Source organism: Podarcis bocagei, assembly GCF_964188305.1.
Source record: "Podarcis bocagei genome assembly, chromosome: 14".
In the NCBI taxonomy this organism is placed as follows: Eukaryota; Metazoa; Chordata; class Lepidosauria; order Squamata; family Lacertidae; genus Podarcis; species Podarcis bocagei.
The window spans coordinates 19,038,666-19,144,585 of record NC_138139.1 but is presented as its reverse complement, the minus strand read 5'-3'; the positions used below and the strand labels follow the sequence as shown (position 1 = coordinate 19,144,585).

The 105,920-nt window shown below is 44.9% G+C and overlaps 4 protein-coding genes across 6 annotated transcripts; 2 read left to right on the top strand and 2 right to left on the bottom strand.

The window, feature by feature from the left end:
• Nucleotides 1-9,737: 9,737 nt before the first annotated feature.
• TICRR (TOPBP1 interacting checkpoint and replication regulator) lies at nt 9,738-40,821 on the top strand. Of its 2 annotated transcripts, none has more exons than XM_081171004.1 (22): nt 9,738-9,756; nt 17,986-18,271; nt 19,544-19,785; nt 20,324-20,549; nt 21,499-21,637; nt 22,879-23,021; nt 23,226-23,435; nt 24,646-24,779; nt 25,915-26,015; nt 26,534-26,627; nt 27,721-27,800; nt 30,955-31,194; nt 31,482-31,578; nt 31,865-31,928; nt 32,786-32,932; nt 34,041-34,131; nt 34,269-34,330; nt 34,754-34,894; nt 36,126-36,271; nt 36,490-38,620; nt 39,476-39,595; nt 39,920-40,821. In XM_081171004.1, exons 2-22 carry the CDS (start codon nt 18,019-18,021, stop codon nt 40,033-40,035), a joined length of 4,977 nt encoding a protein of 1,658 aa, XP_081027130.1. In that variant the 5' UTR covers nt 9,738-9,756; nt 17,986-18,018; the 3' UTR covers nt 40,036-40,821. The 2 variants fall into 2 exon arrangements, with proteins under 2 accessions (XP_081027130.1, XP_081027129.1); XM_081171003.1 differs by lacking the exon at nt 9,738-9,756 and adding an exon at nt 15,116-17,201.
• On the bottom strand, nt 40,610-62,499 carry KIF7 (kinesin family member 7). The gene is made up of 19 exons (XM_081171033.1): nt 62,485-62,499; nt 60,766-61,162; nt 59,428-59,628; nt 58,496-58,913; nt 57,436-57,973; nt 56,602-56,745; nt 55,554-55,751; nt 54,292-54,485; nt 52,637-52,749; nt 51,548-51,700; nt 49,777-49,979; nt 49,440-49,637; nt 48,196-48,321; nt 47,379-47,555; nt 45,662-45,877; nt 44,771-44,977; nt 43,062-43,260; nt 42,800-42,946; nt 40,610-41,363 (listed from the first exon to the last, which is right to left on the bottom strand). The coding sequence occupies exons 2-19, from the start codon at nt 61,091-61,093 to the stop codon at nt 40,987-40,989; spliced, it is 4,137 nt and encodes a 1,378-aa protein (XP_081027159.1). The 5' UTR covers nt 61,094-61,162; nt 62,485-62,499; the 3' UTR covers nt 40,610-40,986.
• Nucleotides 62,500-66,768: 4,269 nt separating this feature from the next.
• On the top strand, nt 66,769-74,783 carry LOC308573870 (ras-related and estrogen-regulated growth inhibitor-like protein). The gene is made up of 4 exons (XM_081171317.1): nt 66,769-66,999; nt 68,641-68,694; nt 70,314-70,390; nt 71,845-74,783. The coding sequence occupies exons 1-4, from the start codon at nt 66,861-66,863 to the stop codon at nt 72,268-72,270; spliced, it is 696 nt and encodes a 231-aa protein (XP_081027443.1). The 5' UTR covers nt 66,769-66,860; the 3' UTR covers nt 72,271-74,783.
• Nucleotides 74,784-82,176: 7,393 nt separating this feature from the next.
• Nucleotides 82,177-105,546, bottom strand: PLIN1 (perilipin 1). Of its 2 annotated transcripts, XM_081171190.1 has the most exons (9): nt 105,345-105,532; nt 104,312-104,375; nt 103,000-103,204; nt 100,194-100,276; nt 97,452-97,704; nt 94,422-94,576; nt 90,755-90,898; nt 87,399-87,644; nt 82,177-84,352 (listed from the first exon to the last, which is right to left on the bottom strand). In XM_081171190.1, exons 2-9 carry the CDS (start codon nt 104,354-104,356, stop codon nt 83,948-83,950), a joined length of 1,536 nt encoding a protein of 511 aa, XP_081027316.1. In that variant the 5' UTR covers nt 104,357-104,375; nt 105,345-105,532; the 3' UTR covers nt 82,177-83,947. The 2 variants fall into 2 exon arrangements, with proteins under 2 accessions (XP_081027316.1, XP_081027317.1); XM_081171191.1 differs by lacking the exon at nt 87,399-87,644 and having other exon boundaries at nt 105,345-105,546.
• Between the last annotated feature and the right edge of the window lie 374 nt (nt 105,547-105,920).

Below are 105,920 nucleotides of genomic sequence, written 5' to 3'. Positions count from 1 at the left end.
TATTTATCTACTTGCATTGGTGTGCTTTCAAACTGTTAGGTTGTCAGGAGCTAGGACTAAGCAACGGGAGCTCACCCCGTCGTGGGATTCAAACTGCCGACCTTCTGATCGGCAAGCCCAAAAGGCTCGGTGGTTTAGACCACAGCGCCACCCCTGCAAGTGTCCTGGAAAAACTGGGACAGCCCCCCCCCCTTGAGAGCACGGTGGCCCCAAAGAAAGTGCTTTTTCAGGGCCACAATCCTGTGCTTTTTCGGGGCCACCTGTCTCCTTACTTACATCCAGTCCAGGGATCCAGTCCTCTTTAGACATAGCGTCGCCAATGTCATTCTAGATCTCTGCAAAGGCTAAAGTAGAAGTATTTGCCTCTTCCTGTCATTGGCTCTGACTCTACCCTTGGGGTTTTTGTCTCTCTCTCCCCCCACCCCATGAGTCTCTATGGGCACCAGACTTCATTCATCCCATTTGGGACTTATGTAGCTCTGGGAGTGATCTTGCTCTGCCTCTGTTTTGCATCGGTCACCATCCAGCGGTGGCCGATCAGAATTGTAACCCAAAACATCTGTAGGGTGGCAGAGATTGAGTTAAGCAAATACTTTTTTTTCCACTGGAAAGAAAGCAAAGATTCTTTCTTTCCTTGTTTGCACCCATTATGAGAACCAAATAACGTCTTTTCCACCGAAGCAATAGACTCTCTCACCTTGCCTTATTTTCCACCATTTCTCACCTTATCGGTCTTTGGGATCAGAACTTTGTGGGCAGTCTTCCAAACCATGAAGTTGCCTGCATGGTCCAGTGGTTCTCCTCTAGTCTAAACACAACCTCTCTCCCATTTCTCACCCCACTGTGAGGATCACAGTTGGCTGCTAAAAATCATGGCCCAACTGCACTGGCTGCCAATTAGTTTCCGGGTCCAATTCACAGGGCTGGTTTTGACCTACAAAGCCTTAAATGGCTATACTTCAAGGACTGCCTCTCCTCATGTGAACAGACCTGGACCCTGCAATCATCATTCACGCGTGCCCTCTCCACAAGAGGTCTGGAAGGTGGCAACACGAGAACAGGCTTTTCTGCAGTGACTCCCCGTTTGTGGAATGCTCTCCCCAAGGAGGTTTGGCTGGCGCCTTCATTATACACCTTTAGGTGCCAGGCAAAAATGCTCCTCTTATTTTAAATGTGTTTATGGGAGTGGGTGGAGGGAGAGGGTTATTGGTCTGTGTTTGCTCTTGTTTTGTTCTTTTTATCATCTTTTAATTTTATGTTGTGAATTGCCCTGAGATCTGCGGAGGATGGGTGGTATACACATTTAATAAATAATAATATTTCCGGTCATCAGCTAAGGCACAGAAGGGGAACCCATCTGGATATTTGGCGGACTACAACTCCCATCGTCCCAGGCCATTGGTCATGATGGGAGTTGGTGTCCAACAATGTCTGGAGGGCCACAGGTTCACCGCCATTACAGTGGTGCCCCGCAAGACGAATGCCTCGCAAGACGGAAAACCCGCTAGACGAAAGGGTTTTCTGTTTTGGAGGTGCTTCGCAAAACGAATTTCCTATGGGCTTGCTTCGCAAGACGAAAATGTCTTGTGAGTTCCTGTGGGGGTTTTTTCCTCCCCCCCCCTTTCCCCCAAGCCGCTAAGCCGCTTATCAGCTGATCCTAAGCCGCTAAACTGCTTAACAGCTGATCCGCTAAGCCGCTTATCAGCTGATCTGCTAAGCCGCTTATAAGCTGATCCGCTAAGCCACTTAACAGCTGATTCGCTAAGCCGCTTATCAGCTGATCCGCTAAGCCGCTAAGCCACTAAACCGCTTATCAGCTGATCCGCTAAGCCCGCTAAGCCGCTAATAGCGCTAATCCACTAAGCCACTAATGGGCTTGCTTCGCAAGACGAAAAAACTGCAAGACGGAGAGACTCGCGGAACGGATTCTTTTCGTCTTGCGAGGCACCACTGTACTTGCAACACTATCTTCAGATGCTTTGTTTTCTTCCCAACAACCTATGGGGAAACCCAGCCAGATGGGTGGAGGAGGAGGAGGAGGGGAAGAAGAAGAAGAAGAAGAAGAAGAAGAAGAAGAAGAAGAAGAAGAAGGAGGAGGAGGAGGAGGAGGAGGAGGAGGAGGAGGAGGAGGAGGAGGAGGAGGCTTGCAGGGTGGTTAGACAATGTCAGCCATTTTATCAAGCATTCCCTCTTATTTCCTTACAGGGTAGTTATACAATGCCGTGTCAAGCAGGTGTATCCCACATTTCCCCTGTCACTTTCCTTATTGCAAAAAGTCTTGATTTGTGGGGTGGGGGAAAGCATGTTTGCTGTGCATGTTGTGAAAGCATCCTACAACCCCCTATATTTCCCGGTTGTCAGCCATTGTCAGCTAGCGTTGATGAGAGTTGGATTACAACAACATCCAGAAGGCCACAGGGTCCTCCATCCCTGATCTAAGGGAACAACAAATGCTGCTGGAAATTGTTGAAACAGAACAGCTGAAATGTGAAATGGTTACAAGGAGATCCTGGTAGAATGAATGGAAGTCTGGGCAACATGAAAGGACAGTCATCTAAGGGACAAGTGGTTTGTTTTTCCTGTACGCCGTGTTTTGAAACACATCTTGACATTGTTTTCATTTGAAAGCATTGTATCACCAAGGAATGGGACAATGCAAATGCCAATCAAGGTGTGGTTAAAGGAAAACATGTTGCTCACTGCTTCACTTGTAAGGAAGAGGAAAAAACCCAGGGCTGTCTCTAGACCACATGGTGCCCCGGGCAAGGATAGCCTTTGGCACTCCCTTCTCTTTGTTCAACTTTTGAATAGCTTCTTTTTCATTTCCTTGGCATCCCAGTTCATCTGCTTTTGCAGATGATTGGCGTGCCGGACTTTCCCCTGTCATCAACCACTATCAAGTTCAGGGCCGGATTTAGGTTTGATGAGGCCCTAAGCCAGGGGTCAGCAAACTTTTTCAGCAGGGGGCCAGTCCACTATCCCGCAGACCTTGTGGGGGGCCGGACTATATTTGGGGCGGGGGGGATGAATGAATTCCTATGCCCCACAAATAACCCAGAGATGCATTTTAAATAAAAGCACACATTCTACTCATGTAAAAACACCAGGCAGGCCCCACAAATAACCCAGAGATGCATTTTAAATAAAAGGGCACATTCTATTCATGTAAAAACATGCTGATTCCCGGACCGTCCGCGGGTTGGATCTAGAAGGCGATTTAGAAGCCCCCCCCTCCCCCCGGGCCTTAGTTTGCCTACCCATGCCCAAACTACTGAAGGTTATGGGGCCCTTTATATGTCCAGCTGTCCTTTGTCAACAACAAATTGTCACTGTTTTTTGTGTTGAATATATGCTATATGGTAATTTATGGACCTAATAGCTATCTAAAGCCATTTGCACATAACAAATAGGAGCCTACACAACACAAAACACTGTTGCTGTATGTAGATTTTATTTTATTTGTTTTTTATCTTATATTTTGGAAATGTGCATCCAGGTTTTTCTTCCTTTAAATTTTTTGGGGGGTCCCAAGAGAGTGGGGCCCTAAGCTATAGCTTGTTTAGCTTATACATAAATCTGGCACTGATCAAGTTGTATCCCTGGATATGAGTATAATCTCTCTCTCTCTCTCTCTCTCTCACTCACTCACTCTCACTCTCTCTCTCACACACATACACCTTTATTCTTGAATGGATACATGTCAACCTTTCCACGAATTAAAAGCAAGTTTGTGGGCAGCAGGTCATAAAAGGATCTTCTCTGTGGTGGCCCCTGAGATGTGGAATGATCTCCTTTCCAAGGTTTTTTTCACCCTGTTGTACACGTTCCATTGCGTACCCTCCAACATTCCTCAGATGAAAATAGGGACATTTCTCAGTCTCCCCCAACTGACACTTCTCAACCGTCTCCCCATTTTTCCTATCTGAAGAAGGGTAAGTGTCACCACCACAACACCAATGGGACAAAACACACAGGCCCTCCACCGTCCTGAGAAATCCCATTAATCCCATTTTTAAAAATATTTTATTCTTCGGTAGATTTGCAAAAAGAAAAGCATACACCAATAAATATTTTTTTTAGAAAGGGGCAATAATTTTTTTTTTTTTAGAAAGATTAGACACAGAGACACAAAGCACTTTTTCAAAAAATCAAGACTCCTTGGGCGCCACTCCACTCCCCCTTTCTTCCTGCCCTCTGCCTGCCCCTCAGAGCTGGTGTATTACATGGGGCTGGGTCTCAGTGACCACTGTTAGAATTCCTGCTCCATGACTGCAGTCATGGGATTTTTGTCTATCACATGACGGTATATGTTTTGAAGTGACAGAGACAGGATGTTTGTGTTACTGTGTTCCATGAAGTGGGACTAATGTCCTTTGTTCTTTTCTTTTTGCTGTCTGATGCTAGAGAGAGAGGGAGCCATGTTGCAGTGCTCCGTGTGTGTTTATATGTAAATAAAGTAGATTAGCCAAAATGCTGAGTTACTGAGGTCTGTTACACATGATGTGCATACTCTGCGGATCCCTAAGTGTGCCGGTGTCGGTTGGCATCGGTCACTGTGCTGTTCGGGCTGAAGAAAGCTTTTGAAGCTCCCAAATGATTGACCAGGAGGGACCATGCCAGTCGGGCATGTGTCTCTGCCAGGGTCCTACTCAAGTGTAGGCTGAACTCCTGACAACCACAGCCTCTCCTCTGCCTCTCCTGTTCTCCAGCAGCAACTACAAGCTGCCCAAGGAAGCAGGCCTGCAGCAGCAGCCATGGAGAGGCAATGGGATGTTTTTTCACAGTTGGCACTGCCACCACTGCCATTGCTCGGGAGAAGCGCCGGCTCATCCTCCCCCCGAGCTCGGCAGCGGTGGAACTGGCAGGGGATAAAATCAGAAGCTGGGGTGGCTTTCATAATTCCGGGACTGTCCCTGGAAAATCTGGACACTTGGAGGGTATGGCAGGGCACCTCACACCCAGGAGTGAACTGCATCTGTCTACCAGCTCCATCTGGTATGCAGGTTGAGACCCTACCTGCCCATGGACTGTCTCGCCAGAGTGGTGCATGCTCTAGTTATCTCCTGCTTGGACTACTGCAATGCGCTCTATGTGGGGCTACCTTTGAAGGTGACCTGGAAACTACAATTAACCCAGAGTGCAGCAGCTAGACTGGTGAGTGTGAGTGGCCGCTGAGACCATATATATAACACCAGTCCTGAAAGACCTACATTGGCTCCCAGTATGTTTCCAAGCACAATTCAAAGTGTTGGTGCTGACTTTTAAATCCCTAAGCCACCTCAGCCCTGTATACCTGGAGGAGCATCTCCACCCCCATTGTTCAGCCCAGACACTGAGGTCCAGTGCCGAGGGCCTTCTGGCGGTTCCCTTCCTGTGAGAAGTGAGGTTACAGGGAACCAGGCAGCAGGCCTTCTTGGTAGTGGTGCCCGCCTTGTGGAACGCCCTCCCACCAGATGTCAAGGAAATAAACAACTACCTGACTTTTAGAAGACATCTGAAGGCAGCCCTGTTTAGGGAAGTGGGGTGGGGTAATAATATTATTATTATTATTATTATTATTATTATTATTATTATTATTATTATTATTATTATATAATAATAATAATAAGGCCCTCAGACTAGGCAAAACTCCTCACTGCCACAGCTTCACACCCGCCTCAAGTGTTTTTCTCTGACTGGAACACGTCCTTGAACTCTCGCTTGCCTGGGTGGAGACTATTGAAGGGCTTGGTGTGGTGTGGTGGTTAGGAGCGGTAGCCAGTGTGGTGTAGTGGTTAAGAGCGGTGGACTCGTAATCTGGTGAACCTGGTTCGCTTCCCCGCTCCTCCACATGCAGCTGCTGGGTGACCTTGGGCCAGTCACACTTCTCTGAAGCCTCTCAGCCCCACTCACCTCACAGAGTGTTTGTTGTGGGAGAGGAAGGGAAAGGAGAATGTTAGCCGCTTAGGATAGTGATAAAGTGGGATATCAAATCCAAACTCTTCTTCTTCTTGGGAGTGTGTGTAGAAAACAGCCTACTGCACAAGGGTAAGATGGACATTCGTTGCTCCACCCAACACTGGCATGAAGCCCTCAGGCTGAAAAAGATCCCCCATCCCTGGGTTAAGCTAAAGTCTCCTCGGTCAAGGTGGGTTTTGAGCTGAAGTCTGAAGGAAGGGTGAGTTGACAGGTCAGGGCTGGGCAACATCTTGCCCTCCAGATGTTCCTGAACTCCAACTCCAACCATTCCTGGTGACTGGCCATGTTTGCTGGGGCTGATGGGAGTTGTGGTTCAGGAACATCTGGAGGGCCAATGGTTCCCGCACCTGGCATAGGTGTTCTGGAAGGGACAAAAGGGAAAAATAAACACTGTCCTATCAAGAGAGCAAAGTAGCAACTCATGGGGGTAGAGTGAAGAGCTTTTGACATGGGATCTGTTCATAGAGTTGTAGAGTTGGAAGGGGCTATGAGGGTCATCTAGTCCAACCCCCTGCAATGCAGGGATCTTTTGCCCAACGTGGGGCTTGAACCCTCAACCCTGAGATTAAGAGTCTCATGCTCTACAGACTAAGCTATCCTTTAATGGTTTTATCTTCTGCTTCTTAATCTGAACTGTTTTCAGTCTGCTCTTAGCCTTATGATGGTGCTTTTAGTAATTTTGGGTCATTTGTTCTGGGTTATTTAGTTATTTGTTTCAATGTTTGCTAGTAAAGCTGCATTTGCTTATAAAGAAAGCAAGGAGGAAAAGTGCAAAGTAAAATGATAGGCTTCATAGTGTTTGTGCAGTCTTTAAACAAAACTTAGAAATGTGACTTCTATTAAAAAAACAAACAACCATGCTTATAAATGATAACTTCCAGAGTTCTTCTCACTGTGTAAAATGATAACTTCCAGAGTTCTTCTCACTGTGTAAAAATGATATAAAAAGTAGAGTATAAAAAGTAGCAACAGTGCAAGGGAGATATGACCATTTCCACCCACCTCTGTCCTCTGATAAGGCAAGTAAAGGAGGTCACTCTGGTATCAATTTCAGTTTCAGGAGAATGGGATGTTGTTTGGTGGTTTGAATACAATGGCACATCAGTTCAGGGAGTGCAAATGTTGCAGGTTTCCATTCGCTTCAGGCAATGCCAAGAAAGGTTTCAAGAGCATATCAGTCTTACAGCTTGTAGCATTACATTCTCAATTGCCAGCCTTTGGCAAACCCCCCGAAATTATATGTACAATTTTGATTTTTCTCCATGGCAAAACGATGCCCCATCACTGACAAGGAGTTTTTCTGCAGAAAGAATACTTTTCATTGTGTTTATATCCTACATTTTCCTCCAAGGAGCTGAAGGTATTGTACATGGTTCCTTATGCATTTTATTTAATGAGACTCAGCTAATTCAATGAGACATAACACGGCCTGAGGACTAAGCTTCATGAATGATAACAGTCTGAGAAATCACACTCCCTGTTCTCTAGACTTCCCAGCATAATTGTGCTTATTGGGGAAGATGGCCTACAAAAAAATGTGTATGTTATGTGTTATTCACAATAAAGTGCTGATGAATTTTCAGAAAGCATTAAAAAACAACAACACAAGGGAACATTCTTTCATATGTGGTGGACCTGTAAAGGGGTAAAAGAGCATTGGGGGAAAATCCATAATGAATTGAAAAAAAATGTTTAAAAGTACCGGTACTTTCCCCCCAAAAAACAGAGTCCATTGGGTTGGGGATAATTCAGATGGAAATTCCCAGGTGTCAAAAAAGGTTATTTGTGTATGCCACTACTGCGGCTGGTGTTTTGTTAGCCCCAAAATGGAAAACGAGTGAGAAAAGAATGGCAACTTAAACTGATGGAATATGCACAGCTTGTGGGCCTAACATATAGAATAAGAGAACAAGAAGGACATACATTTAAAGAAAACTGGAAAATGTTTGTTGAATATATGGGGGGAAATCGTGTACACTTGAAAATGTTGGCAGCATTAAGATAAATTCAACAGTGTAAATAAGTTTTGATGGATGTAATAATGGAATACTGAATGGTTTAGTTTATGTAAAATATGCAGGAATTTATGATATGTAAAATGAAACATGGAAAGAGAAGAAGGGAAGTCACTGATATTTTAAGATTGTTTAATTGAATATTCTAAATTGTAAAACAGAAAACACACACACAGACGTAAACTGCAAACTGATGTGGAAATGCAGAGAACTGAACTTAAGATTGGAAAAATGAGAAACTGTAATTTAGAGCTGATAACGTCAAAGCCTTGGGGTTGGAAGCTGATCTGATTGGGTCACCCATTCCCACTTGCCAGCTTAGATACATGCTAATGCTGGACTCCTTGGTGACAAGAGCGCTCAAAAAGGTGACGCTGGCAGTAAGCTGCATTGCTGACGAAGGAGTGAAGGAAGGAGACTGCAAAGAGCAAGGGAGGAATGAAAGAGCCACAGCAACTTGCCTGGAGCAGGACAACCCAGTTGGATCAGCTTCCAACCCCAAGGCTTTGACATTATCAGCTCTTAACCTGGCGGTTGTCAACCGACAGATTTTTATGGATCGTATCTTTCCATCAGAAGTCAGTTAGAAAACTCCGCTAGGCTCTTTTGTTGTTTTCTGTTCTCTTGCCACTGCTGATAAGGCAGGTTGTGACTTCACTTTTCCTACATGTCCCTTTCAGGTCGCTTCGACAGGTACATTCTGGCATGGGCCACTCAAACACCTGTCAGAACACAGGGAGCCCGTCTTGCACCATGGCTGGCCATTGGTCCATCTAAGTCAATCAATCAAATATTTATTACGGTCATAGAACAGCATAAGTGGGGTGGGGTACAATCATGTGTAAAATGTTTTGGAAAGCTAAAAAACTATTAAAACAGAAGGTACCGTATTTTTCGCTCTATAAGACGCACCAGACCACAAGACGCACCTAGTTTTTGGAGGAGGAAAACAAGAAAAAAATATTCTGAATCTCAGAAGCCAGAACAGCAAGAGGGATCGCTGCGCAGTGAAAGCAGGAATCCCTCTTGCTGTTCTGGCTTCTGGGATAGCTGCGCAGCCTGCATTCGCTCCATAAGACGCACACACATTTCTCTTTGCTTTTTTGGAGGGAAAAAGTGAGTCTTATAGAGCAAAAAATACGGTATATCTAAAAGGGGATGTGGGTGGCGCTGTGGGTTAAACCACAGAGCCTAGGACTTGCCGATCAGAAGGCCGGCGGTTCGAATCCCCACGACCAGGTGAGCTCCCATTGTTCGGTCCCTGCTCCTGCCAACCTAGCAGTTTGAAAGCATGTCAAAGTGCAAGTAGATAAATAGGTACCGCTCCAGCGGGAAGGTAAACAGTGTTTCCGCACGCTGTTCTGGTTTGCCAGAAGCGGGTTAGTCATGCTGGCCACATGACCCAGAAGCTGTACGCCGGCTCCCTCGGCCAATAAAGCGAGATGAGTGCCGCAACCCCAGAGTCGGTCACGACTGGACCTAATGGTCAGGGGTCCTTTTACCTTTAGCTATATCTATATCTAAAAGACTATAGGAATAATCTAAAAGAAACTAAAAGAATCTAAAAGAAGGGTTAGAATGAAGAAGAAGAGTTTGGATTTGATATCCCGCTTTATCACTACCCGAAGGAGTCTCAAAGCGGCTAACATTCTCCTTTCCCTTCCTCCCCCACAACAAACACTCTGTGAGGTGAGTGGGGCTGAGAGACTTCAGAAATGTGTGACTAGCCCAAGGTCACCCAGCATCTCTTGCCACATTAAACGGATATGAAAGAGCATAAAAGGTTAGTATATAAAAGACTACAACTATCTGTGCAGAGAGCACTCTGATGTGAGTGTTCATTCAATCTAGTTTGTGGCACAGGTCATCATCTGACAAATTTTGAATGCTGCTGTGCAGAATCTGGCAGCAATGTACGTTATAGCAGGATTGGTATCTGACAGCAGCTGGGAGGTATAAAATAAAATTGTCCTGTGTGCCCTGGGTACAGTGGTACCTCAGATTAAGTACTTAATTCGTTCCAGAGGTCTGTTCTTAACCTGAAACTATTCTTAACCTGAAGCACCACTTTAGCTAATGGGGCCTCCTGCTGCTGCCGCTGCACGATTTCTGTTCTCATCCTGAAGCAAAGTTCTTAACCTGAAGCACTATTTCTGGGTTGGCGGAGTCTGTAACCTGAAGCATATATAACCTGAAGCGTATGCAACCTGAGGTACCACTGTACTTATGGAGTAGTGGGGAGATGAGGCTAATATGAGTGTCTCTATAGTATAGGCACTGGGGAAGCACATGCTCTATTGTTTCCATTTGACCAGAGTCACAGGGGCATTGTCTCTCCGAGTAAGCAATCTTCCTGTAACGACCTACAATGAGAGCCGAGGGGAGGGCGTGACATCGTGCCAGGGTAAAAGCCCTCCGGAGCTTAGGGACTTTGAGTTTAGCTAGATATGCTATGGGGGAGGCAGAGTACCTGGTGCATTCATTGGCAATTAAAGTTGGCATCCTGGCTAAATCCAATCAGCGCTCTGTGTCTGCTACATGTTGTTCAATGAGTCCACCTATCTCAGTATTACCTGCACTGACTGGCAGAGGCTCTTCAGGGTTTCAGGCTGGATTCTCTCCCCAGCCCTACCAAGAGCCAGTGTGGTGTAGTGGTTAAGAGCAGTGGACTCGTAATTTGGTGAACCGGGTTCGCTTCCCTGCTCCTCCACATGCAGCTGCTGGGTGACCCTGGGCCAGTCACACTTCTTTGAAGTCTCTCAGCCCCACTCACCTCACAGAGTGTTTGTTGTGGGGAAGGAAGGGAAAGGAGAATGTTAGCCGCTTTGAGACTCCCTAGGGTAGTGATAAAGCGGGATATCAAATCCAAACTCTTCTTCTGCCAGGAGATTGAACCTTGGACTGTCTGTATGCAGAGCATGTGCTCTCTCACTGAACTACGGCTCTTTCTGAGTCATCAAGTGGCCATCAAGTAAGCATCCTTCTGAAAACAGATAGTCTAATGCTCGAGGCCCGTGCTTTCATTCTGGTTTTCTCTTATCTGTTAGTACCAGGTTCTGAAGGCCACTGGCTATTGCTGTTTTCATGTTACATTTTAGCTTCATTGGATTTCTGGGTTATAAACTCATTTGGTTATCTGCCATAAGGAAAGCCAGTGTAGTAATTTAAAAATAAATAAATGTGCATGAATGATCCAGGAAGAGTTCTACAGTGGAACCTTGGTTGTCAAACAGCTTGGCTCCTGAACAAATTGCCTCCCAAATGTCGCAAACCCAGAAGTGTTCCGGTTTTCTGAAAGCCGAACGTCCGATGCAGCTTCTAATTGAGTGCAAGAAGCTCCTGCACCCAATCAGAAGCCACGCCTTGGTTTTCAAATGGTTCTGGGAGTCGAATGGACTCCCGGAACGGATTAAGTTCGACAACCAATGTACCACTGTATTTATCTTTGACATAATCAAGAGGGTATAGGATGAAAGTTGCCTTCTAATAATAATATAGATAGTCCACCTGTCCAGCCATGCACAGCTATACTCACCTCTATCCAGAAGTCTGTTTCCAAAACTTCTCTCATTCGTTGCTCTGAATATACAGCTTCCTCCCTTAAATCTCATCTCTTCACCAGCTCCCTGTCTATTCGGAGATCATTGCAAAACTCCTTATCCTGACCTTTAATACAGTGGTACCTCGGGTTACATATGCTTCAGGTTACATATGCTTCAGGTTACAGACTCGCTAACCCAGAAATAGTACCTCGGGTTAAGAACTTTGCTTCAGGATGAGAACAGAAATTGTGCAGTGGCAACGGGAGGCCCCATTAGCTAAAGTGGTGCTTCAGGTTAAGAACCGTTTCAGGTTAAGAACGGACCTCCGGAACGAAGTACAGTGGTGCCTCGCAAGACGAAATTAATCCGTTCCACGAGTCTCTTCGTCTTGCGGTTTTTCCGTCTTGCGAAGCACGGCTATTAGCGGCTTAGCGGCTATTAGCGGCTTAGCGGCTATTAACGGCTTAGCGGCTTAGCGGCTATTAACGGCTTAGCGGCTTTAAGAAAAAGGAAACAAACTCGCAAGAACTCGCAAGACGTTTCGTCTTGCGAAGCAAGCCCATAGGGAAATTCGTCTTGCGGAACGACTCAAAAAACGGAAAACTCTTTCGTCTTGCGCGTTTTTCGTCTTGCGAGGCATTCGTCTTGCGAGGTACCACTGTAAGTACATAACCAGAGGTACCACTGTATTCCCCTCCCTGTTTTATCTCTGGTCCCATATCATGATAAATGATATATATATAATGATAGATATATCAGTAGGAAATGCAGCCCCACCTACCTCTGATCTACATGGTGACTAAGGGCTCTCCCCTTAGTCACTACCCATCCCATTCCTCTATCACATAGGTAGAATCCCCTACCCCACTATGGCTACTAACTTTAGGTGGCTTCAACCATTCCTGAGAAAACAGCCATTCATAAGAACTTACATGTTTCATCTCCCATTAACTGAGACAACTTTGTGGCAGGGTTACCTCCATTCATCAACATGATCTCTGTGGACGCTATCAGTTGTGCTGATATATTCCTTTCCCTTATATTAATCTGTAATTGGCAGACAGGGTTTTTTTGTTTTTAATGATTATGCCTTGTTTCTTATTGACAACACAATTATGAAAACTCAATAAACACTTTATTAAGTGCAATAGGTTATCTTTCAGAAAGGTAAGGGCAGCTGATAGGGTGAAAGTTTTATTTGTCAAGACAGGTATTGCTTTTCTTCATCTCTGGCCATTGGCTATGTTGGCTGGGGCTGATGAGAGTTGGAGTCCAACAACATCTAGGGAGCCACAGATTCCCCACTCCAAAGCTCGAAGAAGAAGAAGAAGAAGAAGAAGAAGAAGAAGAAGAAGAAGAAGAAGAAGAGGAGGAGTTTGGATTTGATATCCCGCTTTATCACTACCCGAAGGAGTCTCAAAGTGGCTAACATTCTCCTTTCCCTTCCTCCCCCACAACAAACACTGTGAGGTGAGTGGGGCTGTGAGACTTCAAAGAAGTGTGACTAGCCCAAGGTCACCCAGCAGCTGCATGTGAAGGAGCAGGGAAGCGAATCCAGTTCACCAGATTACGAGTCCACCGCTCTTATCCACTACACCACACTGGCTCTCTAAGGAAGAAACTGTACCAGTATTTCTAATTTGCTAAACAATTAACAAAAATCAACGTCAAAAATAGATACTTATAAATTGCCTTTGCATCCCAGGAGCACAGAACTGCATAGCTGACCCCACCCCACCCCATTTTACCCTCACAACAATCCTTTAGGCTAAGAGGTAGTGATTGCTCCAAGATCACCCAGGAGCTCCCTGGCTGAGTAAAAAATTTAAGCCAGATCTTCCCAGCCTTAGTCCACAAGTCTAAATGCTACATGTGTAATTGGGGTGATTTAAAAAATAAATAAACCAGTGACTTGTTTAAGAAAATGCAACTCTAAAAGGTTTAAAGGTTCAATTTCCAGTCATGAAACTCCCATTTCATGTGTTGCTGGACTTATGTCCCACTAAGTTCAATGGGACTGTCAGTCTCACGCAAGTGTTGAAAGCCAGTGTTATAAGAAAAAACTGCTCCTTTTCGCTTATCAGGTATCCAAGAGCCCGTATAGTCCTTAATTGGGTTCCCTATTGGCAGGAGAAAATAACAGAGGCCAACCAGAGTATATTGAGAAGCAAAGCAGCTAGTAAGCCTGATCTTTATTGCAATAAAAAAGTACTGTTGCAACAGGGTCCCCACTCCCCACACAAAGGAGGGAGGAAAGAATCCAGAACAATGGTGCACAAGCCCTTATATAGACTTTTGAAATTGCCTACCCTGTAGCTCAAGACCACCCCCCCAAAGCATCATATATACATCACAGAAGGAGGCTGTCTACAGCAGAAATCCTGTCTGCCAGGATACCTGATAATGGTCACTGATTGCTTTACCTGGGCAGCCTAGCCATTCTTTTGTGATGGTAAATACTTTAGTTCCTGAATTCAGGTCACAGGCTCACCATATTAATACACAAATACACCCTTTACGACAGGATTTGCAAGCAAAAGACAATGTGAAGGCTTTCCCCATTCCCTCCCTTACTGCAGAGGAATATTTGAGGTCACTGGGAGAGTCAAAATGGCTTCAGGATGGTTCTCCTGTACTATTTCAGACACGTGGTTTATATACTTATGTATGTGTTTGCCTCATACATTTCTGAACATTTAATTTATGTTTGAGACCTTAGAATTCTTATAACACCAGTGTGGCATAGTGGTTGGAGTGTTGAACTAGGACCTAGGTGACCAGGGTTCAAATGCCCACTCGGCCATGAAGCTCACCTGGGTGAGCTTAGGCAAATATCTCACCCTCAGCCTAGCCTACCTCACAGGGATGTTGTTGAGGATAAAAATGGCAAAGAGAAGTAGAAGTATGTAAGCTACCTTGAGCTCCTTAGAAGAAAGGTGGGATATAAATCAAATAAATAATTTATTACAATTAGCATGCAGCCTTACTTGGGTGGAAAATAACCTAGCTCTATCCGAACAAGCAATCATTTCCTTATAAGTGAGCCTATATTGACATCTAGTGGTAAAAAAGAGAAAGAAACAGTAAGGCTTATTATCTCAAGGCTTATTTGCCTGACAAACTTGTATCGGTTTCATAACCGTCTTAACAGTTCTGGCATTGCTGTTCCCTCGAGATTCCTGGAAATTGATGAGAGATTAGTGAACTGACTGGCCAGGACCAAGAAATCGGTTTCACAATAGGAAACACCATCATTTAACTTTAAAACAAAAACAAAACAAAAAACATATTCAGGACGATTATTATTATTTTACTAAGAGAAGGGAGAGGGACCCAAAAAGTGGAAGATTGTAGAAGACAGGAAGAGATGAATATGCACTATTCAAAAATTATGTTGTAGGTTCAGGTTATAGGCGAGTCTCTGGTCCAAACAGACAGAAAACTACTGCATCCAGTCCATCAAAGCTTATCCTACAATGCAACCCCTCCCAGAATTACAATACTAAGCACACTTGTCTAAACGTAAGTCCAGTGGAACTCGGTGGGGCTTTCTCCTGAGTAAGCATTTTACAAGATTGCACTGTAATCTGCCAAGGTGGTGCAAGACCCTGTTTGTCCATTGCATACAGCTCTGAAGATTACAGCACTTTATCTTGGCTTTACTGCCTTATAGGCTAACAGAGATGCTCCTTTGAATACCAGTAATTGTGTGTTCTGTTTAACAAACTATCACTGTCCTTATTAGGTCAGGGTTCCTTTCCAAGAGCTTATTATTAACAGACTCTGCTTTTACTCCCCACCCACCAGTCACCTCCTTTCCCCTCCAATGCAAACTCTTTAACATTTAAATTCAAAATAACTCCGCCCACAGTCCAATCTGTGCCTCCCAATTGCCAGCCAATGGGAGCTCGCGTCCCAGAGCTACTGGCCAATGAAAGTGAAGCAGGAAGATGGCCTGGGGGAGAAAAACCAAAGAAATATAATGTCTAGAACAGTCTAGAGGCAAAACATAGCTAAGCAAACCGACGGCCCAGTAATCTGGAGGGCCAATAACAGGGATAGAAAATTATACAGATCTTCAGTGAGGTTTGCTCCTAGCTAAGCGTGCAACTGGCACAGGCAAAAACCTCTGGACACTTCCGGCCTAAGAACTGATTTTCCATAGAGAGAAGTTCAGAGCGGCAGGATTACTTTTTAGCCGGAAGTTCAGCCTCCACGTCTTCCTAAATGAAGGGGAGAGGGAATCCGCTCTTCCGCCACTCAAGCAGTTAGCCAATCAGAAGAAGCCCAGCCCTGTTTTGTAAAAGGAACAGGAATCCGAAGGAGCTCGCGAGAGCGGGGCGGAGCCTAGGAAGCCACCCGGGCCAATGGCGAGGGCGGCTGCGAGGCGCCTTGAAGCCAATCAGAAGAGCGGAGAGGGGAGCGCGCCAGTAGTTCGACTGAGGGATGCGCGCAGGAGATAATGGCGGCGGCGACATAAGAAACGGGGACCTGTTTTTATTCTGAAGCTGTGGTGCGGTCAACCCCGAGGGGGCTTAGAGAAGCTAGTGGGGCCCTTTTAAGACTTGAAAATAGCAGTTAACCGAGTGCTCCCTTAGTATTAAGCTGTTACTCTTATTAAGAGCCCCCTTTTAGGGAGGGTTGGGGGGAGAAGGTGGCAGTGAGGGGCGTGAGAGGAATTCGCTGGGGAGGTTTGTTAATGCAGGGGGGAGGGGCAATAGGACTTAAATCTTAAGGGAAACGTATTTTTGGCGTCCCAGGCAGAATAGAAAATTCATTTTGTTTACAAGCCTGGCCCTAAGAATGCTTGCTTGGAAGTAAGTTCCCCCAGTTGCCTCTTCAGTGGGGCTAATCTTTCTTAAGGAAGTGTATCCAGGAGCAGCCTTGGGATGCTAAGGCAAGGAGGCTGAGCTGGGTTTGTCCTTAGATTGCCGGCTGGTTTATGTAATCTGCATTTTCGTGAGCGCCGCCCTGGACTGCCGGACCGCAGGCACCATACCAAAAAAAAAGCACTTTCTGTAGCGTCATGACTTGCTCCTACAATGTGGTTTTCCTGTTGGACACTGCCAGTTCTGAGCAGAAGATTCACCTTCACCTGGGCACCTTGAGGATCTTGAACTACTTGGGCTGCAAGTTTGGCCTAGCTAAAATCCGGTGGGGCTTCAAGTTCTTTGACTCCTCAGGCGCCCGGGGCAGAACTTCGCGAGTGGGCAATTTCCGTGAGCTTGGATCCCGCAGTTGGGAAGAATTCGAGGAGGAGCTGGATGCAAAGTTTGGAAACCAGGACTGCAACCCAAAGTCATCTGGCTCGGTACCCCGAGCCACACTCACTCAGAACATACTGAAAGAATCGTTACTTGACTATCAGTGGGATAGGCCTGAAATTGCTTCGCCATCCAAACCAGTGTTGAGGAACCAGAAAAGCAAGTTAACTGTGACCCTGAACAAACCTCCAGGGAGTTATATTCCTTCTGAGGGCTTCGTGAATGCTATTTTCCTCTTCTCTCCTTGCCCTCATTCCCAGAGGGAGCTGCTGCAATTTGTTTCTGGAAGTCCTACTCATTTCTCTGATGAACTGCTTGCTTCATGTGATCTGACTGAAAAGTTCATCCCTAAGAGAATCCGGGAAATGATGGCTAGCCAGAAAATCTCATTGTATTGGGTGGACACTGCTGACTGGATCAAGGTAATATGAGAGATTTTAATCATTATGGATGCTGCATCACAAATGATTACCCTGCCATCTTATGTGGCATGTTGCTAGTTGTGTTTGTTTCCCTCTCTTCCCCAAAGAAGCACATGGTGTCAAATGCTGGGCTTGCCATTTTATCCTCCCCCAAACTTGTTAATGTAGGTTAGGCAGAGAGAGAGATTGGTGGTGCCATGGTGATGTTGTGGGCTTTATGCCTCAATTACTATTTGAACCCAGATCTCACTGGTCAGGGTCCAATACTATCTTCTACAACCCATTACGCTCCTCTGGTTTTCACAGATAGTGACACTGCAAGGGTATGTTTGTATAAGTGTGCAGTCCACATTATGAGATGTGCATAGAACTTCTGTGCATGTGGACTACCTGTTCTCTTCAACAGAGATGACAGCACTTAGCTACATACACAAATACGCATGCACAGAGTTACCTCCTGCTGAACCTCAGACCCATTAGGGTGTGTAGGGAAGCAGGTGGTCTTTCAGATGCTTCCCCTGATTGCCTGGAGGTTAGTTTTTAGAAGCCTGCTTTTAGTATATATGCCTTGGTTCTTTGCTAAAAACAAAAACAAACCAAACGTTCAACCAGCACTGAACAGTTGTTTTCATAGCAATATTTAATAACAAAAATTGCATAATTGAAATCTCTCAGACCATAATATTTATTTTCCCTCTGCTTGTAGGCAGAATACATTGTATCATTAGCCTTTAGTCATCCTACTAATATCACTAACCTGAGCCATTCTGTTGCCTTGTTTCAGCTTCTTGGAACGTCAGACCACATTGGCTACTGGATGTTGGTTGAACTGATGCACTTATTGGGGGGCAACATCTTGCCATCTGAGACTTTAATTCAGTGTTTGAGTCACCAATGTACAGGGGCTACCCCTGACTTTCCTATGGAGCCTGTGTCCTCCGGGCAACCATTCACACCATGGACTACAACCCTGCCTTTTGATTCAACTTTGAACTGCCTGTTTACCTCGCCTTCTTCATTGCAAGCGTCCTTCCCTCATGTAGAAGGAGTGTTGTACCTCAAATCTGATGGTAATGAAAGTCTGTTTTGGCAATCACTCGTAGCAGAGTACGATTGTCTTCCATAAACACGGTTTTAACAGTGAGGCCGTAAGTGACGGTGGAGGCCACAGTGGGTAGATAGGTTTCCGGGCGGGTGTTGATCATGGTGAGGGTTTGCCAAACGTGCCTTCCTCTTAGCATGTTTTTCCCTTTCGTCCTGAGTTTGAGCGTCTTCAAAGCCCATGACACCTTTGGTAAAGGCTGTTCTCCAGTTGGAGTGCTCACAGGCCTGTGTTTCCCAGTTGTTGACCACCAGCATGACACTTTCCATTTTTAAGTTCAGAATAGAGTAGTTGCTTTGGAAGACGATAAAAATCAATAATGATGGTAATGAAAGTAATGCCTGGTTATAGCCAGCAAGTACTTCTCTTCCCTTTTCTGTACAGCTCAAGTGCTGTGAAAAGGATACATTATTCCAGCGCTGGGTAACTTGTGGTCCTCCAGAAGTTGTTGGATTCCAGCTTGCAACAGCCCCAACCAGCATGACAAGTGGCCAGAGATGAACTGTAGGATCTCCACCCCTGCTTTATTCTTTTAAGTAGTTATACAGTTGTACCTCGGGTTACATACGCTTCAGGTTACAGACTCTGCTAACCCAGAAATAGTACCTTGGGTTAAGAACTTTGCTTCAGGATGAGAACAGAAATCGTGCTCCGGTGGCGCAGCAGCAACGGGAGGCCCCATTAGCTAAAGTGATGCTTCAGGTTAAGAACAGTTTCAGGTTAAGAACAGACCTCCAGAACGAATTAAGTACTTAATCTGAGGTACCGCTGTACTTTCAAACAGACCAATTAAATCGTTTCCCAATTGCAGATGTTTATAAATTCTTTAGCAAACAATTAGGGTAACAATGAAGTTGCACTCTGGAAAGCTGCTGTTTTGAGTTTTAACTTAAATGTGAGATTGTTAATCTTTTAGCTAAAACATGTAGCTTGTTGCTGAGAGCATCCTTATAAGAAGACTGAGAGACAGCAAATGTAATACCTGCGTTAGTATTATTTTTGAAAGGGGCCTGGTGTGTTAAACGAACATCTGTCTCAACTAAACTTGTAAGGAGCTATTCCTAGGTATAAGGCTCAGTTCTGTGCTTCTCAACCTAGTAAATAAAGTGTAAACTTCTTTATTTTTTCCATAGTCGCTGAGTTCTCAGTTAATTAATAATTTATTTCCTGCTTTAATTAACTATTTCTTTTCCATTTTAAAAGCTCTTAAACCTTAACGCTTGTGTTTTCCCTTAAACAGGAGTTGAAGAGGCACAAAGCTGTAGTGTGGTCTTGGAGCCTCTAACTCTAAGCCTGAGGCACCTCAAAAGTCCAGTCAATATTACTCTGAAATGCACTATGACCAGCTGGAATGCAGTGCATGCTGGGAGCTTTGACACACAGAGCTGGATACTGCGAAGCACATTGTCAGGACTGCCAGTCCAAGAGACTTCATTGTTTCAGCAGTTTGTAAAATCCCTCCAAGCACAAGGGCTACACATGGTAAGGATTGTGTCTGTTCAAAATAGCAACTCTCATTTAGCTGTGAAGAGCTAACTAGTTTTCAATATTTATTTGTCACATTTATGACTCATTCTACTTGTTGAGCGTTCAGTAGTACATGTATCACTTTTTCCAGGGGATATCTTATATTACCCAGGGTTGCACCTTGCAAAACCTCAGATATAGAGCTGAATCAGATATTTTGGCACCATTCTCTAGTCCAGGGGTTACCATACTGTGGTCTGTGAACTGCTAGTGGTCCAAGACCTTCATTCAGGTAGTCTGGTGTATCTATAAAAATACATTTACATATCCTACAGCATCTAGCACAGAGTGCATTACCCTTTCCACAACAGGCAGAAAAGTCATTAAATGATTTACCAAGATTCTGAGCAGTTTTCAAGTGGTCCATGTTTTCTGGTCTATGCACTACACACACAGAGGGTTGCCCTGAATACTGAATAGTGTTTCCTTTCTGAGCAAAGGTAGAGCTGCTATATGATATATATATTTTTTTTCTTCCTTACCTTTTTAAAAGGTTGCTGAAGTGTCTCCATCCGGGGCCTATTGTCCCTGTACTGGGATTTTCTCTCCCACCTCGAATAGCACTGCAGTTCTTTCTTTACTCTGTGCTGAGAGAGCACCAGAAGTTGAGAGAGCCTTCCTTCAAACAGCTCTAGAAGAGAATCTTTCAAAAGAGGAGTCTAGCCTTCCAGAAATCGTGAGCAGCGTGGTAAATCAAGTTGGTGATCTGGCAAGTTCTGGTACGTTTACATGCTTGCTTGCTTAGAACTTTCCAGCGAACCTCACCCATATTGTTTCATCGGCGGAGGAATCTTCAGGCCTCTTATTTTGTTTTATTTATTTAGAAGATTTGTAGCCTACTTTTCAATCAACTGGTTTACAATGGATTATAACCACACATAACAGACACACAACTTTTCAGCCCTGAATTCTCTTTGGTTGGAGCCAAGGCACACTTTCATTCAGCTGTTCAGTTGGAGCTAAGTGATTTCCAGGAAAGTGTGGGTGGGGAGAGAGCAAGCCCCCTACAGCTGCTCCTTCTCTGGTCAGTGGATGGGGCCAGAGTGGTCTTCCCCTTGCATTGATATTCTTCCTGGGTGAAAGGGGATGCAGTTTCCCAATGGCCCTTGGTTCCATCATTCCAACAGAAATCAACCAGAGTTGCTTCTCTTCAGTTCTCCACTACCAGTGCCCTACTTGAATTGAGAAACATAACCCACCTTCTCTTGCAGCTGCACATTGCAGGGGAAGGTTGGTAACGAGGAGAAAGGCATCTTTAATCAGAACTTCTCATTGAGAAACCCCAGATAAGCACCCAAGAAACTCCAGTGTTCGCTGGAATATAGCTTTAAAGCCACTGATCTAAAACAACGATGCCCTGCCTGTTTAAAGCAGTTTAGTGGGCAAAATGTATGGATGAGTCTATGCTATAGACTCATCCATATTGTTGGAAAGTAGAATTGTATGCAGATGACTTGGAAAATGAGGTCTTTTGAACTTTGGGGGATTAATTTCTTAGTAAATGAAATAAAATACCACCTTGAAGTATTGTTTTTAAAGAAAAGTATGGTATAATAAATAGTTAAATAACTAAATAAACATGCATAACATTTGCAGCAACTTCATTCCTAACTGTGGGATAGCCTGTGGCCGTTATAATTCTTGGATGCTTTTATTCTGTCTTTGCAGACCCAGCAGAAACACTGATTCCAGAGTGGGCACAGCAGGAGCTGTCCTGCACCCACCCCTGGAGTCCTGCCGTGATTGAAGGCTGGTACTCTTTCTCAAACCTCTGTGGAGCAAGTTCTCACTTGATGGAATCATTCAGGTGATTCTTTTTTGCTTTGCCTTCAAAGCCAGTTTAATTTCGGGAAGAGCAGATCTGTGATGTGGAGGATTCTATAATCAGCCTTGCAAAATATACAGTTGTACCTTGGAAGCTGAATGGAATCCATTCCAGAAGTCTGTTCGACTTCCAAAATGTTCGGCTTCCAAGGCGCAGCTTCCAATTGGCTGCAGGAAGCACTGCCGGATGTTCAGCTTCCAAAAGAACGTTCACAAACCAGAACACTCACTTCCGGGTTTGCGGTGTTCGGGAGCCAAAACGTTCAACTGCTAAGGCATTTGTCAACCAACATACGACTGTATTTGTATTGGCTATGCCTTATCCGTTTTCTTTTTTCTTCTTCACATGGTATTTCCATGTTAAATAAATGCAAAATTAGAATTATATAATCCTAAGCATCTATTAAAGCCTGGGCGACGGACAACATGAAGGCTACTTAGTGAGGATCAAAACACATAGACTATTCTCTGTGTTACAGTTGTTATAGCTTGTCTTATTGGTTTTGAAATGAATGCCTAGTTTTGAGTGGTGAAATAGACATACTCAGTAAACAGTCCCTTTACTGCCTGGTTAGATGGGTGAGGGTACAGATATTTGAGGGAGGTTCTGGTGACCACTTCTTCAGACTAAGGGAGGGTTCTTATGAGAAATGGTCCCATCCCATTCTTGCCTTGGGTTATGGCATCAAGATGGCAGGGAGTTGGAGTGGGGGGGGGGGAACATAAGGCTTTTATTGTGCTTGCTTCCTGGCAAAAGCTCTTCAAAGTTCCCCAGTGGCACTTGACTGATAAGAATGGAGCTTGGGTACCTGGGTACGGGTGTCGGGTTAATTTTTTCAAAGTCTAACATGAGCTTAATAAATGGCAATGCAGCAGTTTAGACTGAATCAGCAAGCATTCCGTGAAGGTGGTCCCAACCTCGTCACAGAGATTGAGCTATGAAGTAATGAGCAAAAATAATATTTACTCAGTAATACAGACCAAATTTAAAATTGAATAAAAAAGATATGGTTTTCAGAGCTTCACATTTCCACATGAATGAATATGTCCTATTCGGACAAGAGTTTGGCCTCAGGTCTAGGATGACTAGGAAGACTTGCAGAGTTCAGCGGAGCTGGTTAGACATGCTACATATTGCAAGCTTTCAACTGTAGTGGAAAGGAAAATCTTTGCTTTTGCTGTCAAAATAAGATTTATAAACAGAAGCAATCTTTCCCTACACAGGTTGCTGCAGGCAGGGTCTTCTACTGAGGAAAAGGAGGCTCCAAAGCATGAAAGGGAACTTACCCACTGTCTGTCTGAATTTTACCAGAAGAAAGCCTCTGGCATCTCTGCTACATCCCAACAGCGGGATCACAGAAAGAGACGTATGCACATTCCACTGTCACTTGTCTACCCTCTTCCATTCTTCAAGATAGCTGCCTCTCTTGTGCTTTAATAAACACCCTGCTTCTACTTTCATTTTTTAAAAAGCTACTTTATATGCATGTGGTATTCTTTTCTTCTGTTGGATGTGGTTCACTATGATTTCTCTAACTCCAAGTTATGCCTATGTCTATTGATTTGAGCAGGCGGAGTTCCTCGGACTCCTGTTAGGCAAAAAATGAAGACCATGCCTCGCTCCCTTCAAATGCTAAACGCTGCAAGGCTGAATGTAAAGGCTCAAAAGTTCCAGCCAGATGGAGAGCTGCCAGTCAGTGAGAATGTTTCCCAAAAGTTATTACCGAGAAGATTGAATGATAAAGTGGAAGAAAGGGGGGAAGCAAAGAAAACCAAGATAGGTATGTACAAGATGAAGTCCTCTGCCCATCCTGTGTTTTGGAGAGTGGAAGAGAGAGGCTTTGTAGGAGAAGCAATGGGTTTTGCAATGGCTTCGGAAGTAGAGGGGGAAAGAAAATGTTTAGGATATTCTAGCTATAAGAGCATGAGTAGAAGGCACTGTGCTAAATGTAGTAGAATTGTGGAGTATTTCTTGCTACTGTTGGCACCAGTATGGGGCCTAGTGCAATCTGTGAGCCAAGGTATGAGAAACCTGCAATGGTAGAATTGCTTTTTTATTGCTCCCTCACTGGAAAAAGCATTTATGAAAGAACGTTCTTTCATGTGTGGTGGACCTGTAAAAGGGTAAAAGAGTATTGGGAAATCATTTATAATGAATTGGAAAAAAATGTTTAAAAGCACCTTTCCAAAAAATCCTTTCCAAAAAAACCCAGAGTCATTTTTGTTGGGGATAATTCAGACTGAAATTCCCAAATGTCAAAAAATGTTTTGTTAGCCCCAAAATGGAAAACAAGCGAGGTCCCAACCAAAGAAGAATGGCAGCTTAAACTGATGGACTATGTGCAGCTTGCGGACCTAACATACAGAATAAGAGAACAAGAAGAACATGAATTTAGAAAAGATTGGAAAATGTTTATTGAATATATGGGGGGGAAATTGTGTACACTTGAAAACACTGGCAGCAATAAGAAATATTCAACAGTGTAAACAAGTTTTGATGGAAGTAATAATCGAATACTGAATGTTTTAGTTTATATAAAATCTGCAGGGATTTATGCTGTGTAAAATGAACCATGGAAAGAGAAGGGAAGTCACTTATGTTTTAAGGTTGTATAAATGAATATTCCAAATTGTAAAACAGAAACTAAACAGAAACTTTAATAATATTTTTTTTTAAGGAAAAAGCATTTATGGTTGCCTACCTCGTGGGTAGTCAACACGGTGTCCTCCCGCTGTGGTCATACTTGAATTCCCTTAGCCCCAGCCAGCATGGCCCAGTGGTTGGGGTAATGGAAGTTGAAGTCCCATCTACACCTGGAGGACACCATGTGGCTACCCCTGGCCATTCCTTTCTTTTACCTACTAAAGATATGTGTTTCAAATAATCCTTTAGCACTATTCCTTAAGTGTTTGATTGCATGAACTGTTCATGGCAAGTTCTTGATTCCCCCCTCCCACTTTGGTGTACCTATGTGTGCATCTGTTTTGTAGGCTTCAGGACTGAGGAGGAGATGCTTTCTTTTATATCTACAAACTACCAGAAGGCGGTGACAAGCGGAGAGAATTTGTTTGCGTATGCCCAGGAGACGGTGGCAGCTGTTAATGCGTTGCAGAAATCAAATGAGGTAGGGTAGCTAGACATGCCTGCTTTTCCATTTAAATATAAACATATAGGAAGGTGTTTGGGGGTAGGAAGAATGTACAACAGGTTCTTAAAACAGGAGGCGATTTCATGCCATTTTAGAGTTGGAATGGAAATGGAAGAAAATGCTGGATATTCAGGCAGCACCACCAATGAGGCCTTTCTTTACAGATCTCTGTCTGCCTGCAATGAGCACAACTTTGTGGGACACAGATGTCTTTTGCTGTAAAACATACCATCCATTGACCTCTTTTGGCAACATGCTTTGGGGAAATTTCGCTGGGGTTTTTTTCTTTTTTGCCGGTTTGCATTCCTCCCTCCAGCCCCTCTAATAATCAAAACAAGGATTCTGTTCTTGCACAAACCAAGATACTTCATCACAAAAAGGAGGTCCCTTTCAGCTCAGTCCTAGATTATTCATCCAGAGCAGAGTTTTGGAACCTGTTGCTGGACTACAACTCACATCAGCACCAACCAGTATGGCTCGCGGTTGGGGGTGATGGGATCTGTGATCCGCCGACATCTGCAGGTTCAAAGGTTCCCCACCCTAATCCAGAGCAATAAATTGCAGGAATTGTGCTCCAAGCACAGTAGCAACATTCCCAGTGTTGGGATATATTTCCTGGTGAAAATCAGCGTGTTTGCTAAGGTCAAATTAGATGGCATGTTACATGCATGGTTGTGCTTAATGTCTCATCTGGTTTGGTGCTAAATCTTGCCGGCAGTGGCAAATACACATTTTTGTGTTGTACATGCCCTTTTCTTAATAAATCAATTAAAAACCTTTAATCCTTGAACCTAGTTGTTTGTCCATTGCTATTTGAGTTTACATGTTGGGTGTAACTGCACTGAACCTAGGAAATACTTAAAGAAACTGAAGTTGGTAGGAAGCCTGAAGGTAAAGATCCAGTGTTAACATTTTATATCCTAACACAAAACCCCCTAGAAGTCTTAACCCTGTTGCTCCTGAATGTCTCCTTGACACTGATCATTCTGTCCGCTCAAATATTTCATTTTGCCCTTCCAATTAAACAGTTCAGCTATTATTTCATTGCATTGCTTCTAAAGTTGCTGTCTGTCCTCGGAGCGTTACATGCTTTCTGATTTTAAATCTACAGGCAGCTGGTGTGGATACAATCCGAAGCAATCTCCTGAAAACCAGCAAAGCCCTCCGTCAGCAGCTTAGCAACGATCCTGATAAGGAAATCAAAGTCAGAGAGTACGAGACGCTATTACTTTCCCAGATAGGTTGTTCTGATAATTGTGGAATAGATTGCTGTAGCGCTGAAGAGATTGCCTTACCAAATTCTCTTGTGCAGTAGTGGAGGAATTCACTAGTGAACGCTACAAAAATAACAATTGCCCTTTGTTTTAATTTTCAAGGATATCTTTGTGTAGTGGTGTGTATCTAGATAATATGCTGAATGTGTAAACAACCTTGCAAAATCACTTTATGTTAATCTGTTTTACAATGTTTGTATACTGCTTTTGATAGGCAGATATCACCCTTGCACTAACAAACCAGAATACCAGTCAATATCCATGGTATCTTAACAATAACGTGTGGCTCCTTGCTCAGCTTTTTGGAAGATGGTGGCAGCAAGGAAGGCACTGGGTGGAAACATTTGTAGCTCTTCCTGCTGCTAATGTCGCTACTACTCTCAGCAGGTGATATAAAATTGGCAGCAGGGCATACCTTCTCTTCCATTCATATTTCCCTCTCCCTCTCTTTAACAGGTGTCAGCTTCAGGTCTATCTGCGCCTTGAAATGTGCCTGCAGTTCCCTTCTTTGCAAAATAGCACAGATGAGATGGAACAGCTTGTGGAAGAGGTAGATGAACAAGCCTTGCCTCTGGGTTCCAGAAGTTGAAAACAGCAATTCTCAGCCAGCATGTGAAATCTTCACATCTCAATTGCTGTTGAGCAGCAACTATGGTCTTGGTGACCCGGCCAGCATATAATGTGGAACCAAACAATAACTTAGCACAAATGAACAAACATGCTACTTCCTGGTGTGAAGATCACTGCCGTTGCACTCTTCCCCTGGTCTTGCTACTGATGGACTATGCAGGGCTAAGCTATTGTTTGTCTCAGGGTTAATGTCCAAACCCGGGTTTGTGGTTTATCTCATTCCAGACAAGTCACAAGCTTGTAACCAAAGTTTGTTCTTAGTGTACCACTCCGTGTTTGTCTGCTAGGTTTGAGATGCACTGCTAATTTAAACATTGACGTAACCATGCCAATCAATTAAACATGTCAGTTGACATGTTTAATCGGAAAAAAGTCATTGTTAACATTTGTTAAAGACTTTTTTGCATGAAAAAGAAAATGAATTACCGGTAATTAAATTTGGATTTGAGGAATGAAGATAAGGTTTGTTTTTTAGAAAGTGGCTTTGTTGGGTGTTATATTGGAGTAGATGAAGTGAATATTGTTTATATATGGCTGACAGATGAAATCCCCTACCTTCTGATTTATTTCTTTTCCTTTATTTCTCTCTTTCTCTTTCTTTATTCCTTTCTCCCCTTCCCTCGCCATTTCTCTTTATGTTTTTTATTGTAAGATTAAAGTCTTAGTTTGGATAAAAGAAAAAAAAATGATACTAAGTTTTCTATTTTTCTCCATAAGCCTCGATAAAATGTATTCAAACAAACATTGACTTAACCCTGGATTGCATGGGTCTAGGAAAGGAGCACAGCAGCCCTAGTGTTCACCCCAGGAACCTGCATGTTTGCTCATGTGTACTTAAGTCGAGGTTTGGCTTTATGTTATATCTGAACAAAGGTCAATGAGGCCATAGTGGAAACAGTAGAACTTCACATTTGTCTGTTCATGTTAAATCATGCTTTGGCCTGGCATTACATGTGAACTGGCCTGCTATCATTAACCCTTGACCAATTTTTTGCCGCTCAACTTGCTTGCAGATGACAGAGATGCTGCGGATTTTGTGTTTGACTGAAGACCCAGGATACCTTGCCAGGTTTTTGGAAGAAGTTGTAGAAACGTAAGTGCTCTTGTGTGCTGGCTAATTTTATTCATTCATTTACAAAACGATGAGTGGAGCAGGGAAGGCTGAACAAATTATGTTATGCAGAGGACTTGAGAGCTGCATGACTATTAATGCAGAACGTGAGCTAAAGAGCTGGTTATCTGAATTGCCAGTATTTTATATTTACCATTCTTCCCCCCCCCTTTATATAATAATTTTTATTCATTTTTCCATTATACAAATCATTTTCATAAATTTCAACTTTTTGACTTCCATCAGCTTCTCTGTCAATCATCCATATTTAAGTTTTTGTTACGCATTCCCTAAATTTAATATTGCCTTTTAGTATACCCCTCCTAACCTGTTTTCCTTTTTTACAATACTCCTCTAACTTTCACAGAGCTTCTTTAAATCTCACTAGCGTTGTTTGTTCATCACATATACTTTCCAGATATTCTGTGAATTTTCCCCAGTCCTCAGTGAACTTGTGCTCTCGTTGATATCTGATCTTCCCAGTTAGTTTGTCCAGTTCTGCATAGTCCATAAGTTTCATTCTCCATTCTTCCACAGTTGGTAAATCCTCCTGCTACCATTTTTGGGCCATTAATATTCTTGCCGCTGTTATAGCATATTGGAAAAGTTTACAGTCCCTTCTATTTATCTCTCTTCCTGTTATTCCTAGAAGAAAAGCTTCTGGTTTCTTTACAAATGTATATCTCAACATCTTCTTCAATTCATTATAAATCATCTCCCAGAAACCCTTCACTTTCTTACACTCCCACCACATATGATAAAATGACCCTTCTTTTTCTTTACATTTCCAACACTTATTACATGTTTTAAACATTTTTGCTAGTTTAACCGGTGTAATATACCATCTATATAGCATTTTCATAACATTTTCCTTTAACGTAATACATGCTGTAAATTTTATATTTTCTTTCCATATTTTTCCCAATCTTCCAATTGTATATTATATCCAAAATCTCTGGCCCAATGTATCATAACCGATTTGACTTCCTCATCCATCGTATGCCATTCCAACAGTATTTTGTACATTTTTGACAGTATCTTATAATCATTATTTATTATATCAGTTTGGAATTTCGATTCTTTTTCTAAATATCCACTCTCTTTAAGATCTTTTTTAAACATTTCATTTACTTGGAAATAATGCAACCAGCCAAACACATATTCTTTTACTTGTTCATATGGTTTCATTTTCCATTTTCCTCCTTCTTTAATTATCAGTTCTCTATATGTAACCCAACTCCCTCTCATATTAATTTTCTTTATACTCATAACCTCTAATGGTGACAGCCAGTGTGGAACTTTTGGTTCTAATAGATTTCTATTCCTATCCCATATTTCTATTAAAGATCTCCTGAAGATATGGTTCTCAAATCCTTTGACTTTTCTTCTTTTCTAACCATAAATACGCATGCCATCCAAATCTGTTATCAAATCCTTCTAAATCTAGCAATTTTGTATTTTTAAATTTTATCCATTCTTTTAACCAACAGAGACACGATGCTTCGTAATATAATTTCAAGTCTGGCAGGGCAAAGCCTCCTCTTTCCTTCGCATCTGTTAATAACTTGAATTTTATTCTCGGCTTTTTGCCCTGCCATATATACCTTGAAATTACTCTTTGCCATTCTTTAAAGATCGTTGTCCCTTTAATTATTGGAATCATTTGGAATAAAAATAACATCTTTGGAAGCACACTCATTTTAATTGTTGAAATTCTACCCCAAAAGGAAAATTTCATCCTTCCCCACACCTCCAGATATATTTACCATTCTTAGGCTCATTGCAGCCTTCCTGAACCAGAATTAAAACAAAATTGACTGTATTTCAACTTATCACTATTTAAATAGTTGGGGATGTTTCAAATTAAGTCTAGGGTGTTTTTTTCTTCTCTAGCTGCTACAAATTTATTTGGGGTTGCATCCAACGTTAGTCTTACTCAGAGTGGGTCCACTGAAATTAAGAGCAAGACCAATTTAGGTCCATGAATTTCACCGAGTTTAATCTAAAGAACACTTTGGTTTCTTTTGGTTGATGTTTGTTTGTTTAAAGTTTCCAAATATAGACCAGAGTACTTGAGTAGTACTGTTGCTTGATGGAGTGTAGTAAATTTATTTATTCACTTGTGAGCATACTTAAGGTAAAGGTAAAGGGACCTCTGACCTTTAGGTCCAGTCGTGGCCGACTCTGGGGTTGTGGCGCTCATCTCGCTTTATTGGCCAAGGCAGCCGGTGTACAGCTTCCAGGTCATGTGGCCAGCATGACTAAGCCGCTTCTGGCGAACCAGAGCAGCGCAAGGAAACACTGTTTACCTTCCCACCACAGCGGTACCTATTTATCTACTTGCACTTTGACGTGCTTTCGAACTGCTAGGTAGACAGGAGCAGGAACCGAGCAACAGCAGCTCACCCCATCGCGGAGATTCAAACCGCCAACCTTCTGATTGGCAAGTCCTAGGCTCTGTGGTTTAACCGACAGCACCACCCATGTCCCTTTGTAAGCATACTTATATACCATCAATTCATTAGAGATATCAGAACACTGTGTAACAAATCTGTAGGTGGTATATTGCTTTATTTCACTGGTTAAGATTTCTACCCATCGATTTCAATTGGCTCTACTTTTGAGCAAACATACAGAAGATCCCAGGTGGCACAATGGGTCAGTGATTCTGGCTCTTAGCCAGAAGGTTGGTGGTTCGAGCCCACCCAGGGGGTTTGACTTGATGACCCTCAGGGTCCCTTCCAACTACGGTTCTATGATTCTAAGATTGCACTGTGAAGACACAACAAGTCTTTTGGTTGCTCAGCTGGATACCTGGTTGTGTGAAAACTTTCTGGCTGGGCTAAATCGTCAAATGAAGGAAACATAACTCAGTTGGGAAAGAGGGATAATTGGGCTAGTAGTGAGTGAACATGCCTTCTGATTGATTTATTTTTATGGCAGATTTGTATGCTTTCCATTATTGCCACAGCCACCCCTCTTCTTCAACTGAAACCATAGGCATACTCTTAAAAGCAAGAGCTTGCAAGTTTAATAATAAAGTCAGGTGCAGAATCAGGTAACAAAATCTCACAAAGGTTAGAGTCCTTGGTAAGTAGCATGTCTGATGCATGCTTGTGTTACAATGTCTCTGTAGGTATCTGGAATCTATGCCAAAGACCCTTGGGGATTTGTACTACAGTCTGGGGACACAGATTCCCCCAAAGCTGGCCTCTGTCCTGCCAGCAGACTTCTTCAGTGACGATTCCCTCAGTCAGGAGAGCCAAACCCCATCCCTGCCTGCTTCTGCATCCTCAGTTCCTGTTTCCAGAACAGCTTCCTTAAGTACCGATGCAGAACAACTGGAAGAACTACGCACCAGATCTGCCAAGAAAAGGTGACTGCAAGGCGTAAATGGCATTGAATTAAAATTAGACTGGGTTGCAATTTCTTTCCTTCCTTCTGAAGTTTATCAAAGGATATTGCAAACATTTCAAAGGTGTGTCCATGTGGGCTTCCTGTTGGTGTTAGATTACCTTGAGGGCAGCATGGGAGAATGTCACTTTGTGTTGAAAACAATGAACCTTATTTCAAGGTGGCTGCATGAAAAGCCCCTCCTTTTTTAAAAAAAATTGTTGAAATGGAATTGTGCGCCTTGCTCAAGATTTTACTTTGTACTTCTAGAAAGAACTCGCTGGCCAGACACCGGAGTGTAACAGAAGCATCGCAGAACTTGCGCCAAATAGAGATTCCTCAAGTACCCAGAAACCGTACTAGGAAGGTAACGTTTCCTCTCTCCCCCCCCCCCCCCGCAATATCTTTCTGGAAAACCAGAAAATGCATGTAGCAGCTGTAAAACTCCTGTGTCTCTATGCCTGTTTGAATAGTCTTTCTGATGTTAAAACACCTTTATATGGAAAGCTGTTACACTGATTTAGTTTTCACTGGAACAAAGGGAAGTCCTTTTCCAAATAAATGGATTTCAGTTTCCGGCATTATTTTTTCCAAATTACCTATAAATAGATGTAATTCTGAAATCATTCTAATACTATATTCTAATAATTCAGGACAGCTCTCATGTGTGCCTTGATGTGAAATCAGTACCATCTGTACAGAAAGTGGCAGTGCAAGGTAAACTTCTTCCTTCCTTCCTTATTAGAGAACTAGATGGGTAGGGCTGTGATCTGATTCGGATTAATCAATTTGGCGAGTTTCTTCCCCAGGGGCATCTCTCCTGTCCTCAATTTTCAGACCAATTGCCCACAATACACTAGGAGAAATTCAATAATTCCTTTTTTTTATCCATCCCAAAACTGTAACCACTGCAGCTGACTTTCTCAAATTTGGCACAGTGCTTGGTTTATTTAAAGAATATCCATATATATGTTTTAAAAGCTTTGTCCAGGCTTATGAGGATGGAAATAATTTTATATTTACCAAACTTTTCTCTTTTGATCCAACAATAAGTGCCATGAAATGTGCATTTATTGCCAGAGTCCCTAGTGTCTATCGATAGTAATCCAGAATGTATCACTGAATTCAGGTTGTGCATTGTGGAGAGAAGCAGTTCGTATCTCCACTGCGTTCAACAGGATACGCGATTCAGTTCAGCAGCAATGCATTTGGGCTCTATGTGATTCATATTCTGGATCTTCTTAATTTCTTGAGAGTTAGATCCAGTGGTAATCCTACTCAGAGTAGAGCCACTGAAATTGATGGACATGACTAACTAAGCCCATTAATTTCAATGGGTCTACTTGGGATAGAAATTAGTTGGATACAACCCAGTGTCTTCCTTTTGGTTCTCTGTGTGTCCAGGATTTAAAACAAAGAAAAAAATACTTAATTATGAAAAAAATTAATCTGACACTTTATATTAATTCTCGGATTTTGAACTGCACAGAAAGATAATATTTTCTCCAGAGTGCTTTGTCTTGTGAACAGCAATCAAAACTCAGTTCCTTCTTTTGGCTTTTTGATGCTTCCAGAAGTGACAAAGGTACGAAGGAACCTCTTCAATGAAGAAATGCTTCCTCCAGGCAAAAGATCCCTATCAAAGATTCCTCGAAGCCAGTCAGTATCAGCTGTAGAAGGTTTAAAAAACAGGCGGAACCGAGCTAAGGAGTGTGCAAGAGGTGAGAGGTTAGATAGATAATTTATTACGGTCGGAGACCAGCTTATAAAACACACTTGGGGTACAGTCACAGAAGGAAAACAAGCAATTGAAACAATGTACAACAATAAATTTAAAAACAATGTACAACAATAAACTACTGCAGGGAGCTGACCCAGAGTCACCCATAGAACCAAGTTTGGGGATTTGCTTAACAAACTAGTTTGAGATGGGAGATGGTCTCCACCTACAGATCTGTACACAGAATCTGGTGACCACCTGGGTCGTCTTCTGATCTTTGCCTAACAGGAGAAGGTCGCATTTTTTATTTTCCGGGAGGTCAGGGAGCCTCACCAGTAGGAGATCAGTGGTCTTACTACGTGCCTCTTCATAAAAGGGACATCTAAAGAACAGGTTCTCTGGGCTTCCTATCTCCCCCAGTGAACAGGCGCAAAGTCTCTGAGCATATGGGACTTTTTTAAAGGCTCCTTCCAGGAACGGCGAGCTATATATCTCTCGATTTCTCCAATTTTATAGTCGGGGCACCTTAAGCAGTCCCGTTGTCTCTCGGTGTCAATGATTCTTTAGGTGAGAGGTTACTTAAATGAGTGCTTTGCTGTACAGGCAGCGACTGTTGTGTGTGTGTCCGATCTGTGCGCAACACATGCATTGCTCCAAACCCAGAAGTGACCCAAAACCATCACAAAAGGGGATGAGGCGGGGGCAGAACAGGGTGTTTGCAGGCTTTTTCAATAGTGTTTCAGATATACACAATTTCACTTAAATGTGTGGTGCCTTGGAACGTAACTCCCACTTCTTGTCTTGGCTTATGTAGGATGGCTGGGGCAAAAGCAGTAAGTGGGAAAATATGGAACACCAGGGAAGGTGTCTACTATGGAAGGGATTAAGTGAATATGGAGCCAGGAGGACTTCCCACCCCAGAGAGTCAAAGGGTATTTTGGAAGGGAAGGGAAAAACTTAGATACGGGGGCTGAAGCTGTTTGCAGTCTGAAAAAGTACTTGCTTCTAAACTTCAAAACGTCAAATATGTTATCCTCACCTGGCTTACACAATGCAAGTCATTGTGCAGACTTGCTACCTTGCGATAATTATTCTTTGGTCCTTTTCAGATAATCTCAAACTGCTGACCAAGAGTGTGGCAGAAACACCGTTGCACAAGCAGATCTCCAGGCGGCTGCTGCACAAGCAGATTAAAGGCCGGTGAGTGAAGGCACCAGATTCACTGATCAAGCAACTTACTGTTTTTGGTAGAAAGTGGAACTTTTCTGGATACCTTTCTGCACTTGGATGTCCTTTGCCATTGTGCTTGAACTTCTAAAGCAGTGTTTCCTTCATAGGAATTCAGACCCTGGATCTGAAGTTGGCATTGTAGAAGAATCTCCTGAAAAAGCCATACCATGTAGGTGTTGATTTTATGTGACCTTTTTATTTGCATGTTTGGGGAGCTCCAGCTCTTTGGCTATAGCTTAAATTCATTTGTTAACAGAGCAGGTGGCGGCAAAAATTCCGATTTTTATCCTACTTTTCGTTCAAGGAGTTCCGGACAGTGTACAGTGGGTATGGGGAACATGTTGGATTCCAACATCAGTCACGGCCATCCAGCATGGTCAATGGTAGTCCAGCAATATCTGGGAAGATCACTGGTTCTCCCTCCATTTTATCATCTCAACACTCGGACACGACTAAATGACTAAACAACAACAACAAAATGCTGAGTTGCAGCACCAGTTCTTAGATTCCCCTTTATTGGTGGCACTGACTTGGTACTATATGGCTGTGAGTTTAAAGACGAACCTTGTTTCTTCCACATACAAACCCAAAGGTGGATTAAGAAGAAGTCCACGGATCAAGCAACTTTCACAGGATAGAGCAGTCTCTGGTTCCTTCTACTGCTCTCAACCCAGCAAGAAGAGTGTACAGCAAATGCAGTCGGAAGCACCTGATGTACAAGACAGTTTAACAGGTATGGAAGCAAGCAACGGATTGCTTTTGGTTCCAGGGATTGATTACAAGATTGGCTTGAACACATGAGAGTTCAGTCAGAGGCAAAGTAGATGCTGCTTTATTTTACCTGGGTGTTCCTACTGTGCTATTTGCTCCACCTGCAACTTTTCTATTGTTTATTTGCTTGGGAGATTTTGTACTTTTCTTCTAATGCTTGTTTGATGTTGTACTGTCATGAAAAACTCTATAAATGAAAGGTATTTTTTTAAGGCAAAGTAGACTTTAATCTACATCTGCTGGATGTTCAAGCTCCCTTATCTTTCCCCATCAAAACAAATTGATTGGCCAATAATAAAAAATGATACTCGTTTCTCAAACAGACTGATTTTCACACAAAATCAGCAACACACGACGACGTGTGGTGAGCTTGCTGCATTCTTTCTTTCAGAACATTGAAGGGAGAGGTAAGCAAGCCTCCTTGGGTAGGGTATTCCACAGGTACGGTACCACAACCTAAAACTACTCTCCCTATATTTCCTTGGAGGTGGACAGCCCCACTTCAGTGGTAGATGGATTGGTACAGAAAACTACTGTCTATCTAACAATCACCTGGGTCCTACTCCTACTTTCATTCATTCCTTCTACAGGCCTCATAGTCCGCTAGTGATATTCATATATCTGCCATAAGTAAAGTTGTACCTCGGGTTAAGAACTTAATTCGTTCTGGAGGTCCGTTCTTAACCTGAAACTGTTCTTAACCTGAGGTACCACTTTAGCTAATGGGGCCTCCTGCCGCTGCGCAGTTTCTGTTCTCATCCTGAAGCAAAGTTCTTAACCTGAGGTACTATTTTTGGGTTAGCGGAGTCTGTAACCTGAAGCGTCTGTAACCTGAGGTACCACTGTACATGATAGAGGGCAATTTGAAGCAGATAGTAAAAGGGAGGTCTAACCTGTCCCTGCATGCTAACTTGTCCCTCCAGTTGCAGTTGTAGGCGATACCTGCCACTTGTTGCTGCTGAAAGTAATTATTCCACTTTGTCACTGCAGAGACCAAGGTTTGTATGGCATGGTCTCTCAGCGTAGCAAGTCAGTCATACATTTAGTCAGACATCTACAAGTTGGAAATGTTTGGTTTGTAGTTACTAACTAGTTCATGCCAATGTGGGTAGCCAGGAACATGCTGCCTTAAAAGCTTGAGCCTACAGCAGCTGACACTTGTGTGGACTGTTTGCTATCCTTTTGTTTTACAGGCTTAGCATCTCCTCTTGTGAAAAAAGCCATCCAGTCCCCAAAGAGCCTTCTCTTTGGAGCAGTTCTTGATGTGTTTGGTTCTGAAGGGATGGACTCACCCAGAACAAGAAGAAAAACTTTAGCCTCCAGTGAGCTTGTTTATCAGGTAAAATTGCTGTCTTATGTTTCTTTCCATACCTACTTATCTAGTCTACATGCCACCTTAATTTCCCACTTCTAGTGTACAGCCTTAATATGTAATGTCAATAGTCAAATACATAAGTGATTCTGTAAGTAGAAATGATATTAAGCTCCATATGTAGTCTGTTCTGTTGCTGTAGTCCTAGACAAAAGCAGTTACCCATTTTCACTCTCCTTCCACAGACACCAAGGAAAGCATCCCTTCGGTCTTCCCCAAAGCTCTTAAGTCCCCCTAATAACACACCAGGAAGAACTATTCTGGAGAAGCTACAGCAGACCCCCCCAAAGAGCCGAGCCCTAAAGCATAGTGCAGCCAAAAGTTTGGGAAATCTCTTCTCACCTTGTAGACAGAAGAGCAAGTCCTTGCCTGAAGCCACTGAAAAGAAAGGGGATTGTTTTGCACGCCCGGCTCTGATGAAGGAAATATTTTCTTCCCCGCACAAGGCAGCACAGCTGCAAACATCTGGAATGCAGGCAGGGGATGAGGTGCCTGATGATGTATTTGCTTCGCCTGCAAGTGGTTCCTGTTCGGCAGCTGCTCTGCTCTCTCCAGTCCCATCAAATTCACCAGGAACGTGGCTCTCACAACTGCAGTCCCCAAGGCGCTCCTTGAGAGTTGCCTGGAGAATTGCCTCTCCAGCTTCTGCTCAGAAACAGCCTCTTGAGGCAGAACAACCCACAAAGCCACTTTCAGCATTGGAGCTGGACTCTCCGGTGTCAGAAGTGACACTTGCGGTATTCAGAGGCAGACTTTCAGAACTGTCAAGTCCAAAGAATACCAAGCTTAGTGAAACCTTTTCCCCACCTGGTGATCCTGTTTTGATGCCCGATGTTAACTTATTGCCATATAGCTCACCCCCAAATGCCATAGCCACATCCACACTTTCTCCTACTGGGACTTGGGATCTGCGCAGGAAGTCTTGTACTCCCCAAAAGACTCCTTTGAAACACCAGAGGGTCACAAGCATGTACCCAGCCAAAGCCCTCCAGTCGCCTGCCTGCCTGCCTGCCGAGCAGCATCCGTGCTATACCGACGTGAATCTTTCTGCTAAAACCAAAGCAGAGAGCACCCCCTCTGTGAAGAGACGTGGAGTGAGGACTCCAAATAAGAGGAGGGGGTTAGAAAGACACCTGCCTCCTGAGCTCTCCACAAAGGACCACATGCATCTCCCAGATGCTGTGGTTCTGTGCGAGCGCCTAGATGCTTCCTCTCTAACCAATGTGTTTGCCACTGGCAGTTCTGAAGCAGGTGGTGGTCCAGGTACAGTTTTGCCAGGGGAGAAGGCAGTAAGTCTGCAGCCTCTGCTCCTCCAGAGCCCTCCTGCGTGTGACCAGGCCTTCTTGCCCGAAACCCCAAAGTCTGGCTCGAGTGCCTATTCACTGCGTCACACCCCAGACAGAAGGCAGCGGGAGGCTGCAGCGCGGCTGGGGAAGCCCGAGAAGGGGGCAACATTCAGCACACCTAGGACTGCTCACACTCTGCCTCTGGCAACGAGCCCACAAACTTACGAGATTGAGCTCGAGATGCAAGCTTCTGGCCTGCCCAAGCTCCGAATTAAAAGGGTTGGCTCTGGGCCAGCTTTGGATCCTCAGTCTCATTTGCAGGCTGGAAAGCCCAAAGGAGATGAAAGCGATCTTGCTGCAGGGGATCTTTCCGTGACCTGGTGCGGCAGGCACTCTGGGAAACTGGAAACAGTCTCCATCTCGCCATCTTGTAATCGATCTGCTCACAGTACCCCTGCGAAGTTTGGGGGTGGGGGGCAGACCTATATATGTCAGTCGTACACTCCAACTCATTGCACCCCCAACTCTACTTCCCCATCCCAGGGCAATGTTGGCCTTGCCTGGACACCTTCTCCAAAGCATAAAGGGAAAGTGACCCCTGAAGCAATCAAGGACTGGCCACGAAGGAAAAGGGCCACTGTGGGCTGCAGTAAAAGCGAGAGGCACGTGGAGGTGGCTGGGGAAACTAGAGCTTCCGACCTTCTTGGCGTCAATAAAGCACTGCCTTTGGGGGACTTTGAACTTGAAGGCATCTGTAGGCTTGAGGACCAGTCACCTTGCAGCGATGCAGAGCCCAGTGGAGACGAGAGCACCTGCAGAGGGACCCCTGGCCTAAAGTTCAGAAAAAGGCCCTTTGGCCATGTGTCTCCTGAGGAGGAAGTCAGCCAGGAAGTGAAAAAAAGGCACTGCGCAAAGAGAGGCAACCCAAACGCGGCAGTGTATGCAGCCGAACTGCTGAGTACAGGAAAAGGTGTAGCGTCCTTAAACAAGACAATACTGGAAGAGGAAGAGGAGGTCTTCAGCATTTCAGGTAATTTTGGACTGAAATTCAGCTACAGTGAAAAGGAACAGAGTAGAGGATACAAACAGAGAAAAGGCTCCTTTGCATCTTTCCACACATACCTTTATTGCTCTAGAATTACCCAGCCAGCCCAACCAACACACCAAGCAAGGCTCAGTCTTTAAAAAATCCCAGCTGCAGGAACCATTCAACAGTGTACCTGCTTGAGTGTGGCATGGTAGATCTAAAGGTCATGCCTTTGAGAAGGGCCTTGAATCACTTAATCTCTTCCAGCTCTGCTTTTATGAACTTTCAATTTACTACTGTCTTTTTAAAATTAATACTCCCACTATTATGCCAAATTTATACAGCACCATTAATCTGCATTGCAATGTACAGGGTTAACAAACAAGTCTAATTGCTTCCCTAATGAGCTAGTGGTATTTCTTTTCCCCCAGCAGTTTTGGGGCAACACACATCTTGTGTCAAGGGCTATCAGTGGATCAGATGTTTTTAAGATGCAGTCCTATGCACACCATTGGAAGTAGACTCCATTGAGCATAGTGGGACCTATGAGTGAATTTGCATAGGATTGTTCTGTTAATTTATTAAAGGCAGATAATTAAACAGTCAATTTGCATATTACCAAAATGTCGACCAGTCGTTTAGATATGTCTTAACTTTCCTTCAGTATTTTAGAATTTAGTAAACAGAAGGTTGCACTTGCATGCTCAAAGGAAGGATCAAGCTGTAGTTGATTAATCTATTCACCTTAACCCAAGCCCTATTTTTGCCATTTTGCACATATGAATACTACATAGCTACCAGAAGTGTTGGAACCTCCAACCAGGGTTTGTGTCTAATATCTTTTGTCACGTCTCCTAGGTATGACTCCACCAACGTCTTCAGGGAAGAGCACAATCTCTGCTACTGGACTTCGGGCACTGACGCAGTCCCCGCTGCTCTATCAAGGCCACACCACATCCCTGAGGAAATGGCCCACAGGTAAAAAATGCAGTTTATTTGAACCCGAGTGGTGTTCAAAAGAAGCCTGAACTGCAAATAGCCAAACTGCCCACACATATATAGTCCAATGGTTCTTGTAAGACCTTCCTGTAGCAATAAAATACCCAGTTCCCTTTAGGTTCTCGCAGAACAGGACATGAAGGCTATATTCTTAAACTGCTTTGGGTTCTTTCACCAGCTATTCAGTATTTTGCTCTCTCACGGAAAGTTGCTGTTCCACGGAGGGAAATAGCTGACTTACAAGTGCTTGCCTCTCCTGTCTATGCCTGCCAGTATTTTTCATATTATTGCTTTCCTACACAGGAGACAACAATGATGCATTTGGAGCTGCAGATGAAGACCTCTCCCCCTTTCACAGTACAACCATGAGACAACATTCCATCAGGAGGACCTACTCACGGAAAAGGCTGCTCAGCTGAACCTGGGAAAAAGATGGTGAACATACTTGGGAGCCTGATGACAAAGCCATTTTGGATTACTTTAAAACCAAAATGAAGATAACATTGCCAGCCACAATGGAAGCACCTCTTGCTCATGAACTCACAGTTGTGTTCTGAGAGGAAAAGCTGTAGTGTCTCCATATAAATTTAAGCTATGAGCGTGTCATCATAGGGCTCCTCTCAGGGTTTCAGCACTAAAGGGTATAAATGATGGGTGAAACTGACTGCTTTTAAAAAGTACTTTTGTAAAATAAATTAATATGGTAAGTTGCTCTTATGGTACTGAAAGAATGTTCTTTATTTGTGCTAGCTAAATACTAGGGAACTGGATATCTCTTACGTACCATGCAAAAAACAATTTCACATCTTCCTTGCCAAGAAACGAAGGAAGCTAATATTTATTGTTAGGTTTTAAAGCTCATAAATTAACTGAAATTAGCATCAGTCTACCCTCCAAAGCTGTATGGTACTTGAATACTGCTAGGAAGGGAGTATAAATAGTAATACTTTTGGTTAAATTGTGAACAGGAAGGAAACAATGTATTTCAAGCCCTTATAAAAGTTACTCGTTTATTAGAAGCTACAGTATAAAAGGCTAGTTAAACTATTTACATGTCTCTAGGCCTACAGCAGAAAATATTTCTGACTTTCCTATCTCTCCAGAGACAGGCGTTTTGCCAGAGGTAGTGGTCTTCCCTCTGGGAGGTACTGCAGCTAAATACAAAGGTCACTGCTGTAGAGGAAAAAGTCTGACATACTGCTTTTTTGCCCTCCCAAAAAAATCCTCTCTAGCGTATGACAGAAGGCTAATTTGCACCTTAAGTTAAGCATAGCCATCAATTACTACTTGTAGCAACTTGTAACAATACACTTGTTCTGTAGGCAATACCCCTCAAGCTTTGAGCAAGAGTAGCAGGGAGAAGCTGGGATCTAGAATGGGTTTTTCCTGACATCAATTATTTCTGGATATGACAGCCCAGTCCTGTACAGCTCCATGTGAGACTTCAGCAGAGGAGCTAGGCTCAGTGGCAGAGATGCTTCCTTCATCTGGCCACCTCTGGATAAGAAGTCTGTCTCTTTCTGGCAAAAGTCTTCCGGTACTAAGGTGTTGGCACTGGATAATGAAGACCGCCTCCAGGTGGATGGCAAGGCTGTATGCACCAGGTCCCGGGGTTCATCCCCGCTTCTGTGGGTTCTTTCAGAGAGCTCTATCTGCACGGGATCCAACACGCTATTCGCACTAAAGTCACCATGTATTCTAATCGAACCAGGTCTGTCCTCGGCTGCACAAGTGATTCTTTCCATACCTGTATGAGAAGAGGAGAACATTTTAGAAAGTAATTTCCTAGGGTCTGTGCTGTGTAATGAACAAAAATGGTCCGAAAAATCGGCAATTCCCTGTACAGAGAAAACCAACAGGAGTATAGTAAAATTAAGCCATTTGGTCATTGAGCTCAACACTGCCTGCTTTCTGCCCAACTTTGGTATTGCAGGAGAGACCTCTGGGTGATTTGAAGTAGATCAGCAAGGGTTTCCAAGTCCCACTTGTTTTGTTACTACCATTAAACAACACACCCAAATTATACTACTTAAGCAAAGAAAGCTTGACCTAACCAGGGACAATCATCGTGCCAGGGTATGGGGGACCATTCCTGGGCTTAGAATTCTTTTGATTTTTAGTGCATGTCTTTTTGCATTTGCCTATGGATTGTGGATCTTGGGAGCCAATAGAAGACCCTAAGTAAGCCTGATGTCTGTCCACCTCTGCAATCTCTGTTCACATGCTCAGAGAAAAATCTGTGGAGGAAACAAAAGCATACATATATTTTTTTCTGATGGCAGAGATTGATAATGTGGCCCTGGTCAATATAGCTTCAGAGAGACTGGGCCCTATCTCTTTCAGAAATACAGTGCTGGTGAGCTCAACTGGTTTCCCCCTGCAAATGGCTTTCATAACAGTGCTGGTTTTGAGAATGCCAGGGCTGAAAAAATATATTAAAATGGGCTGTGTTGATTTCACCTTTTACCTACCTGGAGATTAAAGCTGAGCATTTTTCCATGCTGGGCATATGTGCTACAGCCCTTCCAACATCAGTGTACATCTCTCCACAAAGCAGGTTCCAAAACATTTTAAGACTGATGGCCCACAACAACCACGTAGAGCCACTGTCTGAGCAACTTCCCTTCAAATGCTGCTCCAGTCCATAACTCCCTTGTTCTCCAAAGCCTAATTATCATTTCCAACTGTAACCAAGTAGGTGTAACAACAATGGTCCCCATTCATTCACCTCTACTTCCCTGTTTTCAGGTTTAAATTTTTTTTGGCAGCAAGCACCAGTCTATTTTGGCCTCTGTTACTTTTAAGGCACGGGTAGGTCTAAGATTCAAATACAGCCCTCCCAAGCCACACCACTCCCAATGCCCGACTGGCGTGTGTCCTTGAATTCTGATAATGTTTGGATGGAGAGCAGAAAATGCCTGCAAAAACTAGTTTACAGTGTTAAGGTGAAATTTACTCCAAATGCCCTGCCCACTTTTGCCTGACCCCACTCAGCATGGGAATTTGGACCTCTGAATGAAAAAGGTTGCTCATCCCTGTTCTAAGGAATCCAGTCCACCGCTTTGCCTTTCAAAACATGGTTGGGACTATGTGCTTGGTTTGCTGTGTAGAATAGTCACATCTGAACCGTCGTCAGTGGCAGTGATAAAAAGACTAAACCTCCAGAGCCGAGGTTATCCTCACCTTTGCCTTGTCCCTCCAAATCGCTTGCACTCAGCTTCTGAGTCAGCTCGTGGTTGGCCCACTTGTAATGCGCCAATTCTTTTTCCAATGCCTGGATCCTTCCTTGGTACTGAAGCCTGCTGTTTGCCTGCCCCTCTTCCATGTGCTCTGTGTGAGAGAAGGGAATTAAATACGCAGTCTGCTGAGGACCGGCAAACTTTGTCCAACTGGAGATTTAACATGCCAAGTGATCCGCCAATGACTACAAAAGGCCCTTTGTTACCCCGGCTCTGCTGGAGCAGAAGCTGAATGTTCTGCTCATGCTCCTTCTGCTGCAAGGTGAGCTGGCGGTCCATCTCCAAGCACTGGCGCTCCAGTGCTACTTCCAGCCAAAATACCAGCTGCAGCTGCTCCTCCAGCTGCATCTCCAGTTCGGAATAGGCAATGTGCTGCCTGTGTTGATCTTCTCGCAGAGTCACCACCTGGCCAAAAACACAAACTTTCTGCATGGTCTTCTCGCAACTAAGGCATCATCTTGTTAACAGAACTGAAACAATGTATGCGTATGACACTGACAGATTCATGAAGTGAGAGATTCCCAGTGATAATGTGGGAAGCCATTGCTTGGGTCTGGATTGGACCGCCACTGCAGATGGAGGCTGGGAGCTCCTCTGTGCAAAACATAAATGAAAAATCCCCTCACACAGAGAATGGGTATTTCAGGGAGACGGGTTCCAGTCTAACCCCCGACATCCTAGTTTTCTATGTGTAGGGATGCCTTCTTGCTCCCTTCCTATGCAACCTACTGCCCAAAATGGTGGCAGTCCAAATGCGGGTTTAAGGTAGTGTGCTTGTTTTTACTTCTACCTCCCTGAAGCTCAGCACTGGCACCCCACAGGGATGTGTGCTGAGTCCCTACCTGTACTCATTGTAGACATATGACTATTTCATCTGATCCATCTACTGCAATTATTAAGTCTGCAGATGATACTAGTACAATGGGTCTAATTACAGGTGGAGATGAATCAGCGTACAGAGGGGAGGTTCAGAAAGTATTTACATGGTGCCTAGAGAATAACTTGCACCTAAATATTAGCAAGACAAAGGAGACAGTGTTGGACTTTCGGAGGAAGAGAGGGGAACTAGCCCTGTTGTATATTGGGGGAGTTGTATGGAGAGAGTCTCTTCCTTTAAAGTCCTGGGAGTTTATCTTAGTGAAGACCACACTTGGAAAATCAACATAACTCAGGTGGTCAGAAAGGCCCAACAGAGACTCCATTTGCTCAGGGTCTTGCGAAAGAGCAATGTTAAACAACAATTGATGACCTCCTTCTACCAGTCCACAATAGAAAGTGTCCTCTCATACTGTATCACATTGTGGTACATTGGCTTGACAGCCACGGATAGAAAGTCTTTACAGAGGGTGGTGAATACAGCACATGATATCATGGGCTGTCCCCTGACTCTGCTAGATAACATCGCAAGGGATTGTTGCCTTAGGAGAGCGAGAAAAATTCTCAGGGGCGATTCACACCCTGGCCAGCACCTCTTTAATCTTGTACCCTCGGGCAGGAGATATAGAAGTATAATCAGTCGTACCAACAGGCTAAAAAACAGTTTCTATCCGTGGGGCTGTTAGGCTGCTGAACGGAAAATAATATAGTGCAACTGACTTTCAGGGTTGGTGTGTTGTGCGACAAGCACACAGAGTGCAATGAGATTGAGTGTTTGGGGGGGGGAGGCTCGGTTAATTTCATTGTACACAGGTTGTACATTGACAATAAAGGTATTATATTTATTATATTTTAAGAACCAGGAAAACCATTGAGGAAGCTTTGCTCTGAAAGCTGCAGGGAGGGGCTGGTTTGGAGGGAAAGAGAGAGACCAAACTTGACTAAAAGTTTTGCACCCCTGGGTAAGGCCTGGGCCTCTGATGTGCTCATACTGGACAGTGAATTGCTCCATGGAGCAGAGCCACAATTCAACACCTGCCTTATCAAAATACTTGCAAAGCAGTGCCCGGGTCTCGGAGGATGAGAGGTAGCTGAGTTTGGCCATCAGGTTCATCTCGCATTGGGATAGGAGACTAGCTGAGGACCGCAAAACACGTTGCCGGCAAGTGATTGACTCGTTTTTGTATTCAATGGCAGCATCTAGAGCCTCAATGGCTTCATCTAGCTGGAAAAGGATCCGTTCCTCCTAAATGGAGAGGAAGAAAGCAAGAAAACTACTGAGAGGGAAAGGATAACTTTAGTTGTTTTGCAACTAATAATGTTTAGTTCTGCTGGGCAGAGAGGTTCCCAGTCCTTACATTTAGCTGCTCTCATAAACCTGAAATATAGTTTTAATGTGACTCCCACTTTGCGTACAAAGGCTGATCATAATTTGCTCGAAGCCTTTTTGCTCAAGTCCTTGGGCCAAGCAGGGACCTGAGTTTAAAATTTAGCATCTAGGAAAGAAATAGGATGGCACTCATGGACACAATGCCCCTGTTCAAGACACCAGATATATTTTCATTTTATTAAACTTACATCCCACACTTCCTCCCAAATGAACCCAGGGTGTCATGTCACAGTTCCACTAATGACCTAGTTTTAAGATTCCCTCACTCCACGGAGGCTCATTTGTTCCACCTTATCAAGCAGTTGTGTTCTGCACTCATGGCAATCGCACACTTGTTTAAAGATGAGAGGAACTGTGCATCATAAATTAATGAATAAATGAAGATGCACACAAGTCATTTTCAAAGCACTTTCAGAGAATGTTCCCTCTGAAATATACTGTGTAGAATGTTTATAGTAAGAACCTACAAATCACAGAAAAAGAAACAAATCATCTCTAGTACATCAACTATACTTGCAACAAGAAAGACTGCCAATTAACCTCTGGGGACAGCAAGGTGCCCTGACGTAGCTTGTTGTCTATCTCCAGCCTTTGTTTGAGCAACTGGTCCTTCTCTTGCCGCAAGTTGTTAATTTCTTGCCGGATCTGTTGTTGATCATGCGTGCTGCTGTGGCAAAGCTGCCCATTCTTCTGCGTCAGTTCCTTTTCCAGGTACTCCAGGCGGCTGGACACCCGCATGATGTCATCATTCAGGGCCTAAGCCAGAAAGAATCGAGGGACAGGGAAGGGAGAGAGATCCTTAGGATGGCAAGTCCGCCGGTTGCAGCTTATGTCCTTGTGGTTTACCAAACATTGCTTGGTTTTAATTCCTCAGGGGAAGGAGCTAACAGAGCTAACCCTATTCAAAGAAGGAATAGCATAGCAACTATAAGGGAAAAGAGGAGACACATCTTGGCATAGAATAAAACAATTACAGTGGTACCTCGGTTTACGAACTTAATCCGTTCCGGAAGTCCATTCTTAAACCGAAACCGTTCTTAAACTGAGGCACGCTTTCCCTAATGAGGCCTCCCACCACTGGTGCCCTTCCACCGTTCGGATTCCGTTCTTAGACGGAGGTAAAGTTCGCCAACCGGGACACTACTTCCAGTTTTGCAGAATTCATAAACCAAATCGTTTGTAAACAGTACAGTTCTTAAACTGAGGTCCCACTGCATCTTCTTGAAGGGAGGATGGCAGCTAGCATTGATCGAGTCCCCTGTACCCGAAGGAGGACCCTATTTATTTATCCTAAGGGGGGGGGGAACCTCCCTTCAACCCTCAGGCAATTTTCTGCCTTCATGCAGATTTCAGCGGAGAATTCTGTGTGTGTACACAACCCCCGAAGTGGAATGAGTTGTGAAAGGCAAAAACCAAGGAGGAACTGTCTCCTCAGGTCTCGTCCCCAGCAGCCACTGTACACTGTAATGGGGAGGAGTCTGCACAGGCCTCATTCTGCTAGGTGGGCACCAAACAATGACCAAGGGAGTGAACTAGGATGCTGCCACCATATAGCCACCTTTCCCCACTGCACCTCACCTAAGCAGCAACCCCCACCCCTCACTTCCTTCAGCCAACAGCATATTTTGGTTGTTACAGCCCAATCCTATAGATAAAGGTAAAGGGACCCCTGACCATTTGGTCCAGTCATGACCGACGCTGGGGTTGCGGCGCTCATCTCGTTTTATTGGTCGAGGGAGCCGGCGTACAGCTTCCGGGTCATGTGGCCAACATGACTAAGCCACTTCTGGCAAACCAGAGCAGCGCACGGAAATGCTGTTTACCTTCCCACCGGAGTGGTACCTATTTATGTACTTGCACTTTGACGTGCTTTCGAACTGCTAGGTGGGCAGGAGCTGGGACCGAGCAATGGGAACTCACCCCGCCGTGGGGATTCGAACCGCCGACCTTCTGATCGGCAAGTCCTAGGCTCTGTGGTTTAACCCACAGCTCCACCCGCGTCCCCTAATCCTATAAATATTGACTTGTAAATTAAGCCCCCCCCAAAAAAAGTCAATGAGCTTTAATTTTGCAATGAAGTGTTTCCTCCTATTTTTGTTTACACCTTCTCCATGAACAGATTCATTAATGTAAGCTTCATTTATGTACTCCCCCACCCCAGATTTACTAAGAAAAAACATTCAGAATGGATTATGTTATACTTGTCACAAAGAAAATAATGGCAACGAGCAGCTCACCTTCCACACCCAAGGCTCACCTGGCTAGAGCGGAGTCTCTTGTTTTCAAGGCCATTCTTCTCCTGAAGGAGCGCTTCCTTTTTGGCCACTATGGCTTCCCGTTTGGTCAGCTCGTCTTCCAGCTCATCCAAGGCACGGCGTTGCTCAAGGACTTTTTCCATCTCGAGGTCCAGCCACTTCTTCTGCTCTTCGATTTTCTGATGGGAAGGCAAGGCAGAGGGAGAGACTGTCAGAGGGACTCAAGCTGTCAGAGGGTCCAATCCCTGGCATCTCCCAAAAGGGCTGGGAAAAGGGGACTCCTGCCTGAAGCCCTAAACAGCCACTGCCAGCCAGAGTAGACAATACTAAATGAAGCTATGCTCTGACTCAGTGTAATGCAGCTTCCTACGTTCCCCCAATTTCAGGACATAACACAACTGAATGAAATAAAGACAAGACTTGTAAACCCGGGAAACGATTTAACTATTATACAGTCGTACCTTGGAAATCGAAGGGAATCCATTGTGGAAGTATGTTCGACTTCCAAAATGTTTGAAAACCAAAGTGGGGCTTCTTCATTGGCTGCAGGAAGCTCCTGAAGCCAATCGGAAGCCACGGAAGCCCAGTTGGACGTTCAGCTTCCAAAAATAGTTCGCAAACCGGAGCAGTCACTTCCGGGGTTTGCGGCGTTTGGGAGCCAAACCGTTCCACTCGCAAGGTGTTCGTCAACAAAGGTACAACTGTATTAACCCTTCAAAAAGCACTTATTGCTCCCAATCTTGCCCTTTTGCAGGGGCATTTCACACCCCAGCCTCGAGCTGTTGAAGATGAAAGGCACGCCAGCCCTTGCTTCATTACCTGCTGCTGTTCTAAACTGATCATGGAGTCGTTGCTGCCACTCCTGCGCTTCCTTTGGAATGCTGCTATCTCCTCAGTCTTGATGCGCAAGATCTTCTGGTGCTGCTCATGCTGCAGCTCCAACTCCTGAAGATGAGTGGAGGGGAAACTGTCAGACCCGCAAGGTATCATTTATTAAAAGGCATTTCTATGCACAACCCTTCATAGCGACATATCCCAGGGTGGCTCATGGCACAAAATGAGACTATGCAATTAAGATGCAACAACAAACAACAGACCACCTTCTAAAGACTCCAAAACATCAAAACATATTCAGAAAGCCAAATGGGTAACTCAGTTCCAGGTAGTTATATTTATTATGTATATTGTTCTCCAGTGCTGTTTGTCTAGAAAAAGAGGTGCCAGAAAAAGCCCTGTTCTTCTCCATTAAAACTAGAACTTCAATTCATTTAAAATGCCCCAGAAAATAAAAAAAAAGTCTTAACCTGGTGACAAAGATAATATGGGTACCGAATTGTAATTGGGTACCAAATGGGAAGCAGGTGGAGCTGTGGTCTAGACCACTGAGCCTCTTGGGTTTGCCAACTGGAAGGTCAGCAGTTCAAATTTGCGTGACAGGGTGAGCTCCCATTGCTCTGCCCCAGCTTCTGCCAACCTAGCAGTTTGAAAGCACACCAGTGCAGGTAAATAAATAAGCACCGCTGCAGCAGGAAGGTAAACGGCATTTCTGTGCCCTCTGGCACTCGTGATGGACCTCCGTGTGCCAGTAGCAGTTTAGTCATACTGGCCACATGACCTGGAAAGCCGTCTGTAGACAAACACCGGCTCACTCAGCCTGAAGCGAGATGAGCGCCGCACCCCACAGTTGCCTTTGACTGGACATAACCGTCCTTTACCTTACCTTTATATTACCTTTTATGGGTACGAAATGAATGGATTACATAGCCAATGAAGGAGCCCTCTCTTGTTTCCACCTTCTTGATTACTGGTTGTGGCAGTCAGCGGAGCCTCAGTGGAAAATGTTATTCTCTCACAGGTTGATACAAGGGGTCCCTGGATCTCAAAGCCTTGAAGGGCTTTCAAGGTTAAAACTAGCCTCTTTAACCCGAGGTCAGAATATGCCAGCAACCAGTGTAGTTCTCTTTAAAACGGTCCCTTCCGACTCTACAATTCTGAGAACAGATAGGGCCATCGCTGCTCCTGAATACTCTCTGGCCTTGGCACTGAAGCCCAGCTGCCCCTACCTTGACACGGTGCTGCCCTTTGTGCATCTCTGTCTCCAGGCGCCGCTTCTGGTCCACCTCCTCCCGCAGCCGCCTCTGCAGCTGCCCCTGTTGCTGCCGCATCAGCTGCACGTTCCTCTCCAGCTCCTGCAAGCGCTTCTCGTTCTGAGCGGAGAGAGAGGCCAGCTTCTCAGTCGCTCGCTTCTTCTCTTGCAGGATCTGTTGCAGGACGGACAATAAGGCAGGACAGCTAATGCCAGGGACCAAAAGGAGGCTCTCAAAATGGAAGAGGCCTTTTTGGGACACCCTGGCACTCTGCCACCCCCACCCCCCAATATAGTAGTGCTCCAGGGCTCACCTTTGCCTTGCTCTGAGCTGCTGCCACTTTGGTACGGTATTCCTGGAGCTTCCGCTTCTCTGCGGGGTTTCGGGACTCCTTGCCCTCCAGCTCCCAAAGCTGCCTCTGGCCGTCATTTAATTCCACTCGCACCAGCTCTGCTTCCTGCTCCAAGTCGCGGATTTTCTGACAATACTGCTTGTTCATCGTCTGCGCATGCTTCCCTGAAAGACACAGAAGCTTGGCATCACCACCAAAGGCCAGTCTGGCACCTGGGGTGGGCTTTTGTGGGGGGGGGGTCAGTGGAGCAGCATAAACAAAATCATTTTAAGGAGGGGAAGGTAAACTTCATGGAGATCAAATGCAGGTCAAAATGAAGACACTCCAAGACAGACTCCTATCTCTGCTTCCACCAGCAATTAGGTAGAGGAAGATGTGACAGCAGCAGTCTTATCAGCTCAGTGTTTGGTAAGGATGTAATAGTAACTGTAAACCAGGATGGGAATAATAGAGAAGGAATAACTCTTGCAATGTTACAAAGACTTTGGATACTTTGGAGGATTGTAATTTGGATGAACTATAATATGCAGTTGATTAAGCTATACAAAGGACCCATGGAGTGGAGGAGGGAAGTCCTACAATTCGGAAGAATCTTATTTGATTTTATAATTTAATTTTGTTAAACCAATAAAAATCCTTTTTTTAAAAAAAAGGGAATAGAGAAGGAAAGTTAGACCAGGAAAAAGAGAGGACAAGCAGAAGTTGTGATGGGGAACAGGAATGGAAAGAAAAGGAATAAGAAGGCTGAATGGTAGTAAATATTTGTTATTGAAGCATGACACAGATAAGAATTAATTATCCCTTTACCACAGGGGGTTGGCAACCTTTTTTTCTTATGGGGGCTGTATGCTGGAAGGGGCAGAGCTAGAGACAATGACTGGCAGAGCCAGAGACAAAAGTGTTCTGGATAAAACCAGAGTATTTTAAAAACTTGCACACCACTTTTCACGTATAAAATATTGACACACACACACAAAAAAAACACCTTGTCTTGCTTCAATTTTCACTAAGAATACCTCAGATAAAAATTTCCAGTTCAATGCAAGCCTGTTCAGAAGTTAGTCCCTCTGGGTTTGATAGAGATGCTCTCAAGTAAGTATACAGAGGCTGCATTTATTTTGGGAACACAAAACAATACAGCTACTACTCTTGAAAGAAAACCAAAGTAATTCCTTTCTGGCTTTATGTGCTGTACACATACACATGGCAGAAGACTGCCAAATGGCTCTCATTCAGCTTGGAGAGAGGTGAATGCTTTTCCTCAAGCCATACAACCAAGATATTTATTTATATATATATATATATATATATATATGCTTTCGTAGATTTTCACGGGTACAGGAATGTAGGTTTTGGTGTCTTCGGGTGTCTTCCCGTGTAAGAGTTGGGGTGTCTAGGCGACGTTTCGACGAGGTCTCACTCGTCATCTTCAGGCTGGTGCTTTCGGCTTCAAGAAGCCGAAAGCACCAGCCTGAAGATGACGAGTGAGACCTCGTCGAAACGTCGCCTAGACACCCCAACTCTTACACGGGAAGACACCCGAAGACACCAAAACCTATATATATATATATATATATATATATATATATATATATATATATACACACACACACACACACACACACACACACACACACCCCTTCCAGTTGTTCTGAGAATATATAAAGGGGGAAACTCCCCTATCCTCAAGTCAATCACCCAAGCTACATCTCTACTTAAGAGTGCTCCTCACCTGTCTTGATGAGTTCCACAATCAGGTCTTCCTTCATGCGGATGTTGATTGCCAGTTCACGGATCTTCTGGTGGGCTTGAAGCAGCCGCCACTCTGAATCCTTCCCTGAAAAGCCTTCTCCAAGGCTGCTCAGCTCTGGTCTCCTGCAGTCCTCTGCGGAAAAAAGAAGCAAAATATAGAAGTGCCCTGGCAAGAATCCAATCCAAATGGGTGAAGGGACAGAAGGCACCAAGGCAAGAGTTGCCTAAAAGAGATACTGGGCATAATATTCAATTTTCATATTGGGAAAAGTTATGAAAGAAGGACTTTAAATACCAATGATGTATCGTTGGTATTTAATTTATGCTGGAGAAGGAAGGCACGTTCTACCTTATGCAGTGGATGTGCAAAATAACAAAGCTTTCTGGGAAATGATATATAATGAGTTGAAAGAAATGTTTAAAATAACGTTGGGGGGGGGGGAGAGAAGCAGCATTTTTTACTAGGAATTTTAGATGCAGAGATACCAAAGGGGCAGAAACTATTATTTATGCATGTGACGACAGCAGCGCTGATACTACTGGCCAGAGATGGAAAGAAGATAAAGTCCCGACCAGAGACAAATGGTTGATGAAGATGATGGACTATGCCGAAATGGCAAAAATTGCCGGGGAAATCAGAAATCAGGTAGAAACTTTAATAAGGATTGGGAAAAATTTAGAATTTACTTAAGAGAACACTGTAAACAACTAAAAACTTTGGCAGGATTTGAGTAACACTTGTAATGTATTGAAAACTAAGGTAAATACGGATTATTTTAAGAAAAATGGAGAAAATATATGATGCAGCAGAAAAAGTTTCATATTGGAAACCATGAAAGGGTGGAGTGAAGTCTAAGGATTTGGGGAATCCTAAATGTTGATGATTTTGATTAAGGCTTGAAATCAAATGTATAGTGTAAAATTGAATATAAAAATAAATAATTAAAATATATTTTTTTTAAAAAAAAAAGAGTTGCCTAGTCCAGGTATAGCTTGAGGCATTCAGGGTGTCCTGGTTTTATATTGCTGTCATTAGAGTTCTGAGAGGGGCAACTCAATCTCCTCTTACCTCTAGAGGGTTCTGGAGGCTCCTCCTGGATCTGTGCTGGATTGCTCTTATTCCATTGTCTGCTGCTCCTCTTATCCGAAACCTCCTCCTGGCTGCAGCTGTAGATCCCATTTCTAGAACGGCAACCAAATTGGTCACTTTATCCAGAGGGCTTGCATAAACAATGCGGGAGAGAAAAGTTGAAATTATAAAGCACACACCCCACCCTGAGTCCAGACAGAAGTAAAGCTGGTGGCATCTCAGTCAGTTTCCCCTTCGTTGTACGGAATTCATCACCTTTGATGAATTAAAGTTAAGGGATCACACAAGAAATAGAATCAGGTAGGTAGCCGTGTTGGTCCGACACAGTCGATACACACACACACACACACACACACACACACACACACACACACATATAGCCCAGTGGCACCTTAGAGACCAACTAAGTTTGTTCTTGGTATAAGCTTCCGTGTGCATGGACACAAAAGCTTATAACAAGAACAAACTTAGTTGCTCTCTAAGGTGCCACTGGACATTTTTTATATATATTTCAACAATAGAAGATTTTGTGCACAGAGCAACATCCTTTCTGCAACAGGGCTAATGTTCTATTTTATTATCTGAACTGCCCTGTTCCAAGCTGGCAGCATCTGCATGCCTGCTCAGCCAGTCAGTAACATTCCCCTATATTGTTAAGGGCAGTTCTCCCACTTGTGTTAGCTGGGTGTTTGCAAGAGGTGGGCCTCAGACATTCCAATTTCAGACACTGGCAATTTCAGACCTGCCAAGGAAGTTGCCGAGTCTGGCAGAAAGGCAAGGTATTTCACACAATCAGTATCCCTCCAAAACGGTGTTTCCCAAACTTAGGTCTCCAGCTTTTTGAACTACATTTCCTTTACATATATTTATTAAATTCTGTTTTACAATTTAGAATACTCATTTAAACATCCTTAAAATATCAATGACTTCCCTTCGTCTCTTTCCATAGTTCATTTTGCATATCATAGATCCCTGCATATTTTACAAACATTCAGTAGTCCATTATCACATCCATCATAACAAATTTACACGGTTTAATTTATCTTAATGCTGCCAACATTTTCAAGTGTACACAATTTCCCCCCATATAGTCAAGAAACATTTTTCAATCTTCTCTAAATGTATGTTCTTTTTGTTCTCTTATTCTATATGTTAAGTCTGCAAGCTGTGCATATCCCAAGTTGCCATTCTTCTTTAGTTGGGACCTCGCTCATTTTCCATTTAGGGGCTGCAGTAGTGGCATAACCTTTTTTGACACCTGGGAATTTCCATCTGGAAAAAAGGACTCGTTTTTTTTATTAAAAAAGTACTTTTAAACATTTCCCCCCCCAATTCATTATGGATTATTTCCCAAAACTCTTTTACCCTTTTACAGGTACAACACATATGAAAGAAGGTTCCCTCAACCTCATCGCATCTCCTAGCAATGAACTACAATTCCCATCATCCCTGACCACTGGTCCTGCTAGCTAGGGATGATGGGAGTTGGTAGTCCAAAAACCACTGGGGACCCAAGTTTGGGAAACACTGCTCCAAAGTCTCAGGAAGAGATAGCCAGGTGGAGTGCTAGAGACTGAACCAGAGTTATGTGAAGTAGGTGGGTCTGTAAGCCCAGCATCAGGCTCTTCACTCACCTGCGTCGGTAAAGGGACCTTATCTGTTCACAGTCTCCCTTCTCTACAGATGGCTCCGCTGCCTGCTCTGAAGTCCTGTCAATCTCCTGTGTTTGTATTGTACTGCTAGCCTCCAAGCTGCTCGTCAAGCCACAAGGCAGTCTTTGGCGGTACACCAACAAGTTCTTCCCATTGAGGGTTGGGGCACTGCACAGCTGTTTAGAGGGAGAGAAAGGGATAATAAGAGAAATGTCCCTGACGTGATGCCTGCACCCTGAAATTATTTGTCCTCTGTAGGGGAGACTTCAGATCCTTAGCTCTAACTCCTTCAAGGAAGTCTGAAAGAGTAACAGGTTCACCAGATTATCTAACCCGTTTTCTACCCCGACACTCCCTTACCTGAAAATGTAATTGTGGCAGATATATCCAGTAAAAGCACACACAAGATACCTGTGATCCGCAAATAGCTTCTTAATATTTCTAGGCAAAAAAGTAAAAGGTAAAGGACTCCTGGATGGTTAAGTCCAGTCAATGGCGACTATGGGGTTGCGGTGCTCATCTCGCTTTCAGGCCGAGGGAACCGGTGTTTGTCCACAGACAGCTTTCAGGGTCATGTGGTTAGCATGACTAAACCGCTTCTGGCGCAACGGGACACCGTGACAGAAACCAGAGTGCATGGAAACGCCGTTTACCTTCCCGCCACAGAAGTACTTATTTATCTACTTGCACTGGCGTGCTTTCGAACTGCTAGGCTGCCAGGAGCTGGGATAGAGCAACGGGAGCTTAGCCCATCGCGGGGATTTAAATCACCAACCTTCAGATCAGCAAACCCAAGAGGCTCAGTGGTTTAGACTACAGCATGGTCTTGCATTAGACTTACTGTGCTGTTAATTCTTTTCAGTGGGTGGACAAATGATATACTGGGAGGCTCCTCCCACTCACTCCAGAGTTATGCTAAAACTGTGTGAGGAAGCACCTCACAAAATGTTGTCGAGAGAAGAAAAGAAATGAAGGAAAAGCCCTCACAAAAACATTGCATCAGAAGTATTTTCTACACACAAAGTCTATGTTGTCTTCTCTGCCTCACCTCGAATAAAAGCAATATGGTATTTACATCTCTCACCACTTTAAATTCAAATCTCCAGGACATCCAACTCTACTGTTGCAGAATTTGCTTAAATTGATGGGCTGGTGGGAGGTGAAATAGGTTGTTCCTAGACAACACTCAAGAGGAAACAAAACTCAATGTATCATGATAGAATACCCCAAGGCAGCTCACAAACCTTGCTGTGCTTATCACGGGCAAGCCTAAGCCGGTGGAGAGACTGGGCAGCATCCACAGGAGCTGTGTGAGGCCTTTGGTCAAGCTGTACCAAGACGACGTTCTGCAGCAATTCAGGAACACCAAGTCTGGGCATCTCCGTCTGCAGGTATGTTTGTAGTTTGCAGATGATGTCATGTTGTTCCTGCAGCTTGTCACTCTGTGGGGGAAGGGCGAAACAAGTTTTGGTGGCCTCACAGGGTAGTCAATGTGGTGCCCTCCAGAAGATGTTGAACTGCAGCTCTCATCATCCTGGACTGCTGGCTAGGCTGGATTCTAACAGCATCTGGATAGACCTACCTTAGAGTAAAGGGACCCCTGACCATTAGGTCCAATCATGGCCGACTCTGGGGTTGCGGTGCTCATCTTGCTTTATTGGCCAAGGGAGCCAGCGTACATCTTCTGGGTCATGTAGCAAGCATAACTAAGCCACTTCTGGCGAACCAGAGAAGCACACAGAAACGCTGTTTACCTTCCCGCTGGAGCGGTACCTATTTATCTACTTGCACTTTGACATGCTTTCAAACTGCTAGGTTGGCAGGAGCAGGGACCGAGCAATGGGAGCTCACCCCATCATGGGGATTCGAACCGCCAACCTTCTGATCGGCAAGTCCTAGGCTCTGTGGTTTAACCCACAGCGCCACCCACGTCCCTTTACCTTAGAGTAACAATATGCAAGATGATAGAAGATGGACTCTTCCATGTATTAAGAGCCCAGCAGATACTGCTGGGTACCCCATCCAGTGACAGCTTAGCTGAACGAAGACTGCAAGCAAAAATCCTGAAACTCAAAGGTTGGAAAGGTGACCTGTAAAAATGCTGGTGTGGGCTCATTTTCAAAAGATGAACCAATTGTCTTCCTAGTGGAGTGAAGGAAAGAAGAGAACAAGAAACCTTAATGAAAGTAAAAGGGAGGATAAGAAGAATCTGGCTGCAAATATGGATTTCTCTGTCTGAAGATCACCATTGTGCCCACAAGAGAGGAAGTCTGCACATGGCCTAAGTGATACCTGCAGCTTGTACTGTTCCATGGCATCCTCAAGGGCGGCTAGAAAATCCCGATTCTCCTCCTCTAAACGCTCCACCTGCCTCTCCAACCTTGCCATGTGTTCTTCTCTCACAGCTTCAGATCCTTCCATGTGGTCTTCTTGCTTCTGCCAAAGAGAAAGGAGGGTGACACTTGCTACCTAAGGTACTGGAGTCCTGAGGTTTTATAGGGCAAAAACAGTACTTGGAATTGAACCAGGAAGTTAAAAGGCAGCCACCATAGTCGGGGTTATATGATTGTTGTTATACAGTGGTACCTCGGGTTAAGTACTTAATTTGTTCCGGAGGTCCGTACTTAACCTGAAACTGTTCTTAACCTGAAGCACCACTTTAGCTAATGGGGCCACCTGCTGCTGCTGCTGCGCCGCCAGAGCACAATTTCTGTTCTCATCCTGAAGCAAAGTTCTTAACCTGAAGCACTATTTCTGGGTTAGTGGAGTCTGTAACCTGAAGCGTATGTAACCTGAAGCGTATGTAACCCGAGGTACCACTATAAAAAAATTCCTTCCAGTAGCACCTTAAAGACCAACTAAGTTAGTTCTTGGCATGAGCTTACACGAAAGCTCATACCAAGAACTAACTTAGTTGGTCTTTAAGGTGCTACTGGAAGGATTTTTTTTATTTTGACTATGGCAGACCAACACGGCTACCTATCTGTAACTGGAACCGAGGTACCACTGTATTTTAAAGTGTGTGGGGGTTTTTTTGTTTTTTTTTAAATGGGATTTTAAAAAATGGTTGTGGCTCACCCTTGTGGCTAAGAAATCTGAAAAAATAATAGCAGTGAATAATAGTACCTGAGACTTAGTTGGCTTGGAACTTGCTGCCTTAGGGTTTTGATCTTCCACTGAAGTGCTCTCAATGCCACTGTCTAAGCCAGAGGCTGAGCTCAGCTCGCTCCTCTCGCTCTCCACAGCACACAACCACTCCTTCACCCGCAGGATCTGGTCCACAGTCAGATTGCCTTCCCCTTGCAATTCCATGAAGAGCTGGTACGCGGCGTCCGTACAGGTCCTGTAGCGGCTACACTCTGCATGCAACCGGGTGGCATTATCCTGCGAAGGCCGCTTGACGGGAGCTTCGGAACGGTTGATGATGCGTGTCTCGGAGCGGTGGCGCTGCTCTAGCGCCCTCTGCAGGCTCTTTATCTGCAGCTGCAGCTGCTCCATGTGCTCCGTCTCCTTGCAGCAGTTCACCACCGCCCTGTTCTTGATATTCTGCGCACGGTTGGCGTAATTCAGCGTGGTCAAGCTTTCGTCAAAGTCAGAGGAGGAAGGGCTGAGGCAGGCAATCATCACGGTCTTGGCATTCCCACCAAGAGAATCTTTCAGGATCCTGAGGAATATGACAGGAATCAGTACAGTGGTACCTTGGTTGTCAAACGGCTTGGCTCCCGAACAAATCGGCTCCCGAACGCTGCAATCCCGGAGGTAAGTGTTCCAGTTTGCAAACGTTTTTTGGAAGCCAAATGTCCGACGCAGCTTCTGATTGAGTGCAGGAAGCTCCTGCAGCCAATCGGAAGCTGCACCTTGGTTTTCGAATGGTTTCGGGAGTCGAACAGACTCCCGGAATGGATTAAGTTTGAGAACCAAGGTACCACTGTACATCCATTAGCAAGGCTGAAGCTGAACAGACAAGGAGGACAATAAAATTGAACATTCCGACTACTGAGCCTGCCTCAGAAGCAGCAATCAGGACAAAACTAGCAGAGATTCCAAGTGGCAAGTCCAAGTTAGGAAACACAGAAAGAGAAGACCCCCCCCCCCAAGTGGAACGACAGCACAGTCAAGACATGAGAAAACAGGGCTTTGCCCTAATGCATGCCACTGTGGATAAAAAGAACAGCATACTACTTACCTGGTAATTTTGGAATCCCGGTAAGGAATGTGGCTGCCTTTCCGGCGGGGGTCTCCTAATGCGCTGATTACGTTGCCCAGAGCCAGAAGACTGCTGTTGATCTGGATGCTCTCCTTGAGCCTCTCCCCAGTGTTCCCCGTCTTCACCACCCGCTCAGAGCCTGCCAGATCCACAAAGTGAAATTTGGAGGAAAGAACCTGGCCAGAGGCTGGAACCAAGACCTTCTCTTGAAGGGTGAGGCGAGTAAGACGCCCGGCACTGCGGCGCTGCTCCATAGTCACGGTGAAGATGGAGTGCGAGCGGCTTGACTTTCTGTTGATGTGGGTGGCCCCAGTGTGCTTGGCCATGTTGCCCATTTCCAGTAGGCTCAGGACCTCATCCAGGCCTTCCACTTCGGTCTCCTTCACCCCATGCAGCACTGCAACAAGAGGGATAGCAAAGAGGGAAAATCAAGAGCTAAAGGGAGCTCCAGCTGATGAAGCTTTTCTGCCCCAGCTAATGAAAGCATCAAGGTGAGTTAAACAGCTGAGAAACAAATGGGTAAGTAAAACCCATTTGATTAATTAAGTAATGAAAGCAATAACTCGGGCTAATAATGGCATAGCAAGGTCACTGTGTACAGGGAGCCAAATCCTGAAATAATGTATGATTCAAGAGGTAAATCCTGGGGCAAGATGCCTGTACAAGCCTAGTTTTCAGCCATGCCAGGGAAGCTGGAGGGAACTAAACTCCAGTTTTGGAGAAGAGGTAAAATGGGAAGTGGTAGATTGTTAAATCCACAAAATACAGACCAGGCAAACCAAAGCGCTACCTGCTCAATTTGCCACCTAGCAATGGCAAGGAAAAGGAGCAATGCCAATTGAAACTACAACGAGAAGTCAGGCTTTTAAAGATGCAGGGAGCAATAGCAGCAACCGTTTGTTCGCTTTTACCAATATTGCCCTTGTCATCTTCCCGGATCTGTATGTCCTTGCTAGCTGTCTCCACCTGCAGCAGGTCCCGAAACTCCTCCTTATACACTTCTAGATAAGAAATGCGGACCGTGTAATCCAGCAAGTCATTCTCATCCATGATCTTGAAGGCTTCAGCCATGGCTCGTGGGATTATGCCCTGCTCATCCTCATTGATGGAAGCTGGAAGCAACAAAGAAAACACATTTGTTGGGAGGAAATTGCAGGCTGTAATGGATGTGTGGGGAACTAATTTAATCACCAGGAAGAAAGTTATTATACCGAAGGTGGTTATTGTTTGCTTTTAACCAAACTGATTCAGAAGGCAACTTTGCTGGTAGAACACAGGTTTCAATAACAGTTCAGCATGAATTTAGCAATCCACTCCTTAAAGTGTGTCCCACACACTTTAAGGGGACACACATCTACTCAATAAACCAGACAGCCAAATCCCAGCAGATATTACACTGATTATCCAAGAGTCCCCAGTTGTCTCAAGTAAGGCAAGAAGCTGAAAAATGCTTCTGTCCCCACCTGAGACTGTACAACAGCCTTGCAAAAGGAATCCACAAAAGTACAGTCACACCTTGGATCTCAAACGCCTTGGCTCTAGAACAAATCGGCCCCCGAACGATCAAAACCCAGAAGTGAGTGTTTGCTTCTGAAAAAATTTCAGAAGCCAAAAGTCCAACAGGGCTTCCTGCAGCCAATCAGAAGCCACGTTTTGGTTTCCAAACATTTTGGAAGACAAACGGACTTCTGGAACTGATTCTGTTTGACTTCCAAGGTATGACTGTACTTTATTAGCCCACTTGCCACAAACACACATATGATAGCGCTAGTGGCACAGTGGTATGGGTGTTGAGGAACCAAGCTTCTTCCAAAGTTTACTCTCTTAGCTCGCTTGGAGTGATTCATTCTTACAAAAGCTTTTTTAGAAACCTGATTGAAAAATTTCCTCAAAACATTTAAATCGGCTTCACATTTTTGGAGAGAGTAAATCAGCTACACTGGGTGCTTTAAAGTCTCAACTTCATTACTTGAAAGCACACAATCACTTGCCATAACTGTGTCATCAAGTGATTGACAGATGGGCAGCTCCACCCACCTATGAAATCCTGCCCTTGAGGCTAGATCCTTTTGTGAACTACAGTCGACTTGCTCAGATGCAGGTTAGGATTTATCTTATTTGTTTAAAGAGTGGCTTACATATAATACAGTCCCTGCCTTTACAATAAAAAGTAATAGGGCTACATGTATCCTGGGTAGAGAGGAGAGGAGAATGCAGGACATGCTATTCATGCAAAAGATGGAACTCACAGACACTAGCTTCTCCAATGGTGTAGGTCTTCCCTGAGCCTGTCTGGCCATAGGCAAACACAGTAACATTGAAACCTTCAAAGAAAGCTTCCACCAGCGGCTGTACACAAGCAGCATACACAGACTCCTGGTCTGAGGATTCGGTGAAGACTGTGTCAAAGTGGAAATGGCGGCTGCGCCCAAGAGTAACTTCCTTAGTCTCTGGGTCACCTTGTAGGCAAGTCTGGTGCCCATGCAGTCGTTCCTTGGGAAGTAAAGGTCGAATGCGTACAGCCACCCTGACAGGAACCTCCACTGTTGGTGGTTGGAGTTTGGCTTTCAGACCCATGGCTGGTAGCAAATGAAGAGTCAGGACATCTGAAAACTAAGTAGGAGTGTCATCTCTATGCCTGACATGCTATGAGAAGAGGAAAAGCCAAGTTAGAGTAGACAGCACAAGCAAAAATAAAATAAAGTACTGGTTAAGGCATATGTTATGTATTTTTGGATATCTAGGTCACCTTTCAGCTAAAGTTTCCAAAGCAGTTAACAATACAAATACAATACAAAATATAAAATGAGCCTTGCTAGATCAGACCAAAGATTTAAATAGTCCAGAACCATGTTCTGAGTGGCCAATCAGATGCCTGTGGGAAGCCTGCAAGCAGGACCCAAATGCAACAGAAATCTCCCCACTGGTTGAATAACAACCAGAAACTGGTTGAATAACATTGCACCAAAGCAAGTATTATCATCCCACACCTTCCAGTGCATCTTCCTGTCACTACAAAATGTCAAGACCTCTCAATCAACTAAAACTGCACAACCTAAATTGGCCGGTACATGATTGAATCCCACCTGAAAATAGTGACAGCTTGAAAGCACCCATAAACAGCAGCCAGTTTCAAAGAAATCTAACAGGTTTTTAAATAAATTTCATCATTTTAACCCTTCTCCCTTACCCCAGCTTTGCCCATCTGCAGCTCAGCACCTGTTTCTAAAGAAAGGCTAGACAATATTATAGTCAGTGTGATGAACCCTAGGAGACCAGGGTTCAAATCCCCATGCGTTCGTGAAGCTCACAGTCTGAACTTCGGACAGTCAGCCTAACCTACCTCGCAGAGTTGTTGTAGGGACTAAATGAGGGGGCAGGAACAACGTATGTCTCATTTGGAGAGAAAAAAGGTGGGACAGAAACACAATAAATGAATAATAAGCAGCAACTTTAATTGCCTTATAAAAAAAATTGCACTAGCAGAACATGTAGAAATTGCAACTTCCAAATGCGTAACTTTTTCGTAATAACTTGGCCCCAAAGACTTTCCCAAAGAGAAGCATCAGGCGCGTGGCTAGCTGGAGTCACCCCACGAGAAAATGTGGGGTGGGCACAGGTCGCATAAGCAAAAAAAGGGGGGCGTTGAGGGTTTTGTTTTGTTTTTGTTTTGTTTTTTGAGGAGGAGACAGTCAGGGACCGAGAAATCCCCCTACAATGGGAGGGTCGAGGAAATTAAGAAGGGGGGGACCTGCATAGGAGATGCGGCGGGACAAACGGCTCCATGCCCCCTGCAGGGAAATAAGCCTTGAGCACACCAAGCCCGAGGGAGCGGGACACCGCGAACTCCCTGCACATGCTCAGAGGCACCCTTCCCAGGGAAACCGCTGACGAAGCGCTGTGCACTTTCCCACCTCACCTCGCCGCCGCCGCCGCCTCCTTTTGAGCCTTGGCGCGGCGATACCTACCCAGAGTTGAGGCGTCGGCGCTGGGCGGGCCCGACTAGGCCGGCGCGGGGAAATGGCGTCGGCAGGCGGCTCCGCCTCTTTCCTTGGCGAGGGAGCCGTCGAGTGAGGGAGGTTTTTGGAGAGGAGGAGGAGGCGGCGGGGGGGGGGGGAAGATGTGGCTTTTAAAAATGAGGGGGGAGGAGCCACCGCTGCCGCCTTCGCCTTCTTTCTCGTTTCAGGCCCTGCCAGGGAAGCTGGTGCTCCCTGCGTGGCTTTGTTTTTTTTCTCCAGAGGATGCTGTGTTGTGTGGATGTTTGCAACCCACAGAAGCCCAACGACCCACGCACCAGAAATAGTTAAAAAAAATAAAATCAGTCAATACATGATTTGCAGAAAAAGCGACATAACATTTTGCAAGCACAGGAAGAAACACCGCAGACAGAATAAATGTCACACACAGGAAGAACAAGGATATACAGTTCGAGATCTTCACTCCTTAAATCATAAATCCATTGCTTTTTTCCTTTAAAAACATGTTTAGAGATGCTTTCCTTTTGACTCAAGGAAATCACCATTTTATAGTTCAAATCGGAAATAAATAGTTAATGGATGGACAAAAGTACAAAGATTCACAAAATGTTTAGGGGTATGCGTACGCCTTGCATCCCCTCCCCCCAAAAAGCCCTGCATAAATCACTTAATGTGTCAACACGAATAGAAGTTGTAAATATTGCAGCTGTTGTATAAGGGATTATGATGATGACTGGAACGTAATTGAAATCAATAAAGGTTTTGGAATGCAGAAACAAAATCATCAATTCTTGCACACGGATTTGGGCCACCTTATCTAAATTATATAATTTGGTTCCATGATTGATATTGGTAATTGTATTATAAATTGGTATTGTTATAATGAGGCTATTATTGGATTATAATTGAAAATAAAGATTATTATATTTTTAAAAAATCCCATCATTTTGCACTCAGGGTGACGCCTGCTTCAACATCCCAAACAACGAAAGAGCCTTGTTCACCTCTTGAATGCATTTTCTTTTATTCTTTATGAATGGTAATCAAAGTTCTGACATGCCAACCACATGTTTTCGGTTGCACCTTGAAGCCTTATTTTACAGAGATTTGTGGTTCCTTAAATACTGTTTTAGAGCCAAAAAACAGCAAAGGGGATGGGTGATACAACAAAAAATACTTTGTTTTAAAAAAGCAACTGGAAAGTGCTTGTTTTTATTGCATCGCATTTGCTTATGAAATAAAGCAACTGTCTTTCCAGTGACATGTTAAACAAGCCAGTCTAAAGAACCAGAATCAATTATGGGATTCTCACAAGTGCCGAGCTCAGATAGGTTTATGAACAATTTTGCTTAACTAATTGATTTTGTGCTTGGGAATTGTGGAAAACAAGTGACTGGGTCAGTTACTGCAAAGCCCATTCCTAATCACCCGCTGAAGACTCATTTGCTTTCACAGGTCTTTGTAAAGGCAGGGATAGGTAACCTTTATTCAGCCTGACGGTCACATTGTCCGATGTCCCCTTCTAGGGTCTGCATGCCAGGGTTGAGGCGATCATAAATGGAGCAACAGATGTAACTCCTACCTTTGTACATTAGATTACATTCCAGCCACACAAAAGCCAGAAGTTTCTGCACACCCCTCTCTCCAGTTGCTTTGAGACGACCTGTTTCATGAACATACATCTTGATTTGCTTGTGGGGAAATTAGTCAACATCGTGTCAAACAAATGTCATCTCACACTTTCTAGTTCACAACGCCATCTCTTTTCTTATCGCCCAAAGTCCTGTCTGTGCCGGGAAGTTGGTTTGTTTCGTAAGAGCTCTGCATTAGCTTGAATTCTGCAGCCCAAGTTTGCTGGGATGCAATTAAATATCACCTGAAAATAATGATGGTATAGGAGTGCCCTCCATCCTGATGAGCGTGTGCTTCCAAATTGAATTCAAAATAAAGGCTACTGCAGCTATTTCAATCCATCCTTTTTCAATATAGTTTTCTGTATTGCTATGAGCAATTTTGCAAAGGCAATAGGTAACATTTTGTTAATAAGAAACTAACACCATAACCTTGTAGCTTCTGGGGCAGGTGCTATTCTGGATGCGAGTGGCGCTGTGGTCTAAACCACTGAGCCTCTTGGACTTGCCAATCAAAAGGTCGGCAATTCGAATCCCAGCGACAGGGTGAGCTCCTGTTGCTCTGTCCCTGCTCCTGCCAACCTAGCAGTTCGAAAGCATGCTGATGCAAGTAGATAAATAGGTACCACTGCAGCAGGAAGGTAAATGGTGTTTCTGTCATGGTGTCCTGTTGCACCAGAAATGGTATAGTCATGCTGGCCACATGACCAGGAAAGCTGTCTGTGGACACACACTGGCTCCTTCAGCCTGAAAGCAAGATGAGCGCTGCAACCCCATAGTCGCCTTTGACTGGACTCAACCATCCAGGGGTCATTTACCTTTACTTTTTTACCTATTCTGGAACATGCCATGCTTAAAGTGGCCTGCGACATGTTGTCGAAAAAGAGGACAAAAGAGGGCATAATTTGCAAATATTATAATTATAATTAATTATAATTAATTATATTTATAATTATAATTATAAATTTGCATAGCCTAATTTATATGTTGAGATGCAGATTTAGAAATAATTACTGTCATTTAAACAGAAATACAACTGATTATACCAGAGTGCAAAACAAGACTGTGCCCAGGTGACCTGGGTGCCGGCCTGCTCAGGCTACTGTTAGGTGCTGTTAACTGTTGATGGGCAACTTCAAGTCTCCTGCTCTCCCTTCTTAAGATTCATTGGGTGGTGTCCAGTGCTGGTTCTACTCAGAGTAAACCCATTGGTGTTAACGAACACCATGGTTAGGTTCATTCATTTCAATAGGTCCACTCTGAGTAGAACTTAGCTGGACACCCAACCCTAATTTTTTTTAAACCACAAGTGGTTCGCAAACTTTCCCCACCATGGACCACGTGAAAATGGTTGAAGACCCCGGAGGACCACTTTACAATTTTCCTGCCTGTTGCAACAACTGTAATTCACTGTGCTAGATGCTGTGCGATTTTTGATTGAAATGTTATTGGTTCTCTTCTTCCTTGTATTGCAGTATGATTTGAATTCTGTAGAATTCATATTGTAAATGTTCTTCACAGGGGGTCACCTGAATGAAGTTTGTGAACCTCTGCTTGGAAACCCCTGGAACAGACAGCTCTTCAAACAGAAAACACCTTCAAACAGAGGCCTTCATATGCACTTTGTTTTTGTTTTTTATAATTTTTATTGGGTTTTTAATAATTTTATACATATAAAACATAACCATTTCAAACATTAAAATACAAGGTTCTTTTGAACCTTTGAACCCCCTTCCCTCCCTCCATGGGTTCCATGTTTAGGTTTAAAATTGCTGCATCTTTTACCATTATCCATCTATTTTATTATCATAATTACCATAAGTAATTCCACATTACACGTATCATTACATCCCTGCCAAAGGTTTTAACTGTTTACAGTGGTCTTTTAAATAAATTACAAATTTACTCCAGTCTTTAGAAAATACTTGATCTTCCTGGTTTCGGATCTTCCCCTTCAGTTTCACCATCTCTGCATACTCCCACCAGTTTCATCTGCCATTCTTCTTTTGTTAGTATTTCTCCTTCCTTCCATCTCTGGCCTAGTAGCATTCTCACTGCCGTCATTGCATACATAAAAAGTCTTTTATCCTCTCTTGGTATGTCTTCACCTAACGGAAAGGCTTCTGTTTTTTTTTAACGAATGTATTTTTAAACATTTTCTTTAGTTCATTATATATCATTTCCCAGAAAGCCTTTACCAATGTACATGTCCACCACATATGGTAAAAAGTACCCTCCTTCTCTTTACATTTCCAACACAATTTTGAACTTGTTTTGCACATTTTTACTCAATTTTACTCAGTGTTAGATACCAATCATATGCACTTTGAAGACATGATGGGGTTCATCTTATCCCATATTGGGTTGTGTGTATAATAAATGGAAAATATTGGAGGTGAAATCTATATAGAAAGAATGAGCCCCACCTGGATTCTCCCACTACTCCAATGCAGGGGGGTCAATCACACCACTAGTTCCTCTTGACAATTTTATTGTGAATAAAATTAGCCTGCTACATTGCTGTCATAGTCTGTTTTTTAATAGCTGGGGATCTGTTCACCTAGCAGCTCCCCTGAGTGAAACCCCTCCCGTTCATTAGGAATGGTATGATCCATGCAAATCACTCCTCCAGCTGCAGTGAGAAAGGGAGTCATTCTCCTTCTGACTGAACAGAGAGAGGAAAGCAGCAAAGAGACAAGTCAGTGGTTGACAGATTGGGTGAGAACAGATCCACCAATGGTCCTCCGAATCCCTCTGCGTAGAAGTGCCAGCTTCACCCCAGACCACCAGTCTGGGGTGGAGGCACCCACTCCTTCGCCACTGAAAGTGGAAGCCAATGTGGTGGTCCTTGGAGCAGACAGCGTGGGAAAATCAGGTGAGTTCTGTCACTGGGAGAAAGTAAACGAAAGGTGAGCCAAACGATGGAAACCTGGAAACTTGATGCTGCGAAACACCCCCTCAAAGACAGAAACCCTCTATTTTGGGGACTTCTCAACTTGATCTTCATGCAAAACTTAAATTTAACGTGTGGAGAGTTCTCTTTTGCCTTTCACAAAAGGTAGCTAGGGTGGAAATCAACTCAGCAATGTTTTGTGAGTTCGATATTTACAGTACACAAGAAAAGTTGCATGATCCACTATGATCCAGTTGTATGAGCCAATTGCTAACCTCTCATCAGATTTGCTAAATGATATGAAGTGCAGAGGGAAGATTGCAGTACTGTATTTCACAGCTCACTCAAATGTCTTTTTTAAAATTATTTTTTGTTTCCTAACTCTTTCGCAGTATATATTTCCAGTGGACTTCTGTGCATGTTTGCTCAGAAGTAGATCCTGCTGATTTCAATGGGACTTACTCTCAAGTAGACGTACAAATGATTGCAGCCTTACTTTAAAGAAACTCTACAGTAATCTGAAGCATAATGATTGCATCCATACATGAAATATATTCTATAATTTGTCAATAGCTGCATCTTTTTTGTGTGAGTTTTTGCATACTAACTTGGATGTTAGGTCATTGAGGTGTTGCTAGCAAATGGCCTGTAGGCAAACAAAGTCCCCATCTTGTCATAGCTAAGCAGGCTTGAGCCTGGTTAATGCCTGGATGGGTGACTGTGTGGGAACTATATTTATGTCACCTTGGGTTCTATGGTGGAAGAAAGGTGGAGCAGAAATGTAAGAAATAAAGAAAAAATAACAGCCCAGCCATATGCTCCCCAAGTGTTATGGAACTTGGTATGAAGGAAATTCCACAAAAATTCAATTGAACTTAGAAATAAGGCTTCTATCCTGAATACAATTATTATGGAGCAAGCTCCACAGAGTGCAGTAAGCTGGTGTGCATGTAACTCTAAACCAAACCATGGCTTAGTGCAAATGCACAAGTGTGAAGATTCCCAGAGAGAAGATCGTGTGTGTTCCTTGCCCAGTTCTCCTCCTGCTGCCTTTATGTGAGCGACGCCATAATTTGGCTTACTTACAAACCATGAACTGCGAACAAATGAACAAACCTTAGCTATAAATGGTCTGTCTAGAATGAGACAAACCACAGGCTCGGGTTCAAATAGAAAGCTAAACCAAACCATGGCTTAGGCCCAGGTCGTATGGTGGCAACAATACCAGGAGACGAGTTCCGCAGGTTGCAATTCTCCTCAAGTGTTCATGCTAAGTCATGGTTTGGCACAGCATTACATGCAAACCAGCTCAGTGGAACTAAACATGATTGGGATTGTGCTATAATTATAGATGTTTACAGGGGTAGCGACCTACAACTGTGCAAACGGCCAAAATTATGCTTTTGGCTCTGTAAAACTTAAGATTTTCTCCTGGGGGGGGGGGAATAGCTGTCAGATCAGCTACAAATCCAGCAAATTTTGATAACTTTCATATTTGCAGGTTTGAGTTTGTGTCTGGGGTGGTGTGGTTTTGTTTTGTTTTTCTGAGAATAGAACAAAGGTCCCCCCCCAATCTCAATATCTGTCCTACATAACAGTTACAACTCCCACTCTTTTTCACAGCTTTGACAGTGCGCTTTCTCACTAGAAGGTTCATCGGGGAATATGGAGACATGGGTGAGTGTCATAATTGCATCATTGCATGGACAGATTTGTGCCTGTTAATTTCATGTCACCCTTGGGGAGGCTGGATGGTTGAAAAAAACCAAGAAAAAATCCCAATTGCAAAAATGGATGCTGTGCAAAGGGCTGGGTTGTTTCCTTCTGCCGTGAAATGTGGAGCAGGACGGGATGGGTAGATCGGAATACCATCCAGTGAGGGGATTCTAGGAAAAACCAGTGGCAGCATATGGGATTCTCAGGCAGCTGCCAGAGTCTGTCTCTGCGCTGATGCCTGCTTCTCCAAACCTGAAACCAGCCCTGGGACCTCCGTCCTGTAGTGGATCTGCTTTGCATGCAGAAAGTGCCAGATTCAATCTCCTGACATCTCTAGGTAGGGCTTGGACACCCTACTCCAGGGGTCAGCAACCTTTTTCAGCTGTGGGCCGGTCCACCGTCCCTCGGACCATGTGGTGGGCCAGACTATATTTTGAAAAAAATAGTGAACGAATTCCTGTGCCCCACAAATAACCCAGAGATGCTTTTTTAAATAAAAGGACACATTCTGCTCATGTAAAAACACCAGGCAGGCTCCACAAATAACCCAGAGATGCATTTTATATAAAAGGACACATTCTACTCATGTAAAAACACACTGATTTCTGGACCGTCCGCGGGCCGGATTTAGAAGGCGATTGGGCTGGATCTGGCCCACGGGCCTTAGGTTGCCTACCCGTGCCCTAGTCTGCCAGTCAGTGTGGGCAGTACTGAGCTAGGTGGGCCAATAAGGGAACTTTCTATGACCTCATTTTAACATCACGTGGTGGCTCCAACATAGCACTACTCCTGGGCACTATGGAAAATTAAAATGGCAGCTCTAAGCTATCCGGCACTGGCTGTAGCACCATCAACAAGGCCAAATAAGCCCATGCGGGCCCACCAAGACCTGGAGGCTGCTTTCCCCGGGACCTTCTCAGTCCTCCAGCTGGTCAAGATTCTTAGCCTGCTGCTCAGCTGCCACAAGGAGGCCACTTATAACTAACACTGCATAGTAGCTGCCTTCACACAGTGCGCCATTTTGTGTGTACAATCAAACCTTGGTTGTTGAACGTAATCCGTTCCGGAAGCCCATTCAGCTTCCGAAATGTTCGACAACCGAGGCACGGCTTCCGATTGGCTGCAAGAGCTTCCTGCACTCAAGCGGAAGCCGTGTCAGATGACCGGCTTCCGAAAAACGTTAGAAAAGCGGAACACTTACTTCCGGGTTTTTGTCGTTTGGGAGCTGAAACGTTCCAAAATGGAGGTGTTTGGGAACTGAGGTTTGGCTGTATAAAGTTGTCATTAAGGAGGAAGGAGAAAGCTTGATTCATAGAATTGTTGAGTTAGAAGGTACCCTGAGGATTATCTCGCCCAACCGCCCGCAGTGCAGGAATATTCTGCTGTCCCATACAGGGATTGAAACTGTATAAAACTTTTCAGTTCTCGTTTCTTGCTTTACGAGGCTGCCAGTTGCTAACACCTGGAGAGGTTGGAAAGGGAGTGGCAGAGGAGCAGACACAGAGAGGAGAAGCGAGAGAACAGAGCTATTGGGAGTGGCTTTTTGGCAAAGCTGAATTGTATGCTTTTCCCCCACCCAGAGTCTATCTACACCCACACTTTGGCAGCGGAAGGCAGAGAGATCCTCTTCCACATCTGGGATTTCCCTTGCTCGCAGGTGAGGGGGTTATCCTACGCTATCACTGATCAGAAGGTTGGTGTTTCAAATCCCTGCAACGGGGTGAGCTCCCGTTGCTCTGTCCCAGCTCCTGCCAACCTAGCAGTTTGAAAGCATGGCAGTGCAAGTAGATAAACAGGTACCGCTGTGGCGGGAAGGTAAACGGTGTTTCCGTGCGCTCTGGTTTCTGTCACAGTGTTCCATTACACCAGAAGCAGTTTAGTCTTGCTGGCCACATGACCTGGAAAGCTGTCTGTGGACAAACGCTGGCTCCCTCGACCTGAAAGCAAGATGAGTGCTGCAATCCCATAGTCAACTTTGACTGGACTTAACCATCCACACTATCACCTTCATTTGACTTCCAGTACTTATACTCCGCCTTTGAACAGCTATGACAAAAGGTTGACAAGAGATTCATGGGCAGTGCCATGATTGTGGGGGGTGGGGATTTTTTTTTTTTTAATAAGAAAGTAAACTATTTAAAACAAATGCAAAGCGAGCAACAGTTAAGAATATAAATATTCCCAGTTGATCTCAGTTAGTTCCCAAAGGTCTGGCAGATGATCAGTACCTTTAAATTACAAGCTTCATGCCAAATTCCTCTGTGTGTGTGTGTGTGTAAAACTCCACTTTCTAAGGCCCCATCTGCCCTCTTATATTACTTTAAACAGCCGTGGCTTTTCACGAAGAATTCTGGGAACTGTTGTTTGTTAAAGGTGCTGAGAGTTGTTCCCCTTCACGGAGCTACAATTCCCAGAGTGGTTTAGCAATCAATCCCTCTTCCCAGGGAGCTCAAGGAATTATTGCTCTACAAGGGGAATAGGAGTCTCCTCTTGACGAGAGTGCAGCAAGTTTAAAAGCTGTGTGTGAGACTGGTTTGCACAGGATTAGTCTCTTGAGAAGTACCTGACTACCGTAACTATGGGAATTCCGGCCAATGGTGTTTGTTTCTTGACTTGAGCTGATATGGGATCTCAACCAAACTGAGGATGTAGATGATATGATTCTATGGTGCTCCTCTGAAAGACCGGCCTTGTTAATGTTATTTTATTGCATCTCCTGAGTTCTCATTTGTCATCTGATTAGATTACATTTTAGTCACATGAGCTTCAGTCAATAAACTGAATAAATCTGCATATGTGAAAAACAATAATTGTGATGAAGATATTATTATTATTTTTTCATATTGGGTTGGGAGGGCTCAATATATTGCTGCAACTCCCATCATTCCTGACCATTGGCAATCCTGCTTGAGGCTGAGTCCAACAGCATTGCAGAACTGCAGGTTCTCCAATCCAGCTTAGAAGATACCTCTTTCCTTCTCTCTCCCCACCAAGGGAATGCTTTATATTTGCAGACCAACTGTTTAATAAGGGCATTGCTTTTATCAATAAAAAAGAGCAACCAATCAATAGGCTAAACATGGGAACCCTTACATTTTCCTTCCTTTTCAGGAGCGGACAGATGAGAGCTCTTCTGAGGACAAGCGCATCCAGTGGGCCGATGGCTTTGTCTTCGTCTACAGCATCTGTGACCGAGCCAGTTTTAACAGTGTGCAGCCCAAAATCCAGTTCATCAAGGCAGCCAAGGAAGGACCAGCCCAGGAGAAAGTGCCCATTGTCATTGTGGGCAACAAGCGAGACTTGCACCACCGGCGCACGGTCTCCAGCGAGGAGGGCAGGCTCCTGGCTCTCTCCTTAGACTGTGAGTTCTACGAGGTGTCAGCAGCAGAGGCCTACCACGGGGCTCTCGTGGTCTTCAACAGCCTGGCGGAACGCATCTGCGAGGCCAAACTGGCCGTGAAAAAAGGCACTGGGATTCGCAGCATCGTGAAGAGTGTGTCTGCTGTGTTTGCCCGGAAGAGAACAGACTCCATGTGAGACATGGTGGAAGCTGGTCCGCCAGGGCAAACAGGGCACTGCCCCACCAACCTCAGCCTGCCGTCAGCCAGCTCCCACCTGCCTGCCTTCTTATGTACGACCCATCAGTACAGGCTCGGACTGTCAGTGGCTGTGCACCACCTACTGTTGGTCTCCTTGCCTTCTGCCCTACCAGTCCCAATGGGCACCCACCACCACCAGTGAGATGGACTGAGAATATGAGAAACACCATGGCATCTAGCCTTCACTGCCTGGAGTAGGGTATCTCATTCTTCTAACCCTGCTCCAGAGGCAGGAGTCTGCAGGGCAATGCGACTCAATAGGCAATAAAGTGATTCCTTGTGGTGTTGAAATACAAGAGGTGCCAGGCTGCCCTTAAGGGGGAATGAACGTTCCCTTCCCCCTGAACTTTCACACAGTAGGAATTGGATCAGGGGCAGCTAGTTTCTTGCCCAAGACCCTTGATTTAAGCTGGGGGGGGGGAAGGGTCTGCATTTCAATCTCCTATATTGATGCACGAGAGCTGCTATAAAACCTTGGTTTTTGCACAGGGTCATATCTCTAGACCAACCTTTCTCAACCTTGGATTCTTAGATGTTGTTGGACTACAACTCTTGTCATTCCTAGCCAGCATGGCCAGTGTTCAGGGATGATGGGGGAGGTAGTTCAAGAGCCCTTGAGAAACCAAGATTGAGAAAAGGCTGTTTCGGACCAATGGCTGAAAGAGACAACGGTTGCATCCACACCATATTTTAAATTCACATTTAAAGTGTGCTCTCGCCCTGCAAAGAATACTGGCAACTGTAGTTTGTTAGGGGTATTGGGAATTGTAGCTTTTTGAGAGGGGGCAACGGCAGCTCCCATTATTATTTGGGAGGGGGCCATAAAGATGCTTTAAATGTGTGGATGCAACCATCCTACATCTTCATTTTACACCCCATGGCACAGATGGGAATTTCACTCGATGCATGGGATTGCAAATCTCATTGTCAGCTCTGGAATAAGAATAACACTGTACAGAGCTATCTTACACTGAGTCATCCACCTGACCCAGTACATCCTAATTTGGCTTGCTGGCAACAACTCTTACAGAGGCTTCCCCAGGTCTGCTACCCAAGAGCCTTTAATTGGAGAGGCCAGGGATTCAGGTGACTTCAGCACGGCCACCTCTGGTGGTCCTTCCTCTGCACAGGTGGCCCCCAACAGACTTATCAGCACTGCTGCAGGCCCTGGGGCAGGGGTTGGGTGTGCCCCGACATTTTAATTTCCAGTTGTGCCCCTGAGCAGCATTATGGGGCATTGTGGGAAATTAAAACCCAGCTGCAGTCTCCAACACTGGTGGGGCTGCTTGGTGATGCTGGACCTGAACAGTAGAATCTGGGACTTTATTCATGTAAAGCATTCCCATCTCTTAAGCTCAGTGGAGGCTGAATGGGGCAAGCTTATATGGTATGATCTTAGCCTCTCCCTGTACATGTTGCTGTCGAGTCCTTGCTCCTCCCGCCTTGGTAACAGCCGCTTGGAAGAAGCATACTGTCAGCTGCGTGTTCTGAGCAAAGAGGCAAGAATCTTTGCCAAGTCTTCCTCCAGCCTCCGGTTCTGTCTTGCTTGCTTTCGACTTGACTGCTTTACTGCTGAGCTGCAGCGATGTGAGTAGGTGCCTGGAACTCCATGTCCTAATCAGCCACCCCTCCCTCCCTATCCGTTGGCTGGCAGCAGGCAGCTGCTGTTCTTAAGTGATGTACAGCACACGCCTGTGCAAAGGGAGACATGGCTTCCTTCCAGGGCCTTGTGTGGGTGTGGTAGGTCTTAAATAGCCCGATCCCAGAGAGGAGCTGGAGCTTGTCTTCTGCTGGAAAATTGTCCCTGGGGCCCCTAAGAAGCGATGGAAAGTGCAAGGAATTGGGAGCAGTTGACTTCTCTGGCAGAGAAAGGTTGCAAGGAGATGATTTGCCCTTTCACCCCAGATGCACAGGTTGGGTTGGGCAGTAGCTGTTCAGTGCAGAGGGAGAAGCACTCGATATGTGCTGTTGAAATCATTCCTTTGCATGGAAAGGAAACCAATTCCCAGATAGCAGCCTAGTGGAGAGATGTTACAAGGTCTACCCTGCAGTTGGTTTCTTTGGAATGAGATTGCTGCATACATGGTGCTGAACTTCAGCTTCCATCAGCTCCATGGCCAGTCATCAAGAATTGGAGCTTTTGTCCAGCAATACCTGGGGGGGGGGCAGGCAAGATTCTCCACTTCTGTTCCAGTGTTGCAGCTTACAGCTGAAAATGAGTCTGAGATCTGAACCCTTCACACTGCCATTTCTACAATGCATAGCCACTTCCTGAATATATGTGTGTAATTTCAAGTCACTACCATGTGCTCCTCTTTCTACGTTGAGCTGAGAAGGCTGAGTGTGTAAATAAGATGGATGTGGCTGTTTCTAGATTCATTTCTATGCTGGTACTTTGCTTTTGTGCACAAAGGGAGTAAAATAAAGACAAATGCACCTCTTGTTCAGGCAGTTTGGGGGTCATCTTTTGTTCTCAACAGGGTGAGGGAAAGGGAACATTCCTGGAGCCAGGTGACAAGGGGCAGGGCAGCTGTCATACTGCCCAGAAAATGGGCAGAGAACAATATGTTTATTTGTTTACTTGGATTTCTGTTTTTGTCCACGCTAGAAGGAATACGCTGTAGGGCAGGGATGGGGAACCCTCTTGGTGTCTCTATCTGGCCCTTGAGATTCTCCCCCTCCTAAGCCCACACTTGACCACACCCTTCTTGGATGTTTTTGTACTCTGGTACATGCCTGGATGAGGGACGCGGGTGGCGCTGTGGGTTAAACCACAGAGCCTAAGACTTGCCGATCAGAAGGTCAGCGGTTCGAATCCCTGCGACGGGGTGAGCTCCCGTTGCTCGGTCCCTGCTCCTGCCAACCTAACAGTTCGAAAGCATGTCAAAGTGCAAGTAGATAAATAGGTACCGCTCCGGCGGAAAGGTAAACGGCGTTTCCATGCGCTGCTCTGGTTCGCCAGAAGCGGCTTAGTCATGCTGGCCACATGACCCGGAAAGCTGTCTGCGGACAAACGCCAGCTCACTCGGCCAATAAAGCGAGATGAGCGCACAACCCCAGAGTCGGTCACAACTGGACCTAATGGTCAGGGGCCCGTTTACCTTTACCTTTACATGCCTGGATGAAAGATAAGAGAGGGTTGTGTGTAGTAATCAGCCTCCTACGTAATGGTAAGATGGTAATACTGACATTTGGTGCTCCTGGCACTTTTGCCTCTGGCCCTGCCCACCACTGGCATGAGGCCCCTGGAAGGTTGCATAGACGCTAAGGTGGCCCCAGGCTGAAAAAAGCCTCCCTGCTGTAGAATTAACTACACGGGGGAGGGGAGCAGGAGGGGCTCTTCACCAGCCTGACTGCCTCTTGGCCCCACTCTTTCCCTGCTTCAGCTTCTGAGTCTGGACTGCTCTCTACCACAGACTCACCTCCGCTCACTAAGCCCTGTTGCCCCTTCAGCTTCTGACACCAACTCCTCCCAGTCTTCTCCCTCTTCTTCCTCTGACCACTCATCGTCATCCCACCACCCATCCCCAGGCTCTGAGCCTGCTTCCCTTGGGGGTTCCCCAGCTGGTTTCTCCCACCATGCCTCTGCATCCAAGCAGTCCATCACACTGGCTCATACATGTCGCACAAGTATACTGTAGTTCATTGGGAGGTATTGTGCAACAAACTTTCCTCCCAAAGCTAATTGCAGTAAGGAAAGTGACAGGAAAATGCACTGGAGCCTATAGGATAATGTGTGCTTTGACACAATGGCATCTAACCTCTCCACAATCTAATCGGAGTGAATGTTCGATATGTAGCCAACATTTGATCTCCCTCTGAGTGTATCAGGATGAATGCTCAATGACAACTCACCTAGAAGTGCCTCCCGTCTTCAACTCTGTCCCCCTCCCTTGCTGCAGAACTCCCAGAGATATGAGGTCTGCTTCTGCTGCTGTGATTCCAGGCAGGAATGTTCCCTGTTTTGCCCATTTGTTTTCATCAGCACCCGTCGCTTTGCTAAGGTGGCTGTTTATATAGCTTTCTGCTTCTCCCTGGATAAACTGTTCTTTCCAGTCACTGACCACATACTAGGTGAGCCCTGGCTTAGATCAGAGCAAAGAAGACCTGCCAAGCACATGTACACAAACACAACACACACTTTGCTGCTGTAACAGTAAGTTTGTGCCAGATGCTGAAGACCCCCTTATTCAGAAATTAAAAATGGTTTTAGATGCAACATCACTTGTAGGTGGTTTCCAAAGCAAAGCAGCGATATGCCGAGAGATCAAAACAACCCAAATTATGTGATGCATCATTCTGTCAGCCCTTTAAAAGATGGCCCAGCGCTCAAATCAATGTGAGTCAGAAGTAGGGATGGATGAAGCTGTCCATTCCTTTTTTTTTTTCATTTTTCCACATCATATTCCTATATACAATTGTACCTTGGTTGACGAACGCCTTGCGGCTTGAATGTTTTGACTCCCGAATGCCGCAAACTCGGAAGTGAGTGTTCCGGTTTGCGAACGTTCTTTGGAACCTGAACACCTGACACGGCTTCTGCAGCTTCCGATTGGCTGCAGGAGCTTCCTGCAGCCAATTGGAAGCTGTGCCTTGGTTTCCGAACGTTTTGGAAGTAGAACGGACTTCCGGAACAGATTCCGTTCAACTTCCGAGGTGCCACTGTGTGTGCGTGTGTGTATTCTCTTGCATCTTTTGCTAATAATCTTTTTTCTTTTCTTTATCTCACTCTTCTCTCGTTCTCTTTTTCCTTTATTTCTAGCATCTTTTTCTCTTCTTTGTTTATCTCCAATTTTACTCTATAATTGGAAATATTTTAATAACAACAGCAACAAATGCCAGCCGTTTGTCTTTCTTGGGCTGGGTGTGCTCACGATGCTCTCTTAGTGTCACATTTGTCCAGCTTTACAGGGGACAGTCTTCTGTTTGAAAGAGTCTTCTATTTGAAAGGCTGACCACATACTGAACCATCGGAAGGGAGAAGAGGCAGCGCCGGATTTAGGGCAGTGTGGGTGGTTCCCCCACACAGGGCACCGAGCTGAGGGGGCACAAAATGGAAGGCAAGAGGGAGGAGGGCATGAAAATAAATATATATATTTGAGGAGGGGTGCCAAATTTTGTCCTTGCTCAAAGCAACACATTACCAAAGTCCACCTGAAGGAGCACCTCCACCCCCATTATTCAGCACAGACACTGAGGTCCAGCTCTGAGGGCCTTCTGGTGGTTCCCTCAGTGCAAGATGTGAGGTTACAGGGAACCAGGCAGAGGGCCTTCTCAGTGGTGGCGCCCACCCTGTGGAACACCCTCCCATTGGGTGTCAAGGAAATAAACAACTATCTGATTTTTAGAAGACATCTGAAGGCAGCCCGGTTTAGGGAAGTTTTTAATGTTTGATGTTTCATTGTGTTTTTAATACTCTGTTGGGAGGCACCCAGAGTGGCTGGGGAAACCTAGCCAGATGGGCGGGGTATAAATAATAAAATATTATTATTATTACTGGAAGAGGGGCCCCAGAAGAGCCCATCAACTCTTATCACCACATGAATGACAGTCAGGCACAGAGGTGACCTGATCACATTATTTCACTTACACAGCTGTCCATCCAGATCCACTCTTGTTCAGAGTTAGAATTACAGGAGTTGGGGGAGTGGGGTGGTAGGTGGCCTCAACAGGCAGGAATTGAACAGGTGACTTTTCTTCCCAGGCACTGATGGGAAAAAGCTTTATCAGTCGGATTTCCGTTTGTCACAAAGCCACAGAAGGCAGCAGCCTCTTACTAGGGGAAAGATTGGTAGCCCCAGTGGAGACAGCTTTCCGACTTATCTCATGAAATCTGGGAGAAGCCAGTAATTAGACCAAGCAGAAACCTCACATAGATGTTGGCAGTTATTATTTATTCCAGTTCGAGTGTTCCTTCCTCGCTGCTGCTGTCATCAAGTGACCTGCTGGCTCCAAAGGCTTAGATGCTAATTTCTCTGCCAGGACCATGCAAAGCACAAATCAGCCCTATTTATAGGCACGGAGACAGGAAAGTGCAACAGAGCAACTCAGAGATTCAAAGGCTGTATAACAGACTGGACAGAATGCACAAAATGATAGAACGTGTTACTTAAGAGTGTCCACTTACACATAACTAAAAGAAATGAGAATGAAAGCAGTTCCGCGTACAATTTGCACGTGCTAAAGGGCGTGATACAAACAGAAATAAATACTATAATTTAAATAGGATAAACAATACATCTCACCGTAGTCAGAAAGGCAGCCACCAGGTAACTTCCTCCTTCAAGACTCCCCTGATCCCTTCCTATTTTTTTTATCCTTATTTGAATGTGTTCCCTATTTAAAGGGCAGTTTGGTCCAAGTCTAGGGATGCGGGTGGTACTGTGGGTTAAACCACAGAGCCTAGGACTTGCCGATCAGAAGGTCAGCGGTTCGAATCCCGGCGACGGGGTGAGCTCCTGTTGCTCGGTCCCAGCTCCTGCCCACCTAGCAGTTCGAAAGCACGTCAAAGTGCAAGTAGATAAATAGGTACCGCTCTGGCAGGAAGGTAAACGGCATTTCTGTGCGCTGCTCTGGTTCACCAGAAGCGGCTTAGTTATGCTGGCCACACGACCCGGAAGCTGTACGCTGGCTCCCTCGGCCAATAAAGCGAGATGAGTGCCGCAACCCCAGAGTCGGTCACGACTGGACCTAATGGTCAGGGGTCCCTTTACCTTGGTCCAAGTCTGGCCTAAAGTACCCTTTAAATAGGGACATTTTCAAATAAAGGATAGTGCTCTGAAAAATAGGATACATAGCTAGCATACTAACCTGTTGATATTCTTTCCTGGACTTTTGGGGAATGTACCACATAGTTCCCTGAGTCCAACCAAGAAATAATTTACCTGTACTAGACCATTTGCCTGGAAGTCTTGCATAGATTGAGACTGGCAATTCTATGCTTTTCTTGGTAGCTTGATGTGCTGCAAATTTCTGTTTGCCTGGGGGCTATTAGAACACTGAAAGAGGGCAATTAATAGTTTTTTTTAAAAAAAAAAATGACAATCCTACTGGCTTTTAGATTTGTTCTCTCCCCCCCACCCCCGGCTCCTTCTCCTACTCCAAAGGGTTGCCAGAGTACAGCCCAGAGACATGCACTTTATTTACCTTGACATTCCCAAAGGCAGAGGCCACAGCATCTCCCACACATCAACCCTGTATCTTGCCTGTTGTGTGGCATCTCTGCATTTCTGCTCATTACAGCAAGTGTGTGCATGTAGGGGAGTGGCAGGATAACAGTTAAAGAGAAATTCCAGCTGGCAAGGATTCATAAAGCTGGAGAAGGACTTGTTGGCTTGGTGCAGAAAGTCTACAGCAGGAACCTGTGGCCTCCCAGATGTTGCTTAAGTACAGTTCTCTTTTATAAATATTTTTATTAAATTTTACATAACAAATTTCAGTTTAAACACATCATTCACCATCACATTTAGGATTCTCAAAATCCCTTGACTTCCCACTGCCCTTCCTTGGTTTCCATTGTCAATCCTCTTTTCCTTCAGCTTATCCTATTTTCTCTATCTTGTTATAAATATTGTTAACCATTTTTCCATTGTATTTTGTACCTTACAAGTATTATTCTAATCCTGCCAAAGTTTTTAGTTGTTTACAGTGTTCTCTTAAATACATTATAATGTCTTCACATTCTTTCTTGAATTTCTTCTCTTCTTGGTCTATGATTTTCCCAGTCAATTCTGCCATTTCGCCATAGCCCATCATCTCCATCAGCCACTCCTCTCTGGCAGTGTTGTAGCAAGGTCAGGTGGTACCCGGTGAGGAAAATTTCTTGTCCCCCCCCACATTGAAATTATTAAAAGAAGGAAAAATAAGATACTTACAGTTGCAAGTGTTATTTTCTGGTTTATTTACTTAACATTGTGAGCATAAGCACTTAAAACCATTTTTTCGTGATGGGAATTTCTTATGAATGAATTTTTTTTACTTAATTTCGCTATTTTGCAGCTTTGACTTGAGGTACAAATACAAACAAATAGCATGTATTACAGTGGTACCTCAGGTTAAGTACTTAATTCATTCCGGAGGTCCATTCTTAACCTGAAACTGTCCTTAAACTGAAGCACCACTTTAGCTAATGGGGCCTCCTGTTGCAAACAAAGTTCTTAACCTGAAGCACTATTTCTGGGTTAGCGGAGTCTGTAACCTGAAGCGTATGTAACCCGAGGTACCACTGTAAACAAATAAACATCTTGTTCGCTGCCCATTTTCTGGGCTGTATGACAGCTGCCCTGCCCCTTGTCACCTGGCTCCAGGAATGTTCCCTTTCCCTCACCCTGTTGAGAACAACAAGCTGTAGGGCAGCTGAGGCAGTGGGCAGGCGCAAGCCCCACACTACTCGAAAAAGCAGCGTGGAGCTTGCAGGCAGTCTGCCCGCCTCCCCCTCAGGAGAGACGCGTGGCTCAGGCACACTGCAGGCCCCGTGGTGTGAATCTCAGTACCCTCCCCCCCCTGCCTCACCTAGCTATGCCTCTGCCTTCATGCTCACCTGTGTGGATCTCCAAACTCTTTCCCCTCAGTTCCCTGAGCCTTCCCCCCATTGCTCTTGCTCCCTACCATAGGAGCCAGTGGCTGGACTGTGGCTGGACGTATGCTGATGGTGGCGAGAGGAATGCAGCCTGCTTATGGAGAAGGGAAGAAATGGGGCTGGATGGTGGGTTTATGGCTTTCTGCAGAGATTCAAAAGCCGCTTTTTAGGGCAACGAGCTTCCAAAGCCAGCTTCCACCATGCAGTCATAAAACCCAGAGCAACCCAGACCCAGCAAAAAAGTATTAACTCACTCGAAGATGATGGATTTTTCGGAGCTAGCCAACCTAACCGGTAGAGTCCGTGACCAGAAGGAGGAGGAGTATCAGGAAGAATGGACAAAATTTAACGATTATTTAGTTAAATTTGTTAAGTTAAACTAATTGGAAATGCTTGCAGGTATCAGACTGGCTTAGGAATTCAAACAAGTTAAGTGATGTTTAATATGTTTAATTTTGAAATGAAAAGATATAAGGATGTTAAATGATTAAGTTAAGTTTATAAGAACTCTGATGTGGAAAACCGTTAAAAGGATATGCATTGAAATTCAACCAAGGGGAAGCGAGGAAGTCATTTAACAATGTTAATAAGTGCAATTTTAATAAGGTTATGATTTATGTTTGTTTGTCTGTTTGTTTATAATTTTGTGAAAATCAATTAAAAAATGGGGGGGGAGTATTAACTCACTCCCACACCGCCCTCGACAATACCAGAAAAGCAGCCCTCGTGGAAACCTGTCCCAAGCAGCCTCAGCCCATTTCAACCTGACCAAGCCTTTGAAACCTTCCAGGCAGCTGAAACCTGGCAAGAATATCCCCGTCGCCCATCTTGACCTCCAGGGGGAGCCTCGCTCTCTTCCCAGCTGGCTGCACGGGGACTCTCCAGGTTCTGTGAAGATTTACTGTGCCAAAGGGAGCAGGTGAGGAAGATGGAGAGGAGAGGGCTGTCGAAGGCTGCTAGCCATAAAGGCTGTGCTCTGCCTGTAAAGTTGGAAGCAACAATTCTTCTGGAAATCACTCAAGGGAGAGTGCTCCTGCTGTGGCGTAGGAAGGGGTGTGCGGTGGGTGCGGGAGTTATTTTTTGTCACCCCCCTCAGTGATGACACCCAGGGCTGCCCACACCTCTCTTCCTATGCCACTGGCTCTAGAGCGTAGGACCTGACCCAAGTTACAAGAAAGGATGTTCTGACTAAACACCAGGAAGAACTTTCTGACTGAAAGAGCTGCTTGACAGTGGAACAGAATAAGAGAACAAGAAGAACATGCGTTTAGAGAAGACTGGAAAATGTTTATTGAGTACATGGGAAATAACTGTGTACAGCTGAAAACGCTGGCAGCATTAAAATAAGTTCAACAGTGTAAATAAGTTATGATGGATGTAATAATGAAACGCTGGATGGTATAGTTTCTGTAAAATATGCAGGGATTGTAAAATGAACCATGGAACGAGAAGAAGGGAAGTCATGGATATTTTAAGGATGTAAAAATGAGTACTTTAAATTGTAAAACAGAAAACTCTCTCTCTCTCTCTCTCCCTCTCTCTCTCTCTCTCTTTCTCTTTCTCTCTTTCCTTTTAGCCGCTCTGATGGGGTAGTGAAATGCTTAAAAGGGAATAATGCGTAGCAAATTATTTTATTTATGGAAAGTAGATAAAAGCTTCCAAATATAAAATAAGTGTTCATATTATACATTTCTGACACTAACAATTCATAGACACTAAAAACACACAGACACATGTGAGCTTGATAGTGGGGTTTTAGATGCTCGAAGGAGGCGTGTTTGCTGGCCAGGGATAGCTCAGTTTGGTAGAGAATGAGGCTCTTAATCTCAGGGTTGTAGCTTCGAGCCCCACATTTGGGCAAAATATCCCTGCATTGTAAGGGATTGAACTAAATGACCTTTGTGGTCCCTTCCAAGCCTACAATTCTATAGTTCTATGTTTCTGTCAGCTAGGAGGAAATCACTGATTTGCCATTTGTTTAAAGCCCCAACTGGGAATGTAAGTAGCCCAACCATGTAAGGAAGGTTGTCTTTAGCTATGGTTCTTAAGGTCAAACAAGGCATTATGTTAAGCATGTCAATGCGTTTGGCAGGGCTGAGGAATGTGTGGCCCTCCAATGTTCATCATTCATGACCACTGACTGTGCTAGCTGGGGCTGATGGAACTTGGTGTCCAACAAAACTCAAGAGGGTAAGAATGGGGAGAAATTAAATTCAGTTCGCATTTAAAGATTAACATGCCTTATTCACACTTTCCTAAACAACACGTGAGCCAAAACTAAGCCGTCCCTTGAGATTTGCACATCTGCAAACTTTGCTGTGTCGTTCTCCAGCCAATTAGAGTGTTCAAAAAATGCATGTGCTTGGGTAAAGTGTGCCTAGAAATGCATATGTTAGTGAAATTAGCTTACAAAAATGCATTATATTTGGGGAAATTCCTTGACAGAAATGTGCATATTAGGCAAAAATCATGCATTTGTTAAGAGAAATTGGCCCTGAAATGCCGATTAATTTTCACAAGGTTTTTTTTAAAAAAAGAAAAATTGAAAACTAATACGGAACTAAAAATCCCCTGAGAGAAACGAAATTGACAGAGTCACCCATCCCTACCAGAGGGTCACAGATTCCCCATTCCTGATTTAACATGTCTGGAGATTTGTTTTGTTTGTTTGTTTTAAATACAAGATTAGGACTGTGACACAGTGTGGAGTGATAACACATAACTCCTCAGGTTGTGGCCCTGATAAAAACCGTCAAAGCTATTTCTCTTCATCACTGGCTGAGGAATAGAAGGTTTGGAGGAGGATATTTTTTCTCTGGTGTGGGGAAATGGGTTACTAGCCTCACGTACTGTGGTCCTTATCCTGATCACACACTCCTAGGGGTTGAGTCAGTTCCTCACCCCACAATGTTCTTTTTGAGGAGGTCGGGCTCTACCTGATATATTCTAATGTTATACAGCTTGCAAAGCCAGCAGGGGCAGTAGACTCAAGAGACTGAACAAGTTATTAAGCAGAGGGTTTGGGCCTCTTATTGGCTTAGTCTTTCTTGAAGGTGTTGCTATGGAGGCTGGTATGAGCCCTGGTGTACACAACCTGCGAACTGGGGCGGCACAGCCCTTCGCTCATTCTCCTGCTGCCAGCCCAATCCTTGTAAGGGGAGAAGGCAGATCTGCGGGATCCTGCATACTCAGCTTCAAAGGCTGGGCTCAGATGTTGGGAGGGGGCTGGCTGAGGAGGAAGGGGCTCATCCAGATTGAGGAAGGAGAGGGGATGGTGACCTCGGCTAGACCGCCGAATTCCTAGAAGCTGATACGCGAGCCCCCTCTTCTCCTCCTCAGCATCTGCGCTCACAGGCTGGGTACGTTCCTGGTCTTGACTTGACTCAGAATTAGCCACAGGCACACTTGCAGTCTCCTCTTGTTTCACCGAGATCTTTGGAAGCTAAACCAGGGGTGGGAGAGAGTGCATATGGAAAGAGAGAAAGAGAGAGAGGTGTGAATTTTGGATGGGTAAACCCAGATCCTATAATTTTTCAGGAAATTCCTCCCAACTCAACCTTTGGAGATTGGTTTCTGCAGGATGGGTTCAAGCACTTAAGACAGAACTTTGCACAAACATTCTTACTATTGGCAAAACCTATTGGTGTTTCACCACTTTTCTGACTAGTTGCAGGACCTTAGCCAGACCTAGCAGAGTACATGCAGAATCCACGGAAGCAATTGGCAACTTGTCTGCAGACAGGATAGACGAAGCAGGAACCAGGAACTTGTAGTTAGGTGTTTATTATATACAGTGGACTATTTACAAGAACAGAACACAGATCTTTTGCTACCTCTCTCATACACTACTCACAACTCCTACACTGACAAACAGAACTCTAAACCTCTGAACACTGAACTCCCAGTTAGTAGGCCATTAATTATCACTCCCTTGAGAGAGCTTGACCAACCAGGCAGTTGTCTCCATGTCTCTGTTATCACCAGGCAGACTTACTCCTTCAGATTGCCTTCTGGCTGTCTGCCAAATCTTAATTGACTCTGTGTGAGTAGCTGCACGTACACAGTTTCCCAACACTTACGATACTGGGGCACGCTACTGATGCCAACAACAGGTGTGGCCTCTGAGCAGGAGTGAGGAAGTGTGGCCCTCCAGATTTTGGTGGACTACAGCTCCTATCTTCCTTGACCACTGGCCACGCTGGCTGAGGCTGATGGGAGCTGAAGTACAACAAGATCTGTAGGGCTACAGGTTCTACACCACTGCTTTAGAGCAGTGTTTCCCAACCTTTTTTGGGCAAAGGCACACTTGTTTCATGAAAAAAATCTCGAGGCACACCACCATGCCAGATGGGGAAAGGTCACTTTTTACTTATGTAAAATAAATAAATAAATACATAATAACAGCATAGAAGGTAATGGTTAGGCTAGCATCCCTCTTCCAAATATGCTAGGTTTTTATTTGCAGGGACTGTTCTACATGGGAAGGGGAAAGGAAAGTTAATAGAAGGAAAGGCGGGTGGGAGAGAAAGAGAAAGAAAGAGGGAAGGAAGGGGGGAAGAGAAGTGGAAAGGAGGGAGACCAAGGCGGGGGAGAAGCGTCTGGAGAGTTGCTCCAAAGTTTGGGGGGCCGCGGGGGTGGGCGCGCGTCCCAGGAGGCGGAGGCCAGCCCGGGCTGGGAGCCGCGCCGCGGCCCGGGGGCGGAAGGCGGACCGCGGCTCCTAGGATGTGGAAAGGGGACGGCGGCGCAGGGGGAGGAGACCCGCACGGCTAGGGCAGCGCGCAGGGGGAGGGGAGCAGGCCGGAGGCGGGCGAGGGGGGCCGCGATCCCGAGCGCCGTGAACATGGCCTCCTTCCCCGCGGGCCCCGCCGAGCCCCCCGGCCAGGGAGGGCGGCGCGCCCCCGCCGCCGGAGGAAAGCAGAGGCAGGAGGAGGAGGACGAAGGCGCTGCCGAGGAGGCACACCAACTTCTGCCAACTTCGGCGCCCGCCCCGTCGCCGCAGGCTCCTCCCGGCCGAGAGCCAGAGGACGGCGGCGGAGCAGGAGGAGGAGGATCGGGTTTGGCGACGGCTGCTGCGTCCTCTCCAAGCGCGGGGCTGGCCTCCGCCGCGCCCGACCCTCCGCGCTCGCCGCGCTTCTCGGCGGAGCAGGTCTCGTGCGTGTGCGAGGCGCTGCTGGAGGCGGGCGACCCCGGCCGGCTGGGCCGCTTCCTGGGCTCGCTGCCGCCCGACGCCGAGGCACCGTGCCTGGAGGCGCAGGCGGGCGAGAGCCTGGCCAAGGCGCGCGCGCTGCTGGCCTTCCAGCGCGGCGACTTCGCCGAGCTCTACCGCCTGGTGCAGAGCCAGCGATGGGATGTGGGAGGGAGCTCGCTCGCCGCCCCGCGTGTGCCTATGTGGGGCACGTTACAGCCCCGTGACGTCAGCGCCACGCAGGCAGCCAGGCAGGCAGACGGCGAGAGCCCCGCGCTGGGCGGCCTCTCCTCGCTGCCGCCGCCCCGCCTCTCGCCGCCCGACTCGCCCGCCTCCCTCCCACGGCACACCAGGCAACGTCTGGTGGCACACTAGTGTGCCGCGGAACACCGGTTGGGAAACACTGCTTTAGAGATCTCTGCAAAGGCAGCAGCCCGCACAGATATAGGCCACATCCTACAGTCTTCAACCTTTGGCATTGTGCTGTATGCGCATGACCATTGCACCTGCATAAGCAGTGCCTTTCTACCCAGTATGTCCCTGGCCCAAAGGTGGGGGGGGTGTCAGCAGCGTGGGAAGACCCATTCAATGAGCTACATCCAGGTGGTTGTGGTATTTACATCCACATAGGGTAGAATCACAGGAAAGCTACTCCCATGTGGCCTGGACACATAGGGAAAAGACCTAAGGCAACCAGCAAATCTGTTTCTCTGTGTGTTTGTGAGAGAGATGGATAGAGAATGGTGACTGTGTCAATTTCAGTTTCTCATTCTTTCAATTCAGTTCTCCATGTTACCACATCAGTCTGCATTTTTTTTAACAAACAGAAGTCCTCATGAAAATTCATCAGCATTTTCGCACAAATGTCTCCCCAAAGACAATTTTTTTGTACGCAATTTTGCCTAGTATATACATTTTGGCAAAGCAATTTCCCCTGATACGTTTTTGTACGTATAATATACGTCATTGCTGTATGCTAGAGATGCATTTATCTGCATTTTTGTACCTATTACCTGGCTGTAGAGCTACATTGCAACATTCGGAGGGTTGCAAACTTCAAATGATGGTTGTGTTTTGGTTCACACATTGTTTTGGAAAAATACCAGTTAGAGGTAGGTCCACCTTGAAATGTGAAATGAATCGGATTCCCCCTCCCCATTCTAAATGACAAGCTAGTTTGTGCATAGGCAAATGGTTCACAAAGATTCAAGCTGCAACACACCCCACTCCAATTAAGCAGATCCGAACTCCAAATATGCCCACCACTCCACCTCTTATCCCACAGGAGGGAGATGTGACTTACAGGTACATAGGAGGAGAATGTTCCCAGCAGGTTGCTTGTGATATTATGAAAGGTCTCTTTCAACAGGTCCACTTTCTCCCCTGCCTCAGACATGGCCCTCTGTGGAGAGACCTGCAGAAGCTGCCCAGCCGCATTCCAGACAGTAACAGGGGCATCCTTCACCCTTGAGGCGATGGAGAAGCACGACGTCTGCAGGTTCTGAGACACACTGCCCACCAAGCTCTGTGCCTCAACTTGCTTTGCTGTCTAGAAGGAGAGAATAAAGCCAAGGATCTTGGTTGAGCAAGCATGACTTTCCCATATGAGTACCCGTGACCACATCTGCACCATTCATTGGAAGTGGTTTCATATCACTTTAAATACTACTACTACTACTACTACAGTGGTACCTTGGGTTACAGATGCTTCAGGTTACAGACTCTTCAGGTTACAGACTCTGCTAACCCAGAAATAGTACCTCAGGTTAAGAACTGTGCTTCAAGATGAGAACAGAAATCACACGGCGGCGGCAGGAGGCCCCATTAGCTAAAGTGGTACCTCAGGTTAAGAACAGTTTCAGGTTAAGAACGGACCTCCAGAACGAATTAAGTTCTTAACCCGAGGTACCACTGTACTACTAATAGTAATATTAATAATATATTTATACCCCACCCATCTGGCCGGGCCTCCCCAACCACTCTGGGCGGCTCCAAACAAAATATTAAAAACACGATAAAACATCAAACATTAAAAACTTCCCTAAACAGGGCTGCCTTCAGATGTCTTCTAAAAGTCAGATAGTTGTTTATTTCCTTGACATCTGGTGGGAGGGCGTCCCACAGGGCAGGCGCCACTACCAAGAAGGCCCTCTGCCTGGTTCCCTGTAACCTCACTTCTCGCAGTGATGGAACCGCCAGAAGGCCCTCTGGGCTGAATTATGGGGATGGAGACGCTCCTTCAGGTATACTAAGGCCATTTAGGGCTTTAGGGCTCCTTCAGGTATACTGAGGCTGTTTAGGGCTTTAAAGGTCAGCACCAACATTTTGAATTGTGCTCGGAAACATACTGGGAGACAATGTTGGTCTTTCAGGACTGGTGTTATGTGGTCTTGGCGACCACTCCCAGTCACGAGTCTAGCTACTGCGTTCTGGATTAGTTGTAGTTTCCAGGTAACCAGTTCCCCATAGAATCCTGGGAACTGTAGTTTGTTAAGGGTGCTAAGCATCATTAGGTCTAGGTTGTGGAGCAATAGGACCAGAAGCAGGGTGGGCCATGTGTAAATCTGAGAACATCTTGGATCTGATTGATCCCAAATTCTACTGTACCCCTGACGTAACCCCAAGAAGGATGAAAAACTAGTGTCAACGGGACCCAGGTACAGTGGTACCTCGGGTTAAGTACTTAATTCGTTCCAGAGGTCCATTCTTAACCTGAAACTGTTCTTAACCTGAAGCACCACTTTAGCTAATGGGGCCTCCTGCTGCTGTTGCGCCGCCGGAGCACGATTTCTGTTCTCATCCTGAAGCAAAGTTCTTAACCCGAGGTACTATTTCTGGGTTAGCGGAGTCTGTAACCTGAAGCGTATGTAACCTGAAGCATATGTAACCCGAGGTACCACTGTAGTATCAATGAGGTTTTAAACTGAACCAGGTCAGGGTGTACAACAAAGAAAATTATCCCCCTCGCCAACCTTTTGCCCTGGTTGGTGTGATCTCACAGGCTTTAGGGAAAGTGATGGCTTCTCTCCCACAGAATCTGACAATTTCAATTTCTCTCAGTTTCACATTTTCCCAATATTACCACGTTTCTGTCGTAATTTGAAAATGCTCCAGCATTTTAGTGCAAATTTCTCTTAACATAAAAAAAGTAAAGGGACCCCTGACTATTAGGTCCAGTCGTGGCCGACTCTGGGGTTACGGCGCTCATCTTGCTTTATTGGCCAAGGGAGCCAGCGTACAGCTTCCGGGTCATGTGGCCAGCATGACTAAGCCGCTTCTGGCGAACCAGAGCAGCGCACGGAAATGCTGTTTACCTTCCCGCCAGAGCAGTACCTATTTATCTACTTGCACTTTGAGGTGCTTTTGAACTGCTAGGTTGGCAGGAGCAGGGACCAAACAATAGGAGCTCACCCTGTCGTGGGGATTCGAACCGCACATTTCTTAATTCTGTTTTGAGTAATATGCACATTTTTTCAAGCATTTTTTCCTGCTACGATGCATTCTTGTATGCTGTTTCCACTAACCTATGCATTTTTACACATGTTTCCGCTCAATATGTGGGTTTTTGTACATATTGGTTGGTTGGCAAACTGAATTGCAGAATTCGGAGCAGTACAAATTTAAAAGCTTAACTGTGTGTCAGCTCACACACTGGGTTTGCAGAAGGGTGAATTAGGTAGTTTTTCATTAAAATGCTAACAAAAATAAATTCACATTTCTCCCACATCCCAGCCCTTCTGCTCCCAATACACAGTAGCACATTCAATTTTCTCTGGGTAAACATGTCAAATCAGAACTCCATCAATTTAGGACAATGGAAAAATTTTAAATTTAAAGTTTTCCTGAAAGTCCCCACCACTGAACAGAGGTCATAATAGTAATAACATCAGAATTTCCAGGGTCTTTGATATAATCAAAGACCCCATGCTTGGCTTTTTAATGCCATGTCCCCTTGGGAAAGAGCTCCCTCCGTTTCCTTCCCCTGGCTGTTTGGATAGAGGATGAATTTCCTGTGGAAATTTGGCCTCTGGTTTGACTCCCCCAGTTGCACCCAGTGGAGGAAAAAAGCAAAATGCCTGGCTACCTCAAACCCAAAACAGCTGGATTCGACAGGTTAACACCATTTATTTACATGCCAAAGCTAATCTCCTAAAAAGCTAACTCTGCTTCTCCCGTGCAGAAGAGAACTCTGGTGGATATCATATATTTCCACATTTTAAGTTTTCTCTGTGAACATGGGAGTTTGAAAGATTTGGAAAGCTGCTCCTCTTTTGTATAAAACTAAAAACTACTCTTTGTTCCTGAGGTTTTCTTTTTAGCAAGCTGAAAGTCTTGGTGGGGAGTAATTATTCTACATAAGGGTGGAAGGATCTGTTCATTTCAGTTCTCTAAGTTTCTCGTTTTCCCAAAATTAAATTCAACCCACCACATATCTGCAGCATTTTGTACTTAAAAATAATCCCCGTGAAAACTCATTAGTATTTTAGTGCAAATTTATCTTAAACACATTTTTCTATGCAGTTTCCTATAGGCCTACCTGGACATGGCAAGGATTGAACCTGGGACCCTCTGCGTGCAAATGATGGTTTCTGTCATTGATCTATGTTCCACACACGCACCATGCACATAATCCAAGAATAATGGTTTCAAAAGTTGTACCTTTCTCCCAGTGTCATCTTTCTTGGTTTCCTCCTCTTTCTTTGGCACCTTCTGAACCTTCTTGCTTGGCCAGCCGGTTTCTGCGCTCTGAACACCAGTGATGATCTTCAGGACCTTCTTTGAGCTCTGTCGGGCCAAGACAACCTGCACAGAAGAAGATGGTGAAGAGTCCATGCGTTTCGAGGCCCAAAGAAGGCATGCGGATTAAAATTAATTGGACATGGGTGAGAAATGATTTCTTTGTCCCTTTGGGCACACCAAAGTGTAAATTTCAAAGGGTCTGTCAGATGCTCATGGTGGTTGCTCGTGAGTAACCAGGCAGGACTCTGACCTGTCTTTTACAGGTTTTATTGTGCAAAACTATTTACAGTGCAGATCTACAAAATTCATGTCCGTCTTCGTCACTTGCAGAATTCAGGAGTAGCCCCTTCTGGATTCTCCCCCAACATAAGAACTTCGACACCCCAAGCCTCCTCCTCCCTCCTTGTGTTTCACCCCTCTGCGCAAGCTGGGTGACGGAAGTGGCGTGCATCCCTCCTGGCCAGCATGGCGAGGTGAGGCGCTGGGGCTCTCAGCAGCATCCTCGAGCCCTTTCCTCGCTTGGCTGGCCCTTTCCCTCTCTTCTCCACTGGAAGTATGGCTTTCCCCACACTGGAAGCCCCCCCTGCCTCCCTCCCCTGTTCCAATGGCAGTCCCCTGACAGGGTCAGTGATTTCTATGTATTGGTGTAAGTGTAGAAATCATAGAACCATAGAATTGTAGAGTTGGAAGGGACCACAAGGATCATCTAATCCAACCCTCTGCAATGAAGGAAAGTTGTCCAATGTGGGACTCAAACCCATGACCCTGAGACTTAGAATCTCATGCTCTACCAACTGAGCTATCCCTGGCTGGCAAACACACCTCATTCAAGCATCTAGAACCCCATCACAAGCTCAGGTGTCTCTCTGTGTTTTAACTGTCTGTAAATTGCTGGTGTCAGAAATGTATAAATTGAATACAAAGAGTTATTTTTATATTTGAAAGCTTTTATGTACTCATAATGAACACTTTCCATAAATAAAATAATTTGCTACACATTATTCACTTTTAAGCATTTCGCTACCCCACCAGGGCAGCTAAAAGGAGTTCTTCCCCACCTCCCAGTATGACTCATGCTACAGGAAAAGGTCACCAGGTACAAAGGTTGGTGGTTAAGTACTGTATCTTAAGTAGGAATACAATACACCTCACCTTAATGGGGAAAACTTGTGCCCAGGTGACCGATGTTTTTGTGAACTTCAAGATCCCTCCTGCTCTCCCTTCTTAGAGTTCTTTATCTTTTAACCCAGCTTGGCTTGGGCAGCCCTTCAAACAGAAGACTCCTAAATAACATGCAGACCTTCAAACAGCGGATTCTCCTCTGTAAAGTAGGTCATGTGGCCGCTCTACTTTATCTTCTCATCAACCTTATAAAGTAGATTAGGCTAAGAGATAGCAAATGACCTAAGTCCAGTGGTTTTTCCCCCTGGGGGGTACGCAGGGATACACATACCCCTAAACATGTTGTGAATCTAATGGGAGAAAAAACTAAAGTTGTTTAAAATTTTAGTTTCTTCTCTAGCACGGTGAATCGTCCGTTCCATTGCTACTCCATGTTAGATTGTAAAACTTGGCCAGATAATCCGCCTTTAACCTTTGGCAAAACAGAAACAATGAACTCGTGCGACAGAGTTGGACTTCTTGATAGATAAATCCTCAGGGGTTTTTGAGAGTACTCTTCAGAAAAGAAGATTCTATCATCTCTTATGCCTCTTTTAAACATAATCAAGAACATCCCAATTTCAACAAGTGAGTGTGAACATGGCTTCTCTCAGATGAATTTAATACTGACTCCAACAAGAGCTTCATTGCATTTAAACCCTGTAGCCAACTTAATGTTTATAAAACTGGTAGGCCCTCCTTTGAGCCTTCAAGTGTATGTAAATTCATGGTTTTTGAAAGGACGACATCTGGCGACGGACATCAACAGCAAGCAGAGGAATCAGGAAGATGTTAGTGCACACAACCTCATGCCAATGTGGAAGTTACTGTGAGCTGGCAGCTGTGTAATATGAGGTAACACATGTTCTTTGTACTTTTGTCCATTTGATGTATTTATTTTCCCAGATTTGAACTGTAAAATGGTGGTTTTCTTGAGTCAAAATGAGAGAACCCCTAAACATTTTTTTTTGGGGGGGGACAAAATCACTGCCTAAGCCCATCAACTGAGTGTGGCAGAGGGGCAATTTGAACCCGGGTTTCCCTCTCTGCAGTCCTAGTCCAACACCCTAAACTACTATACCACATGAGCATTCAAGAGTGAAAACACTCTTAAGAGTGCTTGGTAGCTTCCTCCAGAAGCTGCACATGCAAATCCTAGCTCAAGGGAACCACCACATGTTCTACTTAATCTTGGGCACCCAAGACATCTCTCTATATTGGGACTGGAACCAGGAGGACCCAATCCTTGGGAGATATACATGGGGAGTGAGGGGAAAGAAGGTCTTGGGAGGGGAAGTAGTTATGTGATGGTTCCCAGGCACAAGCTCAACAGGATGTTGGAAAGGAGGTACCAAGGGGGATAATTTGTGTGTCTTCCTCCTCCTGTTCAAAACCCATGCTCCCATGACTCCACGAGGGAGAGTTCATGGCTTTAGGAAGGATGTTAATCAAAGTCATGAATCAATACAGAGCCAGTTAAAAATAAACCAGCCTTTTCATCTTCATTTGTGAACCTAGTGTCCAGAGATAAAGTCTTTACTAGAGATCAGAACCCCACACTAAAAGGAAACACAGGAAACTATTATATAATCCTAAAAATAAATTAGGAACAGAGTTAGGAATTGGCTGACTTAGGAATGTAGGTCAAATTATTTCTCTATGCAGGCCAATAGTGTAGTGCAATGGTTAGAGCAAGGGTGGAGAACCTAAGGTCCAGGGTCCCCAGGCCTCTCTATCAGGCCCTCGGAATCTCCTGATGTCACTCTTGCCAGAAAGCATCTCCAAAAGAGACCAAAGACCAAACTATGGTCTTTTGAACTGTGTGTGGATGGGTTATTTTGTTTGTTTGTTATTATGTTGCATATTATTGTATTCTTATGTTGTAAACCATCCTGTGATACTAGGATGAGGAGCAGTAAATGAAGAAGAAGAAGAAGAAGAAGAAGAAGAAGAAGAAGAAGAAGAAGAAGAAGAAGAAGAAGAAGAAGAAGAAGTAGTAGTTCTGAGTGTTTTGGTTCTTTCTTAAAGTTACACGGTTTACATGCACCAGATGAGCTTCATTTCTGTTTACTTCTTGTTTGTTTACTTTATTTTTATTTTTCCAGTCCTCATGAGAACAGTGACAGCATTAAGAATCAAGAAGGAAATATGGTCTAAAGAAACAAAGGCGTTATGATTTTTACGACTGTGTCCTGACGATGGCTCATTTAATTTTGGGCAGGGAATTCAAACGGTCCTAGAACAGTGGGAGCCATGGGGAAAGTTATTATGAGTGATGCTTAAAATAGAAAATGAATGTGTAGTTAAGCCCTAAATTAAACTATTACATGCTAAGCCCTAAATTAAACTTTTACGTGCTAATCCAGCACTTGGTACAACAGCCACGCTCATTTTAGCCAAGGGAATTCCAGGCAGAGACACTTACCAGACCTGGGATCCACGTTGCCAAATCCTGCCCTTTGTCTCTTACGTGCTGGATGTTTTGGGTGGTCTTTTTGTATGCACGGTGGAAAGCAGTAACAGCTAAAGATCTTATCCTCCCAAAGGTGCTCAACTCACACCTCCCCGGAGGCTTGTGTACTAGAGAAGAAAAATGTGGGGAGATGAGAATATACATGCAATCAAGGAGCAAGACCAGCAATATTAGACAAAGAGGTTAAATGCCTCTGCACTTTCTAAGACATCAGAGCATCCCTACTAATAAACAGGAACCCAGGTGGCGCTGTGGTCTAAACCATTGAGCCGCTTGGGCTTGCCGATCAGAAGGTTGGCGGTTCGAAACCCCAAGACGGGGTGAGCTCCCGATGCTCTGTCTCAGCTCCTGCCAAACTAGCAGTTCAAAAGCACATAGGTACTGCTGCAGCAGGAAGGTAAACGGCGTTTCCGTGTGCTCTGGCTTCGGTCATGGTGTCCCGTTGTGCCAGAAGTGGTTTAGTCCTGCTGACCACATGACCCAGAAAGCTGTCTGTGGACAAACACCAGCTCCCTCGGCCTGAAAGCGAGATGAGCGCCACAACCCCATAGTCACCTTTGACTGGACTTAACCATCCAGGGGTCCTTTACCTTTACCTACTGATAAACAGGCCAGGTTATAGGCAGCTGATGACTAAAAAACCCACATTCTCTTTTTAGTTCCATCTTTATAAATATAAGTAAGATAATCTCTCCTCTTTCTGCTTCAGTTTTCTTTCAAGTAGCAGACTGAGGCTTGCTTTCTCAAAAATTAAATAGAATGGCAAGACAGTTTGGTGTGAGTATAAGCTACACCTTCCACTTCCACAATAGCTGTCAAAGGTGACAGTTTTAAAGTAAGGTTAAAGAAATTTTAGGCTGCAATCCTACACACGCTTTCTTGGGAATAAGTCCTATTGAACTTGAAAGAATTGACTTCTAGCTAGACATGCATAAGGTTGCATAGTTAACCAATCCATCAGACTAGTTTTAATGAACTGATCAATGAATGACATCTGCATAATCTTGCCCATTCATTAATTCTCCCAGCTTTTTAGGGCAGTTCACATAAAAACTGGCATAGGGCATACACTCTCATTCCCTCTAGCTCCCTTTGGACAATCTGTTTTTTGCACAAAGTTCCATAGAGGTTAGAATATGTCCATTCTTTATTGAGCATCCATCTTTATTTGTTTGCTTGGAAGTTCTACATCTTTCCATCAACAAATTGTTTATCTCACACTTCTTTTTTTAGTGCGTTTCCCAGTCACTTTCCTTCCTGCAAAAAGTCTGTTGTAGATGTTGTCAAAAGTGTATTTGTTGTGGCAGAGCACCAGAGCCTTGTTTCAGAAAGTGTGAATTAGGTAGGTTCATCATTAAATGTGAATGGAATCAAATTTATCCCGCATCCTTACTGTCACCCACAGTTTTAAAAACAACTCATGTTAAAAATAGTTAATATTTTAGATAATATGCTGCTGGCTAATCATGAATGTCTTTTTTGGTGTCCAGTTATAAGGAATTGTCTTGAAACCAATGATGTACTGGAAGAAAGGTTCCATTGTTTCTGTGGAGGTTCCCATCAGTGGAACAGGAAGGGCGGCTATTTTTCCAGATTCACCCTCCCCTCTACAGCCCTATGCCAACTCCCATGATGCCCTGAAGGGTAAACTCCCCCTCTCTGGAGCAGGTTGGAGGAAAGGGGGGGGCGAAGTGGGGGTGCAGAGGGGAGAGTGAATATGCAAACATTGCCTGCCTTCCCCATTCTGCTGATAGGAGGTTCCACTAGAATCAAAGACCTTTACATCATCCAAGTGATAATATTGGACACAACTCCTAGTTTTTAATTAGTTTAAGGGTTTAACCCTTTACCTTTACCTAATGACCTAATGACTTGCTGCTAAGCAGAAAAAATGGTGCATGTAATTTCAGCTAATAATACTCTGTCTGAATGGCCCTTTTACCTCAGTTCTTTTTATTAATTTCAGATGGGACATGTTAAGCAATTTGCAGTATGAGTTTCTGTTAAAAAGAAATAATAAACTGTGGTTTGAATCCAAATAGTTCCATGAAGTACCCCGAGTACTGGAAACAGAAGCATCTCTGGTGCCACCTTGTGGAAATTACTGAATTCCCATATGCGATACGTAGTAGGAAAGGGCTGTGGCCCAGTGATAAGAGCATCTGCTTTGCATGCAGAAGGTCTCCGGTTCAGTTCCTGACATCTACAGGTAGGGCTGGGAGACAGCCCTGCCTGAACCCCGAGTGAAAGTCGTTGCAAGCTAGGTGGACTTTCTAAACAGTAGAAAGCAGTTTTCTTTGTTTCTATTTGGGGATTGGCAACACTGAGGAAGATGGGTAGACAATCCACCACAAATTCACCATCTCCGTTTTTGCAACAGCGGGGCTGCTTTGTTCTCTTTTGGCATATCTGCGACCTAACAACAGCTAGGGTTGCCATATGTCCTCTTTTTTCTAAGACACGTCCTCTTTTTCAGGGGCATGTAAAATGAGACTCATCCTAGTGATCCATAGTTCAAAGTAGAAGTTGGCAAACACGTCCTCTTTTTTGCTCTTCAAAATAGGGCAACCCTATGACCCACCCACAAAATCAGGTACAGTGGTACCTCAGGTTACAAACACCTCAGGTTACAGACTCTGCTAACCTGGAAGTAGTACCTCGGGTTGAGAACTTTACCTCAGGATGAGAACAGAAATCATGCAGTGGCAGCGGGAGTCCCCATTAGCTAAAGTGGTACCTCAGATTAAGAACGGTTTCAGGTTAAGAACGGACCTCCGGAACGAATTAAGTTCGTAACCTGAGGTACCACTGTAATGGTACTAAGCAGTGCTGGATTTAGAGTGGTGCAGACAGTTTCCCCACACAGGGCATTGCAAGTTGCAAGTCTGAGAAGATCTCTAATTGAGAAGATCTCAAATTTTGGCTTGGCACAGGGCGCCGTATTACGAAAGATTACCAAAGTCTGTCCCTGTACTAACTAACCTGACTCGTGCTCAGTATTTGGTAAGAAGAAGTCCACCAGCTTCTCCAGTTTGCCAATGGCTGCGTCTACTCCAGCTTCTGCCAGCTGGCTCACTCGACTGGTCCTGGCATACTCTGCTGCGTCCCTCAAGCTACCCTTGGGCTGCTTGCAGCTTTTGACACCCAGTCCCATGACTCGGTCCAAGGTGTGCATAACTGAGCGCATAGCACTTTGCATGTAAGTTACGATGGAGTCCTTTAGATCAGATGTAACCTAAAGCAGAAGGAGATAACAGAGAAGAAGATTGTTATTTTACTTTTTTTAAAAGGGTGCTGTCAGGGGCTCAGGAACAGAGGCACAGGGGAGAGAGGAAATGGAGAGCGAAGGGGAAGAATCTGAGGGCAGCGTAGGGGAGTATGGCAGTGACCCGAGAGATTCCATGAGCTTCTCCAGCGAATCAGAAGATTCCCAGAAGGAGGCGCCGATGGCCAGGGCAAGGGGGGTCCCAGGGGGGACGCACCAGAAACAAGGGGCCAGCGGGGACTCCCAAAGCAGCAGCGGGAGATCAGGACCAGCTTCCCCACCAGAGCGTAGTGGGGGGGAAGAGTCCCATGTGTCAGGGCCAGCGTTTCCTCCAGCAGGGAGAGAAGATGAGTCAGGGCTGACCACGCCTCTATCGGAGAGTGGGGGAACGGAGGGGAGGTCAGGTCCAGCTAGCCTCCCCGAAGGGGGAAGCAGTGACAGGAGCAGTGTAATGGTCAGGAGGAAGGTTGCCGGCTGGGCGCGCGCGCCAAGTTCGAAGGTACAGGCGCGTGGGACAGCAGAAAACCCGGATTGGGAACCAGGTCCTAAAGCCCGCCGGAGGCAGGGGGAAGACTCAGGGGACTCAGCGTCAGAAGAGTCTAGGAAGGGCAAGACCCCAGCTGACAGGCGGAACCAGAGGAGGAAAGAGCAAAGGAAGAGGTGGAGCAAGGCTAGAGTCTTAAACTGGTGTCTGGGGGGAGGAGATTCAGACGGAGCTTCAGCGGTCTGGAGTTTCAGACGTAGAGCTGCACGCTGCGGCTGTGAAAACGAAACTGAACTTCAATAAAGACTTTTGTATATAACAACGAACCGGCGTTGGTCCTTTGTGAGCTGGGACCTCGGGCAGCTCTGACAGGTGCTTACCTGTCTGTCACTATAATGTTTCAGGGCAGGTTACAACAACATAATGTATACTGTTATGAAATCAAATAAAACTATTACAGTTATAAAGGTAAAACACAGAACTCTTATAATGGCCAAAACACAACAGAATAGATTCAACCAAAGAAGTGCGTCCCAGATCTACACACATGCAAGATGAAAACAAAGAAAGAATTAGTACAGAAACAACAAGTAAGGATTTAAGGGGGAGAGGCAAGGAACTGGGAGACCTCATTTGTTTTTGCTTTTGCTGTATCAGATATTGCTAAGTATACGGGCAGGAATTGAAAACTAGATAGCTGAGGGAGAAGGAGAAAGAATTAAATTGGAAGATGTGAAGTTCAAGATTAGATATAAGGGTTGAAATGTGAATTGGAATATAAAGCAGTAAATAGGAAATTATAGGGACAGAACTACCTAAAATGTATAGAAACTTATTCATGTACGCAATTACAGTGCCAAGAATGTTACTTGTCCCCAGATGGAAAGAAGCAGAAGTCCCAGCAAAGGAAGGATGGATACAAAAACTTATGGAATATGCAAAAATGGCAAAACTTACCAGAATAAGAAGAAATCAAGATAACAATTTTTTATATACAAAAGAATGGAAATTGTTTATTGAATATTTAAATTATAAACCGATAAAAAATTGGCAGGATTATTGTAATAACCTGCAGTTTTATAAGAGTATATATTTAAGAAGATGAACAAATGAATAAATCAAGTCACCGTATTTTTCACTCTATTAGACGCACCGGACCATAAGACGCACCGCCTGCAAAAGCCAGGGATAGCCACGCGAAGCCTCCGCAGGGCAGCGGGATGAAGCTAGGCAGAAGCTAGAACAGATAGAGGGAGCACTGCACAGCGCTCCCTGTAGCTGTTCTGGCTTTGCAGGCTGCCCCAGAGCTGCTCAGGAGCATGGGGCATCTGAACACAGCCTGCCTGCTGCTCCCGGCACTGGAGGGGGAAGCCTGGGTTTTCCCCGCCAGCCCCAAAGAGCAGCTCAGGAGCGTGCGGCACTCCGGCAATTTAGCTCCAGGGGCCCCACATTCACTCCATAAGATGCACAGACATTTCCTCTTAGTTTTTAAGAGGAAAAAAGTGAGTCTTACGGAGCAAAAAATACGGTAATTTGGATATGCAGAAGGTATTAAAAGCAAATTTAAGGAACTGCTGAAAGAGGGGGAAGTCAAGTTTTGAAATGTCAAAATGATTGTAAAGTTAGTGAAATGTATAAAACAAGTTTATACTTGAAAAGTATAAAGAAACAAATAAAATTGGAAAAAAGCAGTAAATAGGGGGGAGTAGGGACACATCTAGGAAGAAGAATGGGAGGTCATCATATTTGGGGGGGAAATGTAGTAAATTTGATGTAATTTGGTATTGATTGGTTAAAATTTGGAGAATGAATAAAAACCATTTGGCAAAAGAAGAACTGGGTCGTGCATAACAAAATATCTTAAAAGTCAAAGGCTGGGCAAAGAGGTGCATCTTAACAACATTTGAATGAGCTGGCTTTCTACATTTTTACCTAGACTTTAGGCCTCATCCAGCAAAGCAGTCTCATAACTTACTTTCTCCACTGGCTGGTTGAGGGCAGGAATCTTCTGTTCCAAATGGTCCAGACCTCGACAAGTCAGGATGTTGGCTGCTGCAACTGAATCAAGGAGGATACAGATACTAACACAGTTCTAGGGCAGAGCCAGGCAGAAGGAGCAAGCTGTAAATTGGTTGATTCAATCAGTCCATGCACAACACACACTTAATGATTTCTAAACAAGTCAAATTCCAAGCCCAGCATCCAAATTCTCCATCTCTGCATCATACCCTCCAACATTTCTCCAATGAAAACAGGGACGTCCCATTCCATAAAGATAATTTTACTGTTTACACCCCACACATCTTACTGGGTTGCCCCAGCTACTCTGTGCAGCTTCCAGCATATATAAAAATGTAATAAAACATTTAGCATTTAAAAACACCTTCCCTATACAGGATTGCCTTGAGATGGCTTGGGAGTTGAATAACTCCATACCCTCCAACATTTCTCCAATGAAAAAAGGGACATCCTAAGAAAAAGTGGGACATTCCGGGATCAAATCAGAAACCGGGACATCCCTGGAAAATAGGAACACTTGGAGGGTCTGTTGCATATTGTGAACAGGAGGCTTTTGTTTGACCCTGGTAAAGGTAAAGGTAAAGGTACCCTTGTCCGTACGGGCCAGTCTTGACAGACTCTAGGGTTGTGCGCTCATCTCATTCTAGAGGCCGGGAGCCAGCGCTGTCCGCAGATACTTCCGGGTCATGTGGCCAGCGTGACGAAGCTACTCTGGCGAGCCAGCGCAGCACACGGAACGCCGTTTACCTTCCCACTAGTAAGCGGTCCCTATTTATCTACTTGCACCCGGGGGTGCTTTCGAACTGCTAGGTTGGCAGGCGCTGGGACTGAGCAGCGGGAGCGCACCCCGCTGCGGGGATTCGAACCGCCGACCATGGTGGTTTGACCCTGGTGCCTGGGTATAATTGGTATATCTCATAAAGGTAAAGGGACCCCTTACCATTAGGTCCAGTCGTGGCTGACTCTGGGATTGTGGCACTCATCTTGCTTTATTGGCCGAGGGAGCCGGCGTACAGCTTCCAGGTCATGTGGCCAGCATGACTAAGCTGCTTCCGGCAAACCAGAGCAGCACACGGAAACGCCATTTACCTTCCCGCCAGAGTGGTACCTATTTATCTACTTGCACTGTTACGTGCTTTTGAACTGCTAGGTGGGCAGGAGCAGGGACCGAACAACAGGAGCTCACCCTGGTGCGGGGATTCGAACCGCCAACCTTCTGATCAGCAAGTCCTAGGCTCTGTCGTTTAACCCACAGCGCCACCCGCGTCCCTTACTATATCTAATACTTGCTTGTTAAAGTTGAAAGCACAAAGGAGGTGTGTGTGTTGTAGTGGGACGGGGACCCTGCACACAATTCCTCACTCCCAGGGTCTTCCTTCCACATCCTCGGAGCTATATAAGAAACATGTGGCAGAGAAGCCATCTTTGTTTTATCATGTGTTTTCCTGGTTCATGTACAAAGCAAGGTGGCAGGGGAAGATCTAATTTTATAATGAAAAGAGGGAAGTGAAAAGCACAATCCTTCTGTTCTGCTGCCTGACCTTCCATGATACATTTCATCCAAAAGCATTTCAATTATAGCTGAGCCGACAGAGCCGGCCCTATCATTAGGTACAGAGAGGCGAATGCCTCGGGCTGCTGATTTTGGGAGTCCTGAAAGGAGAGAAATGTTTATTTCATTTATTGTGTGTGTGTGTGTGTGTGTGTGTGTGTTTGTTTGTTTGTTTGTTTTTGTTTTAGTGTGAGACATGTGGAGAGGTGCTTGTAGGACATTTTCCCTCAAAAAAAACTTACCTGAAACTTATGCACCTTGATTTGAGCAGATGTTTGTCTGCACACATGTGTATCACTGTTGCGCTAACCCAGGCAGCAAAATTTGTGGGCCTGCTGCCCTTAGTTACAGTGGAGGAAGCTGTTCCCTCACCATTGTGGAAACTGGATTCAACTGCCATTCCAATTGGCTTCTGTCATGGCAACATATTTCCCTTTCCTTGGCCTTGTCATGGAAAGGTGAACCCACACAGGATTTTGTGGTCCCAGTATCTGCCTGAGAATGTATGGGGCCAATTCAGGCCAGGAATTAAACAAATGCACTTGTTTCCTTTGTGACAATTCCAGCCCTCAAACAATACAGTATTTACATCAGGGGTGGGGACCACTTTTCTGCCTGAGGGCCAAATTCCCTCCAGGGTAACCTTCCAAGGGCCACATGCTGGTGGTGGAAAAGGCCGGAAGCAAAAATGGGGGGTGATGTGAATGTAAATTTCACCTTTGTACAGTAGGGCTACTTTCTACACCCAATCATACACTCCTCTCCATCCTCTACCCAACCAAGCAAGAGGTGTTAGAAAGGTTCAAGGCCAAATTACAGCCAGGCAAGAAGCGTCAGGGTGCAAAGCTGGGGGTGTGGCTGAGGGAGAGTTCTGGGGGCCAGATAGAGATGCCTGGAGGGCGATTGCCCTGAAGCAGCCTCTTCTCCTGTCAAAACAGCTATTTGCGTGATGTTTTGCCAGAATAGGAGGCCCTCCCATTTCAACTGGCTGTTGTCTTATGCTCGGGAGCAAAAGAGGGAGATGTATGTGGAACATACTGGGGGGGGGGGGAATGCTTCTTAAAACACCCCCTTCAGCTCTCATTAATATGATAGTCTCCAGCCCTGCTCTGTCCACTGAAATGTGTCCTTGAATCCGAGATATCATTTCAATTCTCTGTTTCAGTGTCATTTTGCCCCCCAGGCCAGAGATCCCCCACTCTTGACTTACGTTGAGGTTCCAGCTTCTTCACCACAGGCTTCACGCTCGATGCAGCTATGGAGCTGGCATTCTGGAGGCCTCGCTCGTAAGCCCCACACACGGACGCCATCAGGGGATGAACTTCTTTGGTGACGGAATATGCCTTCTGGAGGTTGCTGCATGCTGAAGTGACCACCGGTAGGTGCAGGACCCTCTGCAATGCGTTATCGTTTCCCTGTTGGGGAAGGAAGGTAAGGGACTAAGACTGGGAAGGCTTCCAGGTTCAATTCCTCAAACACTCTTCCTGGCCTACCCCGCAGGGTTGTTGTGAAGCAGTCATATACGCTGCCTTGAGTTCATTGGAGAAAAGGCAGTAAATACAGTATTGGCCTGAATATAAGCCTCCTTCCTCCCCAAATTCCAACCGTGAAAAGTTAAAGTGTGGCCTATATTTGCGACCTTGCGGTATGCATCCAGGAGCGCTGGGCAAACAGCGCCAGGAGCTCAGCAAAGCGTCGCCCGCCCCATGCGTAGTCCCCCATCCTTTCCCCCAAGGCCGGAAAGGGAGAGAGTGAGGAAGGGGAAAGGCCGCCGGCAACACAGCGTGGCTCCCCCCCCCCAAGTATGCAGCCAGGAGCAGCGAGGGATAAAGCGGCTTATATTCGGGTATTTTTCCTTTTCTCTCTCTCCCCCTCCCTCAATTTGTGGCTTATATTCGGGTGCAGCTTATATTTGGGCCAATATGGTAAACACAATGAATGAATGAATGAATGAATGTAGAAGGTTGAGGGCAGTTTAAAAGGTAAAGGGACCATTAGGTCCAGTTGTGACCGACTCTGGGGTTGCGGTGCTCATCTTGCTTTATTGGCTGAGGGAGCCGGCGTACAGCTTCCAGGTAATGTGGCCAGCATGACTAAGCTGCTTCTGGCGAACCAGAGCAGCGCACGGAAATGCTGTATACCTTCCTGCTGGAGTGGTACCTATTTATCTACTTGCACTTTGACATGCTTTCAAACTGCTAGGTTGGCAGGAGCAGGGACCGAGCAACGGGAGCTCACCCCATCGCTGGGATTCAAACCGCCAACCTCCTAGGCTCTGTGGTTTAACCCACAGCGCCACCTGCGTCTGAGGGCAGTTTAGAAACAACAATTGTCCCACAAGTGACTGGAGCTTTGTCAGGCCAGCAGCAACATTTGTGCAAGCTGCTTCAATCATTCTGCAGACTTGGAAAGTTCAAGGTTGCTTCTGAAGGAGCCTGTGTTTCAAAATGCACTGAGCCATCATAAATCCTCTCTCTTTAGGGAACAAGTTTCTCCGTCTTGATTTCTGCCCACGCACTTACCTTAGGGGTTCCGTTCTGCATTAGCTGCTTGCTTTTGGCTGCCATCCTTGCATTAGCCTGTAAACTAAAGTGCAAAGAACAAATTAATCTGCAGCGCAAAGGCAAGAGATTCTTCCCGTGTGGTTTCTTCAGAAGCCCTCAGAAGAGTCTAAGCTTGTACAATCCTGGAACTTCAACCCTGACACAGGAAAAGCGGCTTTGGGTGCCAGGACTCAGTGAGGAAAACAGCTGTCTTGGGGATCTTTACATATAATTACTCATGCAATAAACGTGCAATTATCCCTCAAACAATGTGGGAAACACAGTTTATTTTTTTCTCATGCTCTCAAGTACACATTACATATGCATTAAGAAATTAAAAGTCGCAGTTATTCCCTGTTAATAGAATCAAAAGCAGCCCTTGGGGAGGGACAGGTTTGTTTATTTCTTTCTTTTTAAAAATAAATAAATATAGCTTTATTGATTTCCAGTATATAACAACAATTACAAAATACATGCATTTTAATTCTATCTTAATAGATATATTTTTTGCACCCATTACTTGCACTGCAAAATACAGAGCAGTGAGAACCCTGAAGGAAAGCTGTGTTTTGTTTTGCATGTTATTTCAGTAAGTGAAATGCAATGCAAAGCAATAAAAAATTCTCACCCATTCCTGCTCACAATTTTTGCTTCCTTCCTGAATTTTGGTACAATCAACATTTTACCTTTCTTTTCTTTTTTTAACCACTCAGTGCTGAATTTGTGACAGGCTAAGTTCTCAAACATCTTTTTTTTTAATTTTAGTGGAATATCTAAATAAAAAGATGCATCTGAGCATAAGAAAGTAAGACAATTCTGCTGGATCAGACCACAGCCACATATGGTCCAGTATCCGGTTTTCATAGTGGACCACCAAATGCCTCTGGGGAGCCTGAAAAGATTGCAGCCTTAATCTACATTGCTCCAGGAAAGAGTCTCCAGAAGTCACATATATCAGCATCTCCTCTATATAGGTGTCTTTTTGCAATAACTAAATTAGAACGGTACTCACCGGCTTCACAAGTCAAACCGCCTTTAGCAAGGTACCAGAAGTGGAGAACATGCAGCAGTGCTGTCTCAACTCTGACAGAGACAAGTCTTGCCCCAGACAGTAACGCAAGCAAGCCCCACCTCCCAGCTAATAGGGTCAGGGGTCTTGCCAAGCTGCTGTGGAAATTGGGCAAAAGAGCTTCCTTGGATTCTGTAAAACTCAGGCGGATGCCCGAAACATTGCCCAACTGTGATCTTCAAATGGCCAAATCTGCAAGAGGCAAATCATACATCCAAAGGGACAAATTATATCCCCTTGGGTCAGAGTCTCCAGATCTTCAGGAAGCACCTAAACCTTTTTTTAAAAAAAAAAAAAAATCAGGTGCTTTCAGGGGATGCACTGCCAGTTCCTCTTCTGGGATATCTTTCTGTCTCTGGCTTCCTTGCTTAAAAAGTGCTCAAGTTAATGTGTACATTTTTGGTTACCGTATTTTTCGCCCCATAAGACGCACTTTTTCCCCTCCAAAAATGAAGGGGAAATGTGCCTGCGTCTTATGGGGCGAATGCAGGCTTTCGCTGAAGCCTGGAGAGCGAGCGG

Excerpts from the sequence above, each read along its gene's own strand:
- TICRR (XM_081171003.1), top strand. The coding sequence starts at position 16,542 with ATGACTTGCTCCTACAATGTGGTTTTCCTGTTGGACACTGCCAGTTCT. Across the intron at positions 18,272-19,543 it reads GTTGTACCTCAAATCTGATG|GAGTTGAAGAGGCACAAAGC; the intron begins GTAATGAAAGTC and ends TCCCTTAAACAG. Across the intron at positions 39,596-39,919 it reads CCTGAGGAAATGGCCCACAG|GAGACAACAATGATGCATTT; the intron begins GTAAAAAATGCA and ends TTTCCTACACAG.
- KIF7 (XM_081171033.1), bottom strand. The coding sequence starts at position 61,093 with ATGGGTCTGAAAGCCAAACTCCAACCACCAACAGTGGAGGTTCCTGTC. Across the intron at positions 52,750-54,291 it reads AGGTCCCTTTACCGACGCAG|AAATGGGATCTACAGCTGCA; the intron begins GTGAGTGAAGAG and ends TTGCCGTTCTAG. Across the intron at positions 51,701-52,636 it reads GCCTCCAGAACCCTCTAGAG|AGGACTGCAGGAGACCAGAG; the intron begins GTAAGAGGAGAT and ends TTTTTTCCGCAG.
- LOC308573870 (XM_081171317.1), top strand. The coding sequence starts at position 66,861 with ATGGTCCTCCGAATCCCTCTGCGTAGAAGTGCCAGCTTCACCCCAGAC. Across the intron at positions 67,000-68,640 it reads AGACAGCGTGGGAAAATCAG|CTTTGACAGTGCGCTTTCTC; the intron begins GTGAGTTCTGTC and ends TCTTTTTCACAG. Across the intron at positions 68,695-70,313 it reads CGGGGAATATGGAGACATGG|AGTCTATCTACACCCACACT; the intron begins GTGAGTGTCATA and ends TCCCCCACCCAG.
- PLIN1 (XM_081171190.1), bottom strand. The coding sequence starts at position 104,356 with ATGGCAGCCAAAAGCAAGCAGCTAATGCAGAACGGAACCCCTAAG. Across the intron at positions 103,205-104,311 it reads TGCAGAACGGAACCCCTAAG|GGAAACGATAACGCATTGCA; the intron begins GTAAGTGCGTGG and ends CTTCCCCAACAG. Across the intron at positions 84,353-87,398 it reads CATTCTCCTCCTATGTACCT|CTTCCAAAGATCTCGGTGAA; the intron begins GTAAGTCACATC and ends CCCCTGGTTTAG.